This window comes from Neopelma chrysocephalum, unplaced genomic scaffold, assembly GCF_003984885.1.
Source record: "Neopelma chrysocephalum unplaced genomic scaffold, ASM398488v2 Primary Assembly neopelma1_123, whole genome shotgun sequence".
Classification (NCBI taxonomy): Eukaryota; Metazoa; Chordata; class Aves; order Passeriformes; family Pipridae; genus Neopelma; species Neopelma chrysocephalum.
The window spans coordinates 653730-797908 of record NW_020897785.1 but is presented as its reverse complement, the minus strand read 5'-3'; the positions used below and the strand labels follow the sequence as shown (position 1 = coordinate 797908).

General features: G+C 46.0%; 3 protein-coding genes across 3 annotated transcripts in view; all 3 read right to left on the bottom strand.

Moving 5' to 3' along the window:
- Positions 1–1890, bottom strand: part of RP1L1 (RP1 like 1) — a 26161-nt gene extending 24271 nt beyond the window's left edge. The window contains exon 1 of the mRNA XM_027697797.1: positions 1252–1890. Within this exon, the coding sequence (XP_027553598.1) occupies positions 1252–1890 (639 nt within the window). The remainder of the gene's footprint in view (positions 1–1251) is intronic.
- Positions 1891–48011: 46121 nt separating this feature from the next.
- SOX7 (SRY-box 7) lies at positions 48012–52836 on the bottom strand. The gene is made up of 2 exons (XM_027697807.1): positions 52570–52836; positions 48012–50268 (listed from the first exon to the last, which is right to left on the bottom strand). Exons 1-2 carry the CDS (start codon positions 52793–52795, stop codon positions 49364–49366), a joined length of 1131 nt encoding a protein of 376 aa, XP_027553608.1. The 5' UTR covers positions 52796–52836; the 3' UTR covers positions 48012–49363.
- A 7747-nt stretch (positions 52837–60583) lies between these two features.
- On the bottom strand, positions 60584–122671 carry PINX1 (PIN2 (TERF1) interacting telomerase inhibitor 1). The gene is made up of 7 exons (XM_027697808.1): positions 122626–122671; positions 117391–117500; positions 115458–115550; positions 115043–115121; positions 111331–111423; positions 108702–108778; positions 60584–61722 (listed from the first exon to the last, which is right to left on the bottom strand). Exons 1-7 carry the CDS (start codon positions 122642–122644, stop codon positions 61126–61128), a joined length of 1068 nt encoding a protein of 355 aa, XP_027553609.1. The 5' UTR covers positions 122645–122671; the 3' UTR covers positions 60584–61125.
- Between the last annotated feature and the right edge of the window lie 21508 nt (positions 122672–144179).

Genomic DNA, 144179 nt, shown 5'->3' with positions numbered 1-144179 from the left:
CCAGCTCAGCATATTTTATGATTCTATAACTCTCAGGTCCTCAGCAATATTTCAGCTTCACTTGTCTGCCACATGTGGAGCAGCACCATCCTTTCCTTGAGGTTTCATCTCATCAAACTCAGGCTGATACTCTTTCAGCCTCTAGACAAGTAGAGTTGGGAAAGCTATAGCAGCAGGATATTTGGGAAGGACATTTTCCTTGGGTCCTCCAACTGAGAATAGGAAGCTCTTTCCAGAGTGGGGAGCATAGCAGTGATATGGCACGTTGCCTCCACCAGGAAGGATGGATTAAACCTCATTATCCCCTCCCTCTCTCCTTCCTACTGCACATTCCTGTCCCTGTGCCAGGTCAAAGTGATTTGGGCTAAAAATATTCCTCCATTTTTTTCCTCTCCTGGATAGTGGATCATTTCAGTCACCTGGCTCAGAAAGTGACACCACAAATTGTTGTATTGTTCCCACTGAGGAGCTGGGACACAGCCCTGGAAGGATGGGAAAAGTGGCAATGAGTAGGATAACTGCTCCACTCAGCTGCATTGCCAGGGACAAGTCCAGATAACATGTGAGACCTCTTCAGAAATATGGAAATAAAGGTTAGTCTATGTTACAAAGAGATGAAGTCAGGAGAATCTCAGGTTGGCTAGGAAATTCCTTTGGGAAGAGAAGAGCAAAGGAGTTGTCATGCCCTGACTTTATTATAAGAGTCCACCCCAACTGGTACATTCACCAAATCATCACAAATGAGTCTCCTGATCCCGCTCATACCCTAATTAATTATGCATTTATTAGTTATCTTATCATAATGTTGAAGATCCCACATCATGAGCAGGACACTGTGAGGGTTGTGTGAGGAACCACAAGGGACTACCTAAGGGCCATCTTACTCTGCTGAATTCCCAGTGGTCAGGTATGGAGAAGTTAAGCCTTTTTTGGGATGTGCCTCCTAGGAAAACATGGGAAACTCCACTAATGGAAGATTATTTAGAATTTTATACCCGCTGCAAAACATTGAGCATCTGAACCTCCCTTTGAGCCAAAACAACACTTTGTATGAAATTCTTGAGTGGCTGAACAGGATTCTTCTACATCAGACTTCTGTGTAATTAAGGGGGAAGTAATTAACAAGACAAGGCCCGAAGGATAAACTCTTGCCCCCGTGAGCTAAAGGATTTGTATCCCAGCGAATGCAAAGGTTGATGTGGTAACACATGTTTGAATAACTGATCAGCACCAGGAATCAGAGATATTTACCTTCTTCCCATCAATGGTGTAGAGTTTCTTCACTGGGAACTGCAGGATCTCCGTAATCTCATCCAGGAGGGTTTTGAAACTCCGGGCGTTCCTGCGGTTCAGGATAATTGAGCGCCGAAAGCCACTTTCCCCGTTCTTAACTAGAGTGATTTTCTTGGGTATTCTGGGGCCGTGGTGAGTGAAAGGTGTGGAATAATCTTCCAGCTTGCTCTCCTGCGCTGCTCTTCTCATGGTGCTGGAGGGCCGAGCGTGTCGTGGAGGGGCTGGCCTGTGTCCCCCGGGAGTGATGCTGATGGGCTTCACGTATTTTTTGTCGGAGCACAGGTAGCACCCTCCATCCTCCAGCTGGTCCAGCTCACTGATGCAGTGTATTCCTCGTGGGGTGGTGATGGTCCGCACCCCAAACGGCAGAGGGACCCGATGGGAGAGGTCATCCATGAGAGCATTGAAGCTCTTGAAGCTCCGCTGGTTGATGGCCATCTTGACTCCTGCAAACTGAGGGTCTCCACTCTTGAAGAAGGTTATTTTTTTGGCCGGAGGTACCTGGGTGAGAGCACTCGCCCGAGCCACGGAGGGAAGGGGCGGCTCATAGTTGTAGGAGCTGGTGGTTGACAGGAGGTCAGCAGGCACCTGAGACATCCCTCTTGCTTAAAGGTAACTGCAAAGAGAAGAAAGAACAGAGTAGGGTTTGTTTGAGACAGAAAATCACAGAATATGCTCAGTTGGAAGGGACTCACAAGGATCATCAAGTCCAACCCTTAGCCTTGCACAGGACCATCCTCAAGAGTCACACCATGTGCCTGAAAGTATCATCCAAACACTCCTTGAGCTCTGGTAGCCTTGGTGCTGTGCCCACTGCCCTGGGGAGCCTGGTCAGTGCCCAACCACCCTCTGGGAGAAGAACCTATTTCTAATACCCAACTTAAACCTCCCCTGACACAACTCCAGTCCATTCCCTGGGTTCTGTCTCTGGTCCCCACAGAGCAGAGCTCAGTGCCTGCCCCTCCTCTTCCCCTCCCAAGGAAATTGTAACTGCAGTGAGCTCTCCCCTCAGTCTCCTCTTCTCCAGCTGAACACGCCAAGTGCCCTCAGTGTCCTCACACAGTTTCCCCTCAAGGCCCTTCACCAGAATCAGTGCCTGACCAACACGGGAGCAAGGTTTGTGTTCCTCACGACAATTTTACTACCTGTGCTTGGTCAAGAGCACATTGTACCAACATGGTGGTCATGGCCCAGGTAGATATGAGGAAGCACAGCAGGAAGAGGCCATAACCCTGTTCCTCACAGTCAAATCACCCTTATCCTGCAGATGCCAGTGAGAATCCAGCCAGTGTTAGTCACCCCCGAGGCACAAAAAGCATGAGTCAGACCCCAGGAGAAACCCACAAGACGTGTATTGTTGTCCTTCGGAGTTTTGTGTCTTCCTTGCTTATACTTTTGAGGTTTTCTCCGAAATTATCAGAGCCAGTGATTATTTCAGCTTTATTTTTACAAGCAGAGAGCTGAGATTCTCATGCAACCCTTTAACCCCGTGAACTGGAGCATAACAAAAAACAAACCAAAACTGAATTTGTTCATGTAGTGATTACACTTTGCAGCACAAACCAGTCCTGACCTTCCTGAGGGGCAGAGTTAGTCTGGTTTTGGAACAGCTGCACGTGGACATGCCACGAGGTAAGTTCTGCATGAAAAATTTACAGCAGTTATGCAGAAAAAATAACTGTAAGAAATATCACAAGACCTCAAATAGACCTAAAAAACTCGGTTCTGCTAAACAGAGGGAAAATTTGCAATTGGTAAGCACAGAGGAGAGGAGAAGGTTCTGCCCAATTTGTGTTGGAACAGTTGGTGTCCTCCACTTTTAAAGACAAACTGCCTTTGCTGTTTCTGTTTGGTTGAACCCCAACTTTTGAACACAAGTGTTTTTAAAGTCTTTGCCATGATGGAGGCAAGTGGAGAAGGGACTGGACTCTTTCTTACGCACTGTCCTGGAAGTCAATCACTAAAAAATTCAGGCCTCACATGAGATGGAACTACTATGTGAAAAAAAGAAGACACCTTGATTTTGACATGGAAAAAAAATAATGATATTATTTACAACTGCTAAAATATTGGTTGTAATAAGCCCAACTGATGCTAATCCCACAGTTTACTCTGAGTTAATTACTAGGACTTAAATGGAGACTTTAAAAATGACACTTAGGGATGTCACATTCTGATCATCTCTCTGCTCGCAGATAGACAGGAAGCCATTGGAATTGTGAGTAAGGAATACAGTAGGATTGGAGCTGACAGAAGGTGGTTCTGGCTACAAACAACTGCATCCAATTTATTTCCCAAATTATGTTCTTATTTGATATCCATTTTTCATGGTAACTTTTAAAAAATCTCTCACAAGAAAGGAGATTTTTTAATGTTTGCAAATGAGTTAGAACACAATAAATGTATTTATAATGACAGGCTTCCTTCAGTTTGCTCCTGGTTACCCCTCTTGCAGCAGCTGGATAAAGTTCTAGTTTCAATAGTCATTCTACTCACAAATTATTCTTTGGAGGATCAGTTTGGTGCCCACTGTCATTAATGGGTATTTTGTCACTGATTCCAGAGGTGCAGCATTCAAAAAAATGTAAATGTTGATTTTCTTCATATTTTAGAACAAAGTCTTTATATTCTCACTATGCAACTTTGAAGTGAAATATTGGTGCATGTTGTACTACAGCAAATTCCCTCCTGTAATAAATGGAAGTTAAACCTTGGCTAGATGGGAAAATACATTAGGCAGCATTTGGAATACTATTATTTTGACAGATCCCTGCTTTTTTTTTCTTTTATATCCATGGACACCAAAAAGATTTCAGCATGATTTATTTTTTCCACGCACATATTTCACCAAGCAATTATTCACTTATTTATTTCCCAGTTAAAGGTCAATCCATCACTCAAACTCATCACTTCCAGGGAAAAAATATCTCATTTCTCTAGTTTTCAACACCTTTCAGAAAGGTGGGGTCAACTTTTTCTGCACAAGTCCCACATTAAAACTTTCAGACACCAACAGCATAATTTCCAAACAAACCCATTATCCAAATTGTAGTCACTGGACAAACTGATCCACAATATGTTGATAGAAATCTCCTTCCCAAGGATTTATTCTGCATTTTTCGAGCTGTTAAATCATATTGTAAGAAGTACCAAAAAAATAAATACAGGACAAATCATAGCATACTTTCCCAATAATAATTTTCATAATAATTTCACAGGATTGGGAAGGGATCAGCAATGTAAAGGAATATTATTACTTATGTTTTGGGTGATAGAGTTGGCTACCCACACAAGGCTAGATGGTCTATCAGATCTGGATTTATCATGTCAATAAAGAACCTTCCACAAAAACCTTGCAGGAAATATAAACAGTTCCCACACAGAGAAGTTTAATATGATGTATCTGAAGTGTCAGAATTGAAAAGGGATTCTACTGTTAATTAGCCAAGGCAACAAAAATGCCCATCTTGCCCAAATACATCTTTTAATAGACAAATAAGGGGAGTCTCAATGCATATTTTTGTACTTACATTGAAACACTTCATCCTTCTTGCTCAAGGTGGGTTTTTCTTACAGAATATCCAAGAGATTAAAAACAAATCAACAAAATATTAATTAAAAAAAAGAAAAGGCGACACTTCCAACCAGGCACCTACAGGATCAAACTCACTGTACAAGGCAGGGAAAAGCGTGAGCAGGTTAATTAATTATCTGCTGTCAATCAAACTGTCCTCAAAATGACTGACCACGGCTCGGAGGGTTAATCAGGACTGTGTTGCTAAGGATAGAAAGAAAAGCTACCTAAGCTTCTGGAGGAGGTTCTCAAATCCATCAGAGCTTTAGACACAGTTTGTCCAAACCTTCCCTTGCTTGTGCCCATGTAACTCAGGTATAAATCTGACTCGGTGCTGCTCCTCTGAAATCATACCTGTACAAGTGGAAATGCAATCCAGGACAGAGAGGTAATATTTTCCAGGCCTACAGAGACTTTCCTGATCCAACCCATTCATCAATACTTTGGAATCATATTTATATTTCGGGTAACTCCAGGGAAATCAACGGAGCTACAGTAAAGATGCTGGTAGCTCTGAAGGATTTGTGTGTAAGGGCTGATAGTCCCTTACTCAGGACATTGATGACTGAGATTCATATCAATTTTTTTTCAGTGAAATATTATCTTAATCAAGGAAAATCTGGGAGTCCTAACCCAAATATTTTCAAGCTTGTGGCGGATGTCAAAGTCACAGGCACAAATGGATGCTCAACAGCTGGATCATAGAGATTTGGGCATGAAATAAGGACAGACAAGAAGCTTGTTAATGATAAATAATGGGAAATGACTTGTTCTTTCATAATTCACCTATGAGACCCTTCCTGCTTTCTCTCACACTTCCTCTTTGCAAAGAAAAGACACACAAGTACAAAAATTCTATGAGTTGGATTTAGGTACAAAATGAGTAGGAAATCTCATTTCTGTATGGACTAGAATTCTAGAAGGTTGGACGTGATGATCCTGAAGGTCTTTTCCAACCCTAATGATTCTGTGATTCCATGATTCTGCTACTTACAAAGCCCTTTTGCCTGTGCACCAGTATCACTCACAGCACTAAGCATCTTCTTTTTTAGAAACCAATTACTTGCAGAGAGATCAGGGACATAGAGGGCTTTAATTGGAAGGGAAGGGATTTGGGGATCCTGAAACAATATGTTCAGCAAGTTTCACATTTCAGGTCTTTAATATGAATCCTCTAAATGTATGGGCAATGTATGGGCCATTATAGTCCTCTTCATACAACATTGCTTTTCCACCTGTGGACATCACATCTTTCAGGTCCAGAGGCTGTTCCTGGGGTATCCTTGACCCAGAAGAGCAAGGTCATCCCTCTGTAGGTTTGCATTTAGTATAAGAGATCAGCAGCTCTACAGGAACATTTGCTATTGGAATTCACACAGAGGAAGCTCTATGGTCCTGTGTGTGGACCCTTAGCCAAAATCCCATAGAATGGTTTGGGTTGGAAGGGACCTTAAAACTCATCTTGTTCCACCCCCTATCATGGGCAGGGACACCCTCCTTAGACCACATTGCTCCAAGCCCCATCCAACCTGTCCTAGGACACTTCCAGGGATCCAGGGGCAGCCACAGTTTCTCTGGGCAACCTGTGCCCGGGCCTCCCCACCCTCACAGGGAAGAATTCCTTCCCAATGTCCCATCTAACCCTGCCCTCTGTCAGTTTGAAGCCCTTCCCCCTTGTCCTGTCACTCCCTGCCCTTCTCCAAAGTCCCTCTCCAGCTCTCTTGGAGCCCTCTTCACCTGCAGCATTAACATCTGCTCACATCAGCCTTCACCTTCTGTCCCTCACACTTGTCTGGTTATCTTGGAAGGACTATTTTGCAGCCCTCTCTCTGTTGGGGATGTGGAAGAATGAAAAGAATCCAGGCATCACTGTAGAAGGTGCCTGAGCCAAGGCAGATCTGTCAGAGAATCTCTCTTAATTAATTCAGCACCAGGTCCATAACCACTGTTGGAGAGATGAGAAGGCCTTTATGAGAAGCTTCCAGACTTGATTTAAATACTTTAAATTATCAAGAATCCACCCTGTCCAGCAGTAATAGTTCATTAATCCCACTCAACACTAAACATCTCTGCCTTTTCTCTCTCCTAAATGGTCCTGGTGTCAATGTTTGTATGGCTTTTGTTGATTAATCAGTGTGCACACATTTACTGTAAATTTCTTTTCCCATAAAAGTAATCACAGCTTCTATTTTTGCAAAGTCATTTCTTCCAGACAGAAGAAAAATTTACAGATCACCATCAACATTTGGAAATGCAGCTGGTTGAAAAATTCAGGTGTGTCTTCCAGGGAAATCATAAACAAAATGATTTCATTTGAAATTTTTCCCAGAAAGGGTGAATGTTTCTAGCAAGGAAGATGAATCATCATTTTGCAAGATCTAATCATGTTTCTCTAAAAAAGTTCATTTTAATTTGTTCTGTGTTGTTTTCAGTGAATAAAAATATTTTTTAAATAACAAAGCAATCTTATTTAACAGGGAGTATTTATGGTCTGACCAAGCCAAAGTATTTTATGGAAACCTGAACAATTTGAGACATTTGATTCACAAAAGGAGAAAAGGATTAGACAGGAAAGCAGCTTGTCTATTTTCCAGTGAAAATATAAAAATTCTCTGAAAAAAAACCCAACAGACAGAATTTATATTTTCTCCTCGATTTATTTGTTACTTAAAATTATTTGAAAAGAATTATCAAATGGATTTTAAGTTTTTCATTTTTTGGAAAAGCCAACACTGTCCTTCTATTCCATGGCTGAATGAGCTTAAAACACAGTACTTTTCCTCAGTTAGGTCTTTGTTGGATCTGGTTTTAAATCACCTCTAGGTAGGAACAGTGTTGGAGGTTGCAGGCATCCCTTGATCCTCACCATTGGATCAGAAGGCAGGCTGGAGATGCAAACCTCTGTCTCCTGTGCTAGAAACAACCTGGATTTGATGACATCTACAGCTTATTTGATTTTCACTGACCATTTTCTAGGAGAGTTTGGATTCATTGCATCTAAGATCATTTGTTTCTTTTTCTTCTCTTCTGGGATTCATTTGGGAATTTACTGGCTGGCTGGGTAAATGCTCCATCTCTGGAAACATTCCAGGTCAGAATGGACAGGGCTTGGAGCAACCTGGTCTAATGGAAACTGTCCCTGCCCTTGGCAGGGGGGGGAACTGGATGATCTTTAAGGTCCCTTTGAATCCAAATCATTCTGGGATTCACCATATGGATATTTCCTCTATTAAGCTGTGTCCATGTCCTGTTCCTCACAGGTGAGGACAGTCAGGATCCCGAGCAAAAAGAAGCCCAGTGACAGTTTCTCTCAAGTCCTCTCTCATTTTGGTGTCCATGCCTGTGATCTGGATGTTTCATTACTCAAAGCAACAGGACAACATGCAGGGGAGTCTTTGCAGAGCCCCAGGGCTGGAATGGCAGAGGAAGGGCAGCACTGCCCAGAAACCCTCATTAGTGACATGGATGGTGACAAAAGGCACCCTCAGTGAGTTCCCCAGTAACACCAAACTGCTGTGAGCAGCTGATGTGCTGGAGGGCAGGACTGGCATTTGGAAGGACCCTTCCCCGGGATAGTCTGAGGAACTCAGCTGATGTGACCCCCAGGAGAAGAAAACACCAACCTGGTGTCAGGAACACTAAGCCTCCATGCAGCAGCTTTGCAGAAGGGGATGTGGGGCTGTCAGTGGACAAGAAGTTGAACAGGACTCACACTGAGCCCACATGGCAAAGAACATCACCCACCTCTGCAGTGTGTTGGCAAGAGTGTCCTGAACAGGCCAAGAGAAGCTGTAACTCCCTTCTGCTTGGATCTTCTGAGAGCACATCTGGACACTGTGTCCAGGTTTGTGCTTCATAGGACAAGAAAGATACTGGAATGACGGAGTGAGTCCAGCAATTCCACCAAGGTGATGGGACAAAACAGGAGGCCAAGGTTTGGCAGGGTTGGGAACAATCTGGTCTGTGGAAGGTGTCCCTGCCCATAGCAGGGAGTTGGAATTACATGGTTTTTAAGGTCCCTTCTAGGATTGAAGGAGTGCATGATGTGCAGAGGGAGGATGAGAGCACCAGAACTGCTGAACCTGGAGGCCTTGGAAACATCCGTATCTGTAACTACCTAGGATGTGGTGTAGGTCTGGTGTAGAGAGAGCCACACTTCCCAGAAATGCTTGGCAGAGCACTAAGACGTGGCAGATATAAGTGGCAGCATGAAAAATGCCACTTTGGTATTAGAAGAAAAAAATATTCATGATGATGATGATGGCAGACTGTGGCATTAGAGGTGGAGGAACAGCTAACCCTGAGGATATTCAAAATTCAGCTGAAAAATCTGATCTACTGAACCTGGCTGTGAGTGTATGGTTGGACCAGGGAATGTCAAAAGTCCCTTCCAGCCTAGCTTATTTTGATATTTAGCAAAGGCAGCTTCTCCAAATGTTCTTGCACTCTCCTTGGCTCAGGTTCATGTAGTATTTGAGATCCAGCTTAGTGCCAGTTTAATGTGATCCATTCTTTGCAACCATTCGAACTGTTCCATCATCAGAGATGTTTCCTGGGACTTGGTAGAATTCTACACCTCTAATTATTTTAACCTTGTTAGCTCTTCCCTTTCATGATCACTGGATTATCTTCTAAGAAACTTAAATATTCATTGATACATGTGAGGCAGATCTTAATAAACAATGGCTTTTTTCTTGTTCTGGGGTTTTGGATGATTTTTGGTGGGATTTGGAGGGGGAGTAGTTTTCTATTAGTTTGTCATGGGTTTTTTTGAAAGAATGGACTGCTTTTTCTTTATTTGGGTCCATATCCCTTTGAAACAAGTCATTCTTCAAAGCACAGCAATCCAAGTTGCATTTCCAGGTACAGCCTCCAATGCAAAGGATTACATTGCACTTAACCTGGGTAATAAAGAAGCCCAGCTTTCTGGAGGATAAGAATTAGTCTCAGGGATAAGATTCACCTACAGCAGATCTCCCTGCTATTGCAGATATATTATCTAATTAGTTTCTCAGCCATCAACCACAGGTGGGAGAAAAAAATCTGCAGAAATTGCTAAAAAGTGGGGGTTTTTTTCAATGTTTTTACTTTTAAAAGCATTTATTCTGTTGACAGAAGTGGATACATAGGTCTCCATGGGTTTAAATTACGAACTTGGGTCCTTTCAACAGGAGATAAAACACAGTTGAGAAACATTATTACTTTTCCAAGAGTCACACTCTTGGCAAATAGCAAATAACAGGTGCATTTATGAAGCTGAAGAGCAAAGCTCATGGCATCAGCAGAAGTTCAGAGAACAGGGACTGAGCTATGAAGATCTGGTTACAGGATCAGGATGTCAGACTGGACAGACCTTGCTGGGATTGGTTCCTCAGCTCCACACTTTGTTCAAACACCAGAGCGATATTATTTGCTTTCTGTTTAGTTGTACATGAGTTCAACATAATAAAACAAGATGATGGACAACATGTGGAGCATCTCTCAGGGTCTCTTCGGCTGCCCAGGGAAGTGGTAGAATCACCATCGCTTGAAATGTTCAAGATGTGGCACCTGGGGACATCGTTTAGTGGTTGACTTGGCAGTGCCAGGTGAATGGTTGGACTCGATGATCTCAGAGGTCTTTTCCAACCTTAACAATTCTATGATCCTTGGTGAGCAGAGACAGGGACATGGTGATTCCTGTTTTTTAACCCTTCCCTTACACACCCTGTTGTCTCCCATCAGTCAGTTCTCAGAGTTCCTTGGTACAATCGTACTGTGACATCTCCCCTGGGATGCTGATAAATCCATTGTGAGTATAAAAGATTCACCCACTGCAGGGAGCAGAGAAGCCCAAATGCAGAGCGTTGGTTTTCATTTCCTAAAGAAAGGTAGGATTTGTCTTTCCTAAAATGAAACCGAGGGCTTGAGAAACCAGAGGCGGAGAGGCCATTTCTGCCACACACTGTTCAACAGCCAGCTGTGATCTATCAAGGCAACAATCCTGAATCACACAATGATTTAAGTTGGAGAAGATCTCATCAGGTCCAACCTGTGACCCATCCCCACCTTGTCACCCAGCCCAGAGCACTGAGTGCCATGCCCAGTCGTTCCTTGGACACCTCCAGGGATGGGGACTCCACCACCTCCCTGGGCAGCCCCTTCCAGTGCTTAAGAACCTTTTCCATGAAAAAATTCACCGTCCACATCTGAATGTTTCAAACTGTGTGTAGTTGAGCTCAATTTCCCAATAATATTGTTAAAAAGATTCTGGGGTTTAGGTGATCAACATTGCCCTTTACTCACATTTCTGGCAATATCAGGGAAAATGACCCTGAGTTTCCTTTTGAGGTGAAGCTTGAAGTTTTATGTCCAACCTGATCTGCATGTTTGTGCCAGGAAACCGATAAACAGATGTGCTATTTATCTTCTCTCTGGTGACCAGTTATAGAACTCGAGGGAAGGGCATGAAGTTGTGTCAGGGGAGATTTAGGTTGGGTATCAGGAAAAGGTTCTTCCTCTAGAGGGTGGTTGGGCACTGAACAGGCTCCCCAGGGCAGTGGTCACAGCCCCAAGGCTGTCAGAGCTCAAGGAGTGTTTGGACAACGCCCTCAGGGACAGGGTGGGATTCTGGAGTTGTCCTGTGCAGGACCAACTTGATGATCCTTGTGGGTCCCTTTCAACTTATGATAGCCTGTGATTCTATGATTCTATTTCTCACATCAGACAGAGGAGACAGCACAGCAAGACTGGTTTGCCAAACTCAAACCTAGAACTGACACGATTGATTACACAAAAGGAACATGATGACAGGAAGAGATGTGTATCACAGGGATTAGGCCTGGGTTGAGCAGATGTTAACAATCCTTTTGTCTCCTCATGAAGACTGTCTGGTATTTCTGTGCCTTGATTACATGATCACAGCCACACAAGGTGACTCCTCCACCTCCCACATCTCATTCCAGGGCTGTTTCCATCTCCAAGGAGGAAACTAAGACACTCAGTTTATAGACAACCAGTTGAGATTTCCTAGGCTGGTTAACTCATGTGCATCCATTGTCCTGAACAACCCAAGCTTTGCTTCCACATCTTCCTCTCTGTGAAGGGGAACAAAGAAAGAGGCTGAGCAAAGCTCAGCATCCAGGAAGACAAACCAGCTGATAAGAGTGAGCGGCTGAAGAACTAGGAATATGCACAAAAATTAGGATCTGAGGCAAGACATGCCTAAAAACTGACACCCAAAGGCCAATTGCTGAGAGATGAACCAAGAAAGACACCACGAGCTTTGACGAGGTTTCAGTAGACAGTGGATGGATCTGGATTTGGCAGCTCAGAAGAACCTCACCACAGGTTCCAGCAACTGCAGGTGTTGGAATCTTTTTTTTTATTCCCAGTTCCCATGCAAACCCTTTTTCCTCAGGACACCACCCAACTCTGCAAACTTCAGGGCACTGATCTCCCGAGCTCAGCGTGGGGCTATCCATGTGTACAACAACACTTGCATCCTAGTTTTCCATTCATTGGAAGGCATAAATAAATTTCCTCTACACCACCATAATTTCCCTGTTTTATAGTTATAATAAAACATTTACTTGAGATTATTAAACCCTTGATATGCAACATTTGCTTTTTCCCTCAGTACAGATCTCATTTTTCTTAAGTTGTCAACATTTCTAGGCCCCTTGATACCATTTCTCTTTCCTTTCTGATACCCTCAGCTCCTTCCACATGATAACCAATTTTGATTTTCATTAATGTGCCTTTTACACCCTTAAAATACAGTAAATCAAATCAGATTTCTCCACATTTCAACATGTATATTCTTTCTCACTTTTTCAGTGTTTAAAACTGAATCTGTGGCCAGCACTTATTCAACCAACAATGTCTCTTTTTAAGATCATTTTAAATAATTTTCCAAGCTCAATTAAGCACTGTGTCAAATCTGATAAACAGCAGGAGCAGTCAAGTTTCTCTGGCATCGTGTGTTTCTTTGGCCTTTTCTCTACAATTCTTGTGCTGTCCAGCTGTGCACTTATTGTGCCTTAACGTTTGCTCCATTGTATTAGAAGACATAATGTCTCACCTGGAGTGACTGTCTCCTTCTGGCCTTGAGTAGTAGGGAAAAAAGAGTTATCAGAGATATTATCCCAGTCCTTTCTCTTTCATTCATCCCCGTTACCATCTTTGGGAAGTGATACACTTGGTTTCTCAGTTCATTCTCTAACATCCAACTTGTCAACACGATCAGCAAAGCTGATCTCTGTTCTTTCCATTTTTTTTCCCAAGGATTCCTTCATTTGTTCTTTACCCATTACATTTTTTTATAGTGATTTCCTTCCTCACTTTAAATCCTGTCCAAACTAATCTTATAGTTTTCTTCTTTAGGATAGGTTTTCTTGGTGTTTTTTTTAAAAGGTGTTCAATAATTCAGCCAATTTTGAATTATTGTCCTCCTTTTAAAATTATTAATAAGCCTGCTTTTTCCGCTACTTTTGCTCCATCCCCAAGATTTACGTCCTTCCAGCTTTTACTTGTTTCTGATTTTAGTTCATGTCAGCAGAACTCTGACCTCTCATCAAGGGCAGCGTTGCTAATCCTGGTACCCCGGCCAAAGTCTAAATGTGGTGTTTTCTGCAAATTTTGCTTGCCTACACTTTTCACACAATGAGCTGTTCTTTCTTTTCCCCATCTATTGAATCCCAGTGCCAGACTCGTGGATCAGATGAGCCAGCAGGACTCACAGGAGCTCCCAGGATCTCTTGGGATCAGCACTTGCCGAACACCTGCTCTGTTCGGGCACTGGGCAGGAGCAGAAAGGACAATGCTTCCCCTCCTCCCCCAGCTGGGGGACAATGGTGGGTATTTCCTACACACGCCCTCCTTCCCAGATGTTTTGGGGCTGTTCTGGAAGAACAAAGTGTTCTGCTGGGGTAGTACAGTCAGGTGGCCCCACAACTGTTCAACCCCCAACGGGGTTGGAGGGATCGTGCGCAGCCAGGGAGGAGGGACAAGGATCAGCCAGTGCCTGGATACCATGTGACACATCAATCCTAGTTGGGCAGGATACTTCAGGCTGGATGTGGATGTCTGTAAAGTCTCTGCTTGAGACAGTCACTCCAGCCCTCCTTCAGAGGCACCAGAAAAATAAAGCACATTTAAACCTCATTTCATTCCAACCCCCTGCCATGGGCAGGGACACCTTCCACTAGCCCAGGTTGATCCAAGCTCCGTCCAGCCTGGCCTTGGACACTTCCAGGGATCCAGGGGCAGCCACAGCTTCTCTGGGCAACCCGTGCCAGGGTCTCACTACCCTCACAGCCACCAATTCCTTCCCAATATCCCATCTATCCCTGCCCTCTGGCAGTGGAAAGCCATTCCCCCTTGTCCTGTCCCTCCAAGCCCTTGTTCCAAGTCCCTCTCCAGCTCTCCTGGAGCTCCTTTAGGGTCCGGAAGGGGCTCTCAGGTCTCCCTGGATCCTTCTCTTCTCCAGGTGAACTCCCCCAGCTCTCCCAGCCTGGCTCCAGAGCAGAGGGGTTCCAGCCCTTGGAGCATCTCCGTGGCCTCCTCTGGACTCGCTCCAACAGCTCCACATTCTTAAACCTTAACTAGATGTCTCAAATGAACTCTATCTTAAAACTATTATTTCTTTCCACTATCTGGGAAAAAGCTCAAGGTGATGAACACAGACAGTGACAATAAGGCTGTTTCATCAGCTGGGTTTCATTCCTTGCGACCTGGCTCTAAATTACCAAAAATGAAGACTTCAGGGGGAATCTCCTTGCTGACCCTCCAAATAAAATTTTTAAAAATATTTTTTAAAAACTGGTGTGGAAAAAAAGTGCTGAAAATGAACATCTGAAATACGGAAAAGGGGGGGGAGGAAAAAAAAAAGAAGAAATTTCATATTGAGACACTCAAAACTTCATGAACAGAATGGTTGATTTCCTTTAAAAGATTCCACATTTGAACTTGATTTAAAAAAAAACCAACCAGCTAAAAAAAGCCACCTCCTGCCCCTCCTCTACATGAGCTGCAGTTGAGATCCAGCTCTCCTTCACAGCAATGGATAACACATTTTTAGACTCATTTTGCATTGCTGCCTTCGCCCCACACCTGATCTGAGTGTCCTGGTACTTCTTCCTCATCCTTGTCCTCTCTCCTGGTGACATCATTCTCTACACTCATGGTAGCAGCTGTTACTCTCCACTGCTGGGTCTCTCCTGTCCTTCCTGAGCTCTTTCCCAGTGATTCTGACAACAGAATCACAGAATAGATGGGGTTGGAAGGGACCTCTGACGATCATCCAGTCCAACCTCTCCGCCAGGGCAGGGTCACCTGGACCAGGTGACACGGGAAAGCGTCCAGGTGGGTTTGGAATGTCCCCAGAGAGGGAGACTCCATGAAATCCCTGAGCAGCCTTTTCTCATGGCTAAAAGAACACCTCCTTATCTCCCACCACAAACTCCTCCTCTTGCTGTGAAAGACCCACACTCACATGACACTCAAACTCACAATCTCCACGTCGTGTTCAACGCCCACATCTCCTTCACACCAAACACCCACATCTGGATTGCTGCCAGATCTTACAGATTCTTGACTGCAATTGCTCCAAACTCTCCTGCCATCCCTTCCTGCTAAAACACCTGTTTCTGTGTTAGCTTATCTCAGCCTTTATAAACTTTACCAGCTTTCACAATATTAGGCAAGGGCTATTCAAAATCCTGCCTGTAAAATTCTTCGCTTCTGCAGTCACAGAATCACAGGATCATTTAGGTTGGAAAAGGCCTCCAAGATCATCAGATCCAACTTGTGACCAATTCCCACCTTGTCACCCAGCCCAGAGCATTGAGTGCCACATCCAGTCATTCCTTGGACACTTCCAGGGACGGGGACTTCACCACCTCCCTGGGCAGCCCCTTCCAGTGCTCAACCACCTGCTTTTTTCCATGTTTTCACATTTGCCTTTACCAACCTCAACAGATCTGAAGATCTCTTTTCTTGCTCCTGCCTCTCCTGAAGATTAAAGGTTGGCCAGTCCAGCTCACACCTCTCAATCCATGGAGCAAAAATTGTTTATATACTCCGGGAACAGTCAACAAGTGAAAGTTTAGGGAGAGATTCAGTCCTACTTGCTGCCTTCCCTGGCCTCACACCCACCCTAAAAACACCAATTTCTGAAACATGTAGGAGTTAATTCAAAGCTTATATAACACCACAGGGATCACTCAGCTCTTCACTACCACCACTTCCCAGCTTACATCTGATCCTGACCTGGATTCAGCTGTGAATGCTGTTCCATTTGCCCTGTCTCTCACTCAAAGGCAGATGTGATAAGAAATAGTAAGATTATTTATTAAGGAGCTTTGCATGCCTTTGAGGAAGCTTAAAGTGATAGTATGTTGAAATGGGTAAGTGAATCCCCAACAAAACTGGAATAGGTCTGGAAAAGTACTGCAAAATACACCTGGAATTACCTGCACTGATTTTTTTTTCCATGGATTGGCCAAGTGCCACGTTTTTCTGACTTCAGTGTTCACTTTGCCTGAACTTTAATGGCAAGGGCATGTGCCAAACGTGCTTGTGGGCTTGCTGAGGTGTTCGTGGAGGGCAAGTCAGAACTCCCTCCCTGAGAGGCCTCATGGCCAGATCTCAGTGACATGAGGTTGGCTTGTGCAGCCAAGAAATGAGGATGACACCAGGTGACTAAGCCTGGTCAGCTAATGCAGAAAGAATGCAAAACGCAAAAAAACCCTGTGAGAAGTTTGTATGGGACAGTTCCAAGTAAACTTTGAGGCAGCTCTGAATGTTCCCACAAGTAGGACCAAAAAATTCCACCAAACTGGTGTAATTTATTGAGCCAAGTGGCTCTCAGTTACAGCCTGTGTTTAGGACAGATCTCATTATTCTTAGGTGTACTTTTAGTACCAGAGGTTAAAGTAAATATGTTTCTTTCTAGTAAGACTGGATAAAACATTCTACATTTATAATCACAGAAGCATTCAGCTTGGAAAAGTCCTCTAAGATCACTGAGTTCAACCATCGCCCAGCACTGCCAAGGCCAGAACTAACCCATGTCCCCAAGTGCCACATCTACGTGGGTTTTAAATCCCTCCAGGGATGGGGACTCCACCACTGCCCTGGGCAGCTGTGCCAGGGATAGACAACCCTTTGGGGGAAGAAATAATTCACAATATCCAATCTAAACCTACCCTGGAACAATGTTAGGTTGTTTCCTCATTTTATTGCTTGTTCCTCAGGAGAAGAGACCAACCTTCGCATGGCTCCACTCTCCTGTCAGGGAGTTGCAGAGAGTGAGAAGGTCCCCCCTGAGCCTCCTTTTCTCCAGGTTGAGCCCCCTCAGCTCCCTCAGCCACTCCTGGTGTTCCAGACCCTTCCCCAACTTAGAACTCTGCAGGTTATTTTTATTACCTGCGAGAGCCCCATTGCTTTCTTGGCTCTGGGACTTTCTCTGCTCTTCTGCCACTCCCAGTGCTACCCAGTAGAGAAGCTGGAAGTTAACTGGCCCCTGTACACATGATTCCACAAGACATCAGAGCTCCACTGACAGCACCCAGCTAAAAGGTCTAAAAAATACATTTTTTTAAGGAGTAGAACTGGCACGACGTGGCTCTGGGACCTGCACCAGGTGTGTTGAGCAAGCAGGTATCATTTCTACAGATTTATTGTTCCTTTGGGTTCCAACAGTGCTCTGAGGCTGCTGTGAGGTGGCTGATGGTAAATGCACAGGTTGGGACATGGACGGCACCGGCCCAGACCTGCTGGCAGGAACAGCCTCGCCCACCACCCACCACCATGCTGGGATCAGGCAGGTGAGCACAGAGAGGTCACCTCTGCTCTCTGGGGGCTGCAACGTGAGCCAGTCTCTCTCAGCTGGGGAACATCCAGGTTGGCCTGCACGTGTCGTCACCAGATCAAAGAAACATAGAGTGAGTTTGGTTGGAAGGGACCTAAAAGATCATCTCGTTCCACTCCCTGCCATGGGCAGGGACACCTTCCACCATCCCAGGTTGCTCCAAGCCCTGTCCAATCTGGCCTTGGACACTTCCAGGGATGGGGCGGCCACAGCTTCTCTGGGCAACCTGTGCCAGTTCTTGACCATCACAGTTGAGAATTTATTCCTAATCTCCGGTCTAAATCTACCCTCCTTTATCTTAAAGCCATTCCCCCTTGTCCTGTCACTCCAGGCCCTTGTCCAAAGTCTCTCTCTGCAGCTCTCTTGGAGCCCTTCTAGGCACTGGAAGGGGCCCTATGGTCTCCCCAAAGCTTTCCCTTCTCCAGGCTATCCAAACTATCCATTCTCCAGCTATCCAACCTGCCTCCTCCCAAGCACCTTTTGGATGCTGAGTCCCAGCTGAAGCCCAGCACATGACACAGAGGGTGAGTGGAAAGCAGGCAGCTTGGGGAGCCTTCAGAGCTTAGGCTCTCTCCATCCCACAGTTGTGGAGGCACTAACCTAAGTGATAGTCACAGAATCACAGAATGGTTTGGGTTGGAAGGGACCTTAAAGACCATCCAGTTCTACCCCTTGCCATGGGCAGGGACACCTTCCACCATCCCAGCTTGCTCCAAGGCCCATCCAACCTGGCCTTGGACACTTCCAGGGATGGGGCAGCCACAACTTTCCTGGTTTCCAGAGCATAAGAAAGAAGAGAGAGACAAGGCCCAAAAGGAAAACTGAGATTCTGATAGATCAAGTGACTTGCCTGGTACCGCTTATTTGGCCACTGGGACAGAGCCTTTGTCTCCTCGGTCCTGATACTGTGATTTACACTTGTTCATTAAAATAAAGAGAAAGGGACAAAGGCAAAGTCTGACACAAGTGCATTGTTTCTGGGTTGAGCTGCTCCCAAACAGGCACGGGAGGATTTGCCATCTCCAGAGCCTACCTCTCCTGCTAAGCCCTTAAGTACAGGCAGGATCCTTCTCACGCAATCCAGGGCACCAACGTCAGCGGAAACACCCAAAAAGGTAAGGCAACAAACTCAACTCCCATGGCCTGCAGGAGGAGGGAGGCTGAGGGTAACTTTGGACAACCACAGGCCTGCAGGATGCCGACAATTCTGAGAGGTTTTGGAGACGAGCAGCAGGATGATTGAGCGGTTGGTGAGATGAAGGAGGGAGAAAGCAAAATATTGAAAGCACTAAATACACATTGCTTGGCCAACCAATGCCCCAGGGAAAATAAAAGAGCTGGCAGGCAGGAGGGAGCCAAGAGCCAAGGAAAAAGTAGGATCTCCATTGTTAAGAACTCTCAGCCCTTGTAAATGAACAATGAGCAATGACTGTGTTCCACGAGCCAGGAGACAAATCAGGCTGAGGAGAAGCTGAGGAGTGTGGGCACTACACAAAGAGATGAAATCAAGTCTTTTCGGAAATATTTCTGTCACCAGTTGCACCTGGGTCTTGATTTTTTCCTGTGTTTTTCATTCTCTACGTGGCCAGAAATGCTAAGGTGCTAATTCTTCTTCTCAAGCGTGCAGAGGAACAGCTTAATGTAGAGCAAGGGGGTAAAAATAGATGTGATGGGATAAAACTGATGAAAGGACAAGGGAGGTCATTTAGATTGGAATAATCTTCAAGTGAAGTAGCAAAGCCCCCTCCCAGAGGTTACTTAAAACTAGACTGGGTGGAGAAAAAAAAGGTTGTTTTCATTTTATTTTTTTTTTTTTAAGGAAGAGTAGACTTTGGGGTAAAAAGATTGCACTGAGAAGGGAAGAGATTAAGAGATCCACCGTTTATCTCTCCAAATGATTTTTAATATATTAAAGCCGCCTAAGCCTTATAAATGTAATTTTATCCTTAAATGTGCAGTTTGCTCCTCTTCTACATTAATGGGCACAAATTAACAGTGACAACTGAGAGCAATAAAACTCATCTATTGGCCAATTATTCATGTTTCTCCAAAGCACAGTAAGAATACAGCCATGATTACGTGGAAATGAATTAAAAGAGATGAGAAAGAGACTTATTGGAGCTCCAAAGGAGAGCCAAGGGAGATCCAGTGAAGCAGGAGTCAAAAAAAAAGGCCACAAGCAAAAAAACAGCAAGGGATGGAAACATTATCTTGTGCCCTTGATTGCTCTAAGGAGCAATTTGGGGGAGCAGAAGATAAATACCAATCAATCACCATCACAACCAGTAATTCATAGTGATTACAGACAGGCCAAGAACTTCCTGTATTTCAGATGTTCAAAAGCAAATACAAATCTTGATCCAAACCCTAGAACAAGAGTCACAGAGATGCAGAAATTCCCAGATCAGGGGTATGGCCACCAGACAATATTTTTCCGTAATAGACAGATGGAACCAGGTGGGTTTTTAGCAGAGGCAACTGTATATTCCAGGCTCCTCTCCTCAAGGGCTCGATGAGATGCTGACCTGTGACCTCCTGGTGAATTTATATCAGTACTCCCCTTCCCTCCTGTATTAATTCAATCCCTACAGATATTTGGTCCTGACATGAGTTTCTTAACACAACGTATAAAGACCATAAATGAAAGAGCAGGAGTTACAGGATGAAATTCAATCCCATGTTGTATTCAAGGGGTCACATTTGATGATCTAAATGACGCTTATGTCATCAACTCTCTCTTTAACCCAAGAAATTAATTCATTTTTTTATAGTAATTCACTGAAGAACTGTCAAGGGTTAATGACCTGAGGCTTGTGTTGCCCAAAAAATACAAGCTCCCTCTTCCAGCTTGTGCTTAGAGAGACTGAGGGGCTGCCAACAAAAGAAAAAGAAAGGGGGGGGGAGGTCTTGTGGTTATTCAGATCTTACAGAAAAAAATCGGAGCAGAAACACTGGGTTAGACTCCAATTGGGATTGTGGTGACAGTCACAACTCTCCCATCAGGGACCAGTGTTGGAGCAAGCCTGAGACCAGCCTGGCTCTCTGCCTACTTAAAACAGACAGGAGTCCCCTCTCCCTGCACAGGAGCACATATCTGCTTAAGGGATTGACCCACTCAATCTCCTGCTGGCCCTAAATAGAGCAGAGAATTTAAGTGGCTGCAGCAAGTTATATGAGGAAAACTAGAATCCAGCTCTGCTCAGAAAGGAAACTTGTTTGCTTGGAAAATGCCTCAGTAGGGATGGACCCAGAGCCCACTGCAAAGCCTCCCAGGAAAACACAAACACAGCCCTTGGAAACCTTCCAGGGATAACATCTGCATTGCTCAACAGAGCACAGTACAGCCACCAGCTATGGCTTGTTCCCATCAGCAACCTTCCCCTACAAGCATAACTCCTATTTATCACAGGCACCTTTTTCTCCCACATGACCATTAACACCTCAATTTCCCAGTAAGAAACGAGGAAAAAAGGATGACAGAGCTACTGAAAAAACACAAGCAATGATTAGACCTCCTGCCAGTCCTCCACACTCCAGTACTTCCCTTGTTACTCCTTTTCCCAGTATTGATTTTAAAAGTTTATAGAGGGACAGAGAGAAGAAGATTTCACTCACCACAGCAAAGGTAATCCAGGTACATCGCTTTGCCCAGGTCAATAATCCATCCCAGGTCAGGCCTTCCTTGAGCACTGACAGTGGAGATCAAAAGCCAAGCAGAGAAATATCCCTGGTTTACGTTCCTCACCCTACAAGGGAAGGATGGAACACTCCTGCTCACTCCCTGCTACACAGGGAGATGGGCCCCCACCTCCCTTCCTAAAACTTTACATCTCTCCCCTTCTTGCAGCTTTCCCCTCTGTAAGGTGCTCCCATGCTCCAGCACTTCTCCAGGAAACAAAGCAAACAGGCTCCTCTGCCAAGGGGAGCTGCTTGGAATGGGATTAGGATGAGCAAAAAGGAGCTTAGAGCCGGGCAGCATCTGCGGTGACGATGATTAACTAATGAGGTTTTAAAGATTTTTTTTTTCCTCTTGTTCCTCCTGCAGGTCTGATGACGGAGAATTTTGCATCACTGTTTGCATCGTGGTCTCTGCTGCTTTCCCAGCCTGACCCAGTGCCTCCTGCTCCTTCTCTGCACATGTATTCCAGCCAGGAATGTATTCCACCAGGAGCTGGAGCAAAGGAAAAAAGCTGGCTCCTGGTGGCAAAGGCTTTCTTGCTTTGTCTGATCACAAAGCCCATGTTTTAAATCTTCAGCCCCTGCTACACAGTAATTAATTTAGACTAAATGATTGAAAAACCTCTTCCAACCTGAAACAAATAAACCCTCATGGATAGCAAAAAGAAAAACTCAGAACCCTGAACAAAGTTTCACATATTCCATCAGAGGATCTTAAAGTGTACCTAGAAATTATAAGGAGTGACAAAAATCACAACCCCAGGGAGGTGAGGGGAAATGTTATTCCTCCTTTATTGGTTGGACAAGAGACATCTTCAAATTGTGGTATTTTTTCCACAGTCAGACCAGGTACAGACCCCCAACGTCCTAATGCTGAGCTCAACACCCTCACCCCAGACCAGGCCTCCTTGCCAAAAGACTCTCATATTTTCTTATCTAAAAATGCTGCCAGACCTGCAAAATGTCTGTCCTCTGCAGTCTCTGTCAATGATCATTCACCACCAAACTTTCCAGCTTAGGCTCCATCCCCATTTCCTCACCCAGGCTTCCTTTGGGTTAGACCAAGAACATTTGGGGATGAAGGTGCCTGGCCAATTGTCACCCCAAACTTGTGCTGGGGCATGGCATGGGTGGAAACATCTGACCAAATGTAGGGGTCTACACTACAGACCCTGCGTCAGCAGCCTACATTCTCTGCTCAGCATGTTCCTTGGGACACAGATCCTCACATCCTGTAGCTGACATCAGAAACAGGTCAGCTGATTCAACCTCAAAAGTGCCTGGGGCTCTCCAGGGAATAAGTGAAGTGTGAGATGTTAGCTCAGATGCTGACCTCAACCTCACAGACATCTGGAATTACAGGACAGGGTTGCCCACTCCTGTCCTCCCCAGTCATATATTGCGCATGAAGATAAGCACTTTCAAAATCTTCCTGTATCCTAAAGTGAAAACTAACAGAATAACTATCATAGAATCCTAGAATAGTGTGGGTTGGAAGGGACCTTAAAGACCATCTTGTTCCAATCCCTTGCCATGGGGTAGACTAGACCAGGTCTAAGCCATCTAATAATTGCTACTATTACTTTGGTGTTGATCAGGAATCCTAATTGCAAATATGGCTTCTGTTATGTTTTGCCAACAAAAACTTTGGTGATGCCCACATTTTTCTCCTCAGTCAGCAAGGTCAGATTCCTTCCCATCTCACCTCGGATGCAGATCAGCTTCAGCCCAGCAGAGTGAGAGCCAGCAAATCTCCAAGAGGGGTTCCATGCTCTGGGACAACTGAGCCTAAAGACACTGTGGAAACTTGGGAATAACTTAAGTTTGTGCTGAAATTGTACTGCCCCCCTTGGAAGTGCTTTTATTTTCTTTTGCGGAGGGAAAAAATTAGGAAATAAACCTGCAAATTTTGGAATCTCACCTGGGGGAAGAAAAACACCTCTGGGATCTTCGCTTTAGAATGAGCTGAACCATTTTCCAGACTCTGATGACCATGCCTCATCCAAGAGGAACAACATCATGTGCAAAACACAGTAGAGACATAAACAGTTCCATTTATCTGAGTTTACACAATGAATCCTATCACCCGACATGAGCTGTGGGCTTAAATAAGAACTTCCAGAAATTATTACTTACTTTCAGGTGCTTCTGTATCTTCTACATGAAGGGAGACAGGGAGAGACCTCAGTCAGCTCTAAAATATCCTTAAAGTGACTATTGCCCCATTGACGACAGACCTGGGGCTGTTTGCAGTGTATTATTGAATGGTTATAACTGGAGAAAAATCTAATTCTGCATGATTTTCCCAGGATAACACTCCAAAAGACAAGGCCATGTGAAGAGTGGTGTAAAAAGATTTTTCCCTTTGTGAGTTGCCCTCCTTCCTCACCCCGTCCCACCTGAGACTTAAATCACATCAGCAGCCGAAAACGGGTCCCCGTTCCACGTGTGAGAATTCCCACACGTTTCAGCCTGTAACTTCAAGCAGGTGTCATGTTAAATCTCCCAAGGGATTGTTTGTTGTTTATCATCAGAACGGGGGAATCTCTCCAGCTTTACCTCATGCAGTGGCCTCAGCACTTAAAGCTGCATATGATCAGCTTGACCTCACGCTGCCGTTGTTGACTGGGGTTTTTTTCCAAGAGAAGATTACACAGAGTTGCTCAGAGTGGGATTTCCAGCATTTTTCTCCTCCGAGGTAGTCTTAATAATTAATTGTTTATTATAATTAATTGCATTTTGGCAGCCTCCCTGGCCTATTTTACCTGTAATCTCTGTGTAACTTCAAGGCATTAATGAAAATAAACTCACCTGCAAAGGTGGCTGAGGATTTTTTGTTTTTATTAAGTGTTAAAGGAGAGTGAAGGCGGGAAAAGCCATTTTGGAAAACGTGTCAGGCTTGAAAAAACTCCTGCTGGGAACATTATTCAGATTCAAGGCTGAACCCTAGTTAAATCTACAGGGGAGAGAACACACCTAGAGTGGAAAACAATTAACTCAAATTCAAGCCTTTTTAATAAATTAAATCTGTATGTCCTCACTCCACACCACAGAGGCTGCTCTGACTCTGTTTCCTTCCCAAATAAAGAGTTCCATAAGGTCTTGAGCCCAAAAGCAGCAATGATCATCTGCAGGGACAGTGAGAGAAAGGCAGATGGAGCAGCACATTGAAGGTGACACCGCAGCACCTCATGCAACAAACCCAGGGTCCCCTTCCCTAATCCCCGTCTCCATTAATAAACACCTACTGCCTCTCAGCGAGAAATCTAGCAGAAGACAGGAGAAATTTGCTGACTGACAGACAAGGAGAACCTTGGAGCATTATTAGCACCTGTTTCTAATCCATTATTTAAAGATTTTATGCTTAACAGCTGAAATTGCCAGGGGTGTCAGGTCTCACTCAGAAAATCTGAGTACAGCACAACTGGAGTTACTGTGGGCAAATCACTTACTCCCTGTTCACAAAGGAATAGAAGGGCAGCACCTCATTTCCAGGAGCTGCTTGGCCTCCCCCTATGTTTTCCCCTCCTGAATAGGAAGTTTTCTCTCTATAGAGATATTTTACATATAGTGAAAGGATCTCAACCCCGACCTCCCAGAGGTATTCAAGAGCAATTCATCAAGAGGTAATTGTGCTGCCCAAGAGAAGAGAATGAGCATAGACCTCCCTGTCTCAGTCATCAGTTTCTGCTCTCTCCCAAAATAATTCCCAGAACTAATGATGCTCATCAACCCCAGTGTGTTTGGTGATATGTCAATACTGTACAATTTTAGCCAGACTGTACTTAAGGATGGTTTGCTCTGATGAGTCCAACAGTGGATGACCAACTCCTAGGAGGACTATGAAGCCTGGGTGTTGTCAAGACTATCCTGATCTGGGTGAAGACATCCCTGCTCATTGCAGGGGTTGGACTAGATGACCTTTAAAGGTCCCTTCCAACCCAAATCATTCCATGATCCTATTCTATATATTCTATATATAAGACTATATAAGAACAGTCTAGAAACTTAGGAAATACAGGTGCAGCAGACGTCTGTCCTAGGCACAGCATTGGGACTGAATTTATTCCTTGGCCAAATCTCCCTTCCTCACTGAACACACATCCCACTTCAGCATTACGGGGTCACTTGAGAAAGCTCTCCATTTGCTCTGGAGTTTTGTAAAAATAGAAACACCTGAAAACCAAACAAGCCTGGAAACCCTGTCCTGTCCTGAAATTCAGCTGTAAAAATGCATTAAACTATAGGGGTCAGTGAAAAAAGGGGGGGTTGGGCACTGAACAGGCTCCCCAGGAAAGTGGTCACGGCCCCAAGGCGGCCAGAGCTCAAGGAGTGTTTGGACAATTCTCTCTGGCACATGGTGGGATTGTTGGGATGTCCTGTGCAGGGCCAGGGGTTGGATTGGATGATCCTTGTGGGTCCCTTCCAACTCTGGGTGTTCCACGATTCTATGAAAATGAAGTTACTCAGTTGCTCTCTGCTCATTTTCCTACAATGGCTCTGGGTTCCCACTGCTGGGGGTGGTGGAGGAGTTTAGTGTTCAGCACCTGAAGGGATTGTCACATTATCAATTCAGGACAGGCAGAGAAAAAAAAATTAAACTGTTGAAAGGGCAGAGGTGAAGTCAAGCACATCGGATGAAGTTTATTGTGATGGTGTTGCTACCCCTAAGGTGGGAAACATCTTTCTGAAGTCAGCTCACAAGCAGTGGCTACGGTGCCGAACAGCACCAGAAAGACCAGACACATCAAGGTGGAGAGTGGTGAGGCCAAAACCACAGGTCTCAAAACACCAACTGCCTTGGGGCTGTTTGACTGACAGGATGGTGAGATGCCCTTGCTTTGGTCCGTTACAGAGGTAGGAGGTGGCTGTGGGAGGCTCGAGCATCTCCCCAGACCTCACCTTCTGCCTCGGCCCCTCTTTAAGACCAACCCTGTGACCACAGCGCGAGGTCTGAGCAGGACCCTCCAGCAGCAGCAGCAGCTCTTCTGGGTGAACCAAAAGGAGAGCTGGAGCTCTGCCAGGCTTTGCTGTGCTTATCTCAGCTGGAAAGCAGCCTCTGACGTAACTTCAGAGGTTCATCTCGTGGTGCTGAGACACGACCAGCAGATGCACAGGGTGATAGCCAACCCACCTGCCCTCACCACGCTCTCTGGGAGGTGGGCTCTGAGATTAGGATCTCACGTTGCTGTTGGGAGGCAGCTGAAGTACCACAAGCCTTGCTGGGCTGAAGGGAAGCTCTCTGGCCTTGCAACAGTTTCACCTGCCGTGGTCAGGGTTTTCAGGACTGGGTTTTTTCACCTCTTGAGGATGCAGAGAGCAATGGGTGCGGTGCAGAACACAAGTATAAGAGATGAGACACCTTTTGGACTAATCCCCTTGTACCCAAAATCAGTATAAGAGAGAACTAAATGCCTTAGATGCCAAGGCATTAATGTATTAGCACTAAGAGCATTAGGGACTTGATTAGTTCTGCAACCTCCCCACCCACCACGTCACCGTGGCTTTAAAGGGCTCCATCCTGGCCAGGTTCTGGTGGCTTCCAGCAGTCATTCCTCACCTTGCAGAATTATAGAATCATGGAATGGTTTGGGTTGGAAGGGACCTTATGGATCATCTAGTTCCAAATCCCTGCCAACGGCAGGGACACCTTCCACTATCCCAGGCTGCTCCAAGCCCTGTCCAACCTGGCCTTGGACACTTCCAGGGATGGGGCAGCCACAGCTTCCCTGGTCAACCTGTGCCAGGGCCTCACCACCCTCACAGGGAAGAATTTCTTCCCAATATCCCATCTAACCCTACCCTCTGGCAGTGGGAAACCATTCCCCCTTGTCTTGTACCTCTAGGCCCTTGTCCCAAGTCCTACTCCATCTTTCCTGTAGGCTCCCTTCAAGTACTGGAAGACCTCAATTAGGTCACCCCTAACATGCAGATATATTAAAGTACAGCCATGTGCCAGGAACAGGCTTGATGTCCCCTGTTCTCCTCAGGCAATACAATCTCCCAGCAGGAATCAGCTGCTTTGCAAGCAGTTTTGACTGATTCCTGTAGTCATACCATGATATTTCTACTCTTGAGATCTTGCCTTTAGCCCAGAAGTAGTTTCTGCAAAGCAGAGCTTTCCATCGCTAGTTTTTTTCCACATATTCAGCTGCACTGGCTTGAATTCACTCAGTCAAGCTGAAGTAAATGCAGATCTTCCTTAGGAAAGATATTTGCTGGGAAGAATTCAGGCCATGCGAACGGGGAGAAACTGAGGGGAAAATATCCCATGTGGAAATCTCTGTATTCTTAGGAGTGATGCATCTTCCCTAAATCTGAACCTGAAGATTTGGCCCATCATATCGGCACCCCAGGAAATCTCTCCCCTTCATCCCAGGAGCTGTTTGTTACTTTGAACACTTCAAAACATGGTGATGGAATTGATGAGGCTGAGTAGGACACCAAAACCTCCAGTGCTCTCCTGGCTGTGCCACAGACTCAGGAAGCTCTGGCACATCCTCTGCAACTGGGACATGGACTTTTATTTCATCTCACCTAGTTGGCAGCTGTGGTTAATCAGAGGATGTAGGAGTTGAACACACCAGGCAGCCTTTGGATGGTTGCTGGAGCATGTCCTGTCACACAAAAGGGATTGTCATACAAAAGACCACAGGATCAGCTGTCCTGATGAACACAGGGGCTGGGAAGGGAGAGGCACAGAAAGGTGGGTGATAAGCTCAGACTTCAGACAAAACCACCACAGGTTGCTTGGTTTAGAGAGGAGGGGTGATGATACCCAGGATTTGCTCACTCCAACACTTTCATGCATCACTTTTTGGGAAGCAATGCAGGACTGGAAGGTGACAGCTTTACCAGGAAACCAGTGCTTGTAGAGATTTTCTGGTCCTGAGGACAATTGTCAGGAAACGTCCACAGTATTAAAGTTCCTCCACAACAAGGTCAGTGCTTCCTAACTGTGTGGGACCAGGGATGGCTTTTGGTACCTGTTATCCCCCAGTCTGGGCCAGACTGGGACCGTGGTCACTGTGTAACAGCGTGTACAGACCAGTTACCCCAGTGCCTGTGTCCCACTGCTCGTTAATTTGTTCTTCTCAGCGTAATCACTTTGTTGGATTCAGAGGGAAGAAAAAGCTGGAGGCTTAAAGGGTGGAGAGGGCTGAACCCTGAGGAAGAGGAAATCTGGCTATGGCCAGGATCTCAAGTGCCAGAGGGGATGTGAATCAGGGCAGAGACGCTTCCCCAGGGAAATGACACTGCCTGTAAACTGCAGGTTCTTTGCCTACCCACCACCCAAGTTTGGTCCTCTCGGAAAAACTCTCAGGGGATGAGATTTAATCACAATTCTGAGACTTGGGACACTCCACACCTCCAGGGGAAGTGGCCTGGATTTCTCCTGGCCTTGCTGAAAAGGGAAACGCCCTAAAACTCCCCAACATTGCAGTGTGCACCATGTGTACTTTTGGGATTCAAAATCCACCCTCTCAACTGTTTCACTGAACTTCTGCTCTTCCCAGGCCCTCTTTCTTCTTTTTCTTGCATTCATTTTGCTTTCACCTTCAGGGATGAGTTTAATTCCTTTCTCCCTGGAAGTAGCCAAGAGTGGGATCCAACAGTTTTCTAATGGGGCACCAGATCTTGCCTCTGGCTTCCCAAAAGTCTCTTGCAGAGCCCAAAGACCCCTCACAACCACAAAAGTAGCTACTGCAGAGGGATGGGGTGCCAGGTCTTCTGGGATATCCCAGGATAGAAGCCCTGCAAACAAATTTGAGATCTTTAGTGCTGTGCCCACCTGGATGACCTGGAAAACGGTGGTGAGGAAGATGGAGAAGCCTCTTGAGGAAATGGAAGACTGACCTTGTGTGGTCCAGAATGAGCTGTTTGGCCATTGTGTCTCCCGAGGTGGGGGGAAGCAGGGAGAGGAGACCAACATCCCAAGACCAGCAGGAGAAGAAATAACTCAAATAGTGGACTTTTGATGCACAGTTTTCATCTGAGCATTCATCTCAGATGTTACATCTACAGCATGATGGCTAATGGAGCACATCTAGACTGTGGGATGGCCTCAGCTCAGATCCCTTTTGGGCCCAGCACCAGTAGTCTCCTCTAGGCCACCATGAGCCCCAGACTCGGGCTCCCTACAACAGCACCATCTAATCTCTGCAGCCTGGTCATCCCCAGCTTCATCCTACATATACTTAAGACCTTCCCAAGCGCTCTAAGTAAGGCCTTTCACAACCTCTGGGACTCCCTGCCTATATATAAGCAAATTCATTTAATTAAAAATTATACATCACATTGTCCTCTCTGCATCTCCTCCAACAGTTGTTTCTTCACCTCATGCAAATCAAGCCACCATAAAAAAAACCCTGAATTTTAAAAATTAGGTTTCCTCATCATGGTAGAAACTGACAATCAAAACAATTTGAGCAGTACACAGACATTTGTATGTAATTATCTTCTTGTCTTTGTAATAAATATGATCAGAGAAAATAAAGATTCAAAGTCTGGTGTTTCTAGGTGGTTTCTGAGCAGCTGGTACTGAGAATTTGGAAGCCGAGCAAAATTGCTTTAAGTTGATAAACCAGAAAAATCTGGGTCCTACCTCTTCCAGAGCTGGGTAACTGTCCCAAACAGATGAGGTTTAACCTGTATATTTTGAAACTTGCTGTTCTTTCATTTGGAGTTTCATCTTACTCTGCTTGTTTAGACTGAAATTAATCTACTTCAACTGAGATCAAGCCCTTGTGCACGGAAAGGGAATGAGTCTGTACTTACCTGTCAATCTGACACAACTAATTACACAGGTGCATGCAAAATAAAGGAAAAGATGCCTCCAGAGGGATTATGTTAAGAGTGTGGGATGGTTGGCTCAAAGTCCAGGCCACGTTAGGTGGATGTCCATGGCAGGGGAGTTGGACTAGATGGTCTTCAAGGTTCCTTCCAACCCATACCCATTCTATGTTGTTTTAGAGAGGGAGTTCAATTTAAATCATGTGTAAACACAGTCAGAAGAGTCCATGGTGTGCTGAGAGTTGCCCCAGGCTGGGAGAAACCCATGAGGGAAGGGTTTGTTGGAGCTGTGGTTGCTGGGGACACCGGGAGCAGTCACGCTCTGCTGTGCTCTGGGAGCGCAGCCTGGCAGAACGAGTCTGGTGGGGTTGCTGGTGTGACTGGTATGAAATCATGCCCTCACCCTGCCTCCCAGTGAGCTGCTGAAGAGCTTCCCTGTTTTGTAACAGAGATGACAACATCCTTCTGTCCCCTGCCAAGCAGGGATCCGAGTGCTGCAGGTAAACATACCTGTGGTCCCGAGGCCGGCAGGGAGGAGGGACCTGCCCACAGCTCCTACTGATGTGGGGTGAGGTGCTGCTCACCTCTGTGGACCTGTGGTTTGCTGTAAGTGGCTCTACTCAACACATACACACTCAGGACATGGAGATGTGTGAGGATTTGCTCCTGTGTAAGCCTGGCCCAAGGGGCGACTCTTTAGCTCTGGCAACACGGCTTAGACCTCAGGTCTTGAGTTCTGCCCAGACTTTTTCCTTGTGCTGCCTTTGTACCAGCCTTTCCAAGGTATATTTACACCACATCAGAAGCAAAAAGTTAAATAAAAAAACCTGAGACTTCAGTTCTTTGTATGGCAGTAAAAAAATACTAGTACTGATTTTACTTGGATCTCATATTGCTTTGGGCTTATATATGTTCTTGGGCATCAGGTCTAGATAGAGATTCCTCATCACAGTGGTATTAATCTAATCAGATTAAACTTGAGGGAGCTACTATGGCTTTACACCGTTGGAATGAATCCAAAATTCAACCCCTCACTTGATGCTGATTATTCTATTCATGCTGGGCATGAAAATCTGGTCAGGAGTGAGAAATTTGCTCTACTGAATGGAGTTTGCAGAAACCTGGCTATGCCACTGCTGGAAACACCAATGCAGATGGATTCCTCCCAGTGAACAAGGGGAGCCTTTACATTTTTCCTCTTCCAATTTGCTGTCTCCATTTGCTAAGCCTCCCCCTGCTGCAGTAGACATGTCACCTCCTTGTCCAGCTCTGAGTCTTCACTGAAGTGACCCCAATTCTTTAATGAGAAGATTCTTAATGGAGCATTTCCCACCCACTTCCAGTAGTTGAGTCCCCTGAGGATCATCAGGAACACACTGGTAAATATAAGGAATGAATCAAAGTGTGTCTGAGCCTGTGTATGGCACTTACCTGAGCCACTGGGAACTTTGGCTACTACAAAAACCAGTGTCAAATCCCTGGCACGGTTTCAGCATGACCTTGCACCACTCTCAGGAACAAATCCCAGGTGTGGATCGGGAGTCAGCACAGGTCCACCCTATTTTGAAGGCTGAATTTGACACTATGGACACGTCCCAACCTCATCAGGTGAACAAAGTCGCAGAGAACGGACAAGGAAATGTTCAATTTATAGATACAGCAATAAACTTCTTTTATGTTGCCTCTGCTGGTTGTGGCTTTGCTGAATAATAATATCTTAGATACAGACAGACATGAGTACCTTGAGGGCTTCACCCTGCAAGATCCCCAATTTGCATTGTGTTAGTGGTTTCAGAGCAGGTAAAACCCACTCAGTCGTTCGGTACTTTGAAGTATCTGCATTGTTATGGCCACTTATAAACATAATCTTCAGTTGGTTTCTTTCTCTCCTGCACTTGCTGCCAAGACATAAATCAGAGTTAATACTTCCCTTGTTTGCCTATGAGATAACTGTGGCTTCACGCTGCTGGGTGTGCCCCTTGTGTACCCAGCAGAGCTCTCCAGGGTGATGGGCAGCCTCCTCTGCCTGGGGAGCTTGATGGGAACTTCCTTAAAGCTTCCCTTACCTCCAGTGTTGCCTCCAGAACACCTGCAGCTCGAGGCTTGTCCAGGTTCCTCACAGAATCAGGAAGTGAGGTGGTTCAGGAGGGACTTCAGGAGGTCTCTGATCCAACCCCCCCATTCAAAGTTAGATCCAAGTTCAAAGTTATATTACTCTGGGTTATACTCAGCAATGTTTTGAGTATCTCCAAGAAAAGATCCCAAAATCCCTGGGTAGCCCCTCCAGATTTTTATTCTCTTCATGGTGGATTTCCCCTGTCCTCAGTCCCCTGATGTCTAACTGGGATTTCTATTCTTGCAATTAAAGTCAATTGTCTCTTTATCTTTCACTTGGAGCACCCAAAGAGAATCTGACTCCACCTTCTCTATACCCTCCCACTAGCTGAAGGCAGCAATAAGATACCCCTTAGACATCCCAGATCCCTCACCCTCTTCTTCTAAATCCTGCCCTTCATCTCCCCAAACATGTTGGTGACTTTCTGCCCAACTCTCTCCAGTTTGTCAATCTTCTCCTTGTGGAAAAGCTCAAAACCGAGAAGCCCCAAACCAGATACAGTATTCTGGATGTGTCTCAGATGTACCAAAGGCTTCCATAAAAAGGAAGAAAGGTTTTTTATCACACTATTGCACAGTTCTATTACACTCTATTGCACTCCAGAAGGTGTAATAAGGATTCTTCTCCTCTTGGAGTATTTTACATCCATCTCCTTGGGATTTTGAAATTCTTTCTTACTTCAGTTGATGCATGTAAGGCAGGAATCAGATCTAAGCTAAGAGGGAGGCGAGGATGATCCCTTTCTCCTTCATGTTTTCATGGAGAATGAGAAGGACAAAGCAAGTGATGAGAGAAACCAGCAGCGAAGCCCCATCAACCCAGTTCAGTAGATGTCCACAAAAAACAGTTGGGTGGAAAAACATCTCCTGCACTGGTTGGAGAGGGAAGAGGGAATGGTATTACAGCACCAGGATATTTTGCACGATATGCTTTTGGCTTCACACCTCACTCAACTTTTGGAGGTAGTCCATGGCCACGGCTAAAGAGAGATAACAAAGGTTTGTGCTGATGCTGGAGTAAACCTGTGCCCACCAGGATTTTTAAGACACCTCTGAAACAAAGTTAAGATGCCACTAATTTATAACTTGAGACAACTGGTGCGTGCACCTAAAAAAGTGCTTGGACCCTCTACCCCACCAGGCTCAAAGCATCAGGTTGAAGGTGCAGAGCAGAGCTGAAGAGAATGTCCCAGACTGGATCAGCCCCTGCACAGGGAAACAAGAGAGATTAGATATTTTGGTGCTTACAAAGCTGTTTAATCATAGATAACACACAGCCTATTCACACAAATTAGGGTGGGTCCCGTTTGCATAATGTTGATTTCAGAGTCGAATTAATCTCACAGACAACTTGCTTCTGCTGCAGGTTTTATCCATTCAGCACATTCGATATGGGATCAGGTCTCAGGCTGATGAAACTGTCACAGGGTGAATTTTGAGAGGGAGGAAAGAGGAAAAGGGAAGAACAACCAGAAAGGTAAATGGGCTTTACTGTCATAATTGCTCCTGGATTGCTAGTTTAAGGTAGAATTTAACCAAGGCTTTATAATTTTAAGGGGATCTTTGCTTCTTGCTGACCTTCCTAATCAGAAGATGCTTAATAATCACTCATCCCTTATTTGTTTTGCAAATAATACCACCTCAGTCATGGATCAAACATCCCCCCCCTCCAACTCTCCTGTGCTTCTTGCCCCCCTGATCTTACAATCCATACAAAAATGTGTCCATTCAGTACTTTCCCCACACGACACTGGAGCAGGGCACCGATTTTCAAGCATTCCCTTTGAAATAAAAATCTATTCAGGACATCCACTGCTTCTTGACAAATTAATTAAATTTTAATTAAACATCACTAAGAAGCTAAATTTCCCTTTGCAGTCAGCTGGGTCAGGAAGGGCCATGGGGCATTCTGACGGAGTTGCAGCTTTTCTCAGCTTTCCAAGGGGAGGGATCTGTGCTGATTCATTCACAATCAGCCCACTGAATAATGCATGACATGCTAATGACAGTCCAAAGTCCTGGGAAGGAGGCAGAATGCACTTCCAAAACTCCTTTCTTCTTGAGAGGAGGTGGGGAGATGGGAATAATAATTTTAAAAAAAAATCATTCAGTTTAGGAAGACAGGATGGAAATCATGGAAAACACAGCCTTGAGGACTTTGTGATTTCCTGACAAATATCTGGAGGCGCTTTTTTTTTTTTTTGGATGTTTCAGAAAGTGCCTCCTGGGCTCTCACTCTGCTACTACATTTTCTCCCATCTCTCCCTGTGGCAGAAGTCCTAATACTTGAAAATAAATCCTGAGGCAGCTTTTGCTGTCACACGTTCCCCAAAAACACAGGGACCAGTCAGGGATGCAATTGGAGATGTGGGTTACTGAGAGAGAGAGAGCAGAAGCTCTGGGGGGTCAGGAGCAAGGAAAACTGGGGTTGGAGGGTTCTGACAGGACTTGTTCTTCTATTACCTTTACAAACCTAGAAATTGTCCCTGATCAGAAAGGTTTTTTAACAGAAACCCTGAGGTTAGTGGCTGTAGCCACAGTATATGGCTTTGGAATTTTAAGCCATCCTAACTTATTTAATATTCAGAGAGCAGGAAGGCTCCTCCTGCCTTGTCCTAGGGCAGGACATCTCCAGTGAGGAGATGGAGGAGCAAAGTCAGGTGAAGCACAAGAAGCACTGAGCTTTCCAGCAGCCAATGTCTGAACCCGGATGAAAAAGCAAATGACTGAGTAGTGGAAACACAGTTTACTCGTTCCTTCCCTGATCTGTATTGTCTTTCTGGAAAAAAAAGGCAGAATGAATTGTCTCTGGGATGGAGCTCATTGAGCTGTGTCTAGTTCTGGGGTCCTCAGCACAGGAAAGACATGGAGCTCTTGGAGCGAGTCCAGAGGAGGCTACAGAGATGCTCCGAGGGTTGGAGCCCCTCTGCTCTGGAGACAGGCTGGGAGAGCTGAGGGAGTTCACCTGGAGAAGAGAAGGACCCAGGGAGACCTGAGAGCCCCTTCCAGGGGCTAAAGGAGCTCCAGGGGCTCCAGGAGAGATGGAGAGGGACTTTGAAAAAGGGACAGGATAAGGGGGAATGGCTTCCCACTGCCAGAGGGCAGGGTTAGATGGGATATTGGGAAGAAATTGTTGGCTGTGAGGGTGGTGAGGCCCTGGCACAGGTTGCCCAGAGAAGCTGTGGCTGCCTCATCCCTGGAAGTGTCCAAGGCCAGGTTGGACAGGGCTTGGAGCAACTTGGGCTAGTGGAAGATGTCCCTGCCCATGGCAGGGGGTGGGAAGAGATGATCTTTACTGTCCCTTCCAACCCAAACCATTCTGGGATTCCGTGATTCTGTGATAGGGCCTCACTCCAACCACATCCTGCTTTCATTGAGTGCAGTTGTTAACTCAGTATTTCAGCTTCCTGGATCCCCTCTTTGTGAAGCGCTTGGGGTGAAGGACTTTTGAGAACAGACTGATGGGGAGCAGCTGAGGGAGTTGGGGGGGCTCAGCCTGGAGAAAAGCAGGTTCAGGGGGGACCTTCTCACTTTCCACAACTCCCTGACAGGAGGGTGGAGCCAGGTGGGGGTCAGTCTCTGCTCCCAGGGAACAAGGGACAGGACAAGAGGGAACAGCCTCAAGTTGCACCAGGGGATGTTTGGTTGGATGTTGGGAAAAATGTCTTCACAGAAAGGGTTGTCCAGCCCTGGCTCAGGCTGCCAGGCTCTTCATGTGTTGAGGGATTCACTGAACTGCAGGAAACACCCTGGAACCACCTAAACCCAAACTCACTGTTCTTGCTTCCCTTTATACCTTCTGGAGAACACAATTCAAGAATGGAAATACAATTCCAGAATGGAGTAGAAATGAAAGAAAATGTTACAAAAGACAAGTTCTCTTATTTTATAATGCAGGAATAAATTACTCTGACCACAGCTGGAGGTTCTCAGTCCTCCTCTTTGTCTAGAGGAAACTTAAATTAACTCAGTCTTGGATTTTTAGGCTATGCTTCTTCCAGCAAACTACAGAATTCCAAGGTACCAGTGTTAGGGCATGGTTGTCCACTCTGACAGTCAGCAAAGGCACTGGAATGGGTTTTTCTTGGCCAACCAGCACTGAATCAGGTGATCCCTGTGCACATTTTCAGAATTTGCACTGATTAGGGCAATTCCCAATAAGCATTGTAGGTGTAGCATGCTAAAAAGATTAATATTATGGTTATTTGGGCAGGGAATGAGCATAGTAATATCACAGAATCATGGAATCATAGACTCATAGAATCATAGAATGGTTTGGGTTGGAAGGGCCTTATAGATCATGCAATTGCAACTCCCTAGCTTTGGACAGGGATATACGAGAATATTTAGATAACTAATGGAGATAAAACTCAGAGTACCTTAATTCAGTTGGGATAAATAGTGCCTTACATTTTATTCTGTGATCACAGAATCCATAGAATGTTAAGGCTGGAAAAGACCTCTAAGATCGAATCCAACCACGATCCTAAGATGGATGCCGAGGTTTATCCTGCCATTTTCACTACAAGGGCATTCACCAATGCTGTGCATAAATTAGAAGCAGTGAGTGGATCTCTGGCCTTCAAATACTCACGAATAATATCACTCCTTGTCTATTGAGAAATGTGTGCAAAGCTGCAGGATTTGAAGACTTACATATTGCCAGTTTTTCCCTGTATAACTGCACAAAGGCTGCAAACTCCACTTTCACGTATGAACCTATAATTGCAAAAGGCTGGAGAGTGGTAGTCAGGCACTTTGCACAATAATAACCTGTTCCTCTTCATCCCACAGGATCCCTGAAAGATTTTTCATGCCTAGGCAGGATGAGGCGTACACAGTCAGCTCCTGGTCTCACCCCCTATCCCCATTCCCAAGCCATGACTCATTTTTGGACATCCAGCCTGAAGAAAGTCCGGGAGATGTGGCTCCAAGTGAAATCAGTGGGCATCAGGCTCCACATCCTCATGTAATTAAGCTCTGTCAGATATTCCCCATCAAAAAGTCATCAAGGGAATGTTGTGCTTAATCACCACATCAGTTTATCCAACACTGTTTCTCCTCAGTTCCCCAACGGGCTTGGCTGTGCTTTTGCCATGTGTTTGCATGGATCTTCCCTCCTAGCCAGATAATTCCATGCTAACAGTTTTATGTCCCAAGGTTCAGCCTGTTGCTACAGACACTTCTCCCTGAAGACACCAAGCTCTCTCCAACTCATTAATGTCACCTTGGAGCGTGTGATCACCAGCTCTTTAGGAATTTGCAGAGAATAAGGATATTCCCAGATCCCTTAAGAGAGGAATTATCATCCTGGTACTGCTGACAGGTTACACAGAGCTCACTGAGGCGAAGGGACGCCCACACCTGATTTTTAGGAATATTCCCTAATTCTGTAGATGTCATTTTGCAGCTTGGCTGAAAGGGACAGGTAAAACCAGCAGTTTGAGAATCTGAATTGTTCTCTCGGTTTAGGTTTTCATCATTCTTTCTTCATCAAAACCTTGCCTTTCTGAAAACAAATAATTTCTTATAAAAATCCTAATTCTTTAGAGGGAAAATTTGTTTTCTTTGTGTAGGTTTATCTTTGTTTAATTGAGAATGGTAATCCATCAATCTTAAATATTTTACTTTTAGTCAATAAATATTAAATATTTATTTGTATTTATATTAATAAATTTACTTTCATTTCCTTATATTAATAAATATTAAATATTTTACTTTTAGTCAATTAAAGGCATTCACCTGAATATAATTAATGTTGAAGTCGAGGGGGTTTAAATTACAATATCACAGAATCATTTGGATTGAAAAGGATCTTCAAAGATTATCCAGTTCAACCACTAAAATTAGTAGGTTTTCAAACTGTTAGAATTTGATGATGATGATGAAGCTTAACTTGACTAAGAAGCTGTTAACAGAAATGGAAATGAAATAAGTACAAAGTACAGCAAATGGAAAGAAAGAAATACAAAACATGAAAAAAGAAATCTTGAATCTCCTATTTTCTATGGATATTTGGGGGGAATCTGGGTACTGCTATGAAAAACACTATTTAAAAAACAATCTGTGTTGTCATTTAAATAAATCAAACTCACTCTTACTGGTCAGTCCTCACTTTCATTTTTCCTTCATGGAATGAAGGGCCATTAAAGGAGAGAAAGTTAAAAAGTTGCATAAAATGCCTTTTCTTTTTAAGGGAAATGAAGCTAAACCCAGAGTTCTCTTTGAGTTAATTTTTTTTTTCCCTTAGAAGGATGTTTTCTGCAAGGAAATCATCAATGGAAAATGTTTGACCAGCTGTACTCTTATCTTTCCATCTGGAAACACAGGCAATACATGGAAATCCCCACCTCACTCGAAGTTTCAAGGGGGTGACTGGTTTTTGTGCTCGTGCTTCTTTCGATATGAGTAAGTGCTTCAGCATTTGCTTTTGTTTGCCATCCATCCACTCCAGTCCGAGGAAAAATCCAGGGAAGTTTCACCTTGTGCCATTCCAGGGCACGATCACGGCACAGGGACCTGTGGAGTCGGCGCCGGGTCAGTTTTGTGCAGTGCCCTGAGCAAGGCTTTGGTCTTGGCTCCTTCTGGAGTCTTCAGGGAATTTTAATCTGGAGATTGACTTCCAGCTTGCAGGAAATAACAGAGACGACCTGGATATATCTCAATATGGGCTGGACATGGGTCATTTGCACTGTTGGTTTGGATTTGGCTCGAGTTTGCTGGCGTGAACCCAAATGATCCCCAGCCGTGGGTCAGGAGTCAGCAGAGTCCACGGACCACACTTGGTGGGTTGTTTAGATGCAGCCACCTTGTTCTGGAGAGAGTTTAACTGGATGGACTTTACCAGATCAAGCCCACAGAGATGGGCACAGGTTCTGGTTCATCTAAGAAGCTGTGTCTGTCCCATCCCTGGAAGTGTTCAAGGCCAGGAAGGACGGGGCTTGGAGCAACCTGGGATAGTGGAAGGTGTCCCTGCCTATGGCAGGGGGTTGGAATTAAATGATCTTTAAGGTCCCTTCCAACCCAAACCATTCTATGATTCTGATTCTAAGACTTGTCTTCGATATAAAGAGATCTAATTTTGTCTGCCATTGAATCCTATCGAGTTTGGAATTCCTTTGTCCTTCTGTTTTGTTTTTTTTGCCAAGCTTTGAATGTGGGAACTGATCTATCACTGTAACTCCTGTCTGTGTTCACAAAGGTGGCTGTAGACCAAAATCCTCCTGGTCTTCCAGGAGAACAGCAGAGAGAGTTAAGGTTGTTCAGCCTGGAGAAGAGAAGGCTCTGGAGAGTCTTATTCCAGGAGAGCAACGCTGTTAGCAGGAGTGGTGGGTGCAGAAAGCCTGCAAAATTTGGCTTTTCTTCCTGCAGTCTGGACTGATTTGCCACCTCTGGTTTTATTTTGTATCCCAGCCATGAAGTGTTGATAACACTTGAGAAAAAAAAAGAAACCCCAAAAGGACAGACATACACACACACACAGACACACACACAGACACACACATGAAGACCTGCCCCAGCTTGCCTTACAGGTTCTCCGCCCGGGAGCAAATCACTTGGGAAATTTAATTAAACTTTAATGAGGCACTTTGATTGCTGGGCCGTGCGCCGAGTGGAATTAATGTACAGTGAAGGGGCGTCTCGTCATGCTGCTGGCAATGGCTGGCAGGTTCATGTAGAGCAGAGCATGTCATCCTAAATCACCTTTTGAACTTGGGAAAGCAGCAGGAAAGAACAACCGGGAAGCTCTAATGGGTCATTTAGTACGGCAGGTCCTTTCCGTGCGAATCCCGCGTCTCGGAGAAATTCCCTCTGAGTCACTTCTGGGACTTTTCAGGAGGTTGGGGGGTGGATGGCAGGCAGGGTGGTGGTGATGGTTTGGGTTGTGGGTTTTCTTCTCTTTCCCATGAGTAGGCAGGGCTGGAGGGAGCTCTGGTATGGGAGATCCTGGGAGAGCTGGGTGATGAGCAGGGACTTCCATGGATCCCCCATGGGACTATGGTGCAGACAAAGGTACTCTTTTGTTGCTAGTGGAGATGCAGGTTCTGTTTCAAGTGAAGGGCCTCCAGGCCACTGGGGAAAGGCATTTTGTGATGCAGTCCTTGTTTGCAGAGGGACATTCAACCTCAGGAGAATCCCACCTCCTTCTGCCTCAAAGCTGGGCCTCCATCTAGGAAAAGATCTGTCACAGATCCCACACAGGATCTCCAGACATCCCTTAGAACATTTCTATGAGAAGCTGCTGCACCAGGCCGGGTTTGACTGTCACCCACACTTGGCTTAGGGGATCCCAAAGGAATTGGGACACTGTGCATTCACCCAGGTAGGTCCCTTACGGAAAGGATCCCTTTATTTTCAGGGACACCCCTCTCCAGGCATCCAGGAAGGTGAGTGCCACATACTGGGTGTGAAGAGAGGACAAATATCAGGAAGGCACTGCCACCCAGATCCTCTGCTTTTTCAGCAGGACATGCAGAGCAAGCAGAAAACGAGGCCCAGAGCTGGACATGGTGTGGAGAAGGAATGAATCCAGTAATTTCTCGTAAATCCAGCAATTTCTCAAAAATTCAGCAATTTCTCAAAAATTCAGCAATTTCTCATGAATGTTGGAGGTTCAGCCAGTTAAATGATGCCTCTGCTGTGGTGTTCCAGCTGGGAGTTCTGCTACCCTGAGATCAGAGTGGAGACAGCTGGGCACGCCTGGGAAGCAAATCCCACCTTAAATCACTGATCAGTGATCACTTGCCCAGTGCAGTCACTGAAAGGGAGCTGGCAGGCCCTGCTAAAATTAAATGTTGAGTGGATGCATCCAAATCTGGCTGTGAGCTGAGAGACCGTGGTCCAAGGGTGGGGGGGGGAAGCTCATCTGGAATCCTGTAATCACACAATCAGTGCCTTCCAAAGTGCTGTCACATCACAGGATCCCCTGTAACTCCAGCTCTCCTGCACACTCTGGCACCTGGAAGGAGCAGGGAGGTTGCACAAACATGCTCCAGCCAAGCATTTCCTAATCCTGAAGCATTTGACTCTGCAACTGCAACATGTCCTCCATCTCCCTGTGCATGGGGGAGAGAAGTGGGAATGTCTGCTAAGGTTGTAAAAGCCCAACAGGCAAATCCGCGCTCCAGAATTACCCAGAGGCCTCGGTCTGCATTTATACTTATCAAGGAATAGGACCAGGATCAGGGCACAGACACCTGTGCAATGACCTTCCAGTTATTTGGTGTGATTGTGGCCCAGGTCGAGTGGCAGGGACGCAACCAATGCCCAGGGTAAGGGGCAAGGTGAGCAAAGGCCAGGGGTCATTTACAGGAGGCTGTTTGGGTTCTGTCATATCCTCTTTTGGAAGGCTGGGAGGGATTAGTAGGATGGACGGACCACTTGGGCCCAGAGCTAATCTCTTCATTTTTTCCTGCATAGATGCATCCATGAGAGCCATCAGAGCCTCTGGAAGCACCAGACCACCAAGGCATAGTAGGAGGCTGTCACCGCTCCCAGACCAGCACTGAAGAGAATCAGAATCACAAAATCATGGAATCACAGAATATCCTGAGTTGGAAGGGACCTACAAGGATCATCCAGTTCAACTCCTGGCCCTGCACAGGACAGCCCAACAATCCCACAATGTCCCTGAGAACGCTGTCCAAACATTCCTTGAGCTCTGGCAGCCTTGGGGCCGTGACCACTGCCCTGGGGAGCCTGTTCAGTGCCCAACCACCCTCTGGGGGAAGAACCTTTTCCTGATATCCAACCTAAAAGGACACCTGGGACACGCACTCTGCTGAGACTTTCACCAATCTGTGTTGACAGTTGTGGAATAGGAGACCAAGGGATGTATGTGTGCATATATAGATAGACATATAAAATCACAGAATCATAGAATGGTTTGGGTTGGAAGAGACCATAAAGCTCATCTTATTCCAACCCCCTGCCATGGGCAGGGACATCCGCTATCCCAAGTTGGTCCAAGTCCTGTCCAACCTGGCCTTGGACACTTCCAGGGATGGGGCAGCCACAGTTTCTCTGGGCAACCTATGCCAGGGCCTCACCACCCTCATCATAAAAAGTTTCATCCTGATATCAAGTCTAAATCTACCCTGGTTTAGTTTAAAACCATCACCTCTTTCCTATTGTGACAGGCTCTGCTAAAAAGTTTGAACCCATATTTCACATATATATATATATACACACATATATGTATCATATCTCCTGTATGTGTGCATATATACTACAAATATCTATCTATCTATATCTGTCTATCTATCTATCTATCTATCTATCCGTATATTTTGTATCTCCAGTAAATAAAAGTGGTAGATTTGGGAATACCAACCACTTCAGAGCAGAGTTCATGGTGTTCCTGGGTTTAGAGACAAATTAAACCTCAGGCCCTTTCTACTCTAGGGGCTCAGAGTGGTGACAATCACAGCCTTGTGATGCTCAGGACAAGAAGTGTGGCCCTGAGAGGACAAAATCAAACAGCTGGTCACAGGTCAGGGGTGCTGAGTTTTAAACCAAGGTTTTTGGCATCCTCCCTGAATTTTGGCTGAGGCCCAAAAGGGCAGTGTGGAGACTCTTCACTCGCCAGGGAAGCAGATCCAGCCTTTCCCACTCAAAACTTCATGAAAAAAAACCCCACCTGAAAGCAGTATTTTGTTTATCAAAACAAGAAAATAGGGTGGTGGTTGTGGACGAGGATTTTTGGTGCCCCAGCTGGTCAGGGATCAGTGGGACCTGCCATCCCTTGACAGCCGATCCTGCTCCCTGGGATGCCAGGAGGGAGCAGCGGGATTGTGACTCAGCCCCCACGTGAGCCGATTTCCTTCCTGCACCGCCAGCCTGGCCTTCTGATGTTTTGTTTGCCACTGAAGCTCTGGGGGCCAAGTGGGAGCTCCTGGAAATCAAAGGGAAAGAACAACATCTTGGGCTTGGCAAGGCGGGTCCCGCCTGGCTGAGCAGGGGGGGCACTCGGGGTGCTGAGGAAGAGGGCTGGGACAGACTGGCAGGAGGGCACAGGTCAGGCCTCCAGCATGAGCCTTGTTATCCCTAAACTCTCCCTGCATTCAGCAGTGCTCCTTGAATGTCCTTTAGCTGCTGGTGGAACCCTCATGGGCTCCTCAAGCTCTGAGGAGGAGGAAGGAAAGGGGTTCCCCATCTCTCCTTTCTTCTCTGAGTGTCTTCCAGTCCTCTCTGACCCACTGGGTAGGAAATGGGACCCTCAGCAGTTCCTTCTGGATTGAAATGGGAGTGGGAGGCAGCTCAAAGATAAACCTAAATAGCTCTTTAGTTAATCACCCTGGACAGGAGATTCCCAGATTTTCTCTGTTTTCAGACTTTACCCTGTTGATGCCAAAGCCAAAACCCTCAATCAAAAGTTGGTCGATGTTCGGCCCTGAGGCCCCTTGGGTTGGTTTGGCCACATCCAAACCAGGTGGACACATCCAAACCTTCACCTGGAATGTTTTCACCACGCCTGTGCCGGGGTTGGGGCAAGACTTGCTGGCCTGGGCACTGCTGTGCTGGGCACTGGAGGAATTTCAGTGTGGATGGCAGTGCTTGAGGGCTGGGGAATCTTCCCTGTCCTGGTTTCTTGAGCAGTTTGAATTTAGTGCAGGTCCCTCCATGTCCCTTCCAGCATCCAAAGATGACCCTGAACATGCACCAGCCCTCAGGCAGTGCAGAGGTTTTGGCTTGAGCCTTGTGGATCATCCCAGAAGGGTGTCAGGAGTGCACAAACTGCATTCGAAAGAGGAGGGTCTGGCCAGCACTGGATTCTACTTATTTATTCCAAAAATATGGAGAAAATTCATTTTATCTCATTCCCTCCAAACCCACTGCACAACCCCTCCCTCCTCCCCAGCCAGCTGGGCACTGCTGGGCTGTTGGACCCAATTCCCCCCCCCCATCCACCCATTTTCAACATCTCTCATTCCCTGGATGACAGAGATGGGCAGGAGCTCACCCTGGACCTGCAGCTGGTGTTGGTGGTCTTGGCTCCTGCCTTGAAGGGGCTCATCTGAGCAAGCCCTAACTGGGGGCTGGATCTCCTCCAGGTGGGACATGCTGGATTTGGCCAAGGTGACTCTGAATTGATGCTGAGCCTGATCCCACGGTGTTGATCCTGCACGGTCCAGCCCCAGGCTCTTCTCCCTGTTTCCCCCTGCCTTTTGCCTTGGGCCCCTCCTGCCCCATCCCAGCGGGCAGGGAAAGACCCCAACCTGCCCATATCCCTCCTCCCTCATCACCCACCTCCATCCCCTCGCCTCTGTTTTCCCATTCCCAGCATTTACCCTCCCGCACGTAGCCCTGGGGGAGCCAGAAGATTTGTACACAGAGAAGAGAAGTTATTTTTCCTTGACATAAACATCCAAGCCTTTCCTCGGCCCCTTCTCTTGAAACGTGGAGGTAGGACCTGGACTCATAACATCCGGCAGGAGGGGCTGGCCTTATCTGCCAGGAAACACTCAGCTCCGGATACATCCTCTCCTGCTCCCGGCACCCCGAGCAGCTCCCATTGGCAGTGCCGGGCAGGAAACCACTCAGCAGCTTGTCTCATTCCCTCCTCTGGAGAGACGGGAGGGAGGGCCCGGTCCAGCCCTCCCTGCATGGCTCCCTGCGGGATTTGGAGTTAGGGTGGGATGGGGGGGAAAATAGGGTTGGAGGGGGAAGGTGTTTACTCGTGAGCAGAGAGGGGTTGATGGGGGCAAAAGGGATTCGGGGATTTGCCTCTCATCCATGTCACCTCACCCCCCTCTCAGCCGCTGGTTCCCTCCCCTGGTTCCACTTTGAAAAGCAGGGAAAAACATCGTCTTTCAGCTGATTTTGTTGTAGGATTCGTGTCCCTCGCATGGGGTAGGGACCCCTCTGCTAAGGGCAGCACAAGCATTTGGACCTGTTCAAACTCTTGGGAAGAGACAGGTCATGTCCCAACACCAGTCAGAGAAAGATGGGAGGGAAGGAAGTTTTATCTCTGTTTGCTTTACAAACAGGGAAACTGAGGCATGGAGCAGCCACGTGGCTGCTTGTCCTCGGGGTCCACCCCTGCCCAGTGGCTCTGGGACAAGCAGACGTGGCCAGAGAGGACAGAGAGGAGCCACCACCTGCTCAAAGGATGCAAAGGAAATCACCCAGGGCATGACACACACCAGAGCTCCAAGCCAGCCCAAATCCCAGCGCTATCCAGGAAGGTGACCTCATCCCTGCTCCTAGTGCCCGGCACTGTGACCTGCACAGCCACAGGGGCCAAGGACTGGCCAGGGCCACCGGACACCGGGGACAGAGGGCTCCCACCCTGGTCACCTCCTGGCAAGGAGACACCCTTGTCCCGGCCCAACCCAATATCCCCAAGCAGGAGCCCAAATGTGGTGTGAGGCTGTTTTATCCCTTCCTGCAGCCCTGATTTGATTTTCCTGCTGGTTCCCAGCCCATCCCAGCCTGGGGAAAGCAGACCACAAACCACAAGGCTCCTCGACGTGTGCAGGGACAGCCTTGGGCTCTTGGGTTTGGAATGGGGATGGAGGAGAAACATGCCCAGGACTGACGCAGAACGCGTCCTGCTTGGGGTGGAGACCCCCACAACGTCCATAAACCACTATGGCCATCAGTCTTCTGCTCAGATGTCCTCTTTCCAAGAAAAAAGGCTCCTTCTCACCTCTGTCAGCCGCTTATTTTCTGTCTAGTCCCTGCAGCAATGCCCTGCATCCCAAAAAACTGCTGTGGGGAGTGGATTGACCTGTAGCATTGCATTTTCCATCCCACCAGAGAAGGGGTGGATGGTTTTACTCCTGAATTCCATCCCAGTTGCCAGTGTCCTGGAGGTGGGAGCCGGCTGCTCCCGGCGCTGGGCGTGTGCCCGGATCCGGCCTCGGAGCCCTGGCTCCCAGGGAGCCGCACCTCGCCTTGGCTGCGGCTCCCAACACCCTCGGGGGGCCCCGGCTCCCGGTTGGGGCCTGTAGCTGTTCCTGGCGTGCCGAGAGCACAGGGACACGCTCCCACCTCTCCTCACGTGGCTCCAGGTTGAGCAAGTGGGGACAGGCTCGGCTGGCGGGACTCTCCATTTATCCCAGGCTCCTCGGGGCTGGGATGCATGGAGAAACCCCTTTTCCTGGGGAAATCAGGCTCTGGGCACTGCTGGGAGCTCTTGGTGGGGGCTTTACCTCTGCCAACCACGAATGCGGTGAAGGGAAGGAAGGAGAGGGCTCATGGGCTGTTGCAGTTGATCCCATTGTTGCTGGGGGAATGGGAATAAAGGGAAGGACAAGTGGGACCAGGCAATGTCCCAGAAGAGGGTCCCACTGGGGGGATGATGCAACAACCTAAATCAAGCTGGTGTCAATGCCCAGAGCTGGTTTTCTTGGGGGGCCAGGATGGCTGAGCCTCCTCCCCCAGGCAGTTTAAAACTCATTACACTGTTCTCAGCTGCCTCTCGGGGCTGGGGCACCTCAGGGATCACAGGCAGAGGTGGAGGAGGGAGAAACAGGACTTCTCCAGCCCCTCTCCTGCTCCTGGCACGGTCCCATGTGAGTCAGTGCTGCTGGGCAGAGAGGCCAGACAGACTCACGGCACCTCCCTCCTTCCAGCCCCATCAGGCTGGCTCACAAATCCTCTTGGAAAAGTCACATTTGGGGTGAGCCACCCCAGCCAGGGAGCCACCACAGTGCCTGGCGCCAGCAGGACACCCAAAGGTATCCACTTCATTCCCCCTGAAAGGGAAACCATGTGGCCAAGGGTGAGTTTGGATGTCTGAGTGATGGACGAAGGAAGAGGCTGCGTGTGATGGGAGAGCTGGATCCAGGGGACACTAGTGGGGGACAAAGGAGCATCATAAGCACAGGACAGGGACATATTGGTGTCTCCTCAATACACAGACTCCCACCTTCTGGGACCACGGGCTCCCTGGGGCAGAGATAAGTCATTTATGGGAGGCAAACCGGCCCAGGTGGTTGGGTTGGGTTGGGTTGGGTTGGGTTGGGTGAGTGAGCTCTGGAGACCCCTTCCAGCCAACACAGAGACGGGCATCACAAAGTGTGCCAGAAAATTTGCTCCTCCACTTTTTGGGGCCAAGCAGGAGGACATGGCCTGGGAGGACACTGCTTTGAGAGGTGTTTCCCCAGCCTTAGCAGGGAGGTTGGAATAGATGCTCTCCAGAGGTCCCTTCCAACCCTAACAATTCTGTGCACACGGTTTCACCTCAAGGTCTGGCAGGAGCAGGCTGGGATGTTTGTCCATAGACAACAAAACAGATGAAGCTTTTCTCTTTGCTGGCCAGGCCTGAAGGCCATCAATCAACATTCACCTTGACACAGATCCCCAGATTTGACCCACACATTTCTCAGGCCTCATCGCCTTGATCAGCATCTGCACCAAGGACCCTTTATGTGACCCCTCACACCCTTAAATGGTGCATCAGCACAAAACTGTGCAAGACAGACTTAAATGGGAATAAAAGCCACGTTCCAGGCACCAGCACTTGCTCCATAAAGTGGCAATTTTGCTCACCAAGACACCAAAGGCAAAACTCTGCCCTAACTTCACTGTAATATTGACACAGCACCTGGTGTTAAAAGGTCGTATTTGAGAGATGGAATAAAGCAGGATCAAGACCACCCCAAAACACACCAAAACACACGCATGAAAAGTGAAGGTAGGAACTCGTTGTTCCTCGAGTCATTTTCTTAGAAAGCAATCCACAATTTGTAAAGATAACCACAGATCTTTGTTTTATTTAAAAAAAAAATGGAAGTAGAAAAACTTGGCTGAAAATACCAACAACAACAACAAAATAATAATAAAAAAATAGCACTCGCATGGGAAATGTTTCTGTTTTGAAAACTTTTGTCAATAGCGACAGCAATTTAAATCATCGAGCAATCATCGTATAAAAACATATTTATTTAAATTAAATATTTTATGCAAACTCGTATCTACACTCATTCAAAATGCATAGAGTCACACAAAAGAGATGGAATGTATTAGCTTAAAAACCAGTGAAGTTGTGGTTTGTTTTTTTTTTTTAAAGTATTATTTGCAACTATTATTAATACATTTTGGGGACTGAAACCAGGAAATCATAACCACGCTACTAACTAATCATTACCAAGTGCCATACAGTAAACACTAAGATTAATCATGTCATATAACTGATTTAAAATAAAGCTTCATCTTTATGAAAAGGAAGAGAACTCGAGCAATACAAAAATCCAAGGGAGGGGGAATAATAGAAGGAATAAATCAATGTACAGCTTTATTACAAGCAATAATATGCCGGAGTTAGGACAGGAATTGGGCACTGCGGCTCCAAACGTGGAACCTGAGCCTTCAAAGGATCTTTGATAAAAAAAAGTGTCTGCTACATCATCACCTCTTGGCCAAAATGTTCATCCCAGGACCCGTTCCCAGGGGTGGATGCTGGATGGATCCTGCCTTTCCAAGCCCTGATCTTACCCTTCTCCAGAATGTGCTGAGCGCCCTCAGGGCTGGCTGCCCCCTTCCTGGCTGGTGTCCCATCCCCTCTGGGGTTTCCTGAGGGATGAAAGCCCCCAGTCCATGCTCTGGGGGCAGTGGGAAGGGGGGTTTAATCCCCGCTGGTGTGGTTGGGCAGGTCAGGGCGGCTGCAGCAACGCCGACACTGGAACCCAGGAACAGCTCACAGACCGTGCGCCCCTTCCCCAAAACCTTCCCTTTTCCTCCCATCCCTGCCTTTTCCCCTTCCAGGAGGACTTCAAACCTGACATTTCTGGGATGCTGCCGCACTTCTGGCTCCAAAACAGAGCTGGGGACGCCTCAGAACGAGGGGCAGCCTTCCTGTGCTCCCATGAGCATCTCTGCTTTGGAAGAGGGACTTGGCCAAAGGGCTTTGGAAGTGCCCCCCGGCCCCGTTCAGAGGCTTTGCACCAGTGGTGACCCAACAACCAAAATCCTTTACCTACAGCACCAAGGAGCCTCCATGGCCCTGGCGGTTCAGACTCGGTCACCCTGAGGGGTGGTGAGCGACGGCCCCGGGGGACAACGCCCCGTAACACTGTGTGGGTCCTTCCAGGTGGCCCCAGCCCAGGCTCTTAGGACACGCTGTAGTTGTTGTAGTAGGTGGCCGTGGCATCGGCCAGGACGGAGATGAGGCTGTTCTCGGAGGTGTGGGAGCTGCCGGACGCTGGGACTTGCCCGTTGACCAAGACCCCGCCGTGGTGGTCGCCGTGGTGGCCGGGGTTGTTGAGATACTGGTCAAACTCGTTGCGGTCCATCTCCCCCAGCAGCTCCGCCTGGCTCAGCTGGTCCAAGGTGTCAAAGCCGTGGTGGTCGGGCGGCGGGGAGAGCTGGCCCAGGTGGGCATGGAGGCTGGGGGTGGGCAGGGAGGGGAAGGCGGGCGTGTAGTAGCTGGGAGGAGGAGGAGGAGGAGGAGGAAGGGAAGGGCAGCTGGAGGCCGGGGAGATCATGCAGGTGGCCGGCTGCGACATGGGGCTGAGCGGGTGGTGGTTGCACGGGAGGGAGTTTCCGTACTCCGGGGAGTAGGCGGCTCCGGCGAGGTGGGAGCGGTGGTGCTCGTCGGGGCAGGGCGAGGAGAAGAAGCTCTGCTCGGGGTCTATGGCATCCAGAGGGGACATCTCCGGGGGGGTGGGCAGCCCATAGGGATAGGTGTCCACGCTGGCGCTGCTCCCGCTGCCCGGAGCCTCCCGGTAGCCCCGGACCGCCGGCAGCCCCGGGCGAGGCGGGTACTCACCCGGCCCCTCTTTGTCCCCCCCAGCTCTGCTGCAGGTCCTCTTCTCCGGCACTGTGTTCTGGTCCCGTGCCAGGCTGCCCAGCAAAAACCCCGGGTCCACCCTCTTGCCGATGCGCTTGACCTGCTTCTTCCGCCGGGGCCGGTATTTGTAGTTGGGATAGTCTTGCATGTGCTTCACCCGCAGCCGCTCGGCCTCCTCCACGTAGGGACGCTTCTGAGAGAGGCTCAGCGCCTTCCAGGACTTCCCTGAAACGGAGAACACACTCCCTTAGCACCCAGAGCTGCTCCTCAAAGCTTGCAGGTGCTCAATCCAAGGGCAAGGTGGCGGCTCCCAATATCCGAGCTGGCACACGTGGAGGACACATCCCACAAACCCCACAGGAGGATAAAACAGCAATGGAGAAGGGGGGATTGAAGCCACTGTAGGTTCTCCAACTCCCTCCATCCCAAGTCCTGAGCCAAGGGGGCTCAGGGTTAGTAAACAGTAAATAGTAAATAAATCCAGGCAGTTAAACTCTCCCAGTTCCATGGCCTGTGGAGCAGGGACAGCCAAAGCCATGCCTGGCTGAGCAGGGGGGTCAGGACATGATGTCCTTTAATGTGCCCCAGCCTGTGCCCTGCCAGGACTTGCACCAGGGCATAAGGAGACCTGGGCACTGTGACACCTGGTCTGAACAACCTGGTCTAGTGGAAGGTGTCCTTGCCTGTGGCAGGGGGGTTGGAATGAGCTGATCTTTAAGGTCTCTTCCCACCCTAAACCATTCCATGACTCTGTGATTCTATGACCTCGCTGCACCCTGTATCTATCCCTTTTGAGACACACAAAATGTCACCAAGACACAGGAGAGAGAAGCAGTGCTGGGATGGGGGGTTGTATTCCAAGAAGAGGCTGTCCCAGGCTGCTCCTCAGGGTAAGGGGGAGAAATGAGGATACAGATCAAAGCCTTTGATGCCTTCCCATGGCCTGAGACAGCAGAAATTACACTAACAAGCTGAGATGCTGCCTGGCAAAGCAGCGAGGAGAAAACCCAAACCACCAAAGAAAACACCACAGAACTGTCCAGGGAAACACAAACTTTGGATAAGAGGTTGGGCAGCAAAAAGCTGTGTTGCAATTCAGGCAGCACTTTCTCAGGCTGTCTGGGCTGGTTATTTTGGTTTGCCCTCTTGGTTTCACATCAAAATTGAGGACTGGGAGAAGGGAAAAATGGTGGATGGGGAGTGGGAAATAAATGTGTGCTCAAAATGGGGTTTGATCCCCCAGTGAAACAGCAGAAATTCAAAATACACACACACACACACACACAGCCCGGCTGTGCAACACTGGGTGGGTGAGTGAGGTGGGGACAAAGTGGGACAGCAGAGACAGGCCAAGAAAATTTGGGGGTCCCTCCTGGCACGGCAAGGCAGCACCTGCAGGGTTTGAACCCGAGGGGTGGCAGGGTGTGCACAGGGGTGTCTGTCCTCTGGGGTGCAGGATGCCATCAGGTTTTACACCCTCCAAGCATCCCAGGGGATATTGTCCCGGGATGCTGGACCCGGGCTGGCTTTGCACCCACAGCAGGGCCAGGTGGGTGCAGGGGTGCCCACCTGCTGTGTGCCAGACCAGGTCCCCATCTGGGCAGGGTTTGGACACCCAGGGATGATCGATGGAGCACAGGGTTCCCAATCGAGGGTACTGGATCTGAATGGGATTTGCACCCCCGAAAATGAGCAGGTGGGTGCTTGGGTTCCTACCCCAGGGCACTGGATTTGGATGGGATTTGCACCCCAGGGATGGCGGGTGGGTGCCTGCGTGCCCACCCCAAGGTACTGAATCCGGACAGGGTTTTCATTCCAGGGAAGGCTGGGTGGGTGCCTGAGCGTCCACCCTAGACCACTGGATCCAAACGGGATTTGCACCCCTGGGGAAGGCTGGGTGGGTGCCTGAGTGTCCACCTGGGATACTGAATCCAGACAGGGTTTTCACTCCAGGGATGGCCGGTGAGTGCCTAAGTGCCCATCCCGGGGCACTAGATCCGGGCAGGATTTGCAGCCCGGGAATGCCGTGGTGGGCGCACGGGTGCCCACTTTAAGGTGCTGAATCCAGCCAGGATTCAGGGGTCGCCGGTGGGTGCCTGGAGGCGCCCCGGAGCACTGAGTCCCAAGAGGGTTTGCACCTGGGTGGGTGCCTGAGTGCCCACCCCGCAGTAGTGAATCCGAACGGGATTTGGATTCCATGGGATGCCTGGGAGGGTGCCCACCCCCGGGCGCAGGATTCGGACAGGGTTTGTATCCCATGGGATGACTGGGAGGGTGCCCACCCCGGAGCACTGAATCCGAACGGGATTTGCACCCCATGGGATGCCTGGTTGTGTTCCCACCCCGGCTCACTGAATCCAAACGGGATTTGCACCCCATGGAATGCCTGGGTGGATGCCCACCCCGGGGGCACCGGATCCGGGCAGTGTTTGCCCCCCGGGGGATGCCCGGGTGGGTACCCACCCTCCCACCCCCTCCTCTCCCACCACCCCCCCCAAAAAAACCCGCGCGCCCCCCGCTGCTCACCGAGCATCTTGCTGAGCTCCGCGTTGTGCAGGTCGGGGTTCTGCACCGCCAGCCGCTTCCTCTCGTCCTTCGCCCACACCATGAAGGCGTTCATGGGCCGGCGGATGCGGCTCTCGGAGCCCTTCTCGCCCTGCGGGGCCCGGGGGGGCGGCCCCGGGGACAGCCCCTCGCCCGCGTCCCCCTCCAGCCGCTCCGGCCAGGGGTACGTGCTGAGCAGCGCAGCCATGGCCCCCCCCCCGGGCCCCCCCCAGCCCCCGCTGCGCTGCCCTCGGGGTCCCCGCGCAGTCCCAGCCTCCCGCCCGGCCTCTCCCGTATTTATGAGCTCCTTGGAAAAAGCCTCCTCCAATGACACCGAAGGGACTCCGCTGCTCCTCCTTGTTTGCAAACTCCTCGGCCCCGGCCGGGATGGTGCGGGGAGGAAAAACTTCTCCCCACCCCTTCGCCCGGCAACCCCCCGGGGGAGGGGAGCACACCCCCAAGACCCCCCCTTCTCCTTCCCGTCCCCCCTCCCCCCTTTATTATTGTTATTTTTCCTTATTTTACCCGCTGAAAGGAGTAAGGAGGGAGCTGGAAATGTCCCTGTTCCACCCCCCCCAACAGCCCCGCTGCCCGCGACACCTCAGAGACCATCAAACTTTAAAGGCTCCGGGGTAACGCAGAGACAGCAGATGAGGGCACTGAAAACTTGGGAATGAAAGGAAAATGGCCCCCAAAGAAGGTTCCAACAGGGGTGAAAAACGTCCCTGCCCAGAGCCCTCCCCAGGATTTTGGAGCTGCAGGGTCCCTCTTTGCCTGGGGAAATCCCACAGTCCCACAGGCAGGGACCCTTTTCCCCACTTCAGCTTTAACCACCAGTCCAGGCTGTGCTTTGCCACCCCACGGGGGTTTCACCCCAAATTTCCAAGTCCCCTCTTACGGGGTGGAAACTGGGATGCAGTGAACCTGCTGGTGGGCGCTCATCCAGCCTGGCTGGGCTCCTGAGAGAGCTTTTCAGTGGCAAACCAGGCAGGGATAGGGCTGCATACAGCCCAGAGGGGCTCCAGCATATCCCAGTCGATCCCACTTGCCCACCCCTGGACACTGGGAGACAAAGGATCTTTTCCTTTCTGCTGCATTTTATGGAGTGCTGCCCCATCCTGCAAAGCCACACCAGCCTGGATGGGATGGAAGTCCCAAAGCCACGCAGTGGCATTTGCCACTAAGCCCACTTTGGTGCTCATGAGGGTGGGAAAGTCATCCAAGCAGCTTTCCCCTCGCTAGGACAAAGGATCTCCAGGAAGGCGATGGGACCGAAAATCCCCAGCTGGCTGCCCTTTCCCGGCTCATCCCTGCAAACCTGCCCTGAGGAATATATTTAGTCGCTGGATTCCTTTATGATTCTGACCCCCTGACATGGGCTGCAGGGCTGCAGCGGCTCCACTGTGACTGATGGTGGATTTCCTCTCCCTGCTGCCAGAAAACCAGTGGGACGGGGTGCGGGATGGGAAGGTCTTTCCTCGGGCTGGGTGCCGCTGCCCCATCCAACCCCAAAGAGGGGGGAAAACCCCGACGCTGATCCCAAGCCAGGGTGTTTGTGCAGCTTTCCCACGTGCCTGGGTGTTCCTATTGACTTTTGTGAGATTAGGAGCGATGGAGAGAGCAGAGTGTAAATGTGAGCAGGATCTGCCTGGGCTTCCTGGTCTCTCCCTTCCCTTTGCACAGGAGCGGGATGGCTCCGGTTTCTCACGGATTACAGTGATTTTGGGGTCTGAGATCTGCCAACTTCCCTCGAAGCAGAAGCAGCAACTGCCCTTTCTGAGCTTTTCCCCGGGACCCAATCAAAACCCTGCGGAAGCAACAACATTTTCCAGAGGAACTGATTAAATCTATTAAGCTATTTACAAGTGGGCTCCATCAGAGCTGTGTTATCTGGGAATACAACAGGAAGGCAACTTCTCTTAAATCTAAAAGGCGCAGGAGATTTCCTGGTCTCGGGACAGATTTATAAACCCTTTACACACACACACACACAAGGCCTGCACAGAGCAACTGCCTTTTATCTGGGATTTGGAGCTGGGCACGTTCCTGGGGACAGCTTGTCCTGTCCCAGCAGCTCCAGTTCTCTCCCAAAGTCCCGTCTCATGCCTGGAAGTGCCGGGATTGGGCAGGGAGGGAGGATGCCAAAGCCTCCATCCTGCCCTGAACAGGTCTCCTGGGTGTATTTTGCAACTGGGATTTGCTGCAGAGCTTGGCAATGAGAAGTGGGGAAAAAACCCTGTAACATCCCTAATCCTTTTGATTTCCCTGAGCTGGGGTTGAAGTGCCCTGAAAAAGAGGCGGCCTGGGGTTGCAAGGTTTTATTATGAATAGGGTGGTATTTTGGATATGGTGAATATGGTGCATGGCTCAGCCTTATTTATGAACCCTCAGGATGCTCCAGGCCTGGATATCATTAATATAAAACCAGCACCTCTGTCAAGGCCCCAGAGGCCAGAAATTTTTAGTAGAACACCTCCCCTCTAGGGAAAAGGATAGGAATGGATGAATTCCACTCAATCCCTTTTACAGGACTGCCTCCTCCCTGCCCCATGTTTCCACATTTTGCAGGATGGGAGGAAAGGTTTGGGGGGGAGGATAAAACCCTGAGCAAGGACAGGACCTGCATCCACCTCCTGCCCCTGCTGCCGAAGCCTGGAGGCTCTCGGAGCACCTCACTGGGTGTTCCTGGTTCTCACCATTCCCTCCACATCCTAGGGGTGACACTTGATCTCCCACAGGTATTGTAAGGGTTAACTTAAGGCTTTTCAAAATTCCCTGAGACACAAACTGGGACTCCTGTGGGGTCAGAGCACAAGGAAATCCAGCAAAATATTCCTTGTTTGCATTTTCTCCTTTCCCAGGGCCCCCCTCCAAAATTTTAAGTGCAAACAACACTACTACTACTAATAATAATAATATTAATCACCTTTTTTTCCCTTCTCCCCCTCTCCCACAGCACCTGACATTCTCATGGCATTAGTAAGAAGGGTTTCATTCTGCACCCTGCCTAAAATGCTGGTTAAACCTGTCCTGGAGGAAGCTCCTGTGTTACATAAAGGGGTGAAAATGCCACCTCTTCATTGCCAGTGTATCTGGGTAATTACCACCAGGCTGGAAAAACTCAGCATTACCTTTTCCACGCTCACCTTCCCTGCTCTGGTGAGAGGCTTCACCTGTATCTGGGGCACAGGAAGCAGCAGAGCTCTCCCAGGGCTTCGGGAACAGGGAAATTACGGCTAAAAGCTAAAATAGACGGAGCAGACAAAGGGGGGAAGAAAGCTTTGTTCTCCCCATTTTCACGGCTGGGGAACAGTGGCAGCAACTCCCCTGGGTCAGGCAGAGAATTAGTGACTGAACCCAATATGGAATGAGCATCCTCACCCTTTAAAAATATCCCCTCTTTTTTGGGTGGATCCCACATCTGGCATTTTACTTGGCTTGCAAAGTGCAGGTTTATTTTCACCACCTCCCCTCCCCCCCAAATTCAGGGACATTAAAATGTGTGAGAAAGTGCAAATCCTAAATTAGCTCAATATTCACATGTTCCTTAATTATTGATGAAACTCTCAGGCTCCCAAGGGGAGTTTTTGCACAGACAGCTGGGGGTTCCCAGCAGAAGAGCTGCAGTTCCCAACCCTGCCCACTGCCCATCCTCCCTGATTCCACCAGGTTTTCCCCAGGGATCGCTACCTGCACCATTTATTTTCTAGGAAAAAGAACCAGAGCTTTCCCATTATACAGAAAAATGCAGACAAAACCCCCAAAGATGATAAAATTTTCAGCAAGCACACATGATGCTGAATATTTCTTACTATTTTTAAAATGCAGCTTTAAGTTTAAAAAATATATATATTTTAGTGCCTTTAGGTCAAAAGGAACCAGCAAGAGTTTCCCTCACAGTTTAAAATTTATAAAAATGGATTAAGATATGAATAAAAAAAAAACTTTGCGTGACTCAGAAGCGGATTTTAAGTTCTGACTTGCTGAGAAATGGAGCTTCAATTTGTTTTTGTAACAATATTCCTGCTTCTGCCACCACAAAAATGTATATTTTTCCTCCATTTCCCAGTCCCACATCACTAAAAGTTTGCTGCTCCAAGAAAAAGTTGGTTTATCCCTGGATGGGACAGGTACAGAGACAAAAGCCTTGGTTGCTGTCCCAAGTTCTCTAAGCTCTGATCCTTCCTGGAGGTTCCTGCCCAGGAATGAGGAGGAATTTAGCAAAGGATGGCTTTGGATGTCCACCTTGTGCTGCTCGAGGATACACAATTCCAAGATCTTTTTTTCCAGCTAGGCGTGATGCTGGGCAGTGCTTCCAAGAGACTTTGTGTGGTTTTCCTCTCTTCTTGGAGCTTCCTTCCTCCTCTTAGTGTTGGCAGGTTTGGAGGTTTCGTGACGTAAATGGTGCCTTTTGAAGGTGGATCCTGCAAGAACTTCAGTCCCGTGTGTTTAAACAGGACAAACTCGGTTCATTCCATCGGGGCAAAAGGCTCATTTTTGTTGCTGAGCTGATGATGTGAAGGCAGTGAGAACCAGGGCTGCTTAAAGGGGAATTGCACCAAGGAACATGATGCTGAGCTGTTCCCAAATGCATTTCAGAGTCACAGAATCATTTTAAGTTGGAAAAGCCCTCAAAGATCACCGAGTCCAACCATTCTCCAGCACTGCCAAGGCCACCACTGACTCATGTCTCCAAGTGCCACATCCACACGGCTTTTAAATCCCTCCAGGGATGGGGACTCCACCCCTGCCCTGGGCAGCTGTGCCAAGGCTGGACAACCCTTCTGGTGAAGAAATTGTTCCCAATATCCAACCTGACCCTCCCCTGGCACAACTTAATGCCATTTCCTCTCATCCTGTCCCTTGTTCCCTGGGAGCAGAGCCTGACCCACCCCCCAGCTCCCCCCTCCTGTCAGGGAGTTGCAGAGAGCCAGAAGGTGCCCCCTGAGCCTCCTTTTCTCCAGGCTGAGCCCCCCCAGCTGCTCCTGGTGCCCCTTCCCCAGCTCCATTCCCTTCCCTGGACATGCTCCAGCACCTTCAATTCACAGTTTCCAGTGGCATCTTGGATACCATCAAATGGACTCAAATTCACTTAAACCCAAGGGTAAGTGGCTCTGAAATCTTTAAAAGTGTTTTGCATTTATGCTTTAAACTCACCCTGGTTGCTACTACAGGGCACCTGGGGACATGGGTCAGTGGTGGCCTTGGCAGTGCTGGGGGAACAGTTGGACTCGATGATCTCAGAGGGCTTTTCCAACCTTAAGGATTCCATGATTCTGTTTTACACTGGCTGCATGTAAAGCACTGGAGCTAGAACGTCTTGGAAGGAAATTCCAGGAATGGTGCCTGTTCCACAGATCGGGGTTGTCACAGAGTGCACCAGTGTGGAGTCCCATCCTTGGCTCCAAGGAAAGCTCCACACTCAGACACACCAAGATCAAAACTCCTAAAGCCCATAAAGCTCACACAGACCTTGGTCTAATGCTGGTACCAGGACTACTTTTCCATGGCCTCTGCTTCCCAGGATAGTTCAGTGCTTGCAGGATTTCCAAGCACCTCTGCTACTGCTGCTCTAACATTTCACTTGCAAACCATGTCAGCGGCCGGGGAGCCCACAGGGAATTCCGAGGATCAAAGCAAAGAACAACCCCTAAACCTGCAAAGAATGGAATAACTCACGAGAATCCATCATGTTGGAATGTTCCCAGTGCAAAAAGGAAAATCTTCTTCTCTGTCACGGGTGACCTGGGGTTACCAAAACTGAACACATTGCAATATCTGTGCTGTGTGTGCATCGTCCTCCGCTTGGGCGTGAAAGCAGAGCCCCATTTTGCTCAGTTTCTAGGTAATTCCACTTGGAGGAACATCATTTTGTCCTGCAATGTGGGAGTACAACGGGTAAATTAGGGACAATGGAGAAATGTGTAACAAAAGACCCCGTAGTTTTAAAAGTCCGATTTTCGCAGAAATGAAACCAAGTCGTTCCTTTTGTGCTCACATTCTGCTAATTCCACCACTTGGGCAGTGATGTCATTCTTTTTCTTATGCTTTCTAAAAAAGACCTTCTTGCCAAACCAGGGTTTGGTTAAAACTGAACTCACAACCCACTACAAACAAAAAAATCAAATATAATTTATTACTTTGAAACATGTTCCTGTTGTTCCAATTTCACTGGGCAGTATCTTGTAAGAAGAGCCTTTCATTTGAGTAACACAGTGAGGGCTGACCACTAACACAGAGCAGGGCACTTACACGAATTGCTTGTGTCAAATACAAGCAATTTATGATTTATGATTATTTATTTATTAGGATTTTTCCCCCCTACAACCACACGCAGAGCTTGAGGCACATTACAATCCCACATTTCCTGGGATAAACTGCCATGTATTTCTTGTTGAAAGAGAGAATCTTCCATTTGTAGCTGATACTTCCATCTGAGCCAGATTTAAATTCCTGGGTATACTGCACTTAACTGCAGTGACACCATAAATTTAAAGATTTATTCCTGGTTTTACTCTTTCTGTAACTGGTACTGGAATGTGGCCAAACACCCATAAGAATTAGCACACAGAAACTGGAAGATTAATAGAGGGAACAAACAAACAAGCCCAGCAGGATTTGGAGAAGGAAACCTTATTCCTTGACTAGCACCTTTTGCAATTGAAATCCCAGAGAGGATGTGAAGTTCAGCTGCTTAAGAGTTAAAAAAAAATTAATTAGAAACAATCAGACTTTTGGACTCTAATGAACAAAAATTCAAACTGTGAAGTTCAGCTGCTTAAGAGTTAAAAAAATATGAAAACACTCAGACTTTTGTATTCTACTAATAAACAAAAAATCAAAGAGGTAATATAAAAATTATTTTTTCACCTCAGTCATGGAGTTTACTCCCAACTTCAGCACAGCCTGATGGCATTAAGTGGTAGTTCATTTAAGGAAACCAGGAGCAAGCAGGATTATATTGGATAATAATTGTATTTCTCCTGAAAAGGAGATGCTATAAGGGTTAAAAACCCCTGGCATGTGACATGAAACACAAAGAAAGGCATCTTGTTCTCCCATACAATAAGTAAAACTACAGTAATTTTGCAGCAATGAATGAGCATGTCCTGAGGGCAAAAAAAAAAAGGTGCATTGGAAACCAAGAGATCTTAAAAAAGGAAGAGTTCAGCTGCAACTCAAACACCCAAAGCCATGTGGTCTGTGCTGCAGATGAAGTTCCTTCCACTGGACAATAAAGGCAGCTGAAGGAAATTTTTTTCATATTAACATCTGCATCTTGACAATGTTTCTCAAACCCTGTTAAGCAACTCCACTGAGCTAAGACAATATAAAAATGTACCCATTTTATTCAGCAGAGCAGCCAATGGGGTGTTTTAGATTTACACTGATGAGACACAGCCAGGCCTTAATGAAACGAGCAGCTAATGGATTTGAATTCTGGATTAGGCCAGGACAACTGGCTGGTTTTCAGGGCTGTGCTGTCCATTTGCTGTGGCCAAAGGAACATCAGAGCAGGACACCAGGATGGTGAATCCTTCTTCCCATTCCACCACTTCCAAGCTTACCCATCTCTCCTGACAGCTCTTAACTGAGAGATATTAACACATCAAAATTCATGCTGAACGTTCAAGATCTCACACAAAACTTCTCCTGGCAGTGCTAAGTTCCAGCATTACTTATTTCCAGGCTCACAATCAGAAACAAGCTCTAATTTGGTTATAAATCTAAGCTGCAAGTTTTCAACGTGGAAGTGGCAACACTAATGCATCTGACTGCTTTGAAAATCTACTGGTCTCCTAATTTCAGAAAAAAAATTGCTCAATCCAACTTTCTGAATGCCAGATGCATCACTGAAGAGACCCTGAATATTGCCTGAGAATGACAGATTTAGATATGGTTAATACACATCTAAATAAGAATATATGGTTAATATACAGTTCCTTTAGCTTTGGTGCAAAGTTACATCTGTTTCACAACAGTTAAACAACTGGTCTGAAAACACAGGGAGGCATTTTTATTTCATCCTCTAGTACTGACACTCAGCTGTAAACCTTTACTCAGGGTAAGTATTTTGGGAAGAAACAACATTTATTTTAGTTGTAAAAGGAGATCAATGAAAAAATTAGGCACCACTTTGCAAAAATACAAACAGCTTTGCAAACTCCCTCCTGTTTCCAGAAGCAGAGCTGGGCTCTCACAGTTGAAAACAACTTTATTAAAAAAGGTAGTAGTTTGGTGACTTTTTTTGTTATTTTTTCCTGGATTGGGAAAAACACAGTCAGTGTGAAGCAGCAGAAAATAGTTCCCTGCCTTTCACAGTCTGAACCATGTGCTAGATCCCTTTCTAACATGGCACTGAAGCTCATGTTGGCCCATCACCACGTTCTCCTTTGGAAGAGACACTTGAACCCAGGCCGTGGTCCCAGCTGGAGGTGGAGCACCGTGTTCTATCCTGGGACACAATGTCTTTGCTGCTAAGCTTACACAGAGTCCTCCTCTAATTCACCTCAGAGCCCCAGCATGACTCTGAAATGGTTAAATGTGCTTGCAGTGCTTCTTTTTCTTCCTGGGGCCTCCTTCTACACACTCCTCCACCTCCTCTTTTTGCCTTTTGTGTTTCTTCTTATGGCGTTTCTTCTGCTTTTCCTCCTGGTCCTTTACACCGAGATCCTCCTCATCAGCTGTTCCCACATAAATTTCTCCATGGCCCCTATTTTCATCACAACTGGCGTTTTCCCCTTCGTGCTGCTCTTTATGTTTCTTCTTCTTTTTCCCTCTGTGACATTCATTTAATGGAGTATCCAGTTCCTCCCCATCCAAACCACCTGTCTCAGGCTGTTTCTCGCAATGCTCTGTCCTTTCTGCCTCCTCATCTCTCTTCTGCTTCTTCTTTTTCTTCTTCACTTTGGTTTCCAGCTCTTCCACAGGATCCAAAGCTTCATCAGCTGTTGGGCTGGAATTATCCACCTTTGTTTCAGGTTCCTTCTGGGATCCTTTCAGCTTTGCCATGTGCTTGGCAAAATATTCCTGCACGGTGAGAACGCTCTTCACTGTATTGGAACCATCTGCGGGATCAGAGAGCCAGTCCTTCCTCTCCTTGTCTTCCTGAGACTCAGGATCAGTAATATCCTCCTGCAAGTGAACAAAGAGAAGCAGGAGTGAGATTCAAGAATAATGGCTTTAAATATAAAGCTGATTTTTGCAACCTAAGAAGAAAAATATTGAAATGTGGTGCTTTGAAAATTAACTGTAAAAGTTTAGACTTGAGTGGAAGTGAAGCAGCCCTTATGTAAAAGATGCTGCAGGTTTAGAGGTTGAAGGATAAAAGGCAGCAAGAGAATACAAAACAAGACAATTTTCAGTTGGTTTGAATTCCTTATTTAACCTCCTCCTGTGCAACTCATGCAGATTGAGTTTACTACCACCACACTCAGTGTATTACACCCACTTTACAAAAGCACGTCTCTACAAGACATAAACCAACATGAAAAATAATCCAGCACAATCCCTTAGCCCGTGGCACAAAGGAAATCCCATGCCTGGAATCCCTCTCCAGCAAAGGGCTCATGATCCAGGGAGGAATCCAGCACTGAGGCATCTCTCCCATCTTATCTGATCTTCAGAAATGTTTGTTTCGTAGCTGCTTCACTGTCATTGTGTCCCAGATGTTGTTATTTAAACAGGCTCCATTTGATCACAAGTTATCAGATGGCAAAAACAACATCACAGGTTACATCTTACAAGGCTTCTGCAGACGTGAAATGAAGAGCTGCTCAACTCTGGTTGCAGGTGAGGAGTTATTAAAAGAGTCTTGTATCTAGAAAGTAAATATACAACTAAAAGCAAAGTATAGCTATGGAGTGGATGTTTTGTATGGCACAAGGAGAACTGACTCTGAAAAAGCAACAAATGCAACAAGTTGAAAATATATAATTTGCTAAATTGCCTGTGATTTACAAAATAAACAAGCCAAACAGGCAGCTGAAATTAAGGCTTGTTCACATACATAGCAAAGCACCCAAAAAAAAGCCTCTGTGGCTTTTGCTTGGCAAAAGTAATAAATGACTCTTGGAAATGTCCCAGATTTTCAAAGAATCACAGGATCATTAAGGTTGGAAATGACCTCCAAGCTCATCAGGTTCAACCTGTGACTGATCTCCACCTTGTCCCCCAGCCCAGAGCACTGAGTGCCACATCCAGTCATTCCTTGGACACCTCCAGGGATGGGGACTCCACTACTTCCCTGGGCAGCCTCTTCCAATGCTTGACAACCCTTTCCATGAAGAAATTCCTCCTGATGTCCAAGTTGAACCTCCCCTGGCACAGCTTGAGGCTGTTTCCTCTTGTCCTGTCCCTTGTTTTCTGGGAGCAGAGCCTGACCCCCCCCCGGCTCCCTCCTCCTGTCGGGGAGTTGTGGAGAGCAAAAAGGTCCCTCCTGAGCCTCCTTTTCTCCAGGCTGAGCCCTCCCAGCTCCCTCAGGTCATTAATTTATTTTAAAATCTTGTTCACACTGCAGGTAAACAAACACCCCCCTCTGGATGGGGAAAGCTGAGCAGGTCAGGATGGAGTAGAATCCTCACCAACATCTGGCCTACAACCTGTTCTTGAAAGGCAGTTAAACTACAGCTATTACAGCCAAATATGGTGAGTATGACTGAGATTATTCCCTGTTTTTCCATTCATAAATGCACAGAGAGATAAGAGCATCCACTCTACCCGTACATCCTGAATGTGAACTGAAGGGACTATAAAATACCACAAAATCAGGGCAGTAATATTTCACAGCCACTTTTACTGCCATAAACTGATACCCAGGGAAGGCCAGCAGAGAACTGGGAGATATAAACCCACTTATCTCCACACTTTACAGTTATTGCACGATGGTGGAGATAAGTGATCTGGTTCTCTTCAGGGCATCGTTAAACTTGCTGCGTGAAGTGGGGTTTAACAGGGTTTGTGAGGAAGGTTTTCCAGGTCTGACTCCTTCTGCATCCATAACCTTTGCTCACATGAGCAGGAATGCAAAAATTGGTGTCATTAGTGATGCATTACGAGTGGATTTCCTCATACATCTGCTTTCAGGAGAGCTGTTCCAGTGGAATGAAAGTAAGGCTGCACTTGAGATTCCAGGAATGTTTTTGTGGGCACTTATCAAAATCAGGTACTTTTCTTGTAGGAATATGTTGTAGTGTTCCTGCAGGTTTATGGAGTAACTGAAACTATTTGACTTCTGGCAGAGAAGTCTGCAAAGAGGTTGTTGAACATGGGGAAAAACAGGATGTGTCCACACACATCCACACACAGGTGACATTTGAAAGGGGAGCTGCAGCAGAAGTTTGACAAGACAAAATTTCCAGGATAAATGGATTGAGCTATGTTTACAGTAACACTGTTTTTAATAAGACCTACCACCTAACCCAGCAAGCACAGAATCCCAGAGCATAACTGAATCCCTTAGGCTGGAAAAGACCTCCAAGATCCTCTAGTCCAACCTGTGCCCTATCCCCACCTTGTCCCCCAGCCCAGAGCACTGAGTGCCACGTCCAGTCGTTCCTTGGACACCTCCAGGGATGGGGACTCCACCACCTCCCTGGGCAGCCCCTTCCAATGCCTGACAACCCTTTCCAAGAAGAAATTCTTCCTGATGTCCAACCTGAACCTCCCCTGGCACAGCTTGGGGCTGTTTCCTCTGGACCTGTCCCTTGTTCTCTGGGAGCAGAGCCTGGCCCCCCCCGGCTGCCCCCTCCTGTCAAGGAGCTGCAGAGAGCCAGAAGGTCCTCCCTGAGCCTCCTTTTCTCCAGGCTGAGCCCCCCCCAGTTCCCTCAGCCTCTCCTGGTGCTCCAGCCCCTTCCCCAGCTCCGTTTCCTTCCCTGGACACGCTCCAGCCCCTCAATGTCTCTCTTGTCTGAGGTGCCCAGAGCTGCCCCCAGCACTGGAGGTGCCCCAGCAGTGCCAGCACAGGGACAGGCACTGCCTTGATCCTGTGGCCACACCAGGGCTGGTCCAAGCCAGGTGCCATTGGCCTCCTTGGCCAGCTGGGCACACCCTGTCTTGTGTTCAGCTGCTGTCAACCAGGACCCCAGGTCCTTTTCCAGCCACTCTGCTCCAGCCTGGAGCTGCAGGGGGTTGTTGTGACCAAGTGCAGGTCCCGGCACTTGGCCCTGTTGACCCTCCTCTGTTGGCCTCAGCCCATGGATCCAGCGGACTCAGACCTGCTGCCCTGCAGCAGCACAGTGAAACAGGGCATTTTCCCTCTACCCACAGCGGGATCTTGACACCCTGGATTGCAAAAGGACAAACAGTCTCCCAGGTTTTCAGCCAGAACAGTTTCCCTCCCCACCCCAAGATGTAAAACGCACTTGGGACCAGAACACCAGTTACCCCCTGGCCAACCAGGAAAGGATTTTCTCATTCCCTTGGTGACTTCAAGTCCTGACAACTTAATTACTGTAATTGAAGGCAAATATTACTTGAACTCTACACGTTTCTTTTTATAAAATACATTAGGCATAAAAACAAATGTTCCTTTGGTTAAGCAGAGGAGTTCAGAAGGTTTGCACGAGCCCAGAAAATAAGAACCTTGCTCAGAAACTCCTTTATTGATAAGAATTTTAATAACCACGGGCCACTGAGCAGGGAACTAACAGGGCATGGAGACAAGCAAAAAGGTGCCAACCCTAGAAAACCTCTGGGTTTAGGAAAAGCTTATGTAAAACCATAAATCACCTGGAAAGGCTGTTAAATGCCAAAGTGTTCCCGCTTCCGTGATGTACCTGTCCTAGTAGCCATGGGAACACTGCTGAACTCCAAACATGGGTTTTCTCTAACCTCTCTCAGTTTATGCAATTCCTCCCCTCCTTGACCCAACACACACATAGAAAAAATTCAAACAAAAATAAGAAATGCATCCTTAAATGTGTATTGTGCTGCTGCAACTTCTGAAAAGCAATTTTTCACAAGATTAAAGACACTCCTACTCCTAAAAAATGATGATCATGTAAAAGGGAAAGAGCAATTGTGCTGTAAGTGGTGGAAAAACCTGAAAATTGGGCTTTCGAGTTCCATGAGTTCCAAAATTGCCAATGAAATCATTCTGGGAAGATGAATTAAAAGGAACTGGGAATCCTGGTCTCTGGGGAATTGGTAGGATGGTCCTGAGCAAGAGAAAACAACTGCTTGAAACATGGTGTTAAATGTGGAATGATTAAGAGGAAACAATAGGAAAATTCAAGGAGAGGTTGGGAAGGGCACAGGAAAAGATGAAGGTCAATTACAGCCAGAAGTCCCCTGTAAATATCATCTGTTTATGTAATTAAATGTATGGAAAATAATCTGAAGGACATAAAGCACTTTATGTACTGCCGTGTTTTCTTCACTTGCTGATTAAATCATTAAGTTAGGACACTAAACTTATAGAGGGAAATCCTGGTTCCCTTGAATTCTGCAGGATCAGGATTGCATCTCTAAGGCATCACACTCTGAAACTACCTTCCAGCCACAGTTACTTAGTGAAAGAAAAAACAGAGGATTATGGCTAATTATCAAAGCAATTCACATCACATCATGAAAACAGTCTGGCAAGAGCAGAGGCCTGAAGTGGAAAGGATTTAGACATCTCATGAAACCCAAACTGGTCTAGTGGAAGGTTCCCTGCTCATGGCAGGGGGTTGAAATTAGATGATCTTTAAGGTCCCTTCCAACCCAAAGCATTCTGTGATTCAGTGATAATTAATATTCAAAAAGTAAAACTGCACCTGCACGTTGCCCTGTGAGGAAAAGGGAGATATAACCAACCAGCAAAGCAAAGGGTGTCAGTACATGAGCAACAGAAGCAGCTTGGATTAATTCAGAGACTCTTCAGAATGCAAGTATGTCTTTTTTAGCACTTAAAAGCTTAGAATAGGGGAATAAAAAATCTCCTATACAGTCTCAGATCTGCCACATATGAACTACTGTTATTTAAGCCTTTGCTTCCTCATTTGGAAAGGAGGGGGTACTAATTCACACCAGTTTTGTGAGCTCCAATTCAACAAAAATGACACAAAAGGCAAAGGCGGAATAAATCTAAACTCTAATTTCAGTAGATTCTCACTTAACTGGTTTGGATGAAGAACATGGAGCCCGAGTTACCTGGAAAACAGATCATCATTCATAGCTTTAAAATGCAACCACGTGGTTCCTGGTTGAACCACGACCATCACCTACTTTCTGGTTGAGAAACTGTAACAATAAGATTAAGATAATCCAGTTGTGTTCCTGCTGCTTCAGATCCTCACCCAGAGGTGCTTTGGGATGACCCCCGTGCAGTGCAAAAAACCAAACAGAACTGAGGGCATCCCTGTATCCTTCTAACCCAGAATGGCTGCAGATTATTCCTGGAGAGCCACTCTGGAGCTTTGCAGACATCAGTGAGGACAGAGCCTTGCTCGAAGGAGCTGACAACTTCAAGTTAAGTATGAGCATAAACATTTGGATTGGGATCAAACAGGCAAGAGAGTGAACAAAGACTTGTAGCGCGATGAGTTTAAGCAGGATTAAAATAAATACATGCATAAATAAGGCCACATACCATCAGTTCTGAACTCAATGCTGGCTCCAGAGCAGGTACTCAAGAGGCTCTGATGTTTTTAATTTACCTGCAGACAGCATTTTATGAAGAACTGATGATAACACTCTTCCAGTATAGAAAGGGCTGATGCAAAGGGAAAATGGGACAATCTTCCTGGTGCTCATGAGGAAAAGGACAAGCAGATGTAAATCACCCACATGAAACTTCAGTAGGAGAAATCAGTACATATGTGAAGCCTCAACAACCACTGGAAGTCTCAACCTTTGAAAACAACTCAGAAACAACTCTCAGGAAAGCATAGGTGGAGTTAATCCTTGCTTGGAATGGAAAATGGAGGATCCCCAGAAGCATCTCCCAGCCCTGAAATGCTTTAAAAACTTATACAGGGATCCAATTTGATCTCCAGCTAATCACAGAATTGTTGAGGTTGGAAAAGTCCTCTAGCTGAAACATTCCCCCCGAACTGCCAAGGCCACCACTAACCCATGTCCTCAAGTGCCACATTTTTTAAACCCCTCTTAGATGGGGACTCCACCACTTCCATGGGCAGCCTGTTATAATAAATGAGGGTTTAATGAAAGAGATGAGAAGCAGGAATACTCAACCTGGGAAAAAAAAAAAGGTAAAAATTCAGTCCACCTGCAATTTCTGCTTTTTGTTGACTGGTATTTTAACCACCAGGGCACCTCACAGAGCCATAGCAAAGTGTCCTTTCACTACTGTTTATCCTGAGTGCCAATAAAGCAATGAATCCACACAGGGGAAATGGAATGAAAATCCTGAGTGTCTAATGCCTGCATGACATGAAACACTTTTAAAAAGGACAAGTTCCAATTACTACAGAGATGCACTTTCCTGACTTCATTACAGTAAGTTCTGTGTGAGAATACACTGAAAAATCAGCTGCTGTCTTGCAGTTGATACCAACTGCTACACTCCACAGGAACTATCAGCTCTGTCTCCAACCCAGCAAGGACAAGGAGAGAGGTTAGAAAGTAATTAACGGGAAAGGGACAAGGAAAAACTTTTTTAAAAAATCCAACTCTTCTTCCATGGAATTAAGAAGATCCATTTTTGCAACACCCGCAGCTACAAAAGATAGGAAAAAACAGGTTTTTCCTCTTGCAACTAAAAAGCAAAGGAATTTTATCATAGTAAATCCTTGCATAGAATAATTTTAGGGTTATTAATAGAATCCTTGACCTCTAGAGGTCTCCAGGCTGGAGCAGGACTATTGTCAGCACTAGACCAGGTCAGTTTTTGTAGTGGAGTCATGGAAACCTCCAAAGACAGAGGTTCCACCATCCTTCAGGACACCCAAATTCTGATCATAGAGCCACAGAATGGTGGTCTCATTCCAAGCCCCTGCCATAAGCAGAGACACCTTCCACTATCCCAGGTTGTTCCAATCTGGCCTTGGATGTGGCACCATATCCTACTGAGGAGGTTTTATTGCCACATAACAGCACCCATTTCATTCCACTGTATAAATCTATAGGTACTTGGTTTCTAAGTACATTTACATTGTACTTGCTGATTCCATTTTTTATTTCAGTTTTAAATTCTATGGTGATGAGTTTCTTTTAGAACTACATTCAAATTCTCCCAGGTTGCCTTGTAATTCTATCTTACATTTTTGCCAAAAGCTCATCCTGTACCTCAGAAAGTGGCCAATTTTAGCATTTTCCTTCATTCTTATAATTCACCCAATAGAAAGCCAGCATCTCTCTTGCTGAATGCAATCTCTTGATATCCAAAATGCCATTTGTTTGTCATCTAAACAACACATTTTTAGTGTTTTAGGATGTGTTGGATCCCAGCCTGTTCCCATCAATGAAACAGGAGCTGTAACAGTCAGCCAGGTTTTGCCTTCAGCCTGCAAACAACAGGGGAACAGGAAACAACAGGGTTGCAAAAGTGCAAGGGATTAAATTTTGGCCAGAGCCTTGATTACAACGACAGCCATGGGGATTCATTCCAGCTGTCATTAGCAGATCCTGGGCAGTCCACAGCACCTGTACTTCCAATGGCAGCTTGGGAACCCTCTGTTGCACAGACTTCCTTCTACTGTTCTTCCACTTTTCAGGAAAAAAAAAAAAGCATTTACTGAAGTTTTAGCACAACAAAATCCAGGAGCTGAGGAGAAGGGGAGTGAGGCAGTGCCCAAGAGGTGCAGAAGGCTGAAGACACGTGGGGAGAGAGTTAAAAGCTCAGCACAGGGCAGAGAAAATCCTTTTCATATCTTGAGAGCCCCTTAGATATCCTTGTGTGACATCTCATGTCCCTGCACCACACTGCTGAGCCCAGCAAAACCTCCGTTCCTCCGCATTTCCTCGCAAATTACATCTGTGCCTTCCACTGAGCATAAACAAACCTAAAGGAAGAGATTTCCCCAAGGATCTCTCTATTGGCACAGCACAGAGATCCAAACACAGTGACTTCATCTTCCCAGAAGCACCTAAATCAGTTCTAACCGTCCTGTTCTCACCTTGAATAACAGAGGAAGTAAGTCCAGCAAAGAGAGCACGGGACTGGGAAGGTCACGTTTCCCAAGTTCTCTTCCCGGCTGGTGGGAAAGCCTGGAGAAGTTATTCCCTCCAGCTCTGGCACAGGTTATCAAAGCACAGAACATGCCTGATCAACTGGATGAAACTTGCAGCAGAGCTCAAGAGTTTCTTTAAGTGTTTGGGAAGTGCTTTGAGATCCTTCAGAGAGGGATCCCAGATGGATCCCATGGGCTCCTGGGAAGGATGGAATAACCCTGTTGTTCCTCTCATATGGCTCTGCCACGGGGCTGGGACACCCAACAGAGAACACACACAGCACCACTCTTCTGTTCTGTGATCTGCCTGTATAGAATCAAATCATCAAGAGACTCTCAAATATAGTATTTCAAAGGGTTGGGCAGGAGTATAATCATGGAATCAAAGATTGGTTTGGGCTGGAAGGGGTCTTCAGGACCATCTTGTTCCAACCTCCTGCCATGGGCAGGGACACCTTCCACTAGCCCAGGTTGCTCCAAGCCCCATCCAACCTGGCCTTGGACACTTCCAGGGATCCAGGGGCAGCCACAGCTTCTCTGGGCAACCTGTGCCAGGGCCTCACCACCCTCACAGCCAGGAATTCCTTCCCAATATCCCATCTAACCCTGCCCTCTTGGAGTGGGAAGCCATTCCTCCTTGTCCTGTCCATCCAAGCCCTTGTCCAAAGTCTCTCTCCAGCTCTTCTGGAGCCGCTTTAGGCACTGGAAGGGGCTCTCAGGTCTCCCTGGAGCCTTTTCTTCTCCAGGTGAACACCCCCAGCTCTCCCAGCCTGGCTCCAGAGCAGAGGAGCTCCAGCCCTCGGAGCATCTCCGTGGCCTCCTCTGGACTTGCTCCAGCAGCTCCACGTCCTTGTGCTGTTGTTCCCCAGGGCTGGAGGCAGCTCTGCAGGTGGGGTCTCACCTGAGGGGTCAGAGGGGCAGAATCCCCCCTCCCCTGCTGCCCACACTGTGGGATGAGCCCAGGATGTAAATCAGTGCAGAGAGGTCTTTTTATCTGGTAGGCAGCTGCTAATCAGGATTTGGAAGACAAAACCCTCCTTGATTCTTGAGTTCAGGATTTTTAACTGCTCCACAGATACAGATAAACTGAATGAACCACAAGAGAACTTGGGCAGCCAAATTGTGAATACAAGCAAAGGGCTCTGAAGATTTCAGATGCCAAGATAAGCCAAGAGAAAGGATGCAATAAAAACCATTGGAAGTAACCAGAGGAGAGAAAGAGTTCTAGTAGCAATTCCAAGAGCAAGCACAGGAGAATCCCAGCCTGCCTTCTGGCAGAGGAAACCACAAGTGCTTTGAAATCTGAAAATAACACCTGCCCATGCAAAACTCCTCTTCCAGCTCTTTTCTAATAATAAATGTAGAAAAGCAGATTTGTGTATAAATAAAGTGCTTCTAGGAGCATTCAAGCAGATAATTTAAACCAAACCTTCCCCTTCCCCTTAGAAAATGCTTCTCAAAAGGAAAATACACACTTGAAACTCTTTTGTTTCTCTGCTCTGAGAGGGTGAAATGCTGCAGAGCTGATCCAAGTATCAAAACCAACTCAGAGCTCTGGGTAAGGGGACAGACATTTCCTGTTTTTCAGCCCCAGCAGTGGCTGAGGAGCTGCTGAGAAATACCTTGTGTCACTTTTTATCCCTTTTTAGCGTGCCTTGGTTCCTTTCCTCTGAGCAGGTGTGAAGGGGCATTCACAGCACAGGAAAATGAATCAGAACATCACAATTTGGAGCAGCACAGACCACAAATACCAGCAGGCCCCTCCTGTGCAGACTAAAGGACAGATGCAGAAACACAAGATGAACAGCAAGAGGGAGAATTAGATTTGAAATACAACAGCATGGATGTGTATACACATTTTTTACTTCTCTCCCACCTATAAGGGTCTGAAGAAAGCAGTTTGTGTGAGGAAAGGGTCTTATTTTTCAAGGAATATCGCTCCTGCAGTGCACCTACAGTTCATATGGATCTCATCCTTGTTTTCAAGGATTCACACAGTACAGCCCCTATGTGACAATAACCCAGCTGGGTACAATCTCCCTGCAGCCTTTTTTTCATAAATTCTTGCATTTCTTCTTCATTTCTCCCTTTAGTTTTGGTGCTTCCTTAAACAGCTACTCTGATAGGTCAGCTCCTCAGATCAACTCCAATTAGGACTCATCCTCTCCCCCCAAACCAGCCCAGCTCTTCTCCTCCAAGCTTCCTAATGCTGCTCCTGTGTTTCACTAACCACGTTCCCCATGTCCTACCTTACCCTCTTCCCATCTGAGATGTGTAACATCCTGCCCTTGTTCTGTCCATCATTCCATTGGAAGCTCTCTGGGGAAGCAATTAGCCCACTTGTGAGCACTCTATAACATAATTAACAAATAATAACCACTGAGAAATGTAGGCCAAAAAAGCAAAGCTATCACAGCACCATTTCTGCAGAGACTTGTATTGTTCTGTGCTCACTTGCAGCTTCCAAGTTCCTGGAGGCAAATTTTAAACTCCCAAGCAGCACAAAAGCACAAGGTGAACACTGTGCTTTAAAGAAGACATAAAATGTTCTGACTTTATTTGGATTTACAGGCTTTGCTGCTTTTCCACACTCATTAACACCACCAGCTCCAAGTATTTACACAGAACACTACAGTAAATTTCAGAACTGGAGGTGAAAGGCTCATAATTTGGGTCTAAATTAATTTTGGCAAGGAGAGTATCAAAGGAAGGAAAGACAGGATGACTGTAACCATGAGCAAGATGCAACAGAAACGTTGTAATGACATCATTTAGTGTGAAAAAACTACTCAAGGAGGCAAAGACAGAACCTCCCTGTTGGATATTCATCAACACACTCCACAACAGCCAGTAAGGAATGGCAACAGTTGTCAGGGAAAGCCTAAAAACTCCCTCTCATTTCAGCAGGAAACAAAATATTTCCAATTCCTGAGGCTTCCTATTGCAAAACAGCTCTTCCAGCCTCTTGCACACTTGCTAGAAAGTGTAACAAGTCCTGGGTATCCCTTTAATGCTGCCTCTGTCCCCTTGATACTGAAAAACAAGTCTGGTTGTTAAGGTGCCAAAGCAATTAGATAAAAGTTTCTAATACAGTTGAAGTAGAATTCCCACTTCATGGGGAGCTGGGGAGCTAAGGAAGAATAAAGGAGGATGAAAAAAGAGGAGAAAAGGATAGATTGGTGTGGTTACTGGATGAAGAAAGGTGGCACTTGGAATGTACAGAGGAAGAATAATGTGATTACATCTCCACATTTCTCATCCTTGAATATGTCAGCAACAGTGACCGTACTCTGAAATACTGATTTTAGATCCAGCCATCACTGATGCTGTCCTGAAACTCGACATTAAGGTGGTCCCTGCTGAGAACAGGATAACAAACAGAACATTTGGGCCACAGAGCAGGTGGAAAATCTGTCATGGAGCAGTTGGCACTAATTTTTGGGCAATCCCTGGAGACTACAAGTGCCAGCACAACTTTGTAGCCTGAGCAAGATGGGGCACGTTTGCCGTGACTTGTGACAAGGACTTTTGATGGTCAGTTTGTGAAATCTGCAATTTCTGGCACAACTTTGGCTCTGCCAACCTGTGGAACAACTCACCTGGTTTAACCCAAGCAAGCAGGTCATTTGAGGAGAGAACAGCTTAGATCAGCATATGCAGTGCCTACATTTCCAAGCCTGTTTTGATTGCAAAGAATGTCTTAATTATCCAATAGAAGAAGACAGGTCTTGTCCTTCAAAACTGATGGCAGAGGGGTTGTAACTAGACAATCTTTAAGGTCCCTTCCAACCCAAACTATTCTGTGATTTGATGATCCATTAACATTGAGATAGTTTGTAGCCTCACAGTCCTATTCTTAGCTCAGCTTTTCAGCTCGTGGGCAATCCAGCCCTGATCTCCCAAGCATTAGAGGTGGAAATATTTGGTTTATTTGTCTTTCACATCCATATCTGTCCAGACTGCTCTGGAGTTTACATCAATTTCCTCTCCTGGGAGTAAAGAGCCTGATTTTCCACCTTCAAACCCATCCTTGGACTGTATTTCCTTTGGCTTTCTTTTCAAGCCCAACCTTTGTGTTTCTGCTCTGCTTTTAAGAGAATCATGGAATGGTTTGGGTTAGAAGGGACCTTAAAGCTCAGCTCATTCCAACCCCCTGCCATGGGAAGGGACACCTCTCCCTATCCCAGGTTGCTCCAAGCCCTGTCCAACCTGGCCTTGAACACTTCCAGGGATGGGGCAGAGATGCTTCCCTTCCTTTCCTCTTTTTTTTTTTTTAATTTTGGTGATGACTGCTTCTATAATTTTGACCTGGGTGAGTTTTAAAGACACACATCTTTCATTACACTAAGTATTATCTTTGTGCTACTGCATAAAGATTTAGCAGCAGTGCAAAAACAAAATGACAATGAGAAAATCCCCGTGCCTGTAATTCCAAATAGATTTCCTAGGATTTTATTATTAACACTTTATTTATTGCCTTAAGGGGAGAGAAGCGCTCTGTGGTTGCCCAGTGAACCACTCAAAGCACACAACCTGTGCCCCAAGGGACTTGCAAGTTAAAGCCCTGAGTGGGTACAAAACAATCCAAATAACTGCCAGGAAGGCAATCCCACAGGCAGCCTGGGTGTTCCAAGCCTGAACGTCTCCTGGCACAGCAGCTTTGAAAAAGGAGTGGGAATGGGATGCTTATCCCAGCTTAACAGCAAACTGCTCCAGGAACAGGCAGCAAAATAAAGACTCAAGAGGAAATGTCAGATTCTAAAGGAAAGACCAATTTGTTCCCAATGTCTCACTTGCTCCTGTTGCTCTGTGGTTTACAGGGAAGCAAAGGCAGAGAAACACGGATTGATTAAGGTTGGAAAAGCCCTCTAGGATCATCAAATCCAACCATTCCCCCAGCACTGCCAAGGCCACCACTAACCCATGGCCCCAAGGGCCACATCCACACGGCTTTTAAATCCCTCCAGGGATGGGGACTCCACCAATTCCCTGGGCAGCTGGGCCAGGGCTGGACAACCGTTTTGGTGGAGAAATTGTTCCCAATATCCAACCTAAACCTTCCCTGCAACTTGAGGCCATTTCCTCTGGTCCTGTCACTTGTTAGATGGGATTAAAGCCTAACCCCCACCTGGCTCCAGCCTCCTGTCAGGGACTGTAACAGCCTCACACAGCTGCCATCTCTGGTCCTTCAGCCATGTCATGGGAAGCTGTTCTGTGGAGAGGGATGTGGTGTTGGTTGGGATCTCAAATCCTTAGTGGAAGGCTTGGAGTAGTTCACTGAGATGTCCCAAGTCTACCGAAGCAGAGAGGAAACACAGCAAAGGAATTCTTGCTCAGAGATGAGCATTAAAAAGGTGTAGAGAAAAGAGGAGAAAAGAACCACAGAATGGTTAAAGGACCTTAAAAAACGCCCAGTTCCAACCCCCTGACATGGGCAGGGACACCTTCCTCTAGACCAGGTTACTCAGAGCCCCATCCAAGCTGGTCTTGGACACCTCCAGGGATGGGGAGTGTCCCCTCATTCAACAGGCTCAGCTTTTAGCAAGAGCACAGAAGCTTTACGAGATGATGTTTAGCCCAAATTAGACTCCACAATCCACCTTAAAATCTGCTTTCCACCTTTGCTTTACCTCCTTTCAGTTAATCTTCCTCTGCCCTGCTCTTTCACCAGGTGAGCCCTCTGCTAATCCCCCCTGCTGCCTCCAGAGCTGGGTGGTCCCTCCACCCGGAGCTGAGCTCCACCACCAAGTCAAATCCCTGGAGTGACTCAGCAGTGCCAGTTCAGGTTTAGTTCTTCCCTTCATTACCCCACACTTAATGCCCTAAGAAAAGCAGGAGGGTGGAGCCAGGGAAGCTCTTAAAGATGTCATTCCAAGGACACATGAAGGTCGTGGATCTCCAAGGTGTGAGCTATGATTTTTATTCAAAAAAGGACAGTTGTAGTAACTGCAAGCAAAGGAACTTGACTTCCTGTGGCTTTGCATCTCGTGGCTGGATGACCCTGTACCTGTTTGGTGCAAGTTCTGACAGAAGCTGTTCCTGTGGTCACAAGGTTTGTAACGACTTTGCTCTGTGTGGACTCTCTGATGTCTAATTATACAGTTGGGCCCAGCTGGGAAAACAATTTGCCTTTCCTTTTCATGACACCATTTATTTTCAGGAAGAGTAGGAACTTCATAAATGTAAGGCTTCTGTCTGCATGTGTAATGTGGTGGAACTCAGTGAGAGGGGATGAAATAGATAAAATGAAATCATGGAATCGTTAAGGTTGGAAAAGACCTTTAAGATCATCAAGTCCAGCACCACCACATTCACCACTAAACCATGCGCTCAAGTGCCACAACCACTTGCCTTCTGAACACTTCCAGGGATGGTGAGTGCTCAAAAATAAAAAATAATCATTTATGCTTTAATTGACCTGGAAACTAGGCTAAAAATGAAACAATCCTTTAAGTAGTTGAAGTACTAACAAAATTAATTCAGTGTTGACAAATACAAAGAAATTCACTTGAAGAATAGAACCTAACATTAAATAGAACAAAAATTAGGAAGTCAGGACATACTTCAGCAGTTCATCCTGTTACTGGATGCCAGTGATGGTTCTGCATGCCTAAAACATCAAATACATTAGTAGTTGGACAACTTACAAAGCAACATAACACACAGATAGAGGGTAAAAAGAAATTCAGGTAATAATGATTAGTCCAAAGTCTCCCAAAGTCAAGTGTGCCAGAACTACTCACTGTTAATCCATACTGCCCTTAATGTGCTTTCTCAGATACATCTCATCCCCTCCATGAGAACGTGATTTGTGCTAAAAGTAGGTGTTGATTTAAGGTGGAAATGAGGCTCAATGAGAAATAGGCAAACAATGACAGTAAAAATGACCACTAAAGAACCACTTGGAGTAATATTTTGTGCTGAAGCAGAGGAGAAGCAGCCACAGAGCCTGTTCCAGAGAGCAAATCACCTCTGGAAAAGCGGCAATAACAAAAAAGTGGAAGCAGTGAGGGGAAGGTGCAGATGGCAACCATTAACACGACTATTTTTGCAGCAATCAACACCTCTTGAAGGAAGAAGAAAGAATCCATGCTAAGTCATAGGTGGGAAGAAGCCAACACATCAATGAAGAGGAGGAATTGTCCAATTATTATTCTGCAAAAGGCACTGACATCCATGTTACAACCTGTTATCAACCGCAGCATGTTGAAGGGATTAAAAGCTAATGACAAACCACAATTCCTCCTGAAATCCTGTTGCCAGGCCAGGGTCTCCCACTTTCTCAGCCTAAATATCCACAGTTGCAACATCAGAGCAATGTTGTTTTGTTCCTAATGAAGGAGGTGATTCACTTTCTTCCACCTTAAAATGTTGATTAAAGCTCGAACCGCCCCCAAAATTTAAAGCAGAGGGAAAAAGAATACAAAGTGAGGCGTAAAAGGAGATGGGAGTCGAGGGGAAAATCAAAGCAGGGAATTCACCAGGAGGTAGAGATTTTATCAAAGTGATTGGTTCATTAGGCAGAAGATTTGACTGTGCATTAACATGGTACAATTGTGTTTTTTGTTAGCGAGCTCTTCAGGGCAGACACCTTTGTCTTTCTTCTTGTAAAACACCAATTAGTACCTTGGGCAGACTACAAACAAATCAACATTAAAACAAAGCAGAGAAATAGAACCATTTGTATCTCCTGTTCTGCCTGGAGTCACTAGGACAGACTCAACTCTCTGGAGAGAGACCACATTCTTTATTCTCTAATAGTCTGTAGGAGTTACAAAGCACAGACTTGGATTTCTCTCCCTGCTTTGGTTCAGAGGGAGTTCACCACAGGATGCTGGTCTGGGAATTCTTCTTACACATTCCATATATATGTACTGAAGGTGGTTTTAAATTAGTAACAGTATAATTGTTGCAAAGCCCACCCAACTTTGCACAAGCCAGGCGTCACTGCTTTCCCAGCATGGAAGTACCTGTTACACATCCTCTGAAGGGCCATTTTGGGGAATTAAAAGACTGCTGGAATGATATGTAAGACTACACAGGGTGGAAGGAGCCAGACTTGGTTCAGTCTTGTCCACATGGTTGGACTGAGAAGGGTTCCTGGCACCATCTCCAGAAGTTCAAAGGGGGTTTGTCTTGGAGAGAAGCAGCTCATTCACCTCGAAGCAGAGTTTGGGAGGGAATCTACTTCCAGTATCCAGGAGGGAAAAGGAGGACCATGTTCTATCAGCAAAGGTGTACACAGTAAACCAAGAGAACTTAATCCAAAGCCACCACCAGCTTCCCTTTCACGGAATCACAGAATCGTTAAGGTCAGAAAAGACTTTTAAGATCAAGTCCGACCACCAACTCAGCACTGCCACCAAGTTCAACACTAAACCATGTCCTCAAGTGCCACATCCACACATTTTTGAACACTTCCACGGATGGTGATTCCATCACTGCCCTGGGCAGCTTGTTCCAGGGCTGGACAACCCTTTCAGTGAAGGAATTGTTCCCAATATCCAACTTAAACCTCCCCTGGTGCAACTTGAGGCCGTTTCCCCTCATCCTGTCCCCTGTTCCCTGGGAGCAGAGCCCGACCCCCCCAACTCCCCCCTCCTGTCAGGGAGTTGTGGAGAGCGAGAAGGTCCCCTCTGAGCCTCCTTTTCCCCAGGCTGAGCCCCCTCAGCTCCCTCAGCTGCTCCTGGTGCTCCAGACCCTTCACCTTTCAACCTGCCCTACCCAAGACAGCATCATCCCCCACTTCCCACACACACTTTTAAAACAATATTAAATGTCTTTTCTGGTTTATCTCCCTAAGATATGTTCAGAGGAAAGGTCAGACACAGCAGAAATCTGTTGGTTTGGGGTCACAGTAATGGTTAAGATGTAAAACCACAGATCCAGAGTCTGAGCCTTCCATGATTCACACCAAGGGCTGATCAGGTTATACTTGCTCTAAGTAGAAAAATAATAATTTAGCCTTGACTGAAAAAACCTGAAAATCTGCCAGTCACATCTCTGCCTGACATACCAGAAGGCATTAAAACCCTAACCACGGCTAAAGCAAGGAATGAATGATTTGGGGTTTATGACTCCTAGAGCAACACTGATGTCAAAGGCTGGGAGAGAACAAGGGTCTTCTGCTCCCTGTGGAAAGGAAATAATGATCTTAAACAGCAGTGACAGACATCCATTTTTTAAGAGCTGGAAAAGTCTTTCCATGTTTAGTCAAGCCCACAACAGGCTGTGCAGAGTCTGTGGGGTTCATGTAAGAGAGAACTCAGTGTTTTTTAAACACATCTGTCAAGACTCACGTGAGCAGAGCAAAGGTGATGGATTTGAGGAGCACTTCAGTTCCTTTATTAACTTACCTGCTATGAAAAGAAACCTGGAGAGCAGCTTGGAAACAGAAAAGGGTGAGATTTAGAGATCTCATGAAAGGGTTAAACATTCAAACAGGTAATATCTGAATTTTGAAAGAATTTGGCCACCAGAGCTCCTTCCCTGCAACAGTTCCGAGAAGCCGCTGCCAACGTTAACATCGGGAGGCAGATACCGACAGGACTTTTTTGCCCAGTCAGATGCTGGTATTGACACTCATTCAGACAAGCCAGTACAAACAGGAATAAAAGGCCACCTTTCTATGGCAACGCTCCTCAAGGAACTGAGGAATTCACCGAGAGCCATGAAATCTCTGGCAGGCGCTGGGGTTCACTTCCCAAATGTCCCGGGGCACGGAAAAGCTGACGCGCCTCACGTAACAACGGTTCCTACCATGCTGAGATCTAGAGATGAGTGACAGCCCCTGCAATATCCAGCAGGAATTCAGACAGTGGCCAAGGATGGGGGATAAATTCCAGTTGCAGGTCAGGCTCCTCCTGAGAGGACAGATATTCTTGCAGAACCAAGAGCTACTTGAAGTTTTCTTCAGGCTCGAAAGCAAATGGCAAGTTTCTTACACAAAAGTCACTGGCCAGGTTGGACAGGGCTTGGAGCAACCTGGGATAGTGGAAGGTGTCCTTGCCCATGGCAGGTGGTTGGGATTAGATCATCTTTAAGGTTCCTTCCAACCCAAACCACCTATAATTCCAATTACCATCCAAATTTCTGCCTCTGTATTTTATATTCCAGTTCACACCATCTAACCAGACAACTCTGTGCTGGTGCTGAAGGTAGAACTGATTCAGAGGGAGGAAGCTGAGCTCATTTTCCCAAGTCCAGGGGAAGGGTGAGCTGTGCTCGAGGCACAGAATGTTCCCTCACAGCCTGAGATCTTCACATCCAGTGCTCAGACCAGATTCCAGTTTTCCTGCCTTGAAGACAAGGGGATGTGGGTGTAAGCCTGGCACTCCCAGCTCCAGCTGCTCTGCTTCTCAGAAAACTGCCATCAGCATCCCTATACTTGGGTTTTGAATCCAAAATTTAGGCCTTTAGTCCATCACTAGTTTGAAGGCTGCAGAAAAACCTTGATCTCAACAAATTTAATCTGGTCTCAGCAGCACTTTAGAAGAAGGTTTGGCACCTTTTCCCAGCAGTTGTGCTTTGTTTTTAAAGCCAAGCTGACAATAACATGGAAGGATCTTGGAGAGCTGATAGCCATGGACAAACAATGTAAAGGTTTCAAGGTGATTTTTGGAACACCAGAAGGCCTGGATAGGTAGCTGAGAGCCTGCTATTGATGACAGATGAGCCAATTTGCATCTGATTCACAGGGACTGGAAGAGAACTGGGAAGTTGAGATTACAATGGGATTAATCACACGACACCAGGGATCCCATTCATCCCACTCCTGATGGGTCCTAGAGCTGCTCTGTGCTGCATTTAGGAAGTTATTTGGGGTTTGCTGGGACAGGGGTATCAGATTAGAAGGAGGGAAGAGATAAAGATTTGCTGGTTTTCCACTCAAAGCTGTATCAAAGTTACGTGACCACGAGCCAAGATTAAGGACTGTACTAAACCTCAAATTCCAGACTGGAGCTGAAAACCTTTGAGATTTAATGCTGCTAATTCCTACAGCTCTCACATGTACTAGGAGTGACTGTTAAAAAAAAATAAAACAAATCAATCATTGTGGAGGAACTGTTCTGCATCCTGAAACAAAGGGAAAGGATGAGATCATACCTATTTCTTCAGCCCTGCCGAGGTCTCAAAGTTAACATATGAAGCAGATGAGGAGACTTGCCTCAGCAAGGCCTGCCAATGTCAGAGCAATAAATAAATGTTCAAATAATAAGGCTGCACCTTCAGCTGATGTGGCAGCACTGCTGTCAAATCCAGGCAACCTGTGGAATCCCGGGATCTCTGGGTAATTGGAGATCCGGCGCCTCGTTTACCTGAAGGGAGACTCCAGAGCACAGCCACCATGGAAAGGATTGGGCTGCCAGGCAGGCAGTTAATTAGGTGGGAAACACTTCCAAAGTCTCTTTCCCACTGCGATCTTGTGTGTTGAACTTGGCATTCCCATGGAGTTCTTGGGCTGTGCTACCAACAGGGACACCAAGGCCCAGGGAGCAGTGAAGCAGTTTGTCCCGAACTGTTCAGCATCAATGTTTGATGTGGGAGTCCTGGTTTTGCTCCTGGATTTCTCTTCCTGAGCTTTGGCCACTGAGATACTATTTCCAGAAAAGCTGCAAGTTGGGGCTTCTTGTGGCAGAAATCAGGAATAAACTCGAAATATTATCAAATGCAACAAATGAGCTGGTCAAACCAATTCATCACTGTGTTTATATTTTTCCAAGAATTGGTTCCTAACCCAGAGTCACAGCCCAGACCTTGGCACAGCTCCTGAGGTCCAGGCATTCCTGGTGGAAGGTTCTCTTTGCTCCAATTCCCATTCCCTTTGCCTTAGACCCTTCATTTCTAGGTCACATGAAGACAATACATAAAAGAAAACCTCTGATGTTCGTCTGTAACATAACGACACTCACTGTCCAAATAACCCCTTCTTTGAGGCCAGTTTTTGTCTGACCTTTGTTCTGAATCCGACAGCAAAACTCTGATTTCTGTAAAACCCTCTTAGAAAAAATCTTTTTTTTTTTTTCTTTCTGTTTTTAAACTTAATTCACCTTCTGGGAAAAGTAAAAACAATTCGGAGTCATGATGAATTTATGTCCTTTTGGGAAAAACCCCCCCCAGAAAACACTCCAATATCTACAGAGATGCCTATTGACCCAGCAGTTATCAGCAATGTGGTGAGGTTTTTTTTTGCTTTCTGGCACAAAAACAGCTTTCTAAACACCAGTGACCCACTTTCACCTAGCTGGCCTCTGAAGTTGAGAGAAGATTCATACCCTGTAGACGTTGGAGGCTCTGTTTGAAGTCACTGCTGTCAGGAGATGGTCAGTTTACGTCTCCTGTCCTAGGACAGGAAAAGGATGCACTCTCAGCTCCATGTGTTGCAGGGAGATAAGCACAAAGATTTCTGTCCTATGCCCTTATCAGCTTTTCCTGCTACTCTCCAGAACAGACACCACCAAGACTGGCAGTAAAAATTAAACTTAAGCAAAAGGAAAAAAAAAAAGTCAAAAAAAGAGACCCAAGTACTTCTCATAAGTGTAATTCAAAAGGTTGAAGTTTTGGGAAAAAAAAATTCATGCTGGGATTTTTAGTACTGAAAACGACCTAAAATCTTGTGTTTCCTCAATGTGAACTGATCTCCTTCTCTGACAGAGCCAGGGTGATTTAGGGTTCAAAATATTGAAATAGTCACCTTGCAAATAAAACCAATTAGCTGGTAAAAGGACATTCCCTGTACATGGAAAAACATCAGAATCACAGCATGGGTTGGGTTGGAAGAGACCTTAAAGATCAGCTTGTTCCAACCCCCTGCCATGGACAGGGACACCTTCCACTAGACCAGTTGCTCATTCTAGATATTAATATTTTTATTTCATGGTTTCCTTTGCTTTTCATTCTCTCTTTGCTGCTCCCTCCTTCTCTTTATGTTACTTCAGCCCTTCCACCTCACTGTCTTAATGTTACTTCAGCCCTTCCACCTCACTGTCTTAGTGTGCAGAGGACAGGCCAGACAGAGCAGAGCCTCCAAGGGTTTTGGTTTATCTCCCATCTTTCCCTCTCCTGCCCACACAGGATTTAATTTATGGGTTCTTCAGCCTCCACCCTCTATAAAACTGGTGTTACTTCTTGTTAAAACATTGTCATCCACAAGTGAGATGGACTCAACATCATTTCAGAAGGCATCTTCAAGTAAGACTTGAGCACAGAGGTGATAAATAAACATTCCAGATGGAAACCAAGTCTCTCTACAAAGCCCCACTTTGACCTACCAATGTATAAAAAACCAAAAACCATTTAGCATAACCCCACATATATTAGAGACCTCAGCAATTGCTCTTCTGCTCTTCCTCAGCCCTCAATTTATTAAAATTACGACTCCTGACCATCTCCTACTGCCTTTCTGAAGCACCAAAACCTACAGAAAAGAAACAAATCAGTGCGAATAATTTACAAATGGAAACAATTTTAGAAAGTACTCCCCATGTAATTGCAGCAGCTATTAAATACATCCTAGAAGTCACAGGGTGTCAAACAATGGGGGGAGAACTTTATGGATCCTTAAGGTATAACTGAAGGGCCACAAGAAAGTTCTTGAGTAGGTCAAGACTCACTTCTGCTCCTATTTTCTTCCAGGACAAGGTGTTTTGGGTAAAATTTAAAAGAACAGTCCAATGTCATTTTTCAAAGCACACAAAATCCTGAAATATATTAACTTTGCAGGTGATTGAAAGACCTACCTACATCTGGAGACCCAAAATGAACCTATAATCCATGCACTGGTTTCTTAGGCAAAGCAGAACTTCCCCGTTAGAAGTTTCTGTTCTTCCTCCTCCTTAAAAGAAGCTTATAAAATTTTGCTTTTAAAATTAATGTGTTCCTGATATGTTTTACCTTTAAACCTGACTAACCTCATTAAAGCAAAAAACCACTTCCCTGCATCCATGGAATACCAAAACTTTAATTTGATATTCTTACTGTTATTGAGTATTCAAAAGGAAAATCATGATATATCAGCATTTCTCCAAGCCATTCTGCCATTTCTCTTTAAGTTCTACTACAATAAAGAAAAATTTACTCCCTCAAATCCCCTGCAATAATAAGAAAACATGGAAATGATGATGAAATGCTGCTTGGGCAAGACAAGAACTATGGTGATGGATTCAAAAACGCCAAGTATTCCTTCAAATTGGAATAAAACAAGTACTTTAAGACCAAGATCACATGAAAGAACAAGAGCATTAAGCCCAGCATTCTGGATAAAGCAGCCTGTGTGTGGATGTGTCCGGGTGTGTTTATCCCTAGATATCAGACAGGACAGGAAAGGAAGAGTTGAAACACTTGTCCAGAAAATGCTCAAAAAGAAAACACAGCCAGGACAAATTTAGAAGCTGCACCGAGCTGGGATATCAAAGGCAGAGCTGACTGGAAAAGCAACCACCTCTCAAGAATGGCAAAATAAACTTCCACGAGTCTCGGGAGGAAAACACGGATCAGAGGCTGGATATTGTTCCCTGCTCGTGTTTTGGTTAAGTGAGGTCCTTTTTGACACGGCTCAGATAGTCTTGTCAAAGAACAACAAAAATGAAAAGCAAAAAAAAAAAAAAAAGAAAAAAAAAAGAGAAAAAGACACCAGGCAGTTCAGGGGGAATCTGTTTGGCAAAGGGGCTTTGAGGTGGTGTCTGAAGGAACAAAACTTGGAATGAACTTCCCAAAATATTTCCTTTTTTTTTTTTTTTCTTTTGGTCTCCTTTGGAAAAGCAAATTTCAATGGGCTGATTGGCAACTCGTTTCCTGATCAAAGCTAAAATCTGAAACACATCTGAAACAGATTTTCTGTAAAAAAGCAGGAAAAAAAAGGCATTTCAAGCTCAATTCAGAAGAAAGTTTCCCAAGCAGAAAGTAGGCTATTTGAATTTGATTTTTTTTTTTTAGAAAAAGGAGGTTTCCATCAACTAAAATGAGCCAAAAGTGACATATTTTAATATCTTCTGTCTCAAAGACACACAGAACTATTACCTGGATATGACACCAGTGGATATGACACCATCAGGGTTTGAAACTGTGACTTCCTATACAGTGTTGATTGATTTGCTGATATTACACAGAAGAGGACTTACTTCAGGCTTAGAGAAACATCTGGATTCTAATCTCATAATCACCATTTTATGCTCAGAAATTTTTTATTCACCATAATTTTTTATTCACCGTAATCACAATGTTATGCTCAGAAATAGTGTGTTTTTAGATGGGAGGGTGGCATCACTGCTAAAAAATAAAAAGAAGGAAAAGGAAAAAAAAAAGAAAAACCTGAACTTTTCCAACTGCTGCCTCTTCATCTGGGGAAGTCTTGCTGGAGGATTTAGTGAAGCAAGTGTGTCAACATGATCTATACCATCCAATGGATAAAACCGGCTGCAGAATTCACCTTCCAAGTGCCAAACTCCTTGATATTCCCAAATTGAAGTGATGTCAAGCAATTTCCCTTGGCTTTAAGTCCTGCCAGCAGACAGACACTCTGACGCCGGGAGAGGATGATGGGGAGATAGGGAGTCCCTCTCATTTGCACAAGAACTCCAGGGAACTGCTCCCATATCTTGTGAAGAATTAATCAAGATAAGTTAATGTGTGATAACATGTATCTGAGGAGCTCAGAAAGGGAGAAAACCTGGGCAGCTTCTGGCTCTCCAGGATTAACTTGAACAGCTCTCCAAGAAACACAAAGCTTTCCTTTTCGGCCCCGATCCAGCCCAAAAGCAGAGTTCAGGCTGGAGAGTGGGAAATGAGGATGAGAAGATAAGGGATTTCACAGGAATGTGACATGATGGAGAAGAATCTCATAATATTGACATTTTATCGATGCTTTTACACCCTGGCACAAGAAGGTTTTACCTGACCTGCAAATACTCCTCCTGTTGCTATTCTTAAACTACTCCACAGTAATAAAACATAAATGATTTCTCCATCCACAAACATGGACATTTTGAGGTATTTCAGTGAGGTCCAAGCTCTATTTTGTTGCTACACTACCAGTGTGACAAGTTTTATATGAAATGAAAACATCAGAAACTATTGGGATATTTGAATTGTGGGGAAGGTGGGAAACTGGAAAAAGGTTTTGGTTTGACAACCATGTAAACTGGAGTGTAAAGGGACCACTGTGCAAACACACACATACACTTTTCTCTCTGCAACCCAAGTGCACCAGTCAAGCTGCTTGTTGTCTTCCCAGCCAGTCCTGCCTTTCAAATCATACAATCATGGAATCATGGAATGCTTTGGGTGAGAAGGAATCATAAGCTCATCTGGTTCCAATCCCCTGCCATGGGCAGGGACACCTTCCACTAGCTCAGGTTGCTCCAAGCCCTGTCCAACCTGGCCTTGCACACTTCCAGGGAGTTTTTCTGGGCAACCTGTGCCAGAGCCTCATCACCCTCACAGGGAAGAATTTTTTCCTAATATCCAATCTAAACCTACTCTCTGTCAGTTTGAAGTCATTCCCCCTTGTCCTGTCACTCCAGGCCCTTGTAAATAGTCTCTCTCCACCTTTCTTGCAGGTCCCTTCAGGTCCTGGAAGGCCACAATTAGGTCACCCCGAAGCTTCCCTTCTCCAGGCTGAACAATCCCAATTCTCTCAGCCTTTCCTCATAGCAGAGCTGCTCCATCCCTCTTGTCATCTTGGTGCCTCCTCTGGACTCTCTCCAACAGCTCCATGGCCTTCCTGTGCTGGGGACCCCAGAGCTGGAGGCAGTGCTGGAGGTGGGGTCTCACCAGAGCAGAGCAGAGCAGAGGGGAAGAATCCCCCCTTCAACGTGCTGCCCACAATATGATATTCCTTTTGATTCTTCAAAGAGCTCTTCTCATGAAAATAGAATGAGCTTGACTTCTTCCTTGCTCTGTAACCAAGATGTCATCCCTGGAAGTGTCCAAGGTCAGGTTGGACGGGGCTTGGAGCAAACTGGTCTAAAGGAAGGTGTCCCTGCCCATGGCAGGGGCTTGGAATGAGGTGGTTTTTAAGATCCCTTCCAACCCAAACCACTCTGTGATGCTGATTTGTGGGCCATGGGGTGATTGCAAACCCCTCCATAAAATCAGTTCACCCTCAGCTGATGGGGGTGAGCCTCTGAGTGCAGGCAGACACCGACAAGAACGAATTCCCCACAGCATCCAATTAAAAAGCCAACAGAAACATTAAAATGAGGGTTTTATAGGATAATACATATTTGCTTACTTCAATATAAGCTACTTTGGTCCCTCTCTCCCCCCCCAGCTGCCAAACCTTTGGAGGTGGGACAGTGTGCAGGATGCTGCTCTCCGAGGGGCCGTGGGCCTTTGATGAAGAGCTGGAGCTGCTCCGTCCTCCCCAGTGGAACACAGCAATTAACACAGTTCTCCACCAGCTCTCAGGGTCTAAACACTCTCTATCTGAGTACCTTGATCCATCACAAATGAGGTATTTTGCAGACTCAAAGTCTTCCAGCCACATGACAGCAAGGAACGCACCAGGAATCACACGCCAGCAAGCAAATCTCTGCATGGAGCGCTTTGAAGTGTTCACAGGGAATTCCCAATGAGTGCAATCAATTAGGTCTAATTAATAAACCATGCCAGCAAGACAGGGGCTGTCTATTTGTGCTCACTATCACTTCCAGGCACATCCAGGCACAAAGACATGTGTGCATTATACACAGGGACAGAACATATAGAGCCAGGCAGCAAAAGAGGTCTAAAAATATCTAAAAATATCACGTGGGATTTTTACAGAAAACACCGTTTGAATGGAAAGCTCTTGTGCTCCATTTTCTCACCTGCACTGCTCACAAGGTGACATATATAAGCACACATCCCTGATGGCATGGATTAATAGAGCAACTCCAGAGGCTCAGTTCCCAGCCAGGTATTTATATCCCCTCCCATTGTGAGCAGACTCTACTTATATAAGAAACTGTAACCCAAAAAAAAGAGGCAGAAGTGTCAATACATCAAAAAAATTAAATCCAACAGGAAAAAAAGTTCCAAATTTGTCTGTTTTGTTTGCTGACATGTTGGATATGAAATAGCCTTTTAAATGAAAGGTGATGTGACCTGCATATTTCCCTGAGGCATAATTTGCCTCTCTAATAAAGCAATAACTTCCCACTGTGCTGTCATGAATAATATCACCTAAATAATGCTTATTTCTTTAATCCAGGAGTATATGGAAGGATGAGAAAAGCATTCCTATGTATAACAAATGAACACCAAAGCAGCAGGGTTGACATCAAAAACTGTCTCTTCTTCAGTACTTCTGAGTTATCTAATAGTGAAAAACCAAAATCTTCCAGCTCCAGGTGTGTGAACCTGAGTTCAAACTCAACCATCTGAAGCAAAATAAAAACAAAAAGAGCTGAGGTCTTGGGTATCTCAACCTGCAAACCCCAAATCAGTTGATATCTATAGTGCCTTGTACAAAATGGGGCAGCTGCACCCAAATTACTTCCTAAGAAGAGATCCTGGTATGTGCTAATTTCCTGAAACAGGGCAGGGTACTGTATGGAAGCATCATTTGGCCAGGGACTGTGTTTCCAGTGCAACAGCATGGAGAATCATAAGTCAGTCAACTTCAAAGTTTACTATTAAAAAATACTCCTTTTGAGCCTTGTTGTCCATCAGAAGGTTGGGATTGTGTCCTCTCTATCTCATAGCAACTTTATGAGGACTGGAATAGGCAAGGGAGGAACTCTCCTTGCTTAGAAGACTCCAGATTTTAACTTGCTTTTCAGGACCTAACATATTGTCCCCTACAAGTACCTGATCCCTTCTTTTCTGTGTTTCCTGTATGGTCTGGGGAAGGGATCAGGTACTTGTAGGGGACAATATGTTAGGTCCTGATCCCTTCCCCAGACCATACAGGAAACACAGAAAAGAAGGGATGTGGGTACTACTGCAGCAAACAACACAGAAAGCCAGCAAGAAAATTCACAATTCTGTCTTCAGAGCAGCATTTGAATTGTATGTAGTAAATAAAGACTAAAGACCAAGGGCACACCCTAAATAAAAAAAAAAATACTGAATAGCTGTTCATTATGTGAGTGTCATTTCCAGAGAAATGAGCAGTACATAATTATGCAATTAACAATTATGATTGTCTAAATAATCTCATTGTAGGACTGGAGGAGTCGAGTTACATGATCAATCTCAGATTCTGCATTTCTAGTTTTTGCAGCCCTTACACGAATTGGTATTTGAATTGGGTTCAGTGTAATATACTCTGTATTGACAAATGTTATTATACAGTGCAGGAAAAGGAGGAAATAAACTCCTGACTGTAGAAGAAGTGCATTATATGAAGGTCTGTAGGAGACACTGCCTGAACCACTTCAACCAACTACAGCCACATCCACACTCAGCAGCCAACCCAAAATCTCTGTTAGAACATGCAATCCCAATGTAAGTACAAGCCTTAAATTCTCATGACAGCTTAAACATTCCTTGTGTGAAATCCTCATGGATCCTATGGAGAGAACCTCCCCCCCAAAAAAATTAATAGATTTTTTTTTTTTAATTGGTGTTCAAGGCCTGGTTGATGAGGCTCTGAGCAACCTGGGCCAGTGGGAAGGTGTCCCAGCCCATGACAGGGGGTGGAATGAGATGAGCTTTAAGGTCCCTTCCAACCCAAACCATTCCATGATTCTATGATTTTATTTATTCAAGTATTTTCAAGACAGCCTAAAGGACTAGATGTAAACTTTTTTAGGAGTAGATGTAAACTTTTTTAAGACGTGAGAGAAACCTCTTTCAGAACCTTGCATTAAAAACCCAAGGGCAACATCCTCTCCCTCAAACAAATAATTTTCAAATACAGTGCTTATGACACCAGGCAGTAACTGTGAAACATTTTAGAATTTTGAGTTCAACCAGAACTCAAACATACATTTTACTAAAAACTAATGGGAAAAAAGTTACATTGCAATGTTTGACTCTTTCCACTGTGAAGCTCACTTACTTCAAATACACAGAGGGTAAGAGAAGAAGTTCAAATACAGAGAAGGTAAGATGGTAAATACCCACAATATTTCAGCCTGCACTGAAATTTAGGAAGCCATCCTATATATGCTGTGGTTTAGATTAGATATTAGGTTTAGACTAGCTATTGGAAGGAATTCTTCCCTGTGAGGGTGGTGAGGCCCTGGCACAGGTTGCCCAGAGAAGCTGTGGCTGCCCCATCCCTGGAGGTGTCCAAGAGCAGGCTGGAAGGGGCTTGGAGCAACCTGGGATAGTGGAAGGTGTCCTTGCCCATGGCAGGAGGGTGGAACTGGATGATCTTTAAGTTCCCTTTCAACCCAAACCATTCTGTGATTCTAATATTTTATGTTAAAGCAATAATGATTTTTACAAGGAACTATTTCACTATTTGCCTCACAAATGGATTCATCAAATGCCCCTTTAAGAATTTTCTGAAGGCAATAAAATTTTTATTCTCATGGTTTCCGCTATGGAGTGGACAACCCCTAACTTTTCCTTTGGATAAAGCTCCAGCTATTCCTCCAGGTGCTGACATTCCCTCTGAACCAACCAGCCAGGAGCTGAAATCAGTGTTGCAGGGCTTGCAAAACAGAAAGTCACTTCCCACTCAGACGGTTCAAACCTGTCTGTGGCCTGTTGGACTCCTGGGAGCAACTGGATGCTCCAATAGTTTTGGCAATGCATGTTCCAATTTTCTCCAGGGTTGGCCAGAACAAGATCAGACCACATTCCTGTTGGCCAGCAGGTAAGCTGTGCTTGTGTAAGCTCAGGTACAAAGGCAGAAGTTTATCTCCATGTCTGAGTGCAGCCATCTCGCTCTGCAGAACCACCTGCAGTGAAAACAGCAGCTGAAGAACAGCTCCAAAAAATAGCAGCTCCTTGAGACAAGGTCTTATTACAATAAGATCCTGGGAATGGAATCCATCCACCCAGATAAACACAACTGCATGCAGTTCCCAGGAATCCACTTGCACCATCCAACAGCTCAGTGGTCTGTTTGCCCATCACCAGGTGAAACAGGAAAAGCAAGAGAATAAGTTATTCCTTCTCATTTAATGAGGAAGAAGAATTAAAACTGTATTTAAATGCTTTTAAAGTGTTTAAGAATGGTTTTAACAAGAATTAGGGGGACCCTCCAGCTTTTGGAAGTTGATTTGTCCTCCATCCAAGCAAACAGGTGCTGGGAGGTATCAACCCAACCCCAGTAATCTTGGGATAGAAAGTTAACCAATAATAAAATCAATGGTTTGGGTTGGAAGGGACCTTCAAGACCACCTTGTCCCACCCCCTGCCATGGGCAGGGACATCTTCCACTATCCCAGGTTGCTCCAAGCCCTGTCCAACCTGGCTTTGGACACTTCCAGAGATCCAGGGGTAGCCGCAGTTTCTCTGGGCAACCTGTGCCAGGGCCTCACCACCCTCTGAGTGATATTATTAGATATTATTGAATAAGATAATAATATTAGAATAAGATGTAGCAAATCCTATTAGTGCTTTTTAATGTGCCTTTTTGCTCATGTATATGAAAGCTGACTGAACAGCCTGGGTCCTTCCCAGCTGGCTACAGGGGAGGGGTACAGAGCAATATTCAACATCAAACTTTCTCCCCAGCAATTACAAAAACAATAAAGAAAGGGTATTTTTGTTCTAATTAAAGCCAGAACGTCCATCTTTCTAAACAATTACTTTGGGGATGTTGTTCTTGGTTTAGAAGCCACAGTCTCATGTTATGAGCTTTGAATCAGTCTCACATCTCTTCTCTCAAACGCCTGCCATTCAGATCAGCCTTGGGAATCCCATGGGAATTAAACCAGTGTGCCTCAGCTTCCCAGAATAGAGAGAACCAGCAAGTGTATTACAGGGCTATAAAGAGTTAATTAGGTAGTGCTTTGTGCATCACAGCTTCACTGTTTCAGCAAGTCTCTGGTAACACCTAATTAACAAATCTCTGATGAGCTGTTTCTTAGAGAGCTCAGCACTGGTGTTCCATGGAAATCTTTACCAGGCCAGCCCTGCTGCCACTCTGCCCCTCAGTGAGGGTATATCCTGATCCTTCTGGCTGGATTTAAGCTGTCACTCATGCCCCCCTCTCAATAAAAGTTTATTTACTAAACTTTGGAGCATTTCATACAAAGCAAAAAACAGCCAGCTACATCAAAGCCTCCCTATTATCACTCCCTAGTGAACTGTGAAAATATAAATTCAAAGCTGACAAGCTAGTTAGACTTTTAACTAAAATCTGAGGGCAATTAACTTTAACCATGCCACTCTCTACTGTACTGCTGGCACCAACTTTGAGAAGTGGCCCAAATTCTTCTGAGGAACAGAAAGACCATTTATCTCCTGTATTTATTCAGGGCAAACCTCCTCCTCTGTGTCAAGCTGGGAATGCAGCATTGCTGACTGTGACTGGCAGTGATAAAGGAGCTGGTATGATTTTCAAATGAGTAGCATGTCCTGCTTTCCCAAATGTTGGAGAAAAGTGAATAATATGCCCTCTTAAATAAGAGCCAGGTACTGATTCCAAGCTGCTCACCGGGGAAAAGGTGCCTATAAATTCTTGGGCATATAAAGCCACTGCCTTAAGAAGGATTTCTGCTTGGATCTCCTATATAAAGGTGTTTTTATTTGCAGAAGTTGATAAAGGAAAGTGATCAGAAGGGATAGAGGGCATATTTATCTATGGAAAAGTTACAAAGTGGCATTAATTTGCAGAATGAATTGTATTCATGTGGTCCCTTCCAAGGTTCTTGAGGTCCTTTCTGTGTACTGAATGAACCCTTTTAGTAGCACCAAAAATGGGTGTCCCTGCCCATGGCAGGAGGGTAGGAACTAGAGGATATTTAAGGTCCCTTCCAACCCAAACCATTCTGTGATTCTATCCTATGAAAAATATAAGGCAGAAACTGTCAAACCCATAATGCCTTATTTAAGCATCCATATGGAAAGCATCTGCAATATATGCATGTAGACCAAGAGCTTTGTACCTAAAGCTCAAACCAAATATTTATATTTAGGGGAAGCTTTAAATTTGCAGTCCCAAACCAGCATATTCAATGGAGAGAGGTGACTCTGAAATGCACAGGTCACACCTTAAGCAGGTTAAATGGCCCTTCACTGGGGCTTTTCTCTTCCCCTGCTTCTAAGATGTTACATCACTATATTTAACCTTTCAGCCAGGATTAATCTCCCTCTGCATTAGGCATTTAGCTTAACTCTGAAACAACTGGAGAATATTGCCTTGAATCCACCAGAATCAGCAGATCTCCACAGCAACAAGATATCCTGAAGGATACAACAAGAAAGATAAGTGGGCACCTCTTGGATGACACCCTGAAGATGATTGTGTGTCAGGGCCTTGAAATGGTGTTAAACCCCATGACTGTCCCTTGAGTGCAATCTCAAGTTTTCTTTCAAGGACTTCAGACCCAGGAAAACAGGGAATTCTCCTACCAGCCTGACAGTTACAGGTACCACAGAAATTGGTCACTGATTAGGACAAAAGAGTTTTGCAGCTTTCCGTTCAAAACTTTTAACCATAAAAGCTTCTTGGAAAAATAGGAACAAAATGTCATGGTAAAATTCTAATGTTCTGTTGCCTGATATCAACTTGAGATAATTTTTCCTAGTTCCCAACCCTGCAGGCTTCCTCTGAGAGCGTGACCAGCTCCCATCCCTTCAGCCATTCCATGCTCAGGTGAAGAGCACTTTGCTCTGCTAATACAGGGAAGAAAGAAGCTTCAAGACTAAATGAACTTTAATTCTGTGATTGGAACAGTATCTGCCACAGCCCTGCAAGGCTTTAGGTGTGATCACACATGTGGAGGTCCAGAAGGAGCAGAAGGACCCTACAAACCACGCTGCGAGTGGGTTAAAGCTGAGGGGCAGCATCTCCACTCCACTGGAAGATTCCCAGAAAGCAAGCACAAGGACTGGGCACGGAGCCCTTTATTGTTATCAGTGTTTTTGTAAAGCCAGTTGCCAGGAGTGACAAACCTCTGTGTTCTAGTAGCAAGTGTTAAAATCAGAACAGCCAGACTCCTGTTGCTGAAGAGCGAGGGCTCTGCCGACGGGCGTCTCTTGGAGACGCCCATTTCCCTACGACAACGCAGGAAAAAGGAACAGGCCACATTTCGTGCCTTTGGATGGGATCCATCCCAGTTGCTACACAGAGCATTCCTTTGCCATTTGGTAACCGACAAACACTGGGCTTATTAAAAAAAAACCAACAAAAACCAACCAACCCTCAAGTGCTCCGGTTGGTAAGGCCTGGACAGGGAGGTCTGGAATGAAAGGATGTCATGGAATCAGCAGCCCAAGTGATACATTAAGTCCTGGCTGTCAAAACAAAGGCTGCTGCTCCACTTGACCACTTATACAAACACTCCTGCAGGTAAAGACACTTCTTCACTTCTTGCTTGACCTCAGCTTCCCAAGATCCACAAATCTCCAGGGTTCCCCACCCCCACCCTCAGCCTTGCCCTCAGGTGATGCTCTGGAGCACATCCCCCCCCATCCAGATTTTATGTAAACAGCTTTGCTTTTCCAGGGATTTCAGGAAAGCTGGAGACAGTCACGCTCCAGGAATCTCTGAAAGTTTAATTAAGTTACAATGTCTTAAAACCACAATATAGGCACCATGGCTGAGAAGTTCAAAAGGTAAAAGAGGGAAGCACATATAGAACACTTCAAGCAGCTTTTCCAGCTCTCCAGAAATAACCATCAGGAGAAACTAAACCAGTGTGAGGTGCTTTGCACTTCAAAATTCTCAATTATCAACTAAATATTTCAATGCACTTCAGGAATGACTACATATTTAACACAAATTAGAATGATACCACTTACAGGGGGTGAATCATACCCATCAATCCCCAGATTTAGTGACTGGGAAATTGGGATGCACAGAAGTAACTCGACCCAAGGCTGCTCAGTATGTGGTGAAAGGGAACCAAAGAGCCCTGACTCCAGACTGGCTGTGCCTCACCTGAGCCACATTCCTGGGATCCACTGCAGGGTGATGTCCTCCACAAATAAATCACATGCTCAAATCCAGAGGGGATGGCAGACAGGAGTTTAAAAGCAGTGATTAATTGAAGGCTTAACAAGGCAGAAGTTAAAATAGGGACATTGTGCCTCCTCAGTGTGCAAGTTCCAACAAAAAAACTTCCTCTTCCAGTCGCTTGCTGACGTGTAGGATTACACAATCCTCTCTCATCACCTCCAAGGCTGGCCCAGCATTCTCACTGCTTTTAAGATGAAATGTAAATGAATGCCTAAGCTCCCATCCAGCACAGTCACAGGTATTAAAAGGCTGAATTCAGGTCACTTTGGCCAACGCTGAATCGCTCCCCACAGAACGTTCATCCTTCAATTCATGAGGAGAAACCTTTTTTAGGTAGAAGCAAATTTGAGAACTGGATAACCCCAGAGTCATGTGCTTCATTATATCACTGCCCCAGATTCAGGCTGAGTGGCCCCAAAAGGTTTATATAAGCAACTATTCTGGTGGTCTTCATGGAACAATCTGAGTTTTGAACTGGTGCCATCGCTGCACAGATTCGAGTCCATGGAAAAGGAAGATATTTAGAGAACTTAATGACCCACTGGGCAAAATGTGTTGTTTACAAACTGATTAAGGACCTGACACTGGGATAGCTGAGCCAGGCAAGTGAATAAAGATTTGGAGCTCTAAAATAATTTGGGAATTGTTGGGAGGAAGCAGCTTCTGCTTGGATGCAGGGACACAGAGAATCAGTAGCCCCTGAAATGCTGTGCATCAAACCAGAATTCAGGACATTGTCTCTGATATCTTTTATACCAAATTTCTTAGTGTCTTAGCACATTAGTAGCTGCAGAGAAATTCCACATCCACTGATACCCAGAGGGCTTTACAGCCATTTTCCTAAGCCTAGGAAGTGTTCCAGGCACTTTGGAGTGATTGGTACAGACTAAGGTGTTCCTTTAATATAGTTAAGAGTTAAAGGAATAAACAAAAACCTTCTGCATAATTACTCAATGCTGTTCCCCTTTTTTTCCACTAAATATAAAAGCCATATTGATATTATGAGGCATCAAACAAATATATTATCTGAAATAATAAATAAAATTGCTTGATTTTTTTTCTCATCTAAGACTTTTTACTCCATTATGAGATATAGTGGTTTAATGAATAATAATAATAATAAAGCACCTGCAAGCTTTGCACTTGACCACAGCAAGATGTTTGTAGCAATTACTATTTTTCTAACAGCAAATATTCACTGCAAAATATAAAGTTGAGCATTTGAAATGAAAATTTTATTTTTTTTAAAATTAAAGAAAAATTGATGGTATTAAAGAAAAATTGATGGCATTTTCTGTGAACTAGTAAACATTTCCTAATTAGCATTAGCCTTTGACTACCTTGTACTCCAGTAACTTTCTTCTACTCCCAAGATCAGATATTTCTTTGTAAAAAAAAAGTATTGAGAATAAATAATTTTCTTTCAAGTATTGAAGCACTGAGTGACATTTAAATTCTTCAATATTCTGGAAAACAGGATTTTAGGGCAGACAATATTTTTGATCTTCTCTTCATTTGTTAAAAAAACAACCTGTAACACACAGGTGATCAAGTCAGCTTGAGCTGGGTTGGATTCTGCTGTCAAAAACACATCCCAGCACTTGGGAAAAGTTGGCTCTTTGTGAGAACATCTAAAATAAATCCCAGTAAACCAGAAATAATAAGAAAGAATTAAATCAGGACTGTTGAATGCTGTGGACAGACACACTTCTCGTCCTCTGTCCACTCTACTATCCATGCTCAAAACATTCCTGGTCCTGCCCTTTTCATGGGAGCTTAAAGTTCATCCAACAAAGTGTTAGTGCTTAACTTCAGCTGAGGTAGCTCCAAGCTGGTCACCAAACAGCCCTGGTCATTCTGGATCCTCAGGGGCAAACTCATCAAGGCAGAACCCCCTGGAGGTCCATCAGAGACTGCAACAAACTTCCACAGGAATTAATTATCTTAGACAGCATCAACTTCTGCTCCAAAGCCAGACCACACTTCAGGTTGTGTTCACTGATACCCCCTGGGTTCATGTCACTGAGACTCTGCCTAAGCCAAACACCTGAAAGCACAACCAACTTCCCCTGAGGAGAGAAAGAACAAACTGAGCACCACAGACAGAGGTCACATTCCTCAATCCAGTGCAGGGAAAAGCTCAGACACCATCACACGCAAGGAAATTTGGGAATCTGCTCAGTTCAATCTGAATCAGTTGAATCTGTTCAAATCAAACTTTCCCACACAGCAAAACTCAGGTTTGCTTGACCTCCCCTTCACTGCCATTTCTGTTGCTTATTTCAGCTGCTGTCATACAATGGTTTGGGTTGGAAGGGACCTTGAAGATTATCATGTTCCACTATCCCAGGTTGCTCCAAGCCCTGTCCAACCTGGCCTTGGACACTTCCAGGGATGGGGCAGCCACAGCTTCTCTGGGCAACCTGTGCCAGGGCCTCACCACCCCCACAGGGAAGAATTCCTTCCCAACATCCCATCTAACCCTGCCCTCTGGCAGTGGGAAGCCATTCCCTTCTCAAGCCTGTCACTTGAGGCCCTTGTCTCTCTCCAACTCTCCTGGAGCCCCTTTAGGCACTGGAAGGGCTGCAAGGTGTACCTGGATCCTTCTCTTCTCCAGGTGAACACCTCCAGCTCTCCCAGCCTGTCTCCAGAGCAGAGAGGCTCCAGCCCTTGGAGCATCTTCATGGTCCTCCTCTGGCCCCATTCTGACAGGTCCACAGGTCCTTGCTTCCTTGGTCTCTCCTCTCAACAAATCCAAACTGGCCAATATTCATCCTTAACACTAAATCTTTCCAGAAAGTATTCTGTGAGGGGGAACAATAAACCATCATCATCAAGATTATTAAAACTGACACATCATTTTAAAGATGATGCTAAACCCAACAGAGCACAGAAGGTACCAACTATCCCACTGCATGACCATCTTCCCCATCATACTCTTCTTCTTTTCTCAGTTGAGGGACCAGCTTGGACACTGATGGGGCAGTTCACCACTAAGTGACACTCCAGCCCTGACTTCTCCTGCTTGGAGAGGACAAGAAGCAAACGGTCACAGCTGAAGAAAGAACGATCAAGTAGAGAAGCTGAAAAACTGGAATGGGAGCGGAAAAGCTCGTTTCTTTGATTTTAAGCACTTTCTCAGGCTGAATCATTTCTTTTGCTCCAGCTTCTGGTTTGCTTCACCCACCTGAACCAACCAGCAGTTTCATAACCAGTGGGATGAGCCAGAAATCCGAAATCACCCTCGGAGAACGGTTAGACACCGTTTAATAACACCAAGTCAGCAAAAACCCGACTGTGCTGTGAACACCCAGTGCTTCTGCAGGGAGTGGATCCAGCAGCCACCTCAGAGGGTAATAACATATATTCTGTTCCCTGATTTCTGAGAGACAACACATGGTGCTATTTCCCTCCTATTCCCACAGGAGTATTATCCTTACAAGATGTCAATCCCAAATACCACCTTATCCAGACAGAGGAATAAGCTCCTCTGGGCACAGGACCATCACCTTGGCTCTGAGGTCCGGCAGCAGAAGCGCATTCCTGCAGCAGGGATATCAGGGCAGGTACAAGCCTGAGACATCAACTCCTCATCAAGAACTTGCCCACCTGGCTTTCAAATCAACAGGAAACCACCTGCTTAGTTCACACTTCCATATACAAATCCTGTTATGATAGGATCAAAAAAAAAAGCACTTTTCCTTGTTTTGAACTGCTGCTGCACTGGAATTTTTTCTTTTTTTTTTTTTTTTCTTAAAAAAAAAAAAGAAAAAGAAAAAAAGCAAGCTCTTTGATCAGACAAATATTTTTAAAAGGAAAAACAAACCAAGGCTGGTCTCTAAAGCACAGACCCAGGGCAAGGGCTGCTTGGGAGGAAGGGATTCCACATGACAAAAATAAGGTGAAGTTTATTCCCCAGTAGCCAAACTCATATTCTTAGGTACTGGTGTGTTATTTTCTCCCAGTTTACACAGTTAAAAAAAAGACAAAAAAAAAGAAAAAAGCAAGAAAATGAAAAAAGGAAAAAAGTTAGAAAAAAGCAAGAAAAAAACAACAACAAAAAAGGCAAGAAAAAAGCAAAAAAACACAAGAAAAAGTTAAGAAAAAGCATGAAATAAGCAGGAAAAAGGCAAGAAAAAGCAAGAAAAAAAGAAACAAGAAAAAAGCAAGAAAAAGAGCAAGGAAAAAGCATGGAAAAAGCAAGGAAAAGGCAAGGAAAAAGCAAGGAGAAGGCAGGGAAAAGGCAGAAAAAAGGCAGAGAAAAGGCAGAGAAAAGGCCAGGAAAAGGCCAGGAAAAAGCAAGGAAAAAAACAAGGAAAAAGCAACAAAAAAGCAAGGAAAAAAGCCAGGAAAAAAAGAAAAAAGTCAAGAAAAAAGGCAAGGAAAAAGCAAGGAAATAGGGAGAAAGAAGCAGGGGAAAAGCAAGAAAAAGAGCAAGCAAAAAGCACAATTGGGATCTGGGTTGAGCACCCAGTTAAGCTGCTATGCCAAACATTGTTTTATGGTTCCTTCCATGATTATTCTGCTTTAGCCCCATTTACCCCACGTTTAAGAGTGTTTCTAGATCAAATTTTTATGCAATTTAATTTAGAGTGGGATTTCCTCCCTTTTAGTTTAATTTTATTTATTTTTATTTAGCTTTATTTTTTCCCCCTCTTTTTTTCTCTACCTCTCGGTGAAGACCCCACAGGGGAACCATCTGTGATGGACAAGGTGTTATAAAATATCCAGATGACAAGGTCCAGCATATGGATGCCAAAAGCCACTAAATCAGGTGAGTTAAAGCCTTTTACCACACAAACCTGCATCTTCCTCCATACATTTTCCCCAACTACTTCATTCATGGATGTCAGCTTTGTCCATGCAGTGCCTGATGACTGGATATGACCCACTGAGCAGCCTCAGGAAATTTAAATGACAAAAAGCTGATTACAGACCCACTCCATCTCAACACAAAGCCACTGTTTCCCTCTCTTTGTGAGGAACAAAAATCCTTGAGGGTTTTTTTTGCCACTTCTGAAAACAGAATTGGAATTGTAACGAAGTTCTGATTGGCCTCTTCCTCTTGAAAACTTTAAAAGCTCCCACGATGCAAAAAAAAGCAAAGGCAGCAAAAATCCACCTCCAAAAACGCAGCACAGCTTTCACACCAAGTGGAGTTAAAAAATGACTAAGTTTTCTTGATATATGAATTTGTGGGAAAACCATTTATCAATGACCTGTTTACCTGTGCAGCAGAGTCCCTCAAGCCGAGGGCCATGTCATTCCCCTTTGACTGATTAATTAGCCAATCAAGGGGTATTTTTCACTGTGAGGAATGATGGTTTATTCCAGCTAATTCCTGGTCTCTAATGGTAACACATTAAAGCCAACTCGGCTCTTTAAGCCTCTGGAAGTGACCAAAAGGGAAGGAGAGAAGATAAATCAAAAGAGCTCCCCCCAGTTTTGTTTCTGTTCCTAACAACCCCCCCAAGGAACAAGACTCTTCTCCAATGAAGAGAGAAGAAAAAAACAGCATTTCTTCCAAACTGGGAGATGTCTCCTCCTCTCCCTCTCTGCTGATACCTGAGCAGCAATAATTTATCCTCCAGTTGATTAACAAGGTGCTTATAGAACAGGCAACAAAACATCAATACCTTGCTCTTCCTCCTTTTATCAAAAGGACACCATGCTGGGGAAAGGAATTTTCCCTGTGTTCCTGAAACAACCTCATCTGCATGGAGAAATATTAGAAATATGGTCCAAATTAACACCATGAGCCTAATTAATTTTCTGACTCACTATATATGGCTTTAGATCCACTTGACACTGGTTTGTGCTGCCAGGTTTGCTCTACCTGTACCACTTGTGCACACTGAAGATGCAGGGGGTTGGAACCAGACGAGCTTTAAGGTCCCTTCCAGCCCAAACTGTTCTCTGATTCCGTGATTTAGCCCTTCAGCTGCCTTGTCATGTTGTCCTCCTTGCGAGTTTGTGTCACCAGCCTGTCCTGGTTGCTCCTCAGGCAAAGGCCTTGTCCTGTTAATTGCTGGCAGAATCTGGTTTTGAGGGTTTATTTTTCCTCCTTTTTCTTCTGGCAATCATCCTTCTAGTTGTTCACAGCCCATGGCTGCAGAGCACAACTGGAGAGGAAAAAGTGCCTGCAGTATTAGAGATGTTGTAAAAAGCCTTTGTTAATTATTATAGAATTATGGAATTGTTTGAGTTGGAAGGGACCTTAAAGCTCATTCAGTTCCACCCCCCTGCCATTGGCAGGGACACCTTCCACTAGCCCAGGTTGCTCCAAGCCCCTTCCAACCTGGCCTTGAACACTTCCAGGGATGGGGCAGCCACAGCTTCTCTGGGCAACCTGTGCCAGGGCCTCACCATCCTCACAGGGAAGAATTTCTTCCCAGTATCCAATCTAAACCCACAATCCCTAATCTCAAGATCATTCCCCCTTGTCCTATCACTCCATGCCCTTGTGAATAGTCCCTCTCCAATAATAATTCTCCCAAGGGGAACTAAGCCACTGTAATCTGAGTGTTATAACTTCCACAAGTCTAAAAATCCATAATGAGTATGACATGCTGGTCAAAGTAGCAGTGAACCAGAGGCTGAGAAAAATCTCTCTACTCAGGAGCAAGTTGGGAATACAAAATGCATAAAAGCACCATTATATTGTCTTGCAGACTCTGCTTGAGGTCACCAGCCTCTTCCCACTAAGCAAAAGTAAGAATAATTTTAAAAATGCAGCTTTCACAGGAACAGAATAGGCCAAGAGAGCTGAGGATAATCAGGTGCTTACAAGACCATGGTGAGCTTTTGCACTGTAACAGAATATGTTCAGAACAGAACTTCTGGGATAGGATTCACCTGACTGTGGGATGTCCTCTGTGATCAGTGAAGAGGCACTAATCTCTAGGAAGGGTTTGGTTTCATGTGGAATCACAGAATCATTAAGGGTGGAAAAGATCTCCAAGATCATCAAGTCCAAACTGTGACTGATCCTCACCTTGTCACCCAGTCCAGAGCACTGAGTGCCACGTCCAGTCATTCCTTGGACACGCCCAAGGATGGGAACTCCACCACCTCCCTGGGCAGCCCCTTGCAATGCCTGACCACCCTTTCCATGAAGAAATTCTTCCTGATGTCTAACCTGAACTTCCCCTTTCCCATCTCTGGAGACAGTCTGATGCACCTCTTTGGGCACCTGTGTCTCATCACTATGAGGGGAGCTTGGAGAAGATGTCTAGATCTTCTACCAAATTCCACCTTTTTGAAACCTATGTTCTCCTTTGCCTTGATTCTTGGAAAACACTATATTCCCTCTTCCAATGAAACGTGCTAAAATGGTCAAGTCACATATAGGAATAACCAGATCTAAATTTTAACCCCAAATCTGACAAACTTTGAGCCTGAGGATAGTTATAATACCCAGCACAAGATAATTCCTCTAAAAATGCAATTATTCTCTTTCTGACATTAAGTGTGTAATTTAAAAAGAAGGACTATGTTAAAGGACTATCTCAGTGTTTCCCTACTGTCTTCCTCTGGAACACAATGACAGCAATCACATTTTTACTTGGATTTCTTAAGGAAGCAAATTTTCCATGTCTGCCTTGACATTTGTTTACATCACACACCTCTTTATCTCCAGCAACTTTTTAATCCAACCCAGCAGAAGCTTAAGATACTAATATTCTAAAATATTCCATGGAAACAGGCAGATGGATGGGGAAGGCCAACAGATCCATGTGCACATGGACAGGGATCCACCTCCTTCAGCCACAGAGAATCCAAGCACAACACAACCACAGGAAAGCAACCTGGAGTACCGGAGCCCTCACGGAATGACTTGGTGGGAGATGTTTTATTAACCCAATTCATCTCTGCCTTCTCCAACGGGGCTAAAAGTGTTAAATTCATCATTTTTTCTTGGCATCATTTACTGAGGAGCTGGGATTTCCCTCAGGAGACTCCTCCAGTGCCCTGCTGACATCACTGCGAGGAAGCCTGCGAGGAGTGAGTTTGTGTCTTCCTCTTTCTAATTGAAGTTCTCACCCCCCAGAACCATTCCTGGCTTTTGCCTGCTCTGATTACTGTCCCTTCCCTTCCTCTGCTTCTCCCTCCCTGCGACCCCCAGATATTTATAGGCAGAGAGGTCACCTTTTTCTGCCTCTTTTCTGAGATCAACGTATCCAGTTCCTCCACTCTCTCCTTCTAGGACATGCCCTCTAACCCTGTCACCCATTTTACTAAATCCTTTTGGACTCTCTCCAGGTTTTTGATGTCCCTTTTTTTCTGTTCTGCCTCTCAGTCCCAAATACCTTATGCTGGCTGTGGTTTCCAAAGCAGAACAGTGAAAAATCTATGTTAATTTGTAACTCATTTTTATTCTTCTGCAGTTTTTTTTCTTCCCTGAAAAAAAGGACAGCAAAATAACTTATGTGTGACTCCTGCAACAGAAACTTTGGTCACAGGTACAAAAACCCCTAAGATTAAAGTTGTAACTTGCATAAAAATCACAACTGTGATCAATCTAAATATCAATATAAAAACTGGCATTTTGCAGAGAGAAAGTTGAGGTGTCAGGAATGTTAGTTCACCCATAACTTCAGGGAGCCCATGGTAGAGCCAGATTTTAATGGATTTTAAGTCGTTCCTTAAGGTTTGACAACATGCTTTTCTGATAAGTGCTGGGAAATATGTCAGTTGAGGAAGTTCTGCAAAATGTGTCAGAAGACAATTTCCTGATTAAAAAAAAAAAGTGAAAAAGCAAAGGGGTGGATCACTCCATTTTTTAATGACTAACAAGGAAGAGATCACTGGAAACTCGAGACTTTCGGGCTACTTGGATTCGGTGGTTTAAGGGAACTTACGCAGGTTTTAGATCCAAGTTACACAAATTTGGAGGAAGCAGATTACTCATGGAATGGCCTGAGACATGGATGTGAGGTGGATGCAAAACATTCAGGTTTTTATGCACCTTCAACAGAGTTGGAGCAAATCAGAGCTACTCCCCCAGCCCCCAGAGCGAAATCAGTGCCAGAATCATGTTGTTCAGCAACCAAGTTGGGACCGTCTGTAACTCATTCCCAAATCCTCAGTCTCACTCAGGAGCATTTTCTCCAGTGATAAGGCTTCATCAGGAAACACAGCTGGATGGAGGAAGGAAATTCTGAGAAGCAAAAAAAAAAAAAATAGTGGGGGTTCCAGGAAGTTCAACCAGATAGGAACTAATGGAATTTGTTTTTCTGTATCCCCAGCTCCCAGTGTTCCTGAGCGAGTGAGAAAATCAGAGGGAAAGTGGGGGGCAAAAAATAGTGTGGTAAGATCCTACCCTGCAAAACAGGTCCTCTCTGCAGGTCTCCAGAGAGCATCATAATTACAATTCAATATTTTCAATCACTTGCTGCTCTCCCTGGGAAAAACTGCAGATGTTTTCAATTTAGGTCCACTCTGAAGCCCAGCCATTGTTTTCTTCCCCTCTCGTTTTTTTGACTTGTATTTTTTTTTTTAAACAAAGGTCCCTGTATAGTTTATTAAGGAGGTTTGAGTTGGGCACATGATTTATCAAAAATAATTAAAAAAAAGACTGCTGTGTTTGACATTCAGAATTAAGGGTTGCAAGTGCCTCTGATTAGTAACACATATCCCAGAACCATCAAAACAACAGCTTCAACTTGTGTCTTGGTTTTATCACTTCTAGAGAAACTCCTTTTGACCCTCAGGGGCAAACAGCATTTCCTTCCATATCCTTTGCAATTCCACTCTTTTGCAATCTTTACAATCCTCCAGCCAACTCCCTCTTCCTTTGATAAGGTAGATAATCCAAGTTTCAACATTCCTCACTTACTGCAGCAGTGCTGGTGTGAAACAAGAGAAAGGATCCATCACCCAGATCACTCCTTGGCCACTGAGTGAAAAACTGAGTCCGAGATCAGCTCTACAGTTAAGGCAGCTCAGATTAAGCTCATACAAAACACCTCCTGCCAAAGGCTACTCCACAGGTCAAGATCATAAAATCACTGCTAATGACCACACTGGAAAAGCCTGGGCAGGGCTAATGTGGCTTTGTGACACATCTGATGTGCTGGGACACTTTATCACAGCACCAGTTCAGAGGTGATTATTTTTGACAAGCACTTCAGAAGAGCCAGATTATCTTGCTTGTCCAGAGACCGTGTCACTGAGCCTTGAGTCCTTCCACTAATTTCCCTTTGACCACAGATGGAATTCCCTGGGTTTTGCTTTTTTCCTCCTTTTTCCTAATCTTCAAGTCTGGTATGATCCAATCAACCAGCCAGACTTAGGACGACACTGGATACCGGGAACAATTTCTTCATAGAAAGGGTTGTCAAGCACTGTCACAGGCTGCTCAGGGAAGTACTGGAGTCACCATCCCTGGAAGTGTTCACAAAAGTGTGTATATGGACATGGTTTAGTGATGAACATGGTGGTGGTGCTGGCTGACATTTGGATTTCATGATCTTAAAGGCCTTTTCCAACCTTATGATCTTCTGCTCCTTAAGGGATCTCTTCCATCTATCCACTGAATTTTGTCACAGGCTTAAACTGGAGGCTTTAAGGAAGGCTGAGAATCAAAACTCAGCTGGACAAGCTCCTGAATATCTTGCCAGAGCTGACCCTGCTTTGAGCAGAGTGACTGACCCAGAAACCTTCAGGACTCTTCCAATCTCAGCAATTCTGTCACTGTGAAAAGCAGTTCCTGCATCTTTCCAAGAAGTTACACCCAAGATTGTTCTGATCCTGGATTGAAACAACTAGAAATATGGGAAAAAGAATTATGCTGAATGTCTTTGTCAAAAGATCAAAAGTGGAATGACAACTGTTGTGAGCTGAGGATTGGTCATTCAGTCCAAATCAAATCTGTGCTGGAGGCTTCTCAAAGTGCACCTCTGAACAAAGAGGAGGGATCTGATACCTTGGAAAGAGCCTTAAAGACAGGACTTCAAGCTATAGAATCATGGAATGGTTTGGGATGGAAGGGACCTTAAAGGCCATCCAGTTCCACCCCCTGCCATGAGTAGGGACACCTTCCACTAGCCCAGGTTGCTCCAAGCCCCGTCCAACCTGGCCTTGGACACTTCCAGGGATGGGGCAGCCACAGCTTCTCTGGGCAACCTGGGCCAGGGTCTCACCACCCTCCCAGCCAACAATTCCTTCCCAATATCCCATCTCACCCTGCCCTCTGTCAGTGGGAAGTCATTCCCCCTTGTCCTGTCACTCCAGGCCCTTGCAAATTGTCTCTCCTCATCTTTCCTGTAGGCCCTACCCAGGGCTCTGCTGGACACCAGGACTCTTCCTACATTATCTACACACAGAACAGGTAGGAACAACTCACTTCCAGGAGAATGACAGCACTTTCCTGCTCCTGTAGTGAGCTCTCTGCCACACCAGCGGAGCTCAAGGATTTCAAACCAGAAAGCAAACAGAGAACTCCTGCAAATCCTCACAGTTCCATTTGTGCCACCTTAAGGACCAGGCTCTGGAACATGATGGAAAGGGATCATGAGAGTTCATGGGTGCAGTGAAATGAAATTGCTCAGAGCTGGAGGGCCTGAGCAGTGCATTTTTTGTTGTGTGCAAACTCCACAGATCTCTGACCCATGAAGAAAAGGAGAAGGGAAGGCTGGGGGAAGCAATTGTGCTGCCTCTGGCTCTCCCTCCCTGTGGCTGCTCAGCAGCAGACAGTAGCCAGAGGATGACAATGCAGCTCCAAATGACATTATCTCCTGCCTGGATTTGCATGTGGAAATCTGGGTGCTTAAGAGGGAACAGCCTGTGACTTTTTTTGTCAGAAGCTTGAACCCTTTCAGCGAGGGGAAAAAGGAAATCTGCACAGGAGCTACCAGCCAATGGGATTAGCAAAAACATGCACAGAGTTATACACCCTTCATAAGCAGCCTCAAATCCATGTGATATGCAGTGTCTATCCACGAAAAAGCAAGTGTTCTCCAGGATAAAGCCCCAGAAGAAGCACTTTCCAAACCTGAGTTTCAACAGATATGGAACATACGGAGAAAACAAGACCAGTTACTTGGGATAACTCATGGGTGGGCAAAACCTACTCCCTTAACCACAGCACTGCTGAGTTGCTTTGAATCCCAGACTGTCCTGCTTCCTCTTGCTCTGACAGCAAGGGAGCCAAGCAGCAGACCCATGGCATATTTAGGGGATCAGAAGTGTTAACCAACAGGGCTCCAGGGGAAAAAGAAAATGGAAGAGAATCCAAACATGGATCCATCTGGAGCTGGGCCAGCCCAGGGTGAGGTGGGGAGCACAGCAGAGCATCCTGTGCCCCAAGAGCCCGCTCAGGAAACACTTGAGCACCAAGTGACAAGCAGGCCTGAGACCTCCTGCAAACCAGAGGAGGATTCTTGTGTGTGTGAATCAACTGCCTTAACCACAGCCCTGTGGAGCTGCTTCAAATCCCAGGATGCCCTGCTTCATCTTGCTCTGACAGCAAGGGAGCCAAGCAGTGGATCCACGGCATATTCAGAAGTGTTAACCAACAGGGCTCCCCTGGGTGCAAGTTCACCCACAGCATTTGAGAGCTCCAACAGGGAGCTTCAGGGATTTGAAGTCCCCAAATTCTTATTTCAAGACAGTAATAAGCTAAGATGGGTTCTGTGGTGGCTGATGGCCTGGTCCCAAGCTCTTACCTTTCAAAACCATGTGACTTGTAACAAAGGTTCCCACTGTTTTCTGCAGTGGCAGACAAGACAGGGCAGTTCTCAGTTTGTTTAACTTTCTTCCAGCCTCCTGGTTTAATTAGCTGTCAGTGTATTTTACAGAGAACTCAGGAACAGACTTGACATCTTTCTCTGTCACCAATAAACTTACCAACCACTTCAAAATCTACAGCAGATTCACTGGAAATATAACACTATATGTGATAATGGCACAAATCCTTCAAACTGTTCAAGTGAAGATACACCACTGAAGTATTCTTTATTTTACAGAGGTTTTTCCAGGGAAGAATCCCCAGTGGATCACTATTCCTTCTTCACCAGTTCCCCTGTCATTCTACAGGAAAAAACCTTGTATTATTTCCACTACTATCCCGGATCTCTCAGCACATTCTCCCCTTATTCCTCTCCTCCCAAAGCTCCCAGAGGCCTGATGTGAAGTTCCAGAACAATTTCCAAGAGTACTGCATGAGAAGCAAGGTGCCAAACACATACAGCATATTCCAGAAACTTCCACTTAATTTCAAGCCCCTTCTTTCCCTCTAAACAAGAGATTTCAGACAACTCGGAACCAATTCTTGCAACATATTCATTTGTGCTTTTCCAGGTGTTATTTTTTCCACAGGATTTTTCTGGATTTTTCATGTTACAGTGTCTGTTATTTTATACACTGATACAGCAGGTCTGTTCTCTGCAAGTGCAAAATGCTAATGAACACATAAATAAAATAAAAGCCAGTCAAAACCTTGCTCTCATTACACAAAGTCAGGGGAAAGGTCTTGTCATTAAATATTTATCAGTGTTCAAGCCACCTTTGAATCCTTTGCAGCTGCTCAGCCTTTCCCAATTTTTGTGAGAATAAGGGCAGTGTGTTGAGATTGCCCAGTTGCTACTGAATATCCAATTTTATTTTGGATATTTATGGATCTTTCATGGAATCATTTAGGTTGGAAAAGACCTCTTAGATCATCAAGTCCAACCTTTGACCTTTCAGATGAAGCAAAATTCTCCTTGGTGATGTGCATTTCCTAACAACTGTAAAATTAAAATACTGGAGTTTCCTAACTCCAAAGAAGTTACATCACAATAATTCACAAAATATGGATTAAATTCACTCATTTCCTCACAGTTCAAGCACAGCCTTTCTAGTAGAAACAACACATTAGCAGCAAAACATTTGAATACTGTTTTGTTATGAGGAATAATAAGCAAGGAAACAAGAGAAAGCTTCTTCTTTACCTGTATCTTCCCACTCTTCTGTCTCCTCCCAAATATGCAGGACAGATCATGTTCACTGCAGGATGAGAGGTCCTTACCTGGAAGGGGTAAAGAGAGGAAAAAAATCCCAAACCTTCTAATCTGGTGATGACAGGGACATTTTGGTAACACAAACTGACCCACAGAGAGAGAGGAATTGCTTTTGGAGGTGAATGACAATCAGGAGGTGAATAAAAATCAGGAACTCCAGGCTGGATAGGGCTTGGAGCAACCTGGGATAGTGGAAGGTGTCCCTGCCCATGGTAGGGGGTTGGAACTAATGATCATTAAGGTCCTTCCAACCCAAATCATTCTGTGATCCTGTGATGAAGGTACTCATGAGGAAATATGTGTAAATGTAGAATCTTTGGATTCTCAGGAGGATTTCCTGTCTCTGACAGAACTAGGGAGTTGTAGGTCCTCCATACAATGAAAAAAAAATCCATCTTTACTCCACAGGGACTTTCCTTTGATTCCTAATGTTGCTTCTGAAAAGTAAAACCTCCATCTCTGCAACACACTGGATTATTCCAACTCAAAACAATTTCAAGGGTGAAGCAAAGGTTCTCAGCAGGACCATTATTCCCATCTGGTTGTTGTGTGGCTAACTGGACATCAGACAAGGAGCAGGGAGGGGGAAGCAGAAGGGTGTGATGTGATATTCAGAGTTTCAAGCAAAAGTTTTGCCAATTCCACAGTGCAGGAACCTTTATATTGGGTTGTCCACAGCTTCTCTCAGAAAATCCTTTTAAAAAAGCTCAGTAAAAGTTAAAGATTTAAACAAAATTAGTCCAGACAGTTCAACTAATTAGGAGTCTGCTGGGGTCTTAATCACTTGATTTTCCGATTCCAAAATCAGTGACCTCAAAATGAATTTTGTAGTGGACCAAAAAACCCAAACAAACCCAAAATCTGACTATTTAACCTGTTTCTTTTCCTCGGGATCCTGAACTGCCCACAGAGGGCAAACACACCCATCAGCCTAGAGGAGAAAGTGTGACCCAGCTTCCTGGTGCCTCACTGCACAGCCTCTAAATGTCATTGCCCAAGCAAGCTGGATGAGACTGGTGGTTGTTTTCAGCTTTATCTTGGCCAAGGCTTGGAAAATGACACCTAAAATCCTCCTGCTCCTCCTCTTACCCTAAACTGTCTGCCCGTGCCTTCCCCTGCTCCTCTCTCTCTAATAGAAAACCAACTCAGCTGACATTCATAACCTCCAGCAGCATCCCAGTGGAACAGCTGCTAGAAAAGCAGCTGCAGTCAGTGTTTTAATCTCAGATTGGTGTGTATTCCCAGATCCAAGGGTTGTGCATGTTCCCTGTGTCTCTCCAGCCCCGCAAACGGAAGCTGCATTTTGTGCCGTCGCTGTTCCCTTCTCCAGCTTTTGTGTGAGCTTGTCTTGTTTAGTCTGAAAGGAAGCAGGATCAGGCTTGAACAACAAGGGCCACAACAACACCAGCCCTTCTCAAATAACTTTTCCTCTTTCCCTGAAAAAGGACAATTTCCCTGGTTTAGACCACAGAGGGTGCAAGCAAACAAGGGGCCGCCTTGTGGAAACATGACCAAACAAATAAGGGATACTGTGAATATGAAAGCCTTGATCTGTATTTTACATGCTCAAAAGACACTTCTTTTTTCCTCTATATTTAGCAAAAGGTTAAATCCAAATCAAAATAAATCCTCTTTGCCACTCCCTCAAACAGGCCACGGCCTCTGCACTTGCAAGCCCTGAACCAATTTAATTGTTTAATGTCATAAAGTGGCAGGGTCGAGTTAACAGGTTTGACTTCAAGGCCAATTTATTTAATCAAAAATCCCAAACCCCAATATAAAAAATTTGGCCTCCATTCAGACATCAATTAGCTCTGTTTTAGCAGAGGCATTTGCTGTCCGAAAACATTGCACAGAGTTTTCAGTTTAATAAATCAGCCATTAGTGGAACTGATCCTATCCATACCCTGAAACAGGTACACACACCATGTGCACGTGGGTGTGTGAAAGGGGAGCAGAGGAACAGAGAAAGGATTCCAGAATTGTCAGGAGCCAAACCCAGGCATGACTGAAATAATGTAATTGCTCTAAGGAAGAAAGAAATTACTAAACTCCCTGAGTTTTTGATAGTTTTTCTGGCCACCAACCACTGTCCTAATTTATCCCATAAAGTATCTGGTGGACGTAAGAGGGCTTTCCTGCCTTCCTTCAGGTTTAATCTGATCCCTGATCCCATCCTCATGATCTCTGAGCAGGGTTACTGGAGATCTCAGGGGATAGTGCCACGCAGATCCTAAGTCATAAGTCACTCCATCATCATCTTTCCCCCCTCCCATCCCCTGCTCACACACCCACAACTTGGAATATTCGCTGTTCCTTCATCCAGCTGGTGGCTCCTTCAGGTAGGAACTGTTTTATTCAACTAATCAGCCTAAAGCCATCCAAAATTACCCAAAATAAAGAGAGACAGCACATTATAGCTCTAAGCAAGTTGCTACAGGGGGTATTCCTAAACCAAGATTTAACTTGCCAAATATAGACTTCAGAAGGCAACAGATCACCCTGAAAGGGTTTGTTCTAAGCTTGGCCAGAGCTTATGAAACAACAAAACCCCTCTTACCTTTGGCAAACTTCATATAATGGACACGTTTCTTGGAAGATTTGGATTTTTCTTCTAGGCTGAATGTCTTTTTCTGATTTTTCGCTGAGGGCTCTAAAAAACAAATCCAAGGAAACAGGTTCCAACTCTGTTAGAGGCACTTCAACCACCACATTCAAACAACAGTGTATTTAACCTTCTCTCTCAAAACCCAGTCTCAACAAAATATCACAATATATTACTGAAGGAAGCATGGCAAGTTTTGTCTGAGACATGTCACTGCTTGATTTTTTTTGCCATATCCCTTTCCCTTCCCCTTTCCAATCCAATGTAGTTCAAAAAGGCAGATACAGGCACTCCAGGTCTAAGGCAGATCCATCTCTGTGGTAAGAAAAGAGTAAAAGGTCAGGGTTTATTGTGCTGTTTGTTACAAAATATCCCCAGTGCCGAAGTCTGAGAAAGATGTAAGAAATAGTGCAAAATAAAATACTTAACCTGCCTGGGTGGAAAAAGGGGGGAAAAAATGACAGGATTTCCACTTCCAACCCTACACAAAGTACCTTTATTTGGACATAAGCTGATCCATCTGTGTAAGGAAACTGAATGGTGGCAAAGCTTTTCTGTCCCTCAGGCCAGCTAGAACAAACTGCCACATCCATATTATTTCATTTTCCTAGTTTCCAGGAGAGGGATTGCATCTAAACTGTCCACTGGGAATGGCCTCTGGGCTTGGCTGAGTTCCAAATTCACTCAGAAGTTTGGGAGATTGGCAGCAGCTTAAAGCCACATGAAGGATTAGTCCCATTATTTAACAGTAGAGACATCACGTTCCTGGGCTGTGGCAGGTTATTTTAGGGGTACAAACCTTCTCTTTGCACCCACAGAGCCTGTTAATTCCCCCCCCCCCCCCGAAAAATCTCCGAAGGAGTGAATCAACCTGCTGTACAGTTAATAAGTACTTTATTAGTTTTGTGCTGAAAATAGTCACCACAGGATTCTCTGCTCTGTAACTCCATGAAAAGGTTACTCTGATGAGATGTTTTTTTCCTCCCAGTGGCAACTGGGAATGGGTAAGGAAATGAACCCATACCCTGAGGGCTAAGTTGAGTCATCTTTTTTACATGATCCCACCCTGGAAAGCTTTGCAGCCCAAGCTTTTCTGACGCTGGAATTCCAGCACTTCCCTGTTTGTTAGGTAGTGCCACCTGATGATGGAATCACTGACCTAAACCTGAAATCCTCAGCCTGCAGTGGGAGAGCTGAGTGCCAAAAAGCTGAGATCCACTCTCCCACTTCCACACTAAGCCCTAACGGAAAGAGAGGACCAGCAAACCCAGTTTTTAACAGAAATTCCCCAATAAAAACGTTCTGTGGGGAAAACAAGCATCACAACTTAAATATCCTGACCAGAGACACAACACTTCAAGCCTGTTCTCCGAGCTACTTGTACCAAAAGGAGCATTACACAGCAAAGGGTTCCCACAGCGCTTCCTTTTCCACATTATTCTTCCAGGGAAAGGCGCAGCAGCACCGCCTTGTGCCTGCAGGGAGGAATTTCACTCCCGAAACGTGCTGGCACTTGCAATGGGCTGGGAGGTGCATCCCTGTGTCTTCCAGGGACTGGAAAAAAAAAATCCTCTGACAAACTGAGTGAGCACTGCAGGAATATTAATGTGCTTTTTAAAGCCATTTAGTCCGAGCAAGAAAGTAACATGTTATTTCTATAGATGGATATTCCAAGGCAAGTCACAGACACAGCCAGGATGCTGTTTCTGCATCTTAAGAATGGGAAGGGCACACAGATTTCATCACTGAGTATCCCAGCAAAAGAGCCAGGAATCATGGGATGGTTTGTGTGGGAAAGACTGTGTAGTTCCAACCCTGTTCCACTATCCCATGTTGCTCCATGCCCCGTCCAACCTGGCCTTGAACACTTCCAGGGAACAGGGCAGCCACAGCTTCTCTGGGCAACCTGTGCCAGGGCCTCCCCACCCTCACAACAAATAATTTCTCCCTAACATCTAATCTAATTAAACCTGCCCTCACTGGGTGCTCACCTAGAAAAAAGGAAAAGAAAGGTAAAACTACACTGAGGGTATTTGAATGTTGGCAAATCAACCCCCACAGGGCCTTTCCCTTCCGACCTCTAATTGCAACCCAGCTCTGGCAACTCCAGCAGCTCTTTAAGAACAATGAAGTTTTTCAGCTGACTTTTAATGCAGTTTGAAACTGGCTGATGGCCAATAATGTAACATTTGATCCTGCAGCACAGCTGCAGGCAGAGTTTGCTGGATGAGTTTTGCCAGCTTAAGCAAACTGCCAAAAAAACAAGTTTTAGAGCTTTGTGCTTTCTGTAAATCACCCAAGGGGATTGTGACCAGGAATTTTCAATGTGTACCCAAATTTGTTCTTAGTGATTGAAAACTTAAAACAACTGAGAAAAGCAGGAAGAAATACAGCTTTCATGGAGCATTTTGCATCAGTGACCCAGGGAACAGCTTTAGGAACAAGACAGCCTTGCTCAATGAACCTGCCTCTGTGCTGACTCACTGTGTCCCTGGGCAAGTCACTTCAACTCTCTGCCCAGCACTTTGCAGGTTTTCCCACCAGCTACACCTTCCTCATCTTCCCATGGCTCAAGTTGGAACTTGGGTAGGATTTAGTTACAAAGGCAGAAAGGAACTTTTGGAATTTCCCTGTGATATGCTCTTCTACCTCTCGAGGACTTGAAGGACAGCACCAAGTGCTGTGTGGCCTCAGACCATGATCAGGGCTCCAGGGCACAAGGAGAACTTACACAGCAGTTTAAAGAAGGTGTTTTTAAATATCAGGTTCAAAATTTTAATCCCAGTTGTCTAGGATTAGAAAACCTTGCTAACTGATTTTCCTCCTCACTTTTCTGCATTTCCTCTCCTAGAAAACCTTCAGTGTTCAAAGGTTAAGAATAAATGAATGAAGAGTTGCTAAATTCACTAAGCTCCAGAGAGTTGTTTAGATGTATGATCTGACTTAAACCTGAGTCTAACTAAAGGAGAGGTGACAAACCATTGGATAAACCCGTTCTTTCTGTAAGCTCACACCCACAACTTCATTTTTACAAACCAAGGTCAAGCTGTACGAAGCTTTTCAAAAATAAAAAGACTTTATAAATAGCCCTTTTGGGAAAGTTGTGGTTTCTCCACTTGTGTGCTCAAAAATCACATTATAGCACACTCAAAGCAGAGATGCATAACTGAGTCAAAAGCTATGGAGCAACTCTCCAAGGACAGGAAAAGGAGGTATTTAAGAAACCAGTGGAACATGGAAGCCAGGAGTGACAATTCATATTAAAAGGAAGACAAAACGTTGCAACTGTGAGTGATTGTTGTGAGCCTTCAGACAGACTCTGGATAAAGAAACAAGTGTTGCTGTAGCGCAGCCCAGGAAAAGGTCCCAAATATTGTGATCCTGGATAAAATAAAGAAGTTCAACATTTTATGTTTTCTTTCCTCAACAAAAGGCCTTTATTTGAGTCCTGAGAGCAAAACTGATCCACTGAGATATCTACATATCCAGGCAGAGAAACTTCAGCATGGTCATGGACAGCAACACATCCTTTGGCTCCCACTGATTTTGAGGGAGGAGTTGTCAACCTCAGCAAGGAGCCCAAATTGGGCCTCAGCTCATCTTTTAAGACGCAGAATGGAAACTCTGCTAAGCTTCCAGCATCTGATTGAGCAAAGCATGAACCTACCTGTTTCACCCTGTCCATGGCAACTATTCAGTTCAGCCAGGAGCTGGTTGAAGTCATCCTGATGAGCAATCCAGTTGTCCTGTAAACATCGCTCATATGAATACGAGGCAAAAGTCTTCAGAACTAACACAAATTCTGCTAAAACAGATATTAAGTAATAACTTAATTGGGTATATTCAATCCTTCTTGGTGGGAGGGACCCTGGGAAGCTCCACAGGGGGATAACACCACCAACAGCTCACACAGTCACTCCAAAGTGAGATAAAATTATAAGGGTTGTGTTTGTAAGTCATAAACAATCCTGTTCGGAACATTCTACCACTAGATGTGACAAGAGATTTCATTAATATTCTATTTAAAAATTTGTGTTTTAGCTGAAACGGGAGCCATTCCCTCACCTGGGTCTAGTTCTCACCTCGTTGTTGATGTTTGCTCCTAATCCCAGCATGTTGTTTTTCACCTTCACCCTGATGTGTTCTGGATTTCCTTGTTCCTGAGCCCCAAGACCCTAAGGAGGATTTAAAGGTAAAAAGTAAGGATTTTACAGCAGTGACTGAGCAATCAGAGCTTTTATACTTTAAGACTTTGCAATGAAATACAACAAGAAATCACAACTTACTATTTGTTTTCCTGCCTGAACTGAATTCATTCACAGGCTTTAGCACACATGAGATATTCAGTTTTTAAAATTTACTACCTAAGCCTCCAGCAAAGTATTAAAAACACTAAAATAGCAACAACATTAAGCAGTTGGGTGATTAATCAGGAAGTCACCTGACATTCCTAAGCAAGCCCAGAGTGTTTACAGTTTTAAACCAAGACACTACATATACAGAAGAGGCCTCTCCCCCAAAATACCTCTGTCACTGGGAAGGCAGATCCACATGGAAAGTATAAACCAGAACAAGTTTATAAGGGAGGGAAACAGAGGAGGGGCAGGGGAGAATCAGGACATTAACAACTTTTTCTACCTCATTCACACTCATAATTTGATTGGAAATATTGGAGCAAACAACTATGGGAATTCTCTATCCTAAACCCCACAGTCATTCAAATCTGGAAAGCAATTCTCAGGTCCAGTGTTATCTTTCTTAACTGTATGATCAGGGTTAAAAAATAAAAGACAAAGCATTTGGTTTACAACTTTATTCCTGGTATTCACCTACTTTTTGCCTAATTTGTCACCAGTAACAAATCACCAGCCAAGTGTGTTGGCTTTAATGAACATGGATGTGGTGCAGCAATGGGGAAAAGCCCTGTGGAGAGATCCTGGGATATCTAATATTTGAAAGAATGAGGCATATTGAAAAAAAGGCTGTTGCTATTACAAACCCACTTGAGTTCATTTGGTCCCTGGGGTGGAAAATTTGCCTTGAAACTCCTGATAACCAAAAAAAAGTGTGGAAGCAAACAGGCCACTCAGCCACACATCCTGCCCTGACCCAATTCCAACACAACTGATGACAGGACTAGTGTAAGCAGCTTAATTGCACTGCAGAGATGGGCTTTTGCCCATCAATTTGGTCGAGATGAGGTTCCATTTGTTTGAGTTTGTAGTGGAATGGAGAGAGAAATCCCTCTTGCACAGCTGTAACCGTTGGAAAGGAAGATCCAGCAGCTCAAGTGGGAAACTTGTTGTGAGGCAACTGAAGCAACAGCAGCTACACTGAGAAAAGCGAGAACAGGCTTTAAAGCATTCACAGAATGGAGAATGATCCTAATTTTATTTCTGTTAAAGAAAGTTTGGGTGAGAAAATATAGGAGGAGAATTAAATAAAGGCAGTGGGGGTTTTGTGTGCATTCTTAGCACTAAACACGCTGATGTGCAGGCCCAAATCTCTGCTTTGCTGAGGCATCTCTGTGGAATTAAAAGTGGTTTTAAGGGGCAGCTGAGCAGTTTGCAGGATAACCCAGTGGTTATTCTTAGTGCCAGAAACCAGTGCCCTCACCCACAGGTACTGGCTGGAGCTGGGAAGGGATTCAGCTCCCAGAATGCTGCATTTTGGGGGTTCAAGGAACAGATCAGAACACTTAAAAAACAGGTGAAAGACTAAAGCAGGTCTTGGAGTTGCTTTAAATAAAAAGTAGGGAGAAAACTGAGAGTATAAAAGCAACTTAAAGACTTTAACCATCACCTAATTTAATGTGCCAACTCTTGCTCCTATTTGGGGACATTAACTTGCCAAAGAAGGGAGAAAAACTGGAAAGCAGGACAGTCAAAAACAGGCCTTTGCAACAAAGCGTAGAAATCCAACATTGCTCAAATTCTCTGTGCGCTTAAGAGAATAAATCAGAGCTCCCTGGCAGTTTTAGACCCTTGAGATACAGAACTCTCTTTTGGATCCTACCTTTCCTTTGGACCAGCCCATCTTTTCCAGCATCTTCTGGCCAAATTTAGAGTCATCTTTACTCCAAGCGCTGTTTCGTGGATCCACAGACCATTTCTGCTTCCTCCGGGCTGGGACAGGGAGGAAAAATTCAAATAGGCTCTACTGACATTTCCACAGTATTGAATCAGTTCAACTACAGCTCTTCATTGCCAAAAAAACCCCCAGAACTTACGTCAGGCCGAATATATTTGGGAGGTTAATTTTACTCAACAGAAAACCCAATAATAACAAAAAAAGGGCGGTGAAAATATTAATTATTAATGTGAAGAATGCCAAAGTAAAATTGATATCATAGAACCACAGAATGGTTTGGGTTGGAAGGGGACCTTGAAGATCACTAGTTCCAAACATCAAAGTTGGAAGCTGTTGTCCCTAGGGATAAGCTGCAATTCAGGGAAGGCTTCAAGGATTACCATGTAAGGGTACAGGTCTAAAATCCACATTTACTCCAATTTTCGAAATCTACAGGGGAGGTGATTACAGTGCTGCTTTCCCAGTTCTGGACAAAATCCATTATCCAGTCTTCCTTTTAAGCACAACACAGAAGTTTTAATACTTGCCTTCACAAAAAAAAAAACAAATCAAAAATGAAATACAAATGCCCAGAGATGACAGAACACAAACCAGTGGGATTTCAGCTTCTGGATTTGCCAAAAATGGTTTACTAAGGAAACTTATTGGGAAATTTATTGGGAAAAGCCACCAGAAATTATTGCAGGAGTTAAGAGATCCAAAGGAGAGTCAAAGCTCCTTTGTCCTATGCAGATTCCTAAAGAAACTCCAGTCCCTCAGGCCCACGTGCGTGTTCTTGCCTCTCCCACCAGGAATGGCTTCCTGGAAATCAAGGAGGAAAAGCCAGCTCAGTTAACAAGGCACTTCAAGTGTGCACCTAAGCACAGGCAGGAAGAGAACCTAAATAAACAAGACAAACAAAGGATGGGAGACAGGAAGATCACAAACTTCATTAACCACCATGGGAAACGAGGGATCAAAAATGACCCGTTCACCCAAGGCCACACAAAGTCAGGGAGAAGCCAAACTCACTGAGGTGTTTTCAACGTAATCAGGAAGTCATCATTCCCTAAAACACCAGATTTGGGATCTGGGCCAGAGGGACTGAATATTACGGGGATGTTTGACTCATTTTGTGCCCTGTTTAGTTTTGCTCTTAAAGAACCAGCACTGTCAGATGCACAGTGGGGGCTTTTTTTAACAAACTTCCGAAGCTTTGAAGCTCAAAAAGATCCATAAAAAGATTTTACAGCAGATTAAATCAACAAGAGCTGTGAGAGGAGTTGACAAGGCCTTTGCTTCGTTCACTTCTCCACAGGAAACAACTTATTAACCTTAAAGGCTGTGGCTGCCCCATCCCTGGAAGTGTTCAAGGCCAGGTTGGACAGGGCTTGGAGCAACCTGGGCTAGTGGAAGGTGTCCCTGCCCATGGCAGGGGGTGGAACTGGATGATCTTTAAGGTTCTTTCAACCCAAACCATTCTGGGATTCTATGATTATTCCCACCAGGCAGCCTTCAGAGCAGCATCTACTCCAAGCCCTGCCTGTGCTGCCAACAAAAGGCGGAGAAGCAACAAATGAAGCAACTCCACAGGCTCGGACCAGCCCTGGTGTGGCAGCAGGGTCAGGGCAGTGCCTGTCCCTGTGCTGGCACTGCTGGGGCACCTCCAGTGCTGGGGGCAGCTCTGGGCCCCTCAGACAAGAGAGACATTGAGGGGCTGGAGTGTGTGCAGGGAAGGGAACAGAGCTGGGGAAGGGGCTGGAGCAGCAGGAGAAGCTGAGGGAGCTGGAGGGGCTCAGCCTGGAGAAAAGGAGGCTCAGGGGGGACCTTCTGGCTCTGCAGCTCCCTGACAGGAGGGGGAAGCCGGGGGGGTGGGTCGGGCTCTGCTCCCAGGGAACAAGGGACAGGACAAGAGGAAACAGCCCCAAGTTGTGCCAGGGGAGGTTCAGATTGGATATTAGGGAAAAACGTCTGCATGGAAAGGGTTGTCCGGCCCTGACACAGCTGCCCAGGGCATTGGTGGAGTTCCCATCCCTGGAGGGATCTAAAAGCCATGTGGATGTGGGCCTTGGGGATGTGGGTCACTGGTGGCCTTGGCAGTGCTGGGGAATGGCTGAACTCGATGATCTTAGAGCTCTTTTCCAATCTTAATGACTCTGATTCCAGGATTCTACCAGAGGTCATGCTGCCCAGCTGAGCAGCTGCCCTCCTTTTCAATCATATTTCTTCATCTCTACCTCTAAAATCTCTCAATTAACATCAGCTTTCCCTCACTCAGCCACCAAAAACTATTCAATGCCTTTTTTTAATTTTAACAACATTTTAAGGATGGCCATATTCTTTTACACTCTCTGTTACCAGTTCCCTGGGTGGTGACTTTGCAGATCCCAACTCCTACAGCTGTTAAATCACTGCATCTTTCTAATTATTCATCTGCACAGTGAAGTGATCCATGACAACTGAATGGTTGAATTTAAATTACTGACATAAATATTTCTTAAGCTTGAAATTAAGAGACCTTCCCTTTCCCAGAACTTGCAATCCATTTCAAACTTCTTAACAACCACTGTGGGATTAATCCTCACATTTCTACAAGGTTGACATACTCTTATTTTTACATAGGATAAGATAAATGCAGGAAAAAACCCCAAACAAACTTGCTTATACCTTTAGAGAAGAATTTAAGGAAGTAGGAAACAGCTCCATGCCACCTACAGGAACCATAAAATCATCCTCCCTTTCCAAACAACAAAAACCACTGTTTAGTCAATAATTTATCAGAAATGTTTGTTCACCGATGTCTTAAGAGCAAGAAAGGAAACAAGGTACTAACTTTCAGCTAAAAGATTCAGCTCATAATTCAACACCAACCTTCTGGGCTGCTTGTAAAGTGATGCAACTCTGGGTGAGCAGCACCATCCAGTGGAGAAAACTGTCATTTCTTTATAGAACCACAGAATCATTTAGGCTGGAAAAACCCACTGAGATCATCGAATCCAACCATTCCCCAGCACTGTCAAGGCCACCCATGTCCCCAAGTGCCACATCCACATGGCTTTTAAATCCCTCCAGGGATGGGGACTCCACCCCTGCCCTGGGTTGCTGTGCCATGGCTGGACAACTCAACCTCTTCACTCAGATATCCTACAATTTGAAAAAGATCCATTATTAAACCCTTTTACCAAGACTAATTCTGGGCCTGGAGCATGTTTTTAACTATAATTTCTGAAAGTTCCCATCCAAACCCCTGCTGTGTGCCCATGGATGGTCGGGGCTCACAGGAAAGACAAGGCTCTGGAGACAGGCTGGGAGAGCTGAGGGTGTTCACCTGGAGAAGAGAAGGATCCAGGGAGACCTCAGAGCCCCTTCCAGAGCCTAAAGGGGCTCCAAGAGAGCTGGAGAGGGACTTGGGATAAGGGATGGAGAGACAGGACAACGGGAATGGCTTCCCACTGAGAGAGGGCAGGGTTAGATGGGATCTTGGGAAGGAGTTCTTCCCTATGAGGGTAGTGAGGCCCTGGCCCAGGTTGCCCAGAGAAGCTGTGGCTGCTCCATCTCTGAAGTGTCCAAGACCAGGCTGGACAGGGCTTGGAGCAACCTTGGGACAGTGGAAGGTGTCCCTGTCCATGGCAGGGGGTGGATTGAGATGAGCTTTAAATGTCCCTTTCACCCCACATTACTCTATGATTACTGACATGTGCAGTGTCCAAATAAAATAATGAACAAATCCTGAAAAAATGGCACCAAAGTTTACACCTAAAATAACCAGAAAATTGCATATGCAAATGCAGTTTTGTTTTCCTCACTTCACACCCCTATTTTCCACTGGAAACTATAATTTTTAACTCTTCATTATAGTCCCTATTTCCTGCAGTCAAGCAAACAAATTCACCAGACTCCGTGCTCTCATTTTAAGGGTGTTTTGACAGCAGTAAGTTTACTGAAAGCACCTAAGAATCTTAACAATACTCAGGGATGAGAATATTAGTCCTGTTACATAAAAATCCAGTTGAGTTGTGTTTTTACTCATATAGAGTTTTACATTTAACAGAAAAGACTACTTAGAATGCACCTTTAACTTGGCAGCAAACGTTTTTAGTTCCTACTCTGGCCAGCCCTGAGAGATTCTGTTTCCTGAACTTTAGAGAGAGAATTATCTTTATATTCCTTCTCTTTCTCTCTGTATCTGGGAGCTACCAGACAGGATATTCATCCAATATTTCCTTCACCCTAGGACCCCCTGAACGCCATTCCTGGCTTTTGCAGCCCCCTGACCTGCTGTTCTTCAACACGGGAGACCCTCTGAATCCTGTCCTGGCCATGCCAGGTCTCCCAGACTCCAGACTCTCCCTGACCCTGGAATGCCTGGACCCCCATTCCCGCATTTCCCAGATCCTAGACCCCCTGAACCCCATTCCCAGCCACTGTGGATCTCCCAGACCCCAGCCATCCATTTCCTTGATCCTGGGACCCCTACATCCTCATTCCTGCCTTTCCCAGACCCCACACCTCCTTTTTCCTTAAGACTGGGACCACCTGGACCCTCATTCCCGCCTTTCCCAAGCCCCAGATCCCCCATTTTTCAACACCAGGGACCCCCTAAGCCCCCTTCTCGTCCAGCTCGGGCTCTCCCCACCCCATGACCCTCCTTCCCCCAACACATGGACCTCCTGCACTCCCATTCCCGCCTTTCCCAGCCGCCAGACCCCCATTCTTCAACACCAAGGGCCCCCTGAACCCCCTTCCCACCCATCCCGGCTCTCCCAGACCCCAACCCTACACTTCCTTGATCCTAAGACCTCCTGGCCCCCCATTCCTGCCTTTCCCACCCTCCAGACCCCCCGTTCTTCAACACCGCGGACCCCCTGAGCCCCCTTCCCCACCATCCCGGATCTCTCCGCCCCATGACCCGCCTTTCCCCAACGCTGCGGACCCCGAGACCCCATTTCCCGGGCACAGGGCCTCCCCCCATCCCGCCTCTCCCAGCCCCTGCACCCCCTTCCCTTGACTCTGGGACCCCCCTGAACCCCCTTATCCGGCACCGCGACCCCTCCCCGCACCCCCCGGGGGGGACAGCGCGGCCCGGGCCCCTCAGCGAGGGCTGTGGGGAGGCTCTGGGGCCGCTCCCTGTCCCCACTGCCCGGACATTCCCGGGACATTCCCGCCGGGATCGCCACTCACGCTCCGCCAGCATCGCCATCTTGGGGGCCTTCGTCCCTCCACAGGGACCTTTCTCATCTCCGGCGCACAAAAAGGGCGTCTCATTAAAGAGTTTTAAAACAGGCGAGCGCAGCGGGCACCAAAATGAAAAGAAGAGGGTGTAAACTTGCTAAAATTTTAATAAATGCGTTAAAACACGGCTCAGTTGCGTGTCGGGTGTTCCCGCGGCCAGGGGGAAGGGATGAGGAGCGCTCGGTGTGTGGTTGAAAATATGGGACACGGACAGTCTGAATATTCCAGGGAATTTAGGGTGTGAATGTCCCTGAATTTCCCCAAATTTTCCTGTCGTTGGAGGAAATGGGAAAGGGGATACACACACACACCGAGGGTGCCCTGTGCAGCATCCTCTGCCCGCCCTGCTGTGATAAAGCTCAACTTGTCATCGCTGAGCTCCTTACAGTTGTCAAAGAGCAGCAACTTCACAAAGTCATGGAATGGTTTGGGTTGGAAGGGACATTAAAGATCACCCAGATCTGCCCCCTGCCATGGGCAGGGACACCTTCCACTATCCCAGGTCTCCAAGTCCCATCCAGCCTGGCCTTGGACACTTCCAGGGATGGGGCAGCCACAGCTTCTCTGGGAATTCCATCCCAGTCCCTCACAGGGAACAATTTCTCCCCAATATCCCATCTAACCCTGCCCTCTGGCAGTTTTAAGCTATTCCCCCTTTTCCTTTCATTCCAGGCTCTTGTAAAAAGTCCCTCTCCAAACTGAAGTATCCTCAGGCAAATTACATCTTTATTCTCATTTTCAAAGTGTTTTAAGATCCTGTTATGAACACAGATATTCCCTCCTACAATATCACCTCAGTGCTTCTTGTCTTACCCACCTCTGATGTGGAAAAAGAGGATTTTTCCTTTCTGCAACAAATTGTATTTGAAGACTGAACCAACCCCTCTTTGATTACTCACTGAACCAAACTGCTGCTATTCAGCAATCTTTTCATGCAGTTCTTGTTTTTGAGCCCTTTGTCATTCACATTTTCTGGTTTTTAGCTACTCAGTTTGTTTTATTAGAAGAACAGCACCCAAAACCTGCCAAGTGCTGCTGACTTCTCCAGAGCACTTAACTGGAGTTGTAGGCAGCTTCCTGTGTTTTCTCTCTGGCTACATTTTGTATCTGAGTGTAATATTTTGTTCTTTAATATCCCTTTCAGAGAAAGGGTAGTTTATATTCCGTTCCTATTAACCTGGCTGCTCTGGCTGCCCCACTCCCTCCTTTAAAGAAGGGTATCAAGCTGGTGCTTTCATGCTCTTCTAAGGCAATATCCAGCTGTCAGGAATCCTCATACTGTTTGTTCTCCCCACAGTTTATTGCCAGTTCTCTGCACTTTCAGGTCAGATTCATCAGGCTTGACTGATGTGAAAACAAATAAATACCTCCCGGTCCTTCATGACCTGAGAGACAAGTCTTTTCCCTTTCAAAAGTTTCACTTTATGTTTTCCACCAGGAGGAAATCCCTGGAGATCAGAATCAACCATGGAAGAGCTTTCTTTGGTTTCTTTTTGTCCTGTCCTGACAAAATTCATATCCAGCAGAGACCTGCTTGGGCACTCTAGGACAGAGTTCACCCTACCTCCCTTATCTTCTCTGTAACCTGAATTCCTGGTGCCCATCTTCTAGCCCAGAGGTGGTTTTGGAGCCCAGCTGATCCTCTGGATACTTCTAGTGGAATCCCATCAGCCCTGCTGTCTTCCTAAGTGATGACAGACTGGATGAACTCTCATCTCACCACCAGCTCTGTGTCACCTTGTCCTCTTTCTAGTGCTCACAGGTCACCCACAGGGATCTTCATAGACTTATTAAGGTTGGAAAACCCCTCTGAGATCATCCCTCAGCACTGCCAAGGCCACCACTGACCCATGTCCCCAAGTGCCACACATGGCTTTTGAATCCCTCCAGGGATGGGGACTCCACCACTGCCCAGGGCAGCTGTGCCAGGGCTGGACGATCCTTTCAGTGAAGAAATTTTCCCTAATATCCAATCTAACTCTCCCCTGGCACAACTTGAGGCAGTTTCCTTGTGCCCTATCACTTGTTCCCTGGGAGCAAATCCTGACCCCCACCTGGTTCCAAACTCCTGTCAGGGAGTTATAGGGAGTCTCCTCCTCCCCTTCCATCACCACCCAGGGATTCTCAGCAGTGGCCACTCTTTGCTGTCATCTGTATCTGAAACAGGAGGTGATGGATCCTCCCTTTCCTCATCCTTCTACCTGTATTCCCCAATCAAATTGCCCCTCCTGGCATTAACATCCATTTCCATGAATTTCATTTCCATTTTTCCTCCAAGGTATGAAGTGTTTGAATGGTCACTTGTGTGAGCCATTTCACATCAGCCAAATTCTGCTCCAATTTTTTTATTTTGGAGAGGTTTAAGTCTTCTAGCTAAGAGTTGAGTGTTATATTTGATCATGCCAATAGGTAGCAGCATTCCACACGTTTGGATCAGCTTTGCTGTTCTATAAAGACATCACTGGAGGTGGAAAATCTGAAGTAATTTCTGTTAAAGGATGCCCTGAGGTTCAGATTCATGTCTTGTTTGGTTTTGAAACTTAATATTCAACTGCATCAGAGCATTTCTAGTTCCAAAGCTCTTACTCCTGCCTTGCAAAGAACCACAACTCAAAACACAAAGGAGATTGTACCTGCTTTAATTATAATTTAATATTTGCTTAACAGGAGGCTTGAGGTCAAGGTCTAAATTGTTTTACACAGATGTAAACACAGTTCTTGCAAATTAATAGTTTAAAACACATTTAAGTCCATGAATATGCACAGGCGCAGTGAAATTAGGCAATGTGTGTAAAGGGAAAGGTTCCATCCAGGGGCAATTGTTGTGTTTCTTAATTACACTCCTGAGTAAAAGCTGGTGTCACAGGAAAGAAAAATATATGGATGAATATATATATGTTTGTTTATGTATTTTCTTCCAAGAGAAATAACAGCTGCTATGGGTGAGTACGGCCGTCTGAGAAAATGGCCTGAAATACTGTTTCCAGGGCGTTTGGAGAGGTTGAAATGTAGCTCCTCTTGAAAAAAATAAAGGGATAAAGATGCCTGGTGGGCATTTCTTTCAGAGATCTCTGGAGATTCCTCCCAAGGGTCTTACTTGAAAAGAAGTGTTTCCCGCCAGCCAGCTCTGCAAAGATCACTCAGGGCTAAGGGAATTTTCCTCCTGGCACATCACTATCGATCCCTGCTCTGTCAGCATCAGCTCCAGAGTCCCCACAGGCTTTGGGGAATTCCTTTGATGCCACTGGCAGGTTGAAGTGTCGGGATCTCAGGGAAAGATCCAGCTGGGATGAACAGAGCCAACAACACAGGGGAATTGAAAGAACAGGTAATTGGAGGAGGGTTGGAAGCTCATCTGAGCCTGATACTCACCTTGACAACCCCATTCCACATGGAGGAGACCCGTGGAAGGAAGGCAGAAGGGACAGAACTGTTTTGCAGCTGACAGGCAGCTCCTGTGCCACCAGCAGTGGGCCAGTGCCACTAAAAGCTCTATACCAGTCTCTGGCTACCTGAGGACACTGGTGTGGGATCCATGGACATGTTATAGTGCCTTTGGAGTTGTTGGGAAGACAGACACTGGCAGGCGGGGCTCAAGTCTGCTAAGACTAGAGCCTGCAAGAGGTGTCTAGACCTGAGTGCACCGCCCCGAGTTCAAATGAGGAGCAAACAGCACCAATCAAAACACATTTTCTTCTCCTTGTGCCCCATTCAAATGCCCCATCAATCACGGGGATGTGAGGATGTCACATCCTCAGGGATGGGACAGGGAGGAGGCAGAGGAGAGGCGGCCAGGAAAAGAGAAGTGGGGGGAAAAAGGAGGAGAAAAATAAGTAAAGAAATAGGATGTGAGTCTTGGCCGTGCAACAAGTCATTTGTGAGGCAAATCAGCCTCTGTTGTGTGATAAATGGCCTGAGGCCAGGCTAAAAATTCTTATTGAGGGAGTCCTGGGAGAGGTGTGATGGAAGCACTAGGGACAAGGACTGCCTGGAGAACTTAAAAGGAAAAGACAGGTTTGATTTAGGATGCTGATTCGAGGGAGCACTCGGATTAGAGGTGAGCTCTGGTATGAGGTTTTGAGAGCCGAGCAGAGGAGCCGCCCATCAAGTGCCAGGCAGGGAGTGAGAGATTAACAACGTCTGACCCACGGAGCAAAGGATGTCAGAACGAGAGCCCTCAGCCAGGAGACGAGAGGTTCAGAGAAAAGCCACTGGGGCAGGCGAGGAGCACAACCAGGCTCCAGGCGAGGGGCTGCTGCTCCTGGAAATGCTGCCAGCAAAGGGCTCGGCAGTGCTGTGCAGTGGCTGGCAGGGAACGCTGGAGGGAGCGTGGGCAAAGGAGGCAGCAGATGGAAATTCAGATAATTTTCTTTCTATTCCATGAGTGCAGTGTGTTTTCATTATTATTGTTGCTCTTGTTGTCGTTATTTCATCAGCCTGGGCTCTGTGGGATCAGAGAGCCACAGAATCATGCAGTGGTTTGTGGTGGAAGGACCTTAAAGACCATCCCGTTCCAACCCCCTGCCATGGGCAGGGACACCTTCCACTATCCCAGATTGCTCCAAGCCCTGTCCAGTCTGGCCTTGAACACTTCCAGGGATGTGAAATCCTGTTGTAAGCAGTTTGTTATCCAAACAGAGAAAGGAGGTAGGAAGGAGATGGAAGAGCAGCAATGGTTTATAGAATTATAGAATTCCAGAATGGTTTGGGTTGGAAGGGACCTTAAAGTTCATCTCATTCCACCCCCTGCCATGGGCAGGGACACCTTCCACTATCCCAGGTTACTCCAAGGCCTGTCCAACCTGGCCTTGATCTCACCTTGATGTAGGTGAGGTGGTAACAAACCCATAAGAAGCATTGTCAGGACACCAAAGGATTTGCATGTTTCTTCAATCTTACCCCAAATCCTGATCGAATATTCAGCTCCATTTAACGGTGCAGGTTCAGGGGTAGGAAGAGGGGGGCTGACGTGTCCACTTTGTAACTCGGGAAAAGCTCAGCCTGGAAATTTTGTGAAATGTCATGAAACAGCCCTTGAATCACTAATGAATATTGTGGGAGAGAGAGGAGAGTGGTGGAGTCAGGGAATCATGGATGAGTTACCTTGCCTCCAGTCCCTGAGAAAACCCTGCAGAAGTTTTTACATAACTGGTTCAATATTTGGCCACTGGAGGACAACAGAGTGATGAAAACCCACCTAAATGACTCACTAGGAACAATTCTCCACAAACCAACCCAATTTTTGTCTCTGCTCATGAAGTTGGTTTCGGTGACTAAGGGAGCAAGACTTTTCATCCAGCCAACAGCTGCGTGGGGAAAGTGGGAATGACCAGAAGGCACCAACACTGAGGAGTAAATAAAACAGGAGGAAGGAATAAAGCTAGAAAATAACAAATGAAATGAGAACCTATAGTAAAAATATGGTTCAAAAGGACAAATTTCTTTCTGGACCACATTACCTGTGATGGAAGAGGATAATTTCTTCCAGCCTGGAGATGGAAAAGCCATGGGTGTAATTCCATGTCCATATCTGGCCACTGCACTTAAGGAAATCAGGGATGAACCAAATATGGATCAGAGTGAAGAGGAAGGGACACAACTAGATGATTAGGAGATGGTCTGAGGAAGAGCTTGGAGGAACTGGACTTGTTTGGTCCAGAAATGAAAAGCCTACAGGAACTCCAGTGCAGGCTCCTAGGGATGAGGGCAAGCATTTGGTTTCCTTGTCCACTGCCACCTGGAAAAGCAGAAATCAACATAATTTCCTGGAAAAGCAGAGATCAACATAATTTAGCTTGTTGGAGAACATGCAAGGTACCAGAACACTTGGGACTGGCTGATGGGTGGTGGGATTGTCTGTTTTGATGGTCAAATTTGTCATAGATGGACAGTTTGACCTGACCACAGCATGGGGAAAGGAGATAGGTGGCTTCTCAAAGGCTCCTCCAGTTCGTCCAGTTCTTCATGTCTTATCACTTTATGGATCAATTTAGGAAGATCTCTGAGAAGGCGTCTTCCCTCAGGTCTGATGCAGTGACAAGCACAGAACCAACCTCTGTGCTATTTACTCCTCTGGAAAGTGCAGTTCACTCTGCAAATTAAAGTGTCCCATTTAATCCCATGAAACATTCACTTGCTTTGCTCAAATTGAGATGGGAAAGGAGAAAAAAAAAGAAAAGGGTTTCCTCCAGATGCTGGTTCAGATTTAAAAATTAATCCCCTCCACCACAGTTGTGTTCTTTTTCTGAGAAGCGGCTGGGCAGCAAATTTCATGGACACAAGACATTTGTTGCTGGGCAGGTTCAAGTGTTATTTACCACACACATGAGATAAGAAGAAAATGGTACTTTTGGAGATACAGGAATCGCTCCTCTGGTCACAAAGCAAGAAAAGAAGTAGCTGAGCAGCACAAATGGCTCAGCTCAACAGGACCCACAAAAAATTTCAGGAAGAAACTGATATTAAACAAAACATTCCTGCCCCAGATACCAAATATTTTTGGATTTGCAAATGGTTGCAAGGAAAGTTCATCACTCTCCACAAGGAGGAAATGCCAGGCCCAGTGGAGCGTGTTTGATATATTATTCATAAGAAATTATATGCTGAAGACTCATCGGAATCAGCAGCAGCAAACACAGGTCAGCAGTGAAAAAAGCAAATAAACCTGTGATGGGTTTGAAACTGTTTTAATGCATCCAGTTTAGAGCCCAGTTTATTCATTAGCCCTGGTTGTCTGGGACATTCTTATGGCAGGATCGAGGTTACTTCTGAAGATTTCAAACCAACATTGCTCACGGTCTCAGCAGGGTTCAGCTTTGTAAACACAGCAAATTAGATTTAGGGCTTTTGAACAGAAATAAAAAGGGAAACCCACAAGGACATTGCTCACTTTTCAAAGTGTAGCTGCACTTTCAAGGCTGACCCAGTACTGTCATTTCGGGGCTGTTTGAGCAACCACTGGAAAATAAAAGAGCACTAAAAATAGCCATCACGGGCTCATTAGCTCTTTAATTACACATCGGTTTTCCTTTCTCTCATCTGCACTTGCAACTTTGTCCTGTGATCCCTCCACTGACATGGACCGGGGAATGCCAGGAGCTGCTTTGGGCTGGGGGACACCCCTGTGATTCACTGCTGGTCCATCTTCCCATCCTTTCCTTTTCCGGGGATTGGAAGAACAGGAATCTCCCATGAAACCCATGGTAAGACAAGAATCAAGGAATGACCGGCTGAGAGATTTGGGACTGTTCAGCCTGGAGAAGAGAAGGTTCCAGGGAGACCTTAGAGCCCCTTCCAGTGCCTAAAGGGGCTCCAGGAGAACTGGAGAGGGACTTTGGACAAGGACCTGAAGGGACAGGACAAGGGGGAAAGGCTTCAAACTGACAGAGGGCAGAGTTATATAGGATATTAGAGAGAAATCCTTCCCTGTGAGGTCTTGAGGCACTGGCACAGGTTGTCTGGAGAAGCCATGGCTGCCCCTGGATCCCTGGAAGTGTCCAAGGCCAGGTTGGACGGGGCTTGGAGCAAGCTGGGATAGTGGAAGGTGTCCCTGCCCATGGCATGGGGGTTGGAATGAGATAAGTTTTAAGATCCATTCCAACCCAAACTGTTCTATGATTCTATGATTCTGTGAATGGAAAATGCAGGGAAAACAGGATGGGAAGTGACAGTAACAGCCTCTGAAGTACTCAGAGCCTGTGAGGCACATGAAATCCAGGTGTACCTTCAGTAGAAGGCCTGTGATAAAGAAAAAAACATGGGTCCAGCTAAAGAGACATCAATGATTCATCAGTGTGCCCAGGTGACCAAGAAGATCAGTGGCATCCCAGCTTGTATCAGCAATAGTGTGGCCAGGACAGTCCCCTGTGCTGGCACTGCTGGGGCACCTCCAGTCCTGGAGGCAGTTCTGGGCCCCTCAGGACAAAAAAGACATTGAGGGAGCTGGGGAGGCTCAGCCTGGAGAAAAGGAGGCTCAGGGAGGACCTTCTCACTCTGCAACTCCCTGACAGGAGGGGGGAACCAGGGGGCAGTTGGGTCCTGCTCCCAGGGAACAAGGGACAGAGGAAGCTGACATCGTCTCAAGCTGTGCCAGGGGAGGTTCAAGTTGGACATCAGGATTTCCTCGTGGAAAGGGTTGTCAGGCATTGGTAGGGGCTGCCCAAGGAGGTGGTGAAGTCACAATCCCTGGAGGTGTTCAAGGAACTACTGGACGTGGCATTCAGTGCTCTGGGCTGGGGGACAAGGTGGGGGTCGGGCACAGGTTGGACTCGATGCTTGGAGGTCTTTTCCAGCCTCAGTGATTCTGATTCTGTAAGACCTCTGACAACCTCCCAGCTCCTTTCTCTTTGCAGGACATGTTTTCCACCATTCCCTCCCACATCACAACTCCTCTTACAGCTGGACTTGATGATCTTAAAGGTCTTTTCTAACCTAAAAGATTCTGTGATTCATAGAGTCATTTTTCTATGCTCCATCGTGGTGCTCCTTGCTGCAGAATGCTGTGGAAGGATATAGGAGCTGGAAAGGGATCAGACATATGGCTGAAGGGTGACATTAAGCACAATGGTCCAGCTCAGGAAGTCCTAAAGGACATATTATAGCAAGTGTGTAAAATAGAAAGGTCACTCCAGACTCACCATGTCTCTTTTCCTGCACATCAGCTCTTGGCCACTGTCTCAGGCCATGTGCTGTGCTAGGTACACCTTCAATTTAATTTAACATGGTCCTTCTTCTTTTCAAATGTTACTGAATGGAGGTTAATGGTGCTTTTTGTGGAGCTCAGAGACAACAAACCGGTTGGTTTTCACAGCATATTTGGCTGCTTGGGTCCATGACAGTTCACTCCGCACGCAGATGCTCTGCCACTGCTCTGTGCCTCAGTGGGGTGACAAAGGGGGATGAACAGCATCTCTGGGCTGCAACAGGACAAATAGAACAAGTGATCAACTCATCTCATGTTCTTGTGGCTTCTGAGCAGTCAGAAAACTCAGTTACACCACGTTGTTCCAGGCATGTTTTGAACCCTGCAAAGTTTTGGATTTCCAGATGCTCCTTGTAAGACAGGAGCTGAGCTGGAGCTTTTGTTCCCTCATTGTGGAGTCAATGAGCCAGGGAATGTATCGTGGCCACTTATCCCACAGACACCTTTAAATCCACAGCTAAAGCAGCAGCAGCAGCACTAATAGTGCTTGTAAATACCATTGTTTGCTTCATGTTCTCTGAAGCACTTGGGAAAGTGCTCGGCTTGGAAAGCAAATCTCTTTAATGCAGCATCCAGGTCCTGATTTGTTCTGGGGAGAGAGAGAGAGAGATTTACAAACAGGTAAAATGCACGTGCACACATGGCCAGATGGATTGTTAAGCTTTAGGCAAGGAATTGTAAAAATCAGTTTAATCTGTTGAAGTGTAGCTCTAACAAACCCCGGAGTAGTGTCCACCTTCCCAGTGGTACTTGGAAAGTGGGGGTTCCCAGAGGTACTTGGAAAGTGGGGGTTCCCAGAGGGCAGGGCAGCATCAGTGATGCCCAAACCAGATCTGCTGAATCATGTCTAACCCCTTCTTCATCTCCACTTGGGAATGCTCAGCTCCCATCCAGGTAACCCACTCAGTGTCCACTTATCCTAGCAGCAGGAATTTGCTCCTGGTGTCTCACCTCACGCTCCTTTTCAGCCCAAAATCCATTTCTTCACTTTTTCCTTGCTAGTTTACTTTCTAGTCCCAACATGCAGTTTGGGGGTGGCCATGTTGACCCTCTCCATGGGCCTTCCTACAGAACCAGAGATTGGGACAGTCTCCACAAAATTCCCATTGAATATCTGATCTGGGTGGAGGCAACCACTACCTACCTTGTGCTGTAAGGTGGCAGGAGTTCCCTCTGCAGGTGAGGAACAGCACAAGAAGCAGTCAGGTTGAAGACTGAGCTGAAGTTTTCCTCTCCAGAAGTTGTTTGTTAGTAGCAAACCAGGGAAAAGCATGAAGGAAAGTGTTAAAAGGGAACTTGGCAGATTGATGAAAGGGAACAGGGAGCCTGTTTTGTCACAAGGATGTTCTGGGATGGGTATTAGGAAGAAACAAATAAGTGCTGTGTAATTTCTTCACTTGTTTTTTCTCCACCCTGATAGATAAAAGATGGTCTTTTCAGGATTGCTGCTCTGGCCCTGGTGTGGGTAAAAATCCCTTGGAATTCTTCCCGTAGCATTTATTTCTGCCTCCCTTTCCACCCTCAAAGGTGTCCTGGTTGTTTTTTGGTTCCCTTGGATTCCTTCTCAGCTTCTCCCACTGTCCTGAGATCTCTGCAACCTCAGCCATATCCTACTCCTTTTCTCTCCCTTTCTCTCCATATCCCAGTCCCAAAGGCCACATTGCTAAAGCATTTGCCTGGTGCTTGTGACCCAGACTCGCCGTCATATGTGAAAAAGTGCAGGAATCTCATTGCTCCTGACACATCTGGGGAGTCAAGAGGGGCGAGAACTTTGCATCTCAGGGCTGATTAAGATTAAGATTAGAAATCTTTGCATCTCAGGGCTGATTCCTCAAGCCTAAGAGAGCAGTTTGGTAGCTCCCAACCCACACTACATGGGTGCACCAAGGCCATCATCCCTTTGATCCTGGGGTAAGGAGGGAATGGTCCATCCCCCTTCTGCCAGAAGTGTCTTTCTGCCCCTGGTAGAACAGGTGAGGCTGCAGTGAGTGATGCACAGAGTACAGTGGTCAGAAGGGTAAAGGTGTTCACATGAACACCTTTACAGTGGTGGGAAAGTTCATCATGGATGCCATTCCAAGTCCTCCTGTGCTGAAAATCCCACCTCCCTCTTGCTGGGAAGCAGAGGAAGATGCCCCACAATAGCCAGAGGATGCTGTGCTGAGTTCCATCCACCCAAGGAGAAATGATCTCCCTGTAAGAGGAGGTCTCCCTAGACCTCTCCTAGAAGTCAGCTTCTCCTGGGAAAATCCTCTCTGACCACGACCTATTTCCTCTGACTCTAAAGGACTCCAGCACACCTGGCAACCCCCTTTTGGGAGAGCAATCTGTACAACTCCTTCTGTCTTACAGTCATGAAGAGGGTGGGCTCCAGCTGAGCAACCTGGTCCAGTGGAAGGTGTCCCTGCTCACTGCAGGGGGATTGCAGTAGATAAGCTTTGAAAGTCCCTTCCAACCTAACCCACTCCATGATTACAGGGCTGCCCTCAGCTCATGCCATCTTTCCAAGTGGAAATTTCTCTGTTCTTAAGGGAGAAGTGGATGCAAAATAGAAAGGGCTTGTCCCTGGTTGGTTCACAGAGACGTATGAATTACAGAATCACAGAATCACTGAGGTTGGAAAAGGCCTCCAAGATCATTGAGTCCAACCTGTGACCAATCCCCACCTTGTCACCTAGCCCAGAGCACTGAGTGCCACGTCCAGTTGTTCCTCAGACACCTCCAGGGGTGGGGACTCCATCACCTCCCTGTGCAGCCCCTTCCAAAGACTGAACACCCTGTTCTTAAAGAAATTCTTCCTGATGTTCAACCTGAACCTCCCCTGGTGCAGCTTAAGACTATGTCCTCTTGTCCTGTCCCTTGTTCCCTGGGAGCAGAGCCAGACCCCACCTGGCTCCCCCCTCCTGTCAGGGAGTTGCAGAGCCAGAAGGTCCCCCCTGAGCCTCCTTTTCTCCAGGTTGAGCCCCTCCAGCTCCCTCAGCCGCTCCTGCTGCTCCAGCCCCTTCCCCAGCTCCGTTCCCTTCCCTGGACACGCTCCAGCCCCTCCATGTCTCTCTTGTCTGAAGGGCCCAGAACTGCCCCCAGCAGTGCTGAGTACAGAAGAACAATCACTTCCCTGGTCCTGCTGCCACACTATTGCTGGTGCAGGCCAGGTGCCCTTGGCCTTCTTGCCCATCTGGGCACATCTGGTTCATGTTCAGCCGCTCTTGACCAGCACCCTCAGGTCCTTTTCCAGCTTTTCCACTGTGCCCCAGCCTGGAGCTGCAGAGAGTTGTTGTGACAACCTCAGGGAGGGTAAGTGGAGTCAGAATAAAGGACACTGTCTGCAGTGGGTGCCCACAGTCACCCGGATTTCTTCCCGATCCCTCTCCATAACCCACGTGCTCTCTTCTCTGCTGTCCCTTAGGTGTGACATTGAGGCTGCCCAGCCTCCCACCCGCTTCTCCTTCCTTTCCCACTCAATATCTCCCACACCTGCCTTCCAGTCAAACTTTGGCAGTCTCCTGAAATCCAGATCCTGTCCAGAGCATTTGGGAGGCACAAGAATGTTTGGTTTGAGCTCCTGCTCTGTATGAGCCACCTCTTTTCCTACTCTTTCCTCTTTGATATGCAGTGTAATGCTGGACCTTCACAGCTGTGTAGGGCTCACTCTGGGGTCCTGCCTGCAGCAAACTGGGACAGATCTGGCCCGAAAAGTTACTGTCCTTGTGTTGTAGGGAGTTTCTTAAGATGAAACTGAAAACTTCTGGAGGAAACCAGCAAGATTTTGGGACACTGCTGTACCAGGAGTCCACTTTCCCCATCACCTCCCATGGGTCGAGTATTTGACAACAGAATTGGTACCAAACTGGCAAATTTGAGGAGGAACCTTCCTGGAGTCTGTCTGTACTGAGTGCTCAATCTGCTTTTAAATATGGGAGTGGAGAAATTGCAGATTCAGATTCCCACTCCTATGAAAACCTTCTCCAGAGGGAAGAGAACAGCAGTTTCCTGAGGGGAACAGCTCTGTATGTCAGTCATGGAGAATGTTATCTGCTTTTCCTGATAATACCCAGAGGCTGTCACCAGAAGTCAGCGCCCAGAGGGCCTCTGCAATGAGTGTGCCTTGTTGTGAGTGTGCTTTGCAATCCAACAGGTTGGTGTGATGGCCCTCACTGTTTATATCTGTAGCAATAAACAACTCCTGGATAGGTTTACAAGCACACTCCTGAGTATAATTTTGGACTAGGTCAGCTGGAAATGTCTCCAGTATCCCTTGGACTTGCCTCAGGGGTTAGAACAGACCATTCCCAAATGTTGGTTTGGATGTAACCCCCTCTCCTCTGCAATTTGGTAGCATGGACTTGGCCAGATGGTGCCTTAGAGCCCAGGATGGAATCAGCATTTCAGGCACTAACTGAGGCCTGAAAACCAGAGCAGAGAATCCCAGGATCATAGAAGGGTTTGGGTTGAAAAGAACCTTAAAGACCATCTAATCCCACCCCCCTGCCATGGGCAGGGACACTCTCCACTATCCCAAGTTGCTCCAAGCCCCATCTAATCTGGCCTTGGACACTTCCAGGGATGGGGCAGCCACAGCTTCTCTGGGCAACCTGTGCCAGGGCCTCACCACCCTCACAGGGAAGAATTTCTTCCTAACATCTAACCTAATTCTCCTATCTTTTAGTTTAAAACTGTTCCCCCTTGTCCTGTCACTATCTGCCTGTGTAAAAAGTCTCTCTCCTTCTTTTTTATGAGCCCTCTTTAAGTACTAGAAGGGCACAGTGAAGTCTCTCCAGAGTGTTCTCCAGGTGAACACCCCCAGCTCTCCCAGCCTGGCTCCAGAGCAAAGGGGCTCCAGCCCTTGGAGCATCTCTGTGGCCTCCTCTGGACTCGCTCCAGCAGCTCCATGTCCTTGTGCTGTTGTTCCCCAGGCCTGGAGGCAGCTCTGTAGGGGGGTCTCAGCTGAGGGGGCAGAGGGGCAGATTCCCCCCCTCCCCTGCTGCCCACGCTGTGGGATGAGCCCAGGACACGGGGGTTTCTGGGCTGAGAGTGCCCATGGCCGGGGCATGTCCAGCCTCTCACCCACAAGAACCCAAAGTCCCCAGGGCTGCCTTCAATGAGTTCTTCTCCCAGGCCGTTCTCATGTTTGGGGTCACCCCAAAACAGCACAAAGCTGGGAAGCCAAAGCACAGCTCAGCAGCAACTGAGATGTGTTCCTTCATGTGTGTGAGGGGTTTATCCACCACCCTGAGCAGGGATGTGGAGGAGCAGAGGGTGACAAAGAAGGTGAATGAAAAAAATCCGGAATTAGAGTTGAATTTGATGGGGAAGAGAGTCAATCCTTACTTACGGATTGAGTGAGTGGGGACAGGACAGGTGTCAGACAGTCCCTGTGGGAGCTGCTCACCTGGGGGTCTCAGTTCAGGGACCACACCACTGCCAGAGGATGCAAACTGCTTCCCTTGGAGTGGGAGACATGGGGTGGTTGTGCCATTCCCTATCTGGGGGCTCCACAGGGGGTCACATCACCCAGAGTCAGCAGCAGGCAGTTGGATTTCCAGCTGTGTGGTGGTTTCCTCTAAGCCTGGACCATCCTTACCCCCAGATCCTCTGCTCTCCCAGTCTACCTCATCCCATTGTTTGACCCAGTGCCCCTTTGTTTTTCCTGGAGCATCCTGCTAAAGACACACTCTTGCTCTGGTTTAAAAGAAACTCAGGATTGCCAGGATCTGAAAGATTTCAGATCTGCTTTTGGTTTCATAGGATTAGTGTCCAGTGTGGAGTAGAAAGGAAAGAATAAAAAGACACAGCACACTGCAGACATGTTATTAAAATGAACTGTTTATATTATCTCAGTTGAGTCAATACATTATAATGTATTAAAATGGAAAGGTACAAAATTGAAATAAATACTTTCTGATTCATGTATAAATCTTTTGTCAAGATGACATTTTGTTTGTTTTTTTCTTTTTTTTTCATCAGTACATGTTTCAATAAAACATTTAAAATGACAAAGCATCGTTTAAAATGACAAAGCATCGTTTAAAATATGGTTCATGGAAGAAAACGGTTGAAATCAAACAACTTTTGGCTTGTTTTGGCATGAGATCTTGACACAATCTGGGTTCCCCAAAACCACGTAAATGGTGGTAAAATATAAATGCTCAAACTTATTTAAAAAAATAAACAGGCTTTACAAAACCCTCTGATCCTTGACTTAGCCACTTTTCTGTATAGTCTGCACTTACGATATATACATTCATTATTGTCCAAGGGAAGACAGCCACTGACGTTCATTTAAAGAGCTTGGTGGAGAGGCTTAACGAACATTAATTAATTAATGCAGCCGACGACAAGTAACACCCTGAAAAAAAACTCCTGACAGTGCAAAAAAGAAAACAGCTCAGAAACCAGAATGGGACAAGGAAGAGGCGAGTGCACAAGCCCAGATCTGATGCAAAGCTCTAGGCCAGGTCTAACAAAACAGCTGTGGCCAGGATAAGCTTCTTCTCCCAAGGGGTGCCAGCGCTGATGACACGGGGCATCGCCCTGCAGCTCCCAGGGGTGTTCCTGCTCCCGGGAAAATCACCCCTTGGCACACGGAAACCTTCTGCAGAGTCTCCTTCCTCGCTGGTGGTGAAGGCAAGAGCTGAGCTGAGTGGGATATCCTGGTGTAAGCCTGGCCTGGGGGAAGGGGGGTGGGGTGAAGTCTAGACCAGAAATCGTGGAGCGGGAGGGGAGGAGGAGTGAGTGTGAATGTGGGTTTGGGATCTTTGAGGAGAGGCAGTGGGGAATTCCCTGCTGGGCAGTGGGTTTTATCAGGATCGTGGAGCAGGCTGGTTCGTGTGCTTTAGTCTCAACGCTGTGCTTATTTCTTTGTCACTGTAGCCTTGGGCTGTCGTGGTCCCTCGAACCTCTACCATGTGCTTATCGTTCCGGGGCAATGGGCAGGGGCTGCTTGGGGCAGGATGAGAGAGAATGGGCTTCCCTGGTGGATAACGGTGACTCCTTCCAAATTTCAGTATTCCAGGAGCTTTTAGAGTTTCACTCAAAAGGGGAAAAGAAACACAGTTACCTTAAAAATAGTATTAAAGAGAATATTCCTGTGGGTTGTGTTGCTGCCAGCAAGTTAAACTACACAAACCAAGGAGGGCATTTTATTTGTTGGTTTGGTTTTAAGGCAGTAGAAGACTTTACCACCTCAGAAAGGAAGGACAGGCCCATCCTGGCTCAGTTGAAGGGCAGGCAGGACTTGAGGTGGTGCTGCCTGTCTCGTTCCTGGTGCTCCACAGGCTGATGGGGACTAAATCTTCTTGGACACCTGGTTGTTCCCATCCTGTGAGGAAGGACCTCGTGGCACGAGCTGTTTGCAACGCTCTGGATGTTGCTGCAGGCTCAGGGCTCCCATACCAAAGGGAATCCCATTGCAAAGTGAGCCCTGTAAGATGGGCTAGAGGGTCAAGGGATGGGAAGGGTATGCCCTGGGGAAATTATTTTCTCTCCCTCCACAAAAAGCCAGAGACTCACAGTTAAAACTTCTTGGGAAATGGCAGCTTCAGGCCTTTTCCTGTTGAAAAATACCACATCCTTTGGGAAAGGAATGACTTGATTTGAAGCTCTTGGATGTCTTCTTGGACATTTTCCTTCAGTTGCTTTTTTTTTTTTTGGTCATTTCAGAAACAGCTTTTATTTCAAAATGCAGGATAATTTATATTACAAAAAAAAAAGAGGATGCAAACAGGGAAAGATCAAAACAATCTCCCTCCAAGAAACCCAAACTGTTTTTGTTGGCATATGCATTGTTTTGCATATTTTTGTTTCATGTTTGCTGGTAGCCTTGAGGTTTCCATGTGGGTTGGAAAAATAAATTCACAAAAATCCTTAAGGGATGGAACAGTTCTTTCCTACCCAACTCCCCTGTGCAGAAAACTCAATTCACCTTAACTAAAGCTCTCCCCTCCTCTGTTGCTGAGTTTGTGACTCAGTTTTCAGAGGCAAAAAGTGCAGATATTCTCTGAGTGCTGCTTTCCAGTGAGAGGGACCCACTGGAAGCTGCTCCAAGAATTTCCATGTACTGGTGAGGGTGAAAGGAGGTCATTTCTCCTACTGTTTTCCCTCAGACAAATTCACATGGTGCACAAGAAGGGTTTTTATGGGCTCCTTTTCCACCTCTAATGGGATATTTTTCTCTTTTTTTCTTTGATTTTTTTTTACCATTTTGTGTCCTAATCCAATTTTCTTGCAGCTTTCTAAAGCCCTCCTCAATGGAGCTCTTTAGATATCTGGCTTTCCTGAAGGAAGTAGCAGAAATTCCAAGCAGAAATTCCTGCACTGGGACAGAATGGTTTTCACCCTGATAGCCATTCATTCCGAAAAAGAAAAAACTTGGGATAAAACAGCATCCTTCACTGACTATGGGGTAGGATGGGATTGTGACAAAGTTTTCCTCTCCTCCAGCACCAGTTGCTGGGATTCCTGTCCTAAATCCTGTCTGCTAGAGCCCAAATCCATTGACTGAGGTTTGTACAGTCAAGGAGAGTCTGGCTGGGGGTGCTAAACTCCTATCAAAGCTGAGAAATTATTTTAAAATCACTTTTCCCTGCACATCCTTTCAAAGAGCAACCAGTAAACATTTCCTGGGATGTTCCTGTGGTGCCGTAGGACAGCCTGGAGCGTGGCACAGGAAGCACTGGCATCTCCCATGCAGTCAAATTGTGCACTTTTGATTCTTCAGTGAGATTTTTCAACCCAAAGACTGAGTGTTCATGGAGGCAAAGAGATGGATTAGGTGGCTGGTGGTGGCTTGGGACAGTGGGACAACCCCCGTTGTGAACAGTTGTGTCTCAGGAATAAGAGCAGAAATTCCTGTACCTGATCTCCTCCACATTTCATATCCAGCCTTGCCTTTGATGGAAATGCCCCAAACCATCAACCAGATGAAAGGAGTGAATAAAACTCAGAACATTGTTGAGCTTCTGCCAAGAAAGAGTGTCAAGATGTGTCAAGAAAGAGCTGGTGTTGGGGACGCTGATGAGCTGATCAGTGGCTGCTGGGTGTTTCTACCCCACCTTCCAAACAAGGGTCTCAGGAATGAGAATGAGCCTCACAACCCCCCTGAGGTAGATTTTATTGTACCTGGGTGGGCAATCAGAGTCACACATAAAGGAATTAAGAGGAAAAGCTACAACAAGGATCCAGGGATCCTCGGTGCCTCGTGCTCTGAGTAGCATTTTCCTTTCTGAAGAAGAAGATGCCTGGCTGCTGGAAGGTGGGAGAGACACCAAATGAGATCCTGGGACAGCAGGTCAACATTCATTTTCCTGTTTGAAGTCCAGGGTTCAGCTTGTTAAAGGTGACAAAAGGACACTGAGCAAAACACCAGTGAAAGAGAGAATCCGAAAGAGGTAAGAAACGAAACTGGGATGGGGACACAAACTACAAAAGGTAAGATCCAAATGGACATTTGTGAGGTCTTCACAAGAACACCTTCAACTGAACATTGAAACTATGATGGACAGACCAAATCCAGTGGCTTCAAGTGAACTTTCTACCTCCTCATCTCACAAGAAGGAAAGAGGGAAGGGAGAAAGGCAAAGATAATGAGGGAGAGAGAGACTGGGGAAGGAAGAGATTTATAAAAAGAAAAAGGAAGAAAAATAAGAGAAAGAAGGAAAGAAGGGAGAGAAATTGAGAGAAAAGAGAGAAGAGAGAGAAAGGAGAAAGGAGAAAAAGATAGAGGAGGAGAGAAAGATAAAGAGAAAGGGAGAAAGAGAGAGAGAGAAAGAGAGAAAGAAAGAAAGAAAAAAAAAGAAAGAAAGAAAGAACAGTCTTAAGATAGAGAAAAGGAAGAAAAAAGGAAGAATAAAGGAAGAGAGAAAGAAAAAGAAAGAAAAACCACATGTAAAGCCACATAGTTTTCCCCATTTGGAACCTGCCCCTGCTGGGACAGAGGCAAAGGGGGGATTTTCCCTTCCAACATTCGGCAAAGTGCTGCTTGGTGGAGAAAATACAGGGAGACTGTCCCATGCAGAAGGTTTTGGGAGATAGCACCTGGCAGAAGGTTTGCTACAATAAGTTGGTTATTCTTTATTGCGTTGGAAATACAACAGTCATGGAAAGTCCTGCATTAATCCACAGCCATTGCCTGCAAAATCGCCACCTCACCTTGACTTTGCTGAATATTTTCAGGGTTTAGGGTTTGAGAGAGTTTTTGGGTTTTTTTTTGGTTTTAAGGATGGAAATTAAAGCTCGTCATGGGATTTGTTCTTCTTAGGGGCAGGAAGGGGAAATTGTCTATACAGAGGTTCTTCGGATGGGTTGTGGTGAGGATGAGGTTAAAGGGTGAGCAAAACATGATGCTCAGATTGGAAACCAGTGTAATATTTTTGAAGAGGGCTTTTATCTAACCCTAGAACATGGTCCTGTTGAGCAAATCAAAGCTTGGTAGACAGCTGGAAGATGAGCATCTTTCTGGCAGCGGGTAAAGAGCTGTGCCATGAGTTATTTCTGTGGGATTCTGGTAATTTCTATCAGGTGTCTGGTTAATTCCTCAAATGGAAACATTTTCATGAGATGAGGGAGGAGGATGGACCATTGGAGACTGATTTTGCAGGAGGCTGCTCTAAAAGCCAACTTCCTCTTGATGTGTGTAGGGCCATGAGGAGGCAGATGGACCAAGGGCAAGGAGACACTACATGTCCATAAATCCAGATTGCATCTCTCAAGGAATAAACTCTTTCCTAACAGGGCACAGCTCCTTCTCCCAGACGTGTTGGAGACACAGAAGGCCAGCTCTGCAGAAACAAAACTAACAGGAAAAGGTCTGGTAAGGGATTGAGTACTGATGTCCTCCATCTGAGGATGCTCCACAACCCTGAGGGGTCTGAAGTCACTATTCTCACAGCCTTTGAAATTAAAAATTTTCCAGATAAAGACCTTGGACTCAGGATTGACTAAATCCATCTCAAAGAAAGATCCACTGAGCACCACGCCATGAACCAACCATCAGCCAGGTGATCTCCTCTCACCAGAGAGCTGGTGTTTGGGCATTTCCACTGTTTTACTGGATCTGGAACAAAGTAAGGATAAAGCTTACCAAGCTGGGGAGACGACCACCACGAGCAGCTTTTCAGAGATGCAGCCAATCCTACAACAAATCACAGGATTTGGAGTCAGCATCAAGGCCACAAGCCGGGATCCATCAAACTGTACGATCTGGCCCCAGGACAGTGCCAGTGCATATATCTGCATGCCAGGCAAGGATTCCTGCCAGTGCCTAATGCCAGGCTGTTTGTTTCTGTCCAGATTAAAATCAGTTAGAACATCAAGCAGCAAAATCAGAGTGTAACTCATTTGTGGAGATCGGGGAAGACTGGAAGTTAATTGGTCAATGACTAGAAGGAGAGAGGCATGGAGTTCTCTTGTTTCTGGAGCTGAGAAGGAAAGATTTGTTCCCTATCCTCCTGTGTGAAAAGAGTGTTTTAAAAGCTTTCAGGAAAGAAAAAGCTGATGAAAGCAAACTGGAAAAGTTTAGGTTACTTGGACAGCTCAATGCCCAGCATGGTGTGAGGAGAGGAACAAAGAGGGGAACTGCCCTGAAAAGGGAAATTAAATGAATCAACCTGCCTTCTCTGGTCTTGGTGTGGACTCAGCTGGGATTTGTGCATGTTATACCTTTGCTAGGCTCCCCCGAAGGTGTGACCCACACCTCTTGCATAGAGTTGCCGTGAGCTGGACGGGTTCACCCCAGAGGCGGTGGCGGGTCGGTAACAGTGCTCTGCCACTTTACAGGCTGCACGAATGAGATCGTGTTAATTATGCTGGAAAAGCCCTTTGAAACCCTCTGGGATGAAGATCACGAAGAAGTCGGATAGCTCTATGTATCTAAGTCTAGCTCTGTCTGATTTGTGGGAAAGGCCACTGGAGATTTTTTCAGGCATTGAGAGACAAGAACGCGTGCGTCCGCATTGACCAGCACAGGGAGGGCGATCCCAGGAGCCATTAATGGTCAGTAAAACCAGCAAATTTAGATGGTGTTGGTGCAGTTCCTTCTGGAGGCTTGGAAATGTCCCCATCCTGGTGTTTCAGCAGAAGCAAAGCCTGGAGAAAACTGGGAAGAGGTGTGGTGGGGGCAGGAGATGTGAAAATGGTCATTGCTCATGTGATTGCCTCTTGGATGTTTGGTCCTGGCTCTCATGACATCTATCAGCCAGGCTCAGCTCTGCAGGACACAGAGCCAGCTCCTCTGGAGCATGGAAAGTTTGTGCTTCTGGAAGGGAGCGTGGAGCTTATTGCGAGTGCTGAAGGTTCATCGTGTTTCTCATGGTGGCAAGGGCTGGTCGTCCGTGTTATTTCAGCAGTGTGGGATGGCTGCCCCAAAAAGCCAAATTCATCCACTTAGAGAGCTGGGAGAAACCCCAGGGGATGCCTGCTGTGATCCTGATAAAACACATGCTGCCAAGAGGAAAAACCCAGCCTTTTTTCCCAGGGGAAGGACCAAATCCTGCCCTCATAAAACCCCTCCGTCGTCAGAGACCACCAGGACTGGCGCTGGTGTCCGACTGGAGCAAGACACTGGGGTCCTCCTGGTCCCAGTGGCAGCCACAGCCTGGCCTGGAGGTAAGATCCCAAAGGAAAGTCAAACCTGGACTTCACAGCAAATTAAATGGAACGCAACTGAACCACGACTGTGATGCAAAACATCATTTTGCCAGACGAAACGCAGTTTCCACAACCTGGTTTTAAGGAACAGTTTTACACAGAGATAGATACACTATGCTAGATCTTGAGAAAATAAAAAAAAAAAGAGAAATCAATATGC

What these genes read in the sequence shown, in the direction of transcription:
- PINX1 (XM_027697808.1), bottom strand. An exon ending in GAGCAAACATCAACAACGAG is followed by an intron (nt 115,122 to 115,457) that starts GTGAGAACTAGA and finishes CGATGTTTACAG; the next exon opens with GACAACTGGATTGCTCATCA. An exon ending in AGAAGAGTGGGAAGATACAG is followed by an intron (nt 61,723 to 108,701) that starts GTAAAGAAGAAG and finishes GTTCACTTGCAG; the next exon opens with GAGGATATTACTGATCCTGA.
- SOX7 (XM_027697807.1), bottom strand. Translation starts at nt 52,795, where the DNA reads ATGGCTGCGCTGCTCAGCACGTACCCCTGGCCGGAGCGGCTGGAGGGG. An exon ending in GGAGCTCAGCAAGATGCTCG is followed by an intron (nt 50,269 to 52,569) that starts GTGAGCAGCGGG and finishes TCTCCGTTTCAG; the next exon opens with GGAAGTCCTGGAAGGCGCTG.